This window comes from Sinohyriopsis cumingii, chromosome 15 (genome assembly GCF_028554795.1).
Source record: "Sinohyriopsis cumingii isolate HCF-2022 chromosome 15, ASM2855479v2, whole genome shotgun sequence".
NCBI lineage: Eukaryota > Metazoa > Mollusca > Bivalvia > Unionida > Unionidae > Sinohyriopsis > Sinohyriopsis cumingii.
Genome location: NC_142975.1, coordinates 10787848 through 10932026, shown reverse-complemented (window position 1 = coordinate 10932026; position 144179 = coordinate 10787848). Strand labels below are relative to the sequence as shown.

Genomic DNA, 144179 nt, shown 5'->3' with positions numbered 1-144179 from the left:
ATGTGTTGATCATAAAACTGAATGAATTAGAAATGACCATTTCGATCTGCATGTACAAGTATTTGTTTTAGTTTCACATGAGGGGAGCATCATAAGAGTTTCAGTGCTTAAGGCCCTGGAAGGCCTTAATCCGGGCTTATGACTCGTATCAGTAAGATCTAAAGTAGGATCACCTGAACACAGAGGTTCTTACGTCCTTTATCTCATTAATGTTGTCTACCAGAATATATGACCACAGTTTGCCTAGGTAAAAAGAACCAGGATAAATCTTGGGAGGGATCAGTATTTTAGTCATGAAAAAGGAAAACCTATTTCGGTGGGAATTTGTTTTTGTCATGAAATATTAAACAGCGACTGTGGAAATGTGCTTCGATCCCACCTATCCTTTGTTAATATCGAGTTTGCCCGAAGTCTACAGAAGTATGGCAACACTTGGTTCACGGTGAGCTATCGTCATGTCCAACATTCGTCGGCTGGTCCCAGTCTTGAAAGACCTCTCCTGAGACTCCAAACGGACTGCTTACTTCCCAGCTGGTAAGTATTTGCGTGAGTACTGCAGAGTAAGGTTCATTTTACTAACAGTAGTATACTCCACTATTATTCAATAGTGGAGCCCCGTTGTCATGCAGGTATTTATGGATAACTGGCTTTGTTCTTTCCATAAATCCACCGTGTCCGATCATGCAGCATATTTTTCATGCTCCCGTCATGAAATATCATAAACGTACCAGCTAGGGCTCTGAAATAACCCCTCAATGGCGCCGTATAAAACCATTATTCATGAAAGTAATTATGTGGTGTCCACCCTGTCCACTGCGTACATATAGTCCATCCAGGGCTGGTGGCATTCTCTCCATATTGTATGGTATGTCGCTTGCAGCACGTGGTAGCTTGTTCCCGCTCTTCGATGTTCACTGGTCGGTGTCCTCTTGATGAATGGAATGGAATGAATGTAGCCAGACTAACGACTGTTATAAGATGATGATGAGATTTTATTAGAGTCCCAGTCCACCTGTATGAAAGACTGGCATGCGTGGGAATGGACCCAACACACACTCGTGTTTTCGAAGTGCCTGTTTACTGCAGGGAGAGACATCGAATTTAATATGACAAGTCCTATATGACGTCACCAAAGTTACAAGCATGCACGCTCTTTGGGGCACCTGATTTTAAACGAGTGGGAATCGGTCCACACATTCGTTATTTTATGTCCGAGTAGGCAGGGAGGAGATGGACCCGGAAGGAGACACAAAAAGTCAGCTGGATCATGTTTTAAATGCCATATAATAATCAATATCAAATTATACCCAGTTTTCTACATAATGGGTACATTTTATTACCAATTTTATGCAAGCCACATTTGTAATTATATCCACCTAATTTAGTTATAATGTTTCCTATTTGTTACTTAAATCTGAATCTAAAACGGTGCATGGTGCACGTTTATTCTTCAATTTAGAAGTGATAAATAAATAGCTCTAAGGGACTAATTGCTTTTTATGCAGCCATGTTAGGTCAATTTGGTTTTTGATTTAGAACGACGAATAAAGGATCAAGCTTAGTATCTTGGTTTAGTCGAAATGGGTTTCCAATCCACGATGGAAGCCCCTGTGATAATAGGCACTTGAATAGAGCCCTAAAAGAGCTTTTTTAATTTCAGCGGTTAGAATGTATTGCAGGTTGCTTCATCTCATAACGTTGTGTCGGGAATGTTTATAGCCCATAAAGTTCCGTGAGTTGTTCTTCTGTTCTTCTGTCTCAATTAAACTGGCTAGTGGGTGGTTTTCATATGCATCCCGGTAATACTGAGTTAGGATCCTGAGTCCGAACTGCCATTTTTGTGGCCTTGGATTGCGTGTTTACAGAGATCTCCGTCCCAGATATTTAACCGCACTGAATAAATGGTTAGCTTGTTTCTCATTCGCAAGCGTGATTTCTAATCCTTGGTCCAGAAGTCTCTGGAGATCAGGATCCTTTTCTTTTTTCTCTATAATTTCTTGAGTTTCACTATCCTTGTCATTAGTAGAGGAACATGAGTCAGTCTCGTCTTTAGTTACTGCTCCATAGCTTGTAAATATGGATTGTGGTGTAATCATTTGGTGTTGTACCATTGTGCTAATTGTAGTTTGTTGTTTTAATTTAGGTTTTGCTGTAATTACTGCAGTTGCGGTTGTTGTTGAATTTTCTTTTTGTTGCTTCGCTTGTTGATGTAGTTGTTATGATTGTTTCTTTGGTGGAAGGTTTTGGCTTTTCCATGTTGGTGATGTCCGTGTAGTTCTTTTAGTAAAAGGTGTTGTTGTTTCGTTTTGATTTGTCCTTGCAAGTGCCTCAATTTGCTCCCTTCTTAACGTATTTAAGCAGCAAGTGTTGACATTATGGGAGCATGAGTTATAAATGGAGAAGTTATTGCTGTACTACCCGTTCGATCTCCGGCCGATTCATACCAAAGACATTTTAAAGTACCACACCCATATAACAAAATAAGCTCCTCATGGCCTGCATTTTAAATATTTTACTAGCTTTCTTGTTGTTGTTGTTCTAGGGTTTAACGCCGTTTTGCAGCACAAGATAGGCTGTACATGGCGACCAGTATAACTGGTTATGGAACCCTGGAAAACCCAAGAAAGAACCACCGGCCCACTGGCACACGTTCCCACGTAACCATGCCAGCCGAGCTTTGGATTTGAACACACGCAGACAAAGGTGAGACGGCAGTGATCCAGAACAATGAGCGCTTTAGACCACTCGGCCACTCGAGGCCCCTTTTCTAGCTTTGGTTTAGTTGTTTAATTTTGCTAACAACCACACCAGTTCTTAGACATACTGTATGCATATTATCCTACATGAATCATGAAGCCTTATGAGCAGATGCATCTTAACAAGTACTATATCCTTATTGCAAGAAACGATATCTGTGACCTACATTTCATAGATCATTGTCTTTGTTGTTGTTAACATTTTGGGATTAAGGTTCATTTATTGGGTGTTGTATATGTTCAAATCATGAAACTTGATAAATGTATGCTTAAGTATCAATGCTGCAGCCTTACAACCAATGAAGGTCACTGTGACCTACATTTTATGCTTTGCCAACTTAGCTCAAGTATTTTTCAGTGGTACAATATATGCACCCTAGTCTACACAGAGGGGTTTTTCTGACCAGTGCATTGGATAACGAAATACATATATGTTTATACAATGGCAATTTTCTATATATGTACAGCCTATCTTGTGGATTGGGACTCTAATACAATCATTTTATATCATGATAGGTTGCCATCATTGGGTTAACTGTGTACTGTAGATATGAATGACTATTGGAATTGACTGTATAGTGCATGATTTTCATATAAGGCCTCGGCTGAAGTGGCTAATCAAGATAATTACTGGTGCGTGAATCATGATTTGAGTAATGGATATCCAAGGTTTCTCAATGACTGATTTTAATAATGGATGTCACTCCAAGGTCTTTCAAAGACCGACTTTTCATGTGACAGTAGAAATGGCTTATAGGTGTGGGCAACAACCGTAGCTTCTGAAACAATAACGATTAAAAAATATGTACCTTTCATTTTATTAAATATATATTATAGTACCTCTAATTTGAAATCATAGAAACGTATGTATGTATGTATGTATGTATGTATGTATGTATGCAAAAAACTAGCAAAGAATACTCCAGCTCTTTGATTCGCAAGCCGGAACGTGTTCACGATGTGCAGCTGCATCTGTGATGATCGCAGGGAGGTGGATGACACCAGGAAGGCGGTCATCATTGATAGAGAGCTCACTAGACTAAATGCCAGAGTAGCTGCCCTCCAGGAAACCAGGCTCGCCTCTAATGGCTCCCTCAGAAAGGAAAACTACACCTTCTGGAAGAGTCAAGAGCCTGAGGAACCCCACCAGCACGGAGTGGGTTTCGCCATCAAAATCACAGTCCTGGCCCCGGTTGAGCCTCCATCAGGGGGCACCGAGCATCTCTTGTCCATCCTCCTTGTCAAAGCTGCAGGTCCTGTCAACATCCTCAGTGTCTACGCCCCAACCCTCGGGTCTTCAGAAGACACAAAGAATCCGTTATATGGGCAGCTGGACGAATAGATCAAAGGGTGCCACAATGACAAACCCGATATTCCTCCTTGGCGATTTAATGCCAGAGTAGGTGTGGACCACGAGTCATGGCCTACCTACCTCGGATATCATGGCACTGGAAAGACCAACATAAACGGTCAGAGACTGCTGCGTCTGTGTACCTGCCATGCCATGTGCAATACAAACATCTTTTTCAAGTGCAATCCACAACATAAAGTGTCATGGAAACACCCCAGGTGTCATTGCTAACACCCGCTTGACTTGGTCATCACCAGGCGCTCTGCCCTTAACAGCATCCTATCCACCAGAGGTTACCACACGATGCCCTCGTGATCAGCAGGGTGCGCCTACAGCCACACACGCTACATCGCTCAAAACCAAAAGGTCACCCTAGCATCCACACTGCACAGATGTTGGTCCCCCTCCAAGGTGGAGGAGTATGCGTCCGCCCTGGACCAGGTTATCCAGGACCTCCCACAGCAGGATGCCACAGCCACCTGGATTGCCATGAAGGGTGCTGTCTACTGCACAGCCATGTCCATATTTGGCAAGAAGAAATGTCTCAGCCAGAATTGGTTCAACACAAAACCTTTCAAGGATGGAACCAATAATTGACTACAGAAGAAAAGCCTTCATAGCTTACAAATATTGTCCCAATGAATGTACGCTTTCTGTCACAGAAGTGCCCAAAGCATCACCCAACACATCTCTAGACAGTGCACGAATGAGTACTGTCAGCAACTGTGTAAAGGTATTTAGCGCAATGCTAAATCTGGAAACATCTAAGGTATGTACAGTGGCATCAAGAAGGCCCTAGGCCCTACTGTGAAAGGGGTCACACACACACCCGAAATCTGCGAAGATCACATACCATGAGCAACATATGGCCAGATGGGTGGAGCACTATTCAGAGCTATACTCCCGAGAAACGTCAGTCACCGATGCAGCCCTTAGCAGCATAAAGAAACTGACTACCATGGAGGAGCTCGACCGAGTTCCCACTTTAAAGGACGTCATCAAAGGACTCGACTCCCTCCCAAATGACAAAACCTCGGGTAGCGACAGCATCCCACTTGAAACTATCAAATGTGGGAAACTAACATTGCTTCAGCTGCTGAACAAGCTACTCTGTCTCTGCTGGGCGGAAGGAGCAATCCGCCAAGATATGTCCGTCACCACGATTGCGAACCTTTATAAAAAAAACAAAGGCGACCGTAGTGATTGTAATAATTCTAGAGGGATCTCGCTCCTGAGCATAGTTAGCAAAGTCTTCTCCCACATCATACTCAACAGGCTACAGCAGCTGACAAATTATGTACCCGGAATCCCAGTGCGGCTTCAGAGCAGGCAGGTCGACAGCATATATGATCTTCTCCCTCCGAGAACAGGGTCAGCCACTACAGCCACTACATGATCTTCATCGACCTCAACAAGGCCTTCTACCTGGTCAGCAGGAAGAGGCTATTTCAGTAAAAACAGTAGCCCCCCCCCAAAAAAAAAAGAAAGAAAAAAAAACCTTAGTAGCATGATAATCTCTTAAAATGCCGATATGAATGGAACAGTTCTGTATGATGCATCCTCCTCATTCCACAACAGCGGCGTGAAGCAGGGCTGAATGCTGATGCCCAAAACTTTCAGGTTCTTCTCCCCCCTCTTGTCCTATGTCTTAGACTCATCCACCAATGGCGTATATCTGCACACAAGATCCAACAAGAGACTGTTCAACCTGGCACGACTGCATTCGATGACCAAAGTGAGGTCGGTGCTCATCAGGGAGATGTTCTTTGCAGATGATGCGGATATCGTGACCCATGACGAGGATCCCCTTCAGAGACTGGGCGACCATTTCAACCTGAAGAAGAAACAAAGTCAGTGTGCAAGATAACACCATTGCCCCTTCTATCACAATCAACAGTGTTAAACTGGAGAAGCAGTCATTAACTCTACTTACCTGGGGTCAACCACCAGCAACACTGTCTCACTCGATGTGGAGCTGGGCAGAACACTTGGAAAGGCAAACACCATCATGCTGTGGATAACGAAGATGGTGTGGGGAATAAACGTGCTGACAGAGCGCAGAAAGATCCAAGTCTACGAGGCCTGCATTCTCAGCAGTAATTGAGACCTGGAGCACCTACATGAGGCAAGAGCACCAACTCAACTCCTTATACAGTTCCTAAAACACATTCTGAAAATCAGCTGGCAAGAATGTGTCCCACACAGCGAGATCCTGCAGCATGCAAGTATCCTCAGTATGTACTCCCTGCTGAGCAAATAACGCCTTCTCGATGCTTTGACACGTCCGACGCATGGATGATGCGAGGCTGCCCAAGAACATCCTATATGGACAGCTGGCCACTGGCACCGGAAGAGTTGGCCGCCCCTCACTCCATTTCAAGGATGTGTGCAAGAGGGACATGAAGGCATGCAACATTTCACCCGATCGCTGAGGAGTGCAGCCTTAGGACTGAGGCGCCTGGAGACTGACGGTACGCAGGGACATAGCAGTCAGTCGCTAATGTGAGGAGAGGCCAGCTGACGGCAGAGATATATGATAGAAAGAAGAGTGCAACTCAGACTTCCCAGTATGTCTGCACCAACTGTTGTAGGGACTGTCACTTGTGCATAGGCCAGCACAGCCACAGCAGATGATTCCAAAACCCCCGAGACAGATGACACCCCAAAGGCGCAATTAGCATGGTCTCTTGAGACTGAGCCACCAATGATGATAACTTAGATTGTGCCTTGGGTCTTGATATATAATAATAATAATAATGAGAACTTTGTATAGCGCCTAATCTTTAGAAGCTCTACGCGCTTTACAACATTAGAGAACACCTATAAGATAACAAAAACATATAATGATATGATGACAAAAACAAACACCATGAAATTAGAAAACATTAAAATACATGCTGAGAATGTTAAGGTAGGAAAGATTATTAGGTCTTTTAAGTTTGTTCCTGCAGTCGAAGAAAGTGAGTTTTGAGAGCTCCCTTGAATGTGATCACTGTGTTTTTATGTCTAAGTTCAGTGGGCAATTTATTCCACGATGCTGGGCCGTGGTATGCAAATGAACGCTGTCCATAAGAATTTGTTCTCATACTTGGCATAATGAGTATACGATTGTCAGAAGAGGAGCGTAAGTATATTCCTGGTGTATATACATGGGAGAGGTCGGATAGGTATGTTGGACTAGAGTCCGAGAGTGAAATGTAGCACAGAGAACAAATTGTGTGTTTGATTCTGGATCGAATGGATAGCCAGTGTAGGGTACAGAGAAGCGGGGAGGTGACCTTTGATCTTGGTATTCTAAGCATGACCCAAGCAGCTGTGTTGTTAACGTTTTGAAGTTTCTGGAGCAGATATTGAGACGAACCAGACATAATTTATTTACAATAGTCCAGTCTTTAAAGTACTAATGAACACACAAGTGTTTCAGTGTCATCAACTGAAAGATGTTTGCGAATTGAGCTGATGCGTCTCAGCTCAAGATATGCAGCTTTGCACATGTTCATTACATGTTGGTGTAATGTGACAGATTTCATACTGATTGTGTGAATTTAATGTTGGTGTTGCTGATATTGTTTAAGGTAAAGGATATGAATGAGAAAGTATTTGTGTTGTGATCAGAATGGCCTCAGTTTTATCATCATTAATCTGCAGCTTGTTACATGTCATCCATGATTTCACATCAGAAATGTACCTCTCTACACCTTGCATGGTTGTATCATCTTCAGTTGGGTGGCTAGATTTGTATATTTGGGTGTCATCAGCATACAATTGGTGAGACACTGGATGATGATCTATGACACTTGAGAGCGACTTAGTGTACAGAATGAAGAGAACAGGTCCAAGAACAGACCCCTGTGGAACACCACAACATAGATCAACTGGACCGGAGTGTATTCCATTTGCAGATACAATTTTTGTCCTGTTGAACAAGTATGACTTTAACCACGGTAAGGCTGTATCATGAATGTCAAATACATGCAGGAGACGGTGAAGTAATATATCATGGTCTGTTGTGTCAAATGCTGCAGACAAATCAAGGAGGGTGAGAACTGTAATCCTTCCGCTATCCAACGCAGAGAGAATGTCATTAACTACTTTTAGAAGAGTAGTTTCAGTACTGTGACAATGGCGATATGCAGATTGTACATTGCAAAAAAGACTGTTTGAATTTAGGTGAGATACAAGATGGGATAGAACAATCTTTTCTAAGATTTTTTATATGAATGGGAGATTAGAAACTGGGCGGTAGTTCTTTAAATCGTTATGGTCTAGTGTTGGTTTCTTCAGCAGCGACTTTACAATGGCAGTTTTGAAAAATGATGGGAATTCCCCGGATGAGAGAGAGGTATTAATAACATCAGTTAGTGGAGGCAGTACTGGATATAAGCACTCAAGCAGCAGTGATATTGGAACTGGATCAAGTTCACATGACTGGTGCACTCTTCATCAGGATTGTACATACGAAATCCATAGAGACAGGTTCAAATGCTGTGAATGGTTACCCCTCAAATTCTGTATCCCATCTGTATGGTGACGACGAGTCATTTGAAAGTGTGGTGTCAAGCTTATCTCTAATTGTTTATAATTTGTCAGGGAAGAAATTTACAAACATGTCCGGAAGGTCGACTGGAGAGAAGGTAGTTTAAGTGGTGTATATTTGTTTTTTGACATTAGCTTGTTAGTAATCTCGAAGAGCTTCTTGCAGCTGAAACTTTCCATTATCTTATTAGTATGGTGGCTTATTTCGCTGCATGGACTATATTTGTGACATTCTTCTTATCGGCTTCATATATTTGCTTATGAATAGTGAGTCTGGTGGAAAGCCAAAGCATCTCAGCTTTACGGCGGTCTCTTTTAGCAGTGCGAAGCTGGTCCCTAACACTGCTATACCATGGAGAACACTTTTGAATTGATACTCTGCACTTGGTAGCTGGGGCATGTTTGTCAAGCAATGAACGCAGGCAGTTATCAAGTTGTTCTGCGGTAGGAGGTAAGCAAGTTGTTATGTTAGCTTGGATATCATGCATTAGTTTGGTTCTATTTATCATACGGAGATTTCTCTTAGCAAAAGATAAAGGTGGAGGGTTAGGGACTGATACATCAAGATGGCATATAATGCAGAGGTGATCTGATGCAAGGTCATGGGATACCAGGGAGGACCGTAGAATGTTATCGTCAGGTCTATGAAGAATCCAGTCTAAAATGTGACCATGTGTATAGGTTGTTTGTTTAGCTAATTGTTTGAGGCTGAACACATTAATGGAATCTATGAGTTTTTATGTATTTGGGTTTCTAGGACAGTCAAAGTGAAAGTTGAAATCTCCAAGAATAATCAGGTTGCCACCTATCGAATTCCCATAGTCCAGGAGATTCGGAAACTGCTCCAGAAAGAGAGATTCAGCCAGCTTGTTGTTTTTTTTTTCTACTAGGAGGAGGGCGGTATAGGCAGAAAAAATGAACTGACCTTTGCTCCAGTGTGAGTGTGGTTTGGACTAGTTCAAACGATGTGTGGTCGAAATTGAATGTTGTGGTGTGGTTAAGACGTTTTATCATGGAGTTCTTTGTGATGACTGCAATTCCACCTCAGCGAGAATTACGGGGGAACGACTTGATGGAGAACCTGTGTGTGTTAGATCCATAGCCATGTTTCTATCAGGAAAAAGATGTAAATATTCTGGTCATTGATAACATTAACTATTTATGTGCGCTTTTCCGGTGGTCCTACTGAATGGGCATTGAATAATGCAATACGCAGAGGTATCTCTTGGATAGTTGACACAAAGGTTGACGAATTAATTGGGATTTGAATTAGGTTATCTAAATTAACGGTCGAACATTTTTTAACTTGTTGAGCTGAAATAAGGGAGATAACTGGAATTCTTCTTCCTTTTCTGCGCTGGCTAGCTTTGAAGCAACGTTTCTTTTTCCGCTTCTGTTTACATTTAGGTAATGATGAATGTAGTCCTATTTCGTTTTGTCTAGAGCACAATGTAGTGTGGAGAGCCAAGGAGTGATCATTTAAAACAATTAATGAGGGTCCATCGTAGCATAAACGGGTTGACTGGCGAGTATCACGTGATGGCGGTTTGTTCAGAAACAGTGGGGCAAGACAGCTGAGTAAAAGTCTAATTTTTCACATTTCCAAACCACGGAGATGAAGAAACACATACGAATTTAACAGCCAATACATAATGAAGACAATAACGTAGATGAAGACACACAACAAGCACAAATATCGTGAAAACGGCAGTACAAAACGGAACAGCAGCTTCAAACCGGTTAAGCGATAGCGGCCATCTTGTTTCATAATAAATATATGACTCTGTATTGTAATTCTACCATGGCATGATAGTGTCAGACTGCTATGTTTGATACGTGATTCAGGTGGAACTGAACTCAGAATGTGTAGAAGATATTTGATTAAACTGAGTGAATATATTTCATTGAATGGGTGAAAATACTAGTCAAACGTTTTCAGCACAAGATTAAGTATGTCTGTCATTCACTCAAGACAAGCACATTTCTTTTCTCTGGTGCACAAATGTATTGGCTAGCTGAAATATGTATCGGTATTATTAAATTAATATAAGGTGTTTATGTTCCCCTGTTTAAATTCAGAAAGAGAATGAGCAGTAGCATATTTTTATTTCCTAATTCAAGTTACACAAATCACATACGTATTATTTATTTTGAAATGAAGTACATTGTGGGATTGGATCTTGAGACTCTTGTGCTGTTAATTCGCCGTGTTTACCAAGCAATTGACAACATGTCAGGCTACAATATTTGGTGATAATGTTATCAATTTACATTGACTACAGTGAAAAAATAAATTTAATCCATTCTAGTAAGTTATAAAATTTATTTCTCTTGGAACATCAACTAATTCTTAGACTAGGACAAAATAAATAAATGTGATTTTCTAAATTTTGAAACATACTTTAACCAAATAAATTTCATCTCCACAATAGGGTCAAGAGTACTAAACATACAAGAAGTATAATATAACCACATACCTTTAATTACTGGTAAATGATTGTTTTTATGAGTTTAAATCAATTCATATTTTATTATTTGTTTGGTAATATATCCATGACGTTATTAGCAAGAAAAGTTCATATCCCTACCCATGAAGAAAAATATATATTTCCCCATACAAGGAGCTGGTGATTAAATGCAATGATGATGTATGTTATAGTTCGATAGGAAACTGAATATTTAGCAAAGAAATGATTCTTTTGATCTCTGTTATAAACTGAGTGATGGAATGAAATAGCAGCTCAGGACTTGTATTAATAAAGACGTACATTTAGTAGCATAGATTAATATGGAGTGATATAGATGCATGTAGTGTAACATAGATGTACATTTTGTAGCATAGATGTACATGTTGTAACATAGTTATATATGTTGTTGTTGTTGTTGTTGTAGGGTTTAACGCCATTTTTCAACACACGATAGGCTATACATGGCGGTCAGTATTAATGGTGGAGGAAGAACCGGGAAAAATCCCCGAAAAGAACCACCTACCCTCGAGAAGCTACTGGCAAGCTTTCTCACATACCCACAGCAGCAGGGGGGGGCGAATCGGACATTTTGTCCAATCGTTATTTTGCTTAATTATTACTTTCTGCACTCAGCGGATCCGGTGTAGTCAGCGCTGGTAAAAAAAAAAACGACGTCGGTCCATCCTACACGATGGTGACGTCATTTGGTTTAATTAATCTTTCTGCACGCCGATCCCAGCGTCGTCAGCGTCCGGTAAGCACAGCGACGACCGCGTCGATGTCATTGCCCCCCCCCCCCGCTGCTAAGAAGTTATTTACAATTTAACCGAATATTTGGTCAAGTCCGATACGATATCGTGTCCGAGGATCATGTAAATTTATCGTTACAAATCCATGTGGGGTCGACTGAGCATGACTAAAAAAGTTTCGAAAACCATTAAAGTCCATGTCACCGCCGCACCATGTCTGCCAAATATTTCGTAGCGTGTGTGTATCAACGCCGTTGAATACAGCAAGAATATTACAGTTGTCTCTGATTACTTTTGGAATCTGAGTGTATCGTTGAGTGACATATATCACGTCGGTGTTTTTATGCCTGCCTCTGGAAAATATCCTAGCTGGGTTTTTTTGATTGTCTAACATAACATCATCGTACACGACTAGATTGTTAACGTCGCCATCAATATCATCAATACCTGGTGCATCATTGATATCTGTAATAAACTCAATAACATTTTTTTCAGCGATCGCTGATGCATTCTCGTTAAAATCTTTCAACACCTCGTAGCATCGTTGATCATCCACGCTAGGGGCGATTAAATACAACTTATCCCACTTCATCCATCTCATTATTAAATTAAGTAACAATTGCGTCTTGCCGGATCCAGATGGTCCGATGATAATCATCCGGATCGAGTTTGGTAACGCTGCAACATGCTTAACTGGTTCTCTCGTTTTAGTCGCCGAAAAATCAATTATATTCATATCTCTATACATAAATTATGGATCTATATTGTGTGAAGTGTAGAATGCGTACTGGCACAAATGATATGACAACCGTTACAACGAGAAATAACAGATCGGCGCTTACTGGTAAGTGTGTACAATGCGGTACAAAAAAATTTAGATTTATTTCTGCTAGACCCGGGGATGCTTTAAAAAAAAGCGAGGAGGTGATATTGCAGCCAAGTTATCAAAACTCCCCGGAACACCGTGGGCAAAGTATCCAGGAGAAAAGCACCTCCCAGGATATAGCTACTGTGGCCCCGGAACACGATTAGATATCAGACTCGATGATCAAAATCAGCCGCGACCCGGTGAGTATCCAATAAACGCTATCGACGAAGCATGTCGGATACATGATATAGCTTATCGTAGCGGTGATTTGCAACAGCGTCATATCGCGGATGTAAAATTAATTCACGCGTTAAATGCTATTCCTGATAAATCATTCAAAGAAAAATTGGCTTCATGGTTGGTAAAATCGGCTATGAAAGGTAAATTAATGATTGGAAGCGGAGCTTCTCGCGCTGGTAAATGAAAACGCTAACGTTTATAATAACAACATGGAATCCATCTATTATTCTCCGAGAGGATACTGGAAAGGAAAGGCCGCAATTGGTAAACTCGCAAGCGCTGCAAAGGTAACAAAGGCCGTTGCGGCTAATTGGTTATCCAAACAGGCTATATGGCAAATTTATCTACCACCGCCTAAACAAATAAACTTCTCACACTTTGATGTCAGCGTACCTAATGAAGTTCATCAGGCTGATATATTATTTCTGCCGCATGACAACGGTTACAAATACGCGCTAACCGTAGTTGATGTTGCGAGTCGATACAAACAAGCGGAGCCGTTAAAAACAAAGTCAGCAACTGAAGTAGCCGATGCGTTTGAGCGGATTTACCGAAGGGGTCCTCTGCGCTGGCCAAATCTATTACAAGTTGATCCTGGCAATGAATTTCGCGGCGCTGTTTTATCAACGCTGAAACATCATAGCGTCGCGATACGACGAGGTCATACTGCGCTACATCGTGATCAGGCAATTGTTGAACGATTCAATCGGACTCTTGCTGAACGGTTATTTGGGTATCAATACGCGAAGGAATTCATCCAAGAAAAACGATCTCGTGAATGGGTTAAAAGGTTACCAGGCGTAATTGGAGCGTTAAATAACGAGATTACCCGAGCAATCAACATGAAGCCCAGCGACGCGATTAAATACGAGTACATACCCGGAAGATCAAAAATAGATAGCGTTTCCAAGCCGATTCTCGGCGATGTCACTGTCAGATATCTGTATGAACCAGGAGAGCTTGAAGGCGGTAAAAAAAGAGCTACTGATCCTATTTGGAGTGTTACCACACATAACATATCAACGATAACACGATCAACTGGTAGACCACTGATCTATAGACTGGATTCAACTGCTCCTCAGCGCGGATTTACTCGCGAGCAACTACAAGTGATACCTGACGATACTCAATTGCCCCCGCGTGGTCTTAACTAGCGCCGTTGCGTCTATTACACTCAAGACAAGTTAACCTCACATTACCACGGATATGACCGAACTGTTATCGATCCTATCCACGGTAAATTGGCGAGCGTCTTTATCCGAATAACGCCAGCGCATTACACAATTGCAACTCGCGCAGTGATTATTCTGTTGTTGTCGTAACGCAATTATTAATTCGGCATCAATATCAAAACACCGCTGTTTTTTTTTATCCTGTTGGCGGTAACCCGAGAGTTTTCTATCAATGACGCTTGCATCAATAATGTCATCGTTGTCGCCGGCTTCGTCGGTGGCTTCGTCAATAACAATTCTTCGAAGCTGATTTATCCTCCGTACTCGGGACACTGCGAGATAGACTAGATTCGACCATTCGATGCGATTATCAACCATCCAAACAATTGTATCCGTGATAGTCAATCCCTGCGAGGAATGTATTGTTGTTGCGTATCCTAGCGTCCACGGGGATTTATCAGCACGTAGCGCGTCCTCGACGACGCTGATATCAACGAGCACAATATCATTCAGCACAAGAATTTGTTTTTTTGTCCCTGACGCTGTTGGGCCCGGGATTTCAACTTCAATGTTTTGCCGCCGTGTGTTAGCGGGTCTATAACACAACGGCACTGGACGCGTTGGAAACTTTTCCTTATGCAACGCAAACAACTTCCGCTGAAGTGTGTCTCTGACTATCTTTCTACTCGCTACAATCAAATCGTTTGGTCTCCATGTTTCCCAGAATTCATTTAACGGCGTTTCCGGAATCACCTCGCGGATTATTTCACATTGAACTCTATCCGGCTGTAATCTGATTAATTTTTTAACCTCGCGCAGTTGTTCATCAAGTGCTCGGTAATCAGTATCGGTTTCTTCATAATAGTCCACAAAACCCTTTAACCAATCATGTGGACCCTCGCCGACAAATGGTGGTGGTTGGCCAAGGTCGCCACACATGATTACCGCTGTATTCGCGCGCAGCAACCACTCAAGAAACATTTGTAAAGTATCTAACGAAACAGTACATATCTCATCCCAGATGATAACCTCAGGAATAAATTTTTCACCCATTCGATCAGGAGTCCACTCACCGCCGCTGTATCGAAAAAAGCTATGATAAGTAACGGCGTCAACATTTCGTTGTTTTATCTCTCGAGCTAGTCTATGGGTCGGTGTAAGCACGATTATACTTGCCCGCGTTCGAAATAATTCAATTGCCCGAGTCGTCTTTCCTGACCCGCCACAGCCGCTTAAATAAACTGTTTTATATCTATAAATTGGATCAGAACACGGTGGTGCATTAGACCATTCTGATAAATTATCACCGCGTAAGTAATTATTTTCAACGGTGACATCTGCTGACTGGGAATAATCGCGTCGTATTTCATTTTTAATTCTCCATATACCCCAACTCTCGTCCGGACTAGTAAACTCGGCTAAGTTTCCCTTGTACTTTACGTCTATGTAAAATGAATCAATCGCAACTCTAACCGCGGTGTCGGGAAATCTATTTATCATCGAGAATAAATTGATGGCGGCGTAACCCAGCATAGACGCCCTCAAATGCGGATACGCGGGGCTGTCTCCATCGCTGTAGGTAACAACTGTACCCAACTTTGTTCCATTGGACAGCAGAGCTGTTTTGCAGTTCACGTATCTATTTTTTGCCACTGCGTCCTTGATTACGAAATCATATTCTGCGTCATCTATAATCAGCCGTGAGCAATATCGTTTGTAGTCATAGTTTTTTCCACCTTGTGTGAACTTACCGATTATTCTTCTACCGAGATCTTTTGCCTCGCGGTTTCGTTGGTTGAATATCTTTTTGGACCATTCGATGATATATTCCTCGTCGGCATCAATGTGTGCTCTAGACGCTCTGGTTCTGGTAACCAGACTTCAGTCTGCGCCCGATATGATATTATTGCGTCACTGACAATCAACGATACAAGCATGCTACAATCAATCATATACCGTAGCAGCGCTATTGGCAGCCACTTCTTTTCAGCCATGTGTCTACCGATCCAAATATAACAACAGCGATGAAGTCCTGCCGCGAATTCAAATAATACTATGCGAGCGAATCCGGTTAAATCAAAATCAGGCAGTGGTCCATTAATAGCAACACGAGTCATTTCATGTCTGGGGTGTCCAAATCGTTTGAAATACTCAGCGGCGGATCCATACCCGAGAAAACTCGCTGGATAACAGGCAACCATATCAACGGAAATCATAGCGTCGCGGTTGTATTCAGTGTTCCATAGTCCACCGTGATAATATTCCAAACAACTGGATTGTACATCCGGTAGAAATTCCTTGCGCGTTGGTCTCCACGCATTTTTCCTTGCTGCAACATGAGCCGCAACCGATGGAATCGTAAAACAATTTGTTAGCAGTTGTTCATCATGCTCTTCAAATTCCATGGCGGTTTTTTTCATCTTGTTGTGAAACGCTTCAGTGCGATATAATTCACCGTTTGGTCTTACAAACTGATCAAAGGTATCCATGTCGTTTTCAGCGCTGCGAAGTAACCACACTGATACAGGGTCGTTTTTACACAAGCAAGCAATAGCATCAAATAGTTTCCTCTCCGCGAGAAAACCATCCTCTCCCAGGAATTCCCCCGGGATATACTTTACTGTTCTATCCCGTGGAAATATTGTGACCGCGGGCGTCCACGCGTGTTCGTTATGATCAATAATTTTGATTGGGGCTCCCTTTGATTTATACTTTGATTCATATAATACTTCACCGGTTATTGTTGTAACGGTTATTTGAAATCTCAGCGACGTTTCTAATTTCGCTATGTCGCTGATGGTTGCTCCTCGCTCGCGCACTGTCTCCTCCCATTGGTTTATTTTACTACGTCGTAAATCAGTCAATTTGTTTCCTCGACACGCATTTGTAAAATGCTCTATTACTCGTTCTGCTACACAATTTGTCCCCGTTGACTGTTTCATCGGCGCTAGTTTTCCGATATCAGGTTTCTTATTTAACGGGTATATTCCATAGACAACTGCTGTTTCAGGATACGCTCGTTCATAGTATGGTCTGTCAACTCCGGTTAACAGCCCTGGCTTGGAGTCGCGGCTAACAATGGCTGTTTTCTTATCGCTGAGAACCGGTTCAAATTTATCACGTATGATCCAATTACCTGATTCCACCCGGACAATGAATTTTACTCTGAAGAAATACCTTTTACCGTCAAGTTGTGATATTATCGTTGCTGCGCGGTTGTCGTTCATGGTAGCATCAACAACACCATCAATTCGAAATGTTGACCAACTATGAGATGCACCATCACGCTTGAATTCATTGATACAGTCGCGTATTTTATTCAACAGGGTTCTATCGTTTATTAACGCTTTTGGTGCGTCCTTGAGGGCTCTATCGAGATTGAACTTAATATTTTTCCAGGGCTTAATTGCTGCTAATCTCTCGAACTCCTCCATATAATTAAAACAAGTATTTAAATGAAAGAATATAGTATAATGAATCACTGCAAATGGTTGATGATTGGGTCGATAACCCCGTGCAATAAATCATGTAGAGGTGAATTCTGCGGGTATCATTTACAAAGCGTTCGTAATGGTTCTCTTGGCCCCCTCCCGTGCTTGGTTTGCCACGTTGGTGTAAGAAGAAAATCACAATTATGTATCAATTGTGGCGGAAAGCGATACAGGGAGTTAAAACGCTATTATGACAAGCGAATAAAAAATGCCGTCATTGACCCCACCGCAGACTTCGTCATCAAAACTCCTCAGGACTACATTGAAAGGTTTATAATTAAACCAAATAATGAATTAGACAAGTAGTATTATTATACAAATGAACCAAGAATTTCTGCCGCATCCTGTGCTCGTTAATTACGAGGCATCTCGCGACGGCGTTGTTAGACATTGTAGACTGAAGAAGCCGGTTGGTACCGTAAATAATCACGGGTATTTTGTGTTTGGTGCCGGGAAAAAAAGCTATTACGTTCATAGAATAATCTATGAAGCGTTTAACGGATTGATCAACGACGGTCTTGTTATTGATCACATTGATGGATGTCCTCAAAATAACAGACTGTGTAATCTGCAAGCCATCTCTCAGAGTCAAAATAGTAAAAAAGGCGGAACTGGTAAATACTCAAAGAAAGCAAAGAGTGTAAAATCATTTGATACAACAACACACGAAGAAAAAACTTTTCAGTCAATGAATGAAGCCAGTAGATATTTTGATATTTGTATGCCCTCAGTACGAAAAGTAGTAGAACGAGTATATCAAACAGCGATCTCAAAAAAAAGGGTCACAGAATTCGATTTTCATATATAACATCAAAGGGAGATAACTCGTTTTGTGATAGCGTCGCATGACAAGAGTTACGTCCCTTGAAGTCCAATTAATGTTACGATTAATTAATCATTTTACGATGAAAACTAATGAAATACACGCTGTTATCTAACAGCTGTATTCTTTTTTTTAATGTTTTATTCAAATATTTGGTTTCATTTAAATGCTGTGAAACACCATTAATAAGTATTCAAGGATTTAACGATTCAAGGGAATTCAAATTACACACACCTTGTGACTGATGCGGTTGTATTAGTCACCTTATATATAAGACGACTCGTTATAAGCCTGGGGCTTTCAAAAGCCGATTCGATCAATCAAAACTAACCCACGCACTTGACCCGGGCGTGTGGTTGTCTTTTGTTCACAATCATGCCACCGGGTTAATTTAATTGGGTTGCTTTTGATTGGTCGAATCAGCCGTAGAGTTCCGCCCCGTCGTTTTATGTTTGTGCTGTCCCATCATCCCATACCATAATATCATCTACGTCATTGTTTATATACCTACAATCTGCCACAACACTCGAGTGGAGATTTACGGCATTGTATCGTCCTTAAAAACGGGTCAAAAAATGACCCCAATAATTTTATTAAAATTTTTGATATTAGAAATAAGATGTTTTATAAGAATATGAATATCGAAGACATCAATAATATATTAACCGAGATTTTAAAATTAAAAAATCAAGGAATTGAATTATCTGATAAGCTTGATAACCAAAAAATATTGTCCGATTATGAAATTATTAACGAGCAATCAAAGAAAGGTCGATATACCTTGCCACGCGAGTATTCTTTTATAAAGCGATTACAATATACGATCAATGAAAACTTGTATGGCAATGACGTAATTGCATTTATTGGACTATTTACTGCCGTTGAGACAGTACGAAAAAAACTCGGACAGGCTTTTGAACGACGTCGAGAAATCTCTAATAAAATTAAAAACATTAGAAGGATTATAGACGAAAACTCCCTGGAGCCCCTGGGACATATCCCCGCCACACTCGGCGGGAAATTAGAAATTACGGAGCAATTGCAATAATGGTAGGCGAATCACTTACTACTCGGCTAGCCAGAGAGCGGCTAGTAGCGCTTAAAAAGTTCATACCGTTACGAGACAGGGTTCGAAAACAACTACAAACGCGGCAACAACTACAAACTGATTTTGCTGTTGGAAGCGAACAGCTCTTTGCTCCGGTAACTAAAGATGTTACGGCGGCAATTGTGCCCGTCCTCGGTGCGCTTGAAAAGATAGCGGCTCAGACCGAGTAAACAAAAAAGTCTCTGGAAACACTCCCTGCGAAAATAGCGGCTGCTACAACACGGAGGCCGCCACCACTCGCTATAACGGACCCACAAGAACCTTATGTTACAATGGCCGACGAGGAAGAACCAGGCGCCACCGCAAGAGAACCAGAAGAAGAAATACCGGAAGAACTACTGGAAGAAATACCGGAAAAAATAGAGAAAAAGGAGAATATACCCCGTAATGTACTCAAGAAGAGCACAATAGATAAAATTAGAGCCTTCGACAGCGATGACGAATTAGTTAATTTTACTGTTACAAATTTTGCTAAGGGCACACGAGATGAGCATATCAATAGCGGCTACGAGAAAAATATAAGGTCGTTAAAGGATTGGACAAGAATAGTGTATTTAGTAGGTAGATATAAAGATGCATTACCACGTGGTGATCCCGATTACAACACATTCCACAAGGAAGTTAAGAGTAGAACACCAAAAAAAGGAAAAGGATACTCTGTTGGTAAAGAATCCTACGGCGTTACCTGTCCTGGTAGTGTTCTCAGTGATATATCACGGCTGGAAATACTAATCGGAGGAAAACGAGCCGGAAATAACTCTCCGGAAATAATCAATGAGGCCGCTGATATTTGCAAGCGGTTATTTACGGGCGGTATTATGGACATTAATGCATATCGAACGCTCATAGACGAACTCGTGAACCACGGTCATTACAGCGATTGATTAATCACTGGTGATCACAATCACTAATTGGAAAACACTGGTGTTTTTATAATAAAGATGATCATACACTACAACCATGATAAACCAGTACTCGTCTACGTGGTAAACTCGCGATTACCTGTTTACCGCGCGTACTATGGAGATGGTCTCGGTAGCACCATTGCGGGGTTATTTACAAGAATGGCTCCAAAAGTGGCGCCGTTAGCCAAACAATTAGGAATGAAGGCTATTGATGTTATTCGTGATAAGGGAATCAGCGCTATTGGAGATGTTGCCGGAAAGGCGCTTTCAGCCGCGCGGAACAAATTAATGTCGTTGGTGAGGAGAAAAAAACAGATGCCATCAACGACAGTGATGCCTGCGAATGTCAGTAAAGTAATAAATAACGCCGTGGAAGAAAAATTAGAGTCGTTGGCGGCGACTTCGCCATCCGCCGATGCGTCAACCAACGCGATCATTAACGCAATAGCGGGGAGTGGTCTACGACGAAAACGACGTTGATGGATTTCAATTGAAAACACCGACATGAATAATAATAGAAATGTTTGCGCGAACCGCTGACCCGCGTTTGATATGGATGCCCCAGTGCGCAGGGATGATTCTGTCCGTGATTATCAATATTATTCTTATTATGCAGCGCAACCTGACCTACGATCGCGAATTGAACTTCAAGTCCAAGATACCAGTAAATATTTTTTGCCGTGTGAAGCGTTTATCGAAATCGAGGGAGAACTCATGACAAATGCTGCCGATAATACACCGTACGCAGATGACGATCGTGTTCGAGTTGGCTTCGTTAACAACGGTATCATGGCGTTATTTGAGAGTGCCAGATATCTTATTGACGGGCGAGAAATTGAATCAATAGAACGCGAGGTTGATGTTGCAACGACGATAATTGGGTTAGCGAGGTATTCAGATGATTATACAAGATCGGCGGGTCCATCTATGATGTTTGCGAAGGACACCACTAATAACGCTGATCATCTTCAGTACGTTAACGTGCTGGTGGAAAGAGATACCGCAGTTGACCCACAGGCTGAAGCAAATAACCCAGACCGCAGAGTAAGACCAGGCGCTAATTTCAATATTATAAAGAGTATCAACAATGATTACAATCTAGGATTCGCAACACGAGTAGGGATGTTGCAAAGACCACGCCGGCAGTTTTCATGCGCGATTACACTCCATCACATATTTGGATTCTGCAGAAATGTTAGAAAAGTTATCTATGGGGCTAAGCATACAATCGCGCTGACGCGAAGGGGCGATGATAACAATGCAATATGGCATGCTGCTGGCGTCGCTGCCGGTAAAGTCGTTTTAACTAAAATGGCATTGTGGATGCCGGTGTTGACTCCATCAGTTACCACGGAAGCACGATTGTTAGCATTTATGGAACAGGGAGGAAAATCGTTGTTGAGTTGGCTAGCGGTAACAACTGATGCTAAAGAGGATAACGTCGCCGATACGTTTACATGGCACCTGGCATCAAAACGGTGTTTCAGCCACGCGTCATATATTCATAGCGCTACAGAATAGGGAACGATTGGGTAATCAAGAACGCAGCCATATGATATTTGATCGATTAGGAGTCAGGGAGGTTTCGCTGAGAATAAACGGACAACAGGAACCATCCGAGGATATACAGCTTAATTACGGTGACAACCATGTCGCACGTGTGTATCATCGATTGCTGTCATATATGGGTCGTGATCAAAACGTCGACACTGGTCTGCAAATATCACAACTTGATTTTAAAAACCTGTATCCGATTTATTATTTTTCGTTGGAACATCTTGATTTAACGAGACAATCCGTCGTTGATATACACTTCAGAGCTCGTATAGCCCCGGGTGGTGTTGATTATAGAGCGGTTGCTGTCATTCTCAGCGATAAATCAATGCTGTTGGAAGGCGTTGGTGGACGAATGAGAATCGTTGATGCACCAGTGGAAAACATGTAATTGAAAACATAAACGCGTTTACAATAAAATGTCGTATAGTGTCGTCAGTGTAGAGTTGACTGATGGTCAAGTCAAGAAATTACGATCAAAGTCGGCTAAACAATGTGGAACCACAATAACGCTGAAGCCGTCACAGATGGCAGGTGGTAATCATAAGATATCGTTGACGGCGCGTCAAATAAAACATTTCAATAATGCGATGAAGAATAAAAAGGGTGTTCAAATAGATTTTTCGGCCGCAGCGATTAAAAACATGGAAAAGACCGGTGGGATATTTCCGCTGTTAGCTGCGATTCCAGCGTTGATTGCCGCGGCGGCCCCAGCAGTGGCGAAGGCGGCGGCGTTAGGAGCCGTTGGTACCGCGGCGGGAATGGCATTGAAGAAGGCAACCGGGAAAGGCTATAAAAAAAAACGACCCGTAGCCGGAAAGGGTCTAAGACTACCGGGAACCCCGTATTCATGGTACTCGGGGAAGGGTCTAAGACTACCGGGAACCGTTTAATGACTCCAATGTCTAATTTTGATTTAATAGATGCCGCAAACGCGTTAGCGATAAAAAACTTCAGAGGTGTTTTCATGAGGGATCAATTACCGACAAAACCAAGGAATATTGAAACCGGTATAATTAACCTCGATAAATCCTCCGGAGCGGGAACTCATTGGGTTGCATACGCAATTGATCCGCGTGCGATCGTCTATTTTGATTCATACGGGTTAGCCCCGCCAAACGAGTTCATGCGGTATATTCGGGCGTGTTCAGCCCCGGTTTTTTATTCCACGCTGCCAACACAACAATTAAGTGACCCACCGATATGCGGCCGTGAGGTATTGAACGTACTCGCGGCGATTTCATCATCGCGGAAACCACCTCATGTGGTTGTAAACGAATACACTAGTGGGGTCGTAGAGGCCCGGCGGGTTAATTAGAAACGCTGTTTTTTTTTACAATAATAATGATTGATATCTGGGGACGACCGGTTTCGGCGCTGAAAAAGCCCACGGAAACGCTCGCCACCGATGACATAAAAAAACTAATTGAGGATGAAATCGCTGATACGTTAAATTTAACCAGTGTTGACCCGGGCGAAATAGTTGTATTTCAAGACCGCCAGGGTAAACTGAAATCCAGTAATGTGTCGCTGAATGACGTTTTAACACGAAATAATGATGCCTCCGAGGACACTATCGCGCTGTATACCGGCGACGGACGACTTAAATCAGGTGAATCCATCTTGACGATAAATGGAAAAATAAGTACACTTGACAACAATTATATATCCGTGTCGAATTTGTTAAAAAATACTATTTCGGAGTTTACAACGCTATCGGGCCAATTTTACACGTTACGAAAAAATTTTAACAGGGCTGATAACACCATTGATAAATTCTTTGGTAAAAAAAATACCAGACCGGAAGAAATTACAATAACTATAAATGATATCACTGCGTATGGACAGGAAATAGGAACAATCAAAACTGATGTTGCAACGAACAAAGCGGGGTTATACGTTCATATACAGGAAATAGGAACAGTCAAAACTAATATTGCAGCGAACAAAAATAATATAAACGCGCATACACAGGAAATAGAAACAATCAAAACTGATGTTGAAACGATCAAAAAGAGTGTAAACGCGCATGAAGTTCTCATAAAAGCATTCAGCGTTAATGTTGCAGAGAACAAAGGGAGTGTAGACGCGTATACACAGGAAATAGGAACAATCAAAACTGATATTGCAACGAACAAAAAGAGTATAAACATAAATTTTTATGAAATAGGAGTAATCAAAACTGATATTGAAGCGATTAAAAAGAATGTAGACGCGCATAAACAGGAAATAGGAACAATCAAAACTGATATTGCAACGAACAAAAAGAGTATAAACATAAATTTTTATGAAATAGGAGTAATCAAAACTGATATTGAAGCGATTAAAAAGAATGTAGACGCGCATAAACAGGAAATAGGAACAATCAAAACTGATATTGCAACGAACAAAAAGAGTATAAACATAAATTTTTATGAAATAGGAGTAATCAAAACTGATGTTGCAGCGATTAAAAACAGACTACCGGAAATGACAAAAATAAAAATCCCTCATGAAAAAACCATCAACATAGTATACACGATTTAGCATGAATCATTCGATTGGACTCCTACGAATGATACAGTAAATATCACCGCAATTGTTACGGGCATTTATCGATTGACATTGATTTCAGCGATGCAGTTTAATATATCATCGTCGAGTTCATCTGGGTTTAACAATACAATATCAACAATCATTGACAAGAATGCAACCGAACGGTTTATAATTAAAGCCGTTGATAGCAGTCTATTTAGGGCAAACATTACATGGTATGTGGAATTTGTAGCGGATCTAAGTAATTAAAAACACTAGCTCTTTTAAAATAAAAATGACCACCAAGGTAATTGAATCAGAGGTATCACCGACGTCACATCAATATCGATTCAATACCGTAAAAGAATTCTCCGCGAATTTGAAAACGCTTTCCGAACAATACCGTGTAAAAATAAAAAAATACCGTCGAAAAATAACCACCATCGACGCGGTCGTGTACTCGGTGTCAGGTATAGTAGCCGGTACCGGTGTTATTTTATCCACGGTGACCATGATAGCCCCGATCGCTGTTCCAATCGCTATCTCCGCGGCGACAACAATTGCTAGGTCGCCAACGCAATCACTAGAAAGATATCATCGTGTTCTCAAAAAAAACTCAACGAGTATACAGTAAAACATCAAATAGTATCCGACGCGTACTCGAAATTATCCGGGTTGATCTCGTTGGCGATAGATAATTCGTTTATATCCGATGTTGAATTCTCCACGATGGTCCAGTTGTATGACTCCGCGATGTCAAAAATCGAGGATTTTCAACTGGAAGCTGGAAACCACGTGGCTGAAACAACTTCAATGGGCTTAAAACATTCTCCTGAAACAACTTCAATGGGCTTAAAACAAGCAGGTTGTTAATATTCGGTGTTGAAATTAAACACTAGAAACGACGAATAATAATAATGTCGCTGAACCCCGAAGGGTTTCAATTGCTTCAACGGATCGCGGAGAACACCACTCCGGTACAAACAAGTATGATATCGATAACGTCAACGAAGCCAGAATTCAATGTAAACTTCCCTTCTCCGATTCCAGTAAAGGAAATAGCGCTGGCAAAATTGCGAATATATCACAGTTGGCCTAATATCCGAGCGGAAGCATTTAACGGACAACAACCTAATAACTCGCTGGTTTTTGCATGGACAAATAAACCCGATGGGACCCCAGACTGGAATGAGGTTACAATACCAACTGGGTCATACCAAGTAGAACAAATCAATAAAGAATTTCAACGCAGGATAAAATCGATCACAGGAAAAGAATCAAAAATCGATATTACGGTTCATGAGCCGACGTTATCGTCGACGATTGAAATAAGCACACCGGGGTATATGGTTGATATTTATAACAGTTCAATAAGAACCATACTAGGTTGGCCCAAGAATTCACCTAATGAAATCCCCGCGTATTTGCACACGAATGCGCAATCGTATCATGAGATTAATCCCAGTTATCTGGATGATTTGTCTATTATAAGAAACACGTTATTACCCAGCGAGTTTATATTTCAAGACAGGAATACCATGCAATGTTTTTTTCCGTATAAGAAAACTCCTGAATTGTCAGCCAAGGTCACAGTTCGTTTAGATGATATCACTGGTGCGTTTGCCGAGATTAATCGTAATTACCAATCACAACTAGAACAGCTACGGAAAACAAAAGCACGAAAACACGTTGAGGTGTTAAATCAACTTATATCAGACATGGAATATATTAATGAGCGAATCGTTAAGACAATATCCGATAGCAGCGATGATAATAAACAAAAATTCCTAACCGTGTATAATATCACAGAAGCCGATTTACCCGATTTCAAGTTTCCAGGATACAACGCGCCAGAACTAAGAAAGTCTCTTAATGATTTTCTCAGTCCATCAACTTATATCCTCAGACACGATAACGGAGATGGTGGTAGGCATATTGCTCCATACAACGTAAATATCGCATCGGTGATAGCAATCAATCTAGTGTGTGATGTTATCGAAGGGAGTTACCAGGTAGATACCAATCAATCAAATCAAGCTCAACAGGGGTATATCCTTTATTCATTTTCACCAACAGCCCCTCCCGGATTCTTAATCGTTGAGAGCCCGATTAATCCGGTCTATATGTGATGCCATAATCGGTTTTTAACGAGAATTAATTTTAGACTTACCGATCAGTCAAATAACCTAATTGATCTACAAGAGGAGGAGTTAGTGGTTACTCTGTTTGTAAGATCATTGTAAGCAGCAGGGGGGCAATGACATCGACGCGGTCGTCGCTGTGCTTACCGGACGCTGACGACGCTGGGATCGGCGCGCAGAAAGATTAATTAAACCAAATGACGTCACCATCGTGTAGGATGGACCGACGTCGTTTTTTTTTTTACCAGCGCTGACTACACCAGATCCGCTGAGTGCAGAAAGTAATAATTAAGCAAAATAACGATTGGACAAAATGTCCGATTCGCCCCCCCTGCTGCTCCCACATTGGCCGAATCCGAGACTCGAACCCACGCAGACAGAGGTGAGATGGCAGTTATCCGTAACGGAGAGCGCTTTAGACCACTCGGCGCCCCAGTTATACATGTGGTAATATAGATTTACACGAACAAAGATGTACATGTAGTAATATAAATGTGCATTTAACAGATGTACATGTAGCATAGATGTACACGTTGTAACATAGATATACATGTAGTAATATAGATGTACATGTAACAAGGATGTACTTGTAACATAGATGTATTTGTAGAAAAGATTATGGACATTTGTGATGGCAAGTCATTTAAGTTTCTCTACTTAAAAGTTGTAACTGATTCTTCAACAGCTGATCAGTGTTTTATTTTTCCTCAGACCAATGTGATTTGGAGCATGGAGAAGAGGCTGAGGAGCTGCAGATGAAACATGTCACATGCCTTGAACATAAACTCCATAAATTTGATGATAATCCCAAACAAGGACTTTCTTCTCTACTTGACAGAATGGCACCTATTCGTGAGCTGAAAGAACGTACATGGAAACGTAGCAATATCTTTATCAGTGACTGGGATGTAAACAAGAAAATGTCATTTTGAAAAGAACTACTTTCTATGGATGATACATATATGGTCTTATTTTGTGGTAGTTATCAACCCCAATCTTGCCAAGCACAACAGACACAGCCTATATTTACTCAGGCTGTCTAACCACACGAGTTGATCCACTGTAAATTTTAGAGATTCATGGTCAGAGCTTTCTGTGTCATCAGCTACCACATGTGCTATGTTTATAATAAAGAACAATATATGCTGGATATACTTGTATATAAGTCATATCCAACTGCAAACTGCATAGACGCAGATCAGCTGACTTATCATTGTCTGGTAGATCTGGGTGTGTGCAATTCATTAGGATAATCAGTAGAACGTGGAACAAACAATATAGATCCTGATCTGCTGGCACATTATGCAACTGCATATCAGGGTCTGTGTTGTTTGTAGTTTGACTTGGCTTATAAGCAGAATATATATGATAAATTAATTGGTATAGTAATGGAAAGTACATCTCACGAATCCTATTGTTTAGACAAAAGTAAAGCCTCCCTGAGCTTCATCTGTCATATTTGGACCCTGTGCTTTGCCTTTTCATCCCTTCTGATGGTCATTTTGTTATTTTCTAGATTAAAGCTGTTGATATGAAATGCAAACGAAGATCATCAGTTTTAAGAACAATAAACAGTTTGCAAACATTTTTCTTTCAAAAGATATTTTACATTTTGTGAAAAAGTTTTGCAAAGAAATATAACGGCAGTGCTAAATAAACAGGTGACAGGGCAATACTGGTAACAGATGAGCATGACAACAGCAGATTGATATCAAAGACAATGGTCTATAGTTGGCAGCATTATTCTTGCAGTATAATATCAAGTACAATAGTCTATAGTTAGCAGCAATGTTCTTGCAGATTGATATCAAGTATAATGGTCTATAGTTGGCAGCACTATTCTTGCAGATTGATATAAATTACAATGGTCTATAGTTGGCAGCATTGTTCTTGCAGATTGACATCAAATACAATGGTCTATAGTTGGCAGCATTATTCTTGCCGATTGATATCAAGTATAATGATCTATTATTAGCAGCATTATTCTTGCAGATTGATATCAAGGACAATGGTCTATAGTTAGCAGGATTGTTCTTGCAGATTGATATCAAGTACAATGGTCTTTAGTTGGCAGCACTATTCTTGCAGATTGATATAAATTACAATGGTCTATAGTTGGCAGCATTATTCTTGCAGATTGACATCAAATACAATGGTCTATAGTTGGCAGCATTATTCTTGCAGATTGTTATCAATTACAATGGTCTATAGTTAGCAGCATTGTTCTTGCAGATTGATATCAATTACAATGGTCTATAGTTAGCAGGATTGTTCTTCCAGATTGATATCAAGTACAATGATCTATAGTTAGCAGCATTATTCTTGCCGATTGATATAAAGTACAATGATCTATTATTAGCAGCATTATTCTTGCAGATTGATATCAAGGATAATGGTCTATTGTTGGCAGCATTATTCTTGCAGATTGATATCAAGTGCAATGGTCTATAGTTAGCGGCAATGTTCTTGCAGGTTGGTATCAAGTACAATGGTGTATAGTTGGCAGCATTATTCTTGCAGATTGATATCAAGTACAATGGTCTATAGTTGGCAGCACTATTCTTGCAGAAAGATAACAAAGACAATGGTCTATAGTTGACAGCATTATTCTTGCAGATTGATATCAATTACAATGGTCTATAGGTGGCAGCATTATTATTGCAGATTGATATAAATTACAATGGTCTATAGTTAGTAGCATTGTTCTTGCAGATTGATATAAATTACAATGGTCTATAGTTGGCAGCATTATTCTTGCAGATTGATATCAAGTACAATGGTCTATAGTTAGCAGCAATGTCCTTGCAGATTGATATCAAGTACAATGATCTATAGTTAGCAGCATTATTCTTGCAGATTTATATCAAGTACAATGGTCTATAGTTGGCAGCATTGTTCTTGCAGATTGATATCAAGTACAATGATCTATAGTTAGCAGCAATGCCCTTGCAGATTGATATCAAGTACAATGGTCTATAGTTAGCAGCAATGTCCTTGCAGATTGATATCAAGTACAATGGTCTATAGTTAGCAGCATTATTCTTGCAGATTTATATCAAGTACAATGGTCTATAGATGGCAGCATTATTCTTGCAGATTGATATCAAGTACAATGGTCTATAGTTGGCAGCATTATTCTTGTCTCTCTTCTTGAATAGTGAAGTGATCTACAGTCCCTTCCAGTTTTCTGGAACTTGGCCTTGATCATGTGATACCTAAAAGATTAAGTGAGAACTGGTGTGATGACTGGTGCCATTTCCTTTAAGAACAGAGATCGTATTTGGTCTGGACCAATTGACGTATGTTGGTTTATTCCTTCCAACCATAACATGTTCACTCTGTGGTTTCAAAGTCTCATCCAGGTAGATTATATAATGACTTTGGCAGTTACAATTTGTTTAATTCTTCTGTAAAAAAAAAAAAAAAAAAACATGGTGATGTGCATTGATTTCTTGGTGCTTTGCCAGAAACTGGTGGCCGAACCATTTTCACTGGTGCCCTTGAGCAGTTGCTGGAGAAATTATCACACACGTTATCTCAAAATGACCTTTAATCTATCATCAGCACATAAGGCTTTCCTTAAGCTGTAGTCATGAACTGTTTTAAAATTGTCAAGTCGTCTTGTTTCCTTGATACATTTTTTAAAAATTACACTTGTATGATAAATATTACCATAAAAAAGATGATCAAATGGCTTGTACCAATTCATTGTGATCAAGTGGCTTCTTTATTTATATCACTGGCATGTATCATTCATAGAAACTACCATATATCACTGTCATCTATCATTAATAGAAACTAATATATATCACTGGCCTGTGTCCATATAAACTATAAAATCCATATGTCACTGGCATCTATCATTTATGAACAATACCATATATCACTGGCATGTAACTGTCTTAGAAAATACCATATATCACTGGCATGAATCATTCATAGAAACAACCAATGACCTTACAATTTGCATAATGCAAGGTCTTTATACAATTCCGATCTAGAATAAATTTACATTTTCTAAAGCATCACACCGATTTGGAAGCAGTCATTTAAATAATACATTTACACATTGAATGGAGATACATTTTAATTACAATTATTGCTTTCCTTATGAACTATCTTAGTTGTAAGCAATCATGTTAAATGTTTGATTTAAACATAGACAAATGTATACATTCATTGTTATAGTTACATTGATACTGGCTGCTACGGAATTAAATTCTTCTTTGCAAAGTAATCAAATCCCTTAAAACTGTGATTAAACAAGTAAAATATATATAATGATAAGTTTAACAGATATTGTCATTAACATATATTCTCTGTTGTAAATTGTTAAAGTTCAAAAACAAAATCAAATATATAAAGGATCAAAAGTGAAAGTTCGCTTCAAATAAAAGCTATGAAACAAGTAAAATAATTTTCCAGTTTTGTGAGAGCTGTACATGTTTGGATGAGTTAAATAATTTTTATTTCTAATGACAGTTCTTTTAACATTTATTTATCATGTAACAGGTAACTTAGTTTTGCCCAGAGAAAAGTCAGAGTTCAACATTATTACGTTTTTACATCAATACAAGGCTATATATTATAAACAGGACTGTAAAATGAATGTAACAATGATGCTACGTGATGTTCAAAATTATTATTAAGAATAGAAAGAAGAAAAAAACTACAAAACTACACTTAGTTATATGCCTTATGGTGTCCCTTGTATAAATTTGGCTGTTTTTGTTTTCATTACTACATAAAAAATCAATATTATTGAAAATCAGATAAATTAAGACCTTGAAAGATCACATAGATAGACCAAACAATGGCTTGTCTCATTAAATTCGTCAAAAATCGAAGAGGTGTTATTTGCAAATGCCTCAACTACTAAATAGTCTCATCAATTTTTTCAGATAATACCATCTATTGATTTGTCAATAATCGTAATACAATGGAGCAACCTTTACAGGAGATGGAAATCTACAAAACCACATTAAAGAACTTACTCGGAATCCATCCTTGATGATAGGAGGTTAATAGTTAAAAGAGATTCACTAAACAAACTAGAAAACTTTGATGAGACCAATATTAGATTATGCTAATGTAGCATAGGATGGGTGTACTATAACCAATTCTTTTTAACTTGAAAATAGACAAAAGAAAAATCTAAAATTGTAATACAACTTACCGGAAGTGATAGCTCTGATGTTTGATTAAGAGAATGTGGCTGGCTACCTCTAAAAGGGTTTAGGAGAGTCCACAAACATTTTACAGTTTTAAAGTATTATTAATATGATATCAGACGTTTTGAATGAAATTATTCCACCCATGACTGCTGAAAATGGGGGCCATGGATATTCTTTTAGAAACTGTTTTAAGTTTCAAGTACTATTTTGTTGTTTACGGTTAAGAAATAAATCCATTTTTAACATTACTATCAAGTTATAGAACAACCTACCCCAAAAAATAAGAAACCCAATTCTATATATGTCTTCCGAAAACAGTTAAATAAAAACAAGCAAGTGCCTGCCTATTACTCCATATCTAAAAGAAAAATGTCTGTCATACACATTACACCAATGAATAGCAGTTCAGTGCTTACGGCAGATTTATATTTGACATGGATTGTTGCCAATCCATGGAATGGTTGCACCAAATCAACCGAAACAGTATGCCACTATGCATGTAAACGATGCCGTAATCCTTTAATCTTCATGATGGATGGCCTGTTCAAACTAACTGTTGACCTTTACATGCTTTTCTTTGGCAATGATGCTGTTAATGACAGAATTAATACTTAAGTTTATAAGCAGTTTTACCTTTATCTCAGATGTACTAACTACTTTTGAACCTATATACTTATAAGGATTAATTTAAAGGTGTTATTGTGCATGGCCTACCATCAAGGAGAAAGACTAGCATAAATTATGCAAACAAGACTTCAACTTTGTTCTTGTTTATTAATTGATGATCTTTTCAAAAACCATTTTCCATCTACATGGTAAACCAGAAACCGCAAAGCATTTTGTGTTAGAATGTACAAAATATGTTACTCATAGAAACTGAAAAATTGAAATATTTCCCAACAGGACAGATATATCTTTTATTATTAATGGGTCAGTTGAGGGCAGTGAGGAGATATTTGAGGTGGTCCAGATTTTTCCTGATCACTACTTGTGTTTTCACTTTTATCTGTTTTCTCTCTGGTACATATTTGGCTATTACAAATACATACCACCTGGGCAAAGGTTAAAATCCTTTATCTACCTACTCCCTTCATCAATGCCAACATGTCCATACATTTTTATTCTCATTTGCTGATTTGCAAGTATACAGCAACATGTTTTTGTTGTAAAAGAAGTTAATGGCTGACATTATTAAAATATTTCATGTATAATTTCGTTTTAGTATTTCATTATCATGTTTCATTGTTTGTGATAATATGCCTTCATTAATCACATAAGCCACATTGTAAAGTAAAATATTATTGTAAATGAGGATAGAGCTTGAAATAAGTGTATAATTATTGTTTAAATGTCTACATTTCTTGTTTGTACATACTTTTCTCAATGACTTCTTTAAAACAAAATACTGTTTAAACCAATTTATCACATATATATTGCATACAAAATTGCCAATACTTGAATGAATCATGACATCGTCAATTAAACTTTCATGTCTTGTATATATATATATATATATATATATATATATATATATATATATATATATATATATATATATATATATATATATATATATAACACTCAGATACAGGTAGAAATTTTAAAAAGTAGATTTGTTGAAAACTACAGTTTTTAATTTTCCTTATTTACAGATTTAAATCTACAATTAAAATGTTTGTTATATTTAGTAGGTTTTTTTTTTCATTCACAGCCTGTTCAAGAATTTACACAGATGTTGCTTAAATATTTTCTAATAAAATTAATACTGGTAGTAGCATCATAGTTTTCTTAATCAGGAAAATAAAAAACCATGGTCTTATGTAACTTTGTAAAAACTTTAAAAATGTATCATCCTCCATAATGGCAAGTGTGTCAAATTGTTGGAATGGGCCACATGCTTCGTTTGCATTAAATACATCAATAACTTGAGCAAAAGTAAATGGAAAGTACAAACAAATGACTTAAACTGCATATCATAGCCCATCTCCCAGTGTCACTACTATCTGGGGATTACTATTCTGCATGGGAGAATAAAGTTAGTCAAGCTCAGTACTCTATTACGAACAGATAAGACACCAGATTACCTTCAGGAAATTGGGTCAGTAGTTCAATAAATAGAACATAATGACACAGATTATTTACTGTAAGGTACAAATAGCCATATAAGGATCAGAAATGCATGAATTTACACATGTATACTTGCATATACATGGAATATTATAAAACGTATATCAACACGTGACTTAGAAAATACATATCCCTGAATTTGTCTGAGAAATCTCTGGAGACACAAAATTGGATTAAACTGACTGTGATTGAAAGCATGTTGTTGCAAATGTGGCATGTTTTCTGCCTATAAACCTGCAGGTAGTCATAACAGAGTCCCATTTGGACACTATATTTGGGGGGAAAAAACCTTTGACCAAATAGTAATTGATATGCTGAGCCCACTCCCAAAAGAACATTTGGAAACAAGTGCATAGTTCGTATCAATGTTTTGCTTATCAGATGGACAGAAGTGATAACTGAACAAGATTAGGAGGCATAAGCATTTTTAGTCAGCTTTTCTGTAGATTTGGAATGCCACTGCAACTTCACTCTGGTCATGGGAAGAATTTTCAGTCTCAAGTCTTTCAAGAGATGTGATGATATCTTTACAAAACTAAACCTACAAGAAGCTTGAAATGGTTCATGAAATGACAAGGAAATGTCTCAAAACAAAAAACAGTATGTCAAAGAAATATTATCATCCTTTAGCCCACGAGCAATTTTTAAAATCAGGACAGTTTATATGGATGTAACAGTCAATCAGGAAAGTTGCAATCTGTACGAAACTTATCTTGTTGTTGCTAAGAAAATTTATGTCGTGATTTACGGTCTGAAAAGGTCGATGAGACAGCTTTCAATGGTCGGCCACATCATTTGCACACCAAACACTGAAATCAGGTTAATTATGGGGACATTTGAGGTCTCTACTTTCCATTAGATGTTTTTGTGCCCTTATGTAATACTGTGGCATCAACATGGGCCAGAACAATCTGATTCAGGACAAGCAATGTTCTTTCTTGTTGATGGTGTTTACTTTAGATGGAATATGGAGCTCTGCTGTTAGGTTTATGCATGATTAGTGACTGGAGTGATCATTTGGTTCACTCTCAATTTATGATATATGATATATTTACCCTAGTTGTAAATAAAATGGTGCCATAATTGTATATGTTAATGGAAGACTGCAAAAACTGGAACTTTCACATAATGATAGTTGAACTTTCACAATATGCTCTTCTTTTGATAGCATGTAAGTTACTGAGAACTGAGGACTTTTCACAGCACATCTGTGCAAAACAACTTGATAATATGTAACATGAATCATTTCCAAAAGAACACATCACATTCTTCATGGAACCACAGTCTCCATCAACATTATTTACAGCATTCTGTTGGAAATAATTCAGCTTACAGATTATCAAGTTGTTTTGCTCAGATGTGCTGTGAAAAGTCCTTAGCTACTTACGTGTTATCCAAAGAAGAGCATATTTTGAAAGTTCAACTATCTGGCATGCACTTTATTAAAATGAGGGCTTTCAGATCAATAGTTACAAAATTTTATAGGATGGATGAGCAACAAGTCAGCAGTTCAGCTGTAAAATCAGACCAAAAACACCACTAAATATGAAGAGGATATGGAGACTCTAGAGATGTGCCAATATCAGTCTTACTCACCCGTACATCCAGAAATCCAATTGGAGCAGTTCCGCAGGATGTATATTCATTGAAGAAGGAAATATATTAATGAATGGAAGTATGTATTATAGGAAGAATCAAAGAAGGCTAAAATCAGTGCAAGATTGCTAGATTATTTCCTCCGTAGAGTAAATGCAAAGATTTACATTTCTTCTCTAACTCATTCTTCTAAGATAACCACCCTAAATAAATGCTGACAGGAATCTGAAACTGAAACTTGTTAAATTCAGTGGTGTGGACAAACATGTCAACCACCTTGTCAGCAAGGCTTTGACAGTGTTTAATCGTCCAGATGATGTGATAGTTGAGGAACCATTTTGCAGTGTCAGCATGATGCCAAAACCATTGGAGCAAAATATACCAAAGACAGCCAAATGCATTGACCTAAAACACCCAAGTTGACCAAGGATGCCCTAAGTGTCTTTGACCTATCAATAAGGGGATGTTTATCCTCACCCCATGTTACCATGTGCAACCTGTAATGGCTTGAAGAAGTGTCTGATCATCAGAAATTGCATTCTTGCTATTCTGGAAACTGGACATATACATCTTTTGGCCCAATGTCATGGGGATTGGTAGAAGATGAGTTTAAGCTTAACGGAATGATGCACTGGCCACATTAAGAATGGAGAATATGACACCTGAACAGGAGCTCGTGTTCTGGGTATACATCGCTATGGCACATGAGACAGTGAAAATAGAAATGATGAATCCAGCACTTGACAGAATTTATCTCCATGATAAATACGACATGATTTTCCTTCCTAGAACAGCCTATGGAAGTGACACGGTGACATGCGATTTTACTGTTACAAATGTTTTTGACAGCTGGCCATACATGAGCGCAGACCAATTGCAAATGAAAGATTTCTAGCAATGAGTGAAGAACAAATGTTAAGGAGATACCAATCCATTCACAAACTCTTAAGAGGAGTAAGTCAGGTCCAACTACACAAAGAATTTAAGGTTTACTTGCACATTCCTTTGCACTGTGGGCCATCCATTTCTTGTTTAATTATTAGCCTGGGGTTAGGAAAGGCCAGCATGCAATAATCTTTATTGATATTTCATCTAATTACATGCATTTTCCCATTTTCAAATATTGTATAATATTTACATTTGCAAAAAAAATCCTGAATTGAAGCATTCTTGAAGTTAATATTACTATAAGTTGGCACTTACACAACCCACCCCCTGCCATTTGTAGTATAGAAGAATATTTAATTTTTAATTGCAGTGTGATATACCATAACTCAAAATAAGCCAGTCTCAAAAGGACTGACGCTGTACTGACTTGAAAGAAAACCAAATAATACATTATATTTATGTAATACTTACAAAGATCTCTTATAAACAATTTTAGAAGGATACATGGATACATTTTAAAGACACCTCTATATATATATATATATATATATATATATATATATATATATATATATATATATATATATATATATATGTATATGTATATATATATATATATATATATATATATATATATATATATATATATATATATATATATATATGTATATATATATATGTATATATATATATATATATATATATATATATATATATATATATATATATATATATATATATATATATATATATATATATATATATATATATATATATATATATATATATATATATATATATATATATATATATATATATATATATATATATAGAGAGAGAGAGAGAGAGAGAGAGGAGAGAAGAGAGAGAGAGAGAGAGAGAGAGAGATTATACAAGAAAATGAATGTATCTGGGTTTGTTCGTTTTTCTTTTCTGTTTGTAGAGCTGTAGTCATTTTGAGGGTTTCCTCTGGGTTTCATTTTTACTTCATGGGTGTAGGGCACAGTGGAAAATCAGTTCCAGATCTTGTATCAAATGGATATTTATTGTTTTTCCTTGCTTTTAATGGCACTTTTAACACATTATAGGGCATACTCATACCAAGGAAATGAGTGATAACAGGCATCCATATAGTTTGTTTGTTTGTTTCATACACACATACACACACACATATAGATTTGAGCTACAGTTGGTCAGCCATGGTCACTCTGGTCAGTAATAAATCACTCTGGTTAGTAATAAATTAATCTTTCTCAATTTTATTAGTCTTATTTCACTTACCTATGTGTCCTCCTTTTAAGAGTATTATGTATGGGAAACAACTACAGACTGCACTATTAAGCAGATACAGGATCTGCCTCCCTTTTCATCCTTAGAGTACATCCTTTCCATATGTTGGTCACATGAGCAGTTCCAATGCTTCGAAAATTGCACAAGTACATATTTATATACCTTCGCATAAAGGATGATTGGAAACATTCATAGCATGACACTAATCACCATAAAATGTCTTTCTTAAAAATGCATTTATTGCTTTTCAGTGTTACATTTTGTGTACCCCCACTTCTTGCAAATATTTTGATTTCGTCCTGTCCATTTGTCTAGCTCTCATAGTAAGCTTGTTAAAAGATATAACAGAAAGAGATGTGTTTTATCTAACATACATTGGTTTAGAAATTGGGGTTTTGGGCTGAAAGTTACCGTGTCAGGTTAATTTCTTCTTTATGTTTAAATTTGTGGTACTTGAATATTTGTTTATAACTAGTTTGTTACTCTGAACCTGTCAATAAATTTAATGCAGTAATATATGTTTGATGTAACATAGGTAAATGACAGTGATGCAAAAAATACCTGAGGAGAACATTTCTGCTAACGAAAAATGTGGGTATTCTATGTGAATTTTATGACGGGTATCAAAGCTTATAGATGAAATTTTCTGTCATATCCTGCAACTTTAAGGTGGTTTCAAGCTTTTCAAGATGGCTGCAAATCCATAGAAGATGACCCATATTCTACAAGACATTGTATATGATTACTAAGCTGGAAATATAGTTGCAATCTTATGTATGTATATTTCCAGTTTGACACAGATGGAGGGTTTTTGTTATTTCACGTACATTCACAACTTGTCAACATAGGGCTTTATTCAGAATTGTTCTGAACATAATACCAAAAGGACCCCTCATCTGGAAATATGGACAAAATCTCAAAATATACAACTATGTGCGCAAACAAAGTGTCTGCATGGCATTGCACCTATTAAAGAGCCATCCCCAGACCGTCATTCAGTATCAGTACCATTTTGAGACATTTATTGGACAAAAATGAAACCTGATTATAGGATGATAAAAGCTTGTGAATACTTATTATTTTTCATCAATTATACAGCTATATACAGTACACCAGTCCATTAGGAATATATTTTATTTGTGGCTTCTTGAGTATCCCTAAGAGAAAAGTATCTGTGTAGTGTAATAAGGATATGTGTAGTGTAATAAGGATACGTGTAGTGTAATAAGAATCTGTGTAGTGTAATAAGGATATGTGTAGTGTAATAAGGATACGTGTAGTGTAATAAGAATCTGTGTAGTGTAATAAGGATATGTGTAGTGTAATAAGGATACGTGTAGTGTAATAAGAATCTGTGTAGTGTAATAAGGATATGTGTAGTGTAGTAAGGATACGTGTAGTGTAATAAGAATCTGTGTAGTGTAATAAGGATATGTGTAGTGTAATAAGGATACGTGTAGTGTAATAAGAATATGTGTAGTGTAATAAGGATATGTGTAGTGTAATAAGGATACGTGTAGTGTAATAAGAATCTGTGTAGTGTAATAAGGATTTGTGTAGTGTAATAAGGATACGTGTAGTGTAATAAGAATGTGTAGTGTAATAAGGATATGTGTAGTGTAATAAGGATACGTGTAGTGTAATAAGAATCTGTGTAGTGTAATAAGGATATGTGTAGTGTAATAAGGATACGTGTAGTGTAATAAGAATCTGTGTAGTGTAATAAGGATATGTGTAGTGTAATAAGGATACGTGTAGTGTAATAAGAATCTGTGTAGTGTAATAAGGATATGTGTAGTGTAATAAGGATACGTGTAGTGTAATAAGAATGTGTAGTGTAATAAGGATATGTGTAGTGTAATAAGGATACGTGTAGTGTAATAAGAATATGTGTAGTGTAATAAGGATATGTGTAGTGTAATAAGGATACGTGTAGTGTAATAAGAATGTGTAGTGTAATAAGGATATGTGTAGTGTAATAAGGATACGTGTAGTGTAATAAGAATGTGTGTAGTGTAATAAGGATATGTGTAGTGCAATAATGATACGTGTAGTGTAATAAGAATCTGTGTAGTGTAATAAGGATATGTGTAGTGTAATAAGGATACGTGTAGTGTAATAAGAATCTGTGTAGTGTAATAAGGATATGTGTAGTGTAATAAGGATACGTGTAGTGTAATAATAATGTGTAGTGTAATAAGGATATGTGTAGTGTAATAAGGATACGTGTAGTGTAATAAGAATCTGTGTAGTGTATTAAGGATATGTGTAGTATAATAAGGATACGTGTAGTGTAATAAGAATGTATAGTGTAATAAGGATACGTGTAGTGTAATAAGAATGTATAGTGTAATAAGGAAATGTGAAGTGTAATAAGGATACGTCTAGTGTAATAAGAATATGTGTAGTTTAATAAGGAAAGAGTGCTAAATCGTTGCCGCAAGTTAACAATTAATGTTATAATGGTTGTTGGAGTGGTTATATCTGGTAAAAAGTTCATATTAGTATGTCATATGAGTAAGTAATAATAACATAAAAAGTTCAAGGATTTCATCTTTATTATGAACTTTCGAGAGAAAAAAGATGAGATAATAGGAAAAAGCATCTTGAACAAAGCCGTTTGCATTGAAAGCAAATATAATAATAAAATTCTGAATTTTTTATGATGGTGAAATACATTAGTAAAGATTTTATGATTTACAAAACGTTATCTGATACATATAAATGAAGATGTTTAAAATTTGCTTTCTGATTTCTTTCAAAGATGATTATTAACACCATTACGATGATAACTACATTTCAGTATTTTGTAACAAATAAGGTAAGATAACTGGTACCAAATGAACAGGATTGATCTCTGGTTGCAAACTAAATAATCTTTTCACCATATATACAGCAACATAAAATTACTAAAACTTGATCTGTACAAATATCAACTTCATGGTTATGTATTAGTCTATGGTTTATCACCAAATAGATATATAAAAAATTAAAACCCTGAAATGGGAAGTGAACAAAGAGACTTAATTTAAACCAGCTTCTCAGGTTTACAGAATTTAAAAATGTTCAAACCATAGTTTCAGAAAAGTTGCGTGACAAACTACATATCAAAGAAAAATAAACTTAAAACATAAGTGATGAGTATCTTAAATTTCAAAGTAAATGGGGTTTTCAAAGAAACAAATCCTTAATATAATTGTTGTTGCTTTAAAAAGTGCTACAATCATTGTCAATGGGTAATATGGTACCTGACAAAAGATTGTATTCTTCATGTGGTGGTAATAATTAATAATGATAAAAATACAATGTAATAATCATAAGTAATAGTACTAATACTTGGTGAACGTTATTTTGGGTATTGGGTTGGATGTATGTTTGCAAATACTGATTAACTGGAGAAAGTGTCTAATCTGACTTCTTATACAGAAATATGTCAAATACGAAACTCAGGAGCATGATCAAAGTAATGTAAAAATTCTTGCAGACTCTAATGTTACTTACATAATTTTAGAATTACAGAAATGTCTTAATTTTCATATACAAAATTATTTTTCTTTATTAATCTAGCAAATTTATACGACACAGATGCACTCTAAGTGTTATAATGAGTATGAGATTGAGTTCATTGGTCAAAAAGGTTTTAATACGGGGGTGGGGGGGGATTCCCAAGGGTCCTAAGTACATGTTAACAAGTATTGTTGCAAGACAAACACATACAAACTAAAGTGTACTAAAGATATATGAGTCTCTCTGAAACCAACTTTAAGATAAAACATTATAACTTTAATTATGCAATATGCAGCTTTGGTATTTTGTTTCTAAGTAATAAAGGCATTTCAAACAATTTCATTTGAAGATATGCATGGTGTTTCTCCACCTTACAGAATTCCCATCAAAGAGCAACAAAGTGATGATAAAAACCTATATTAATCAAGTGAAATTATTCATTAAAGCACCATCTTAGTTGATGAGGTGTGCTCTGTAGAATTTTTTCAATTAGAAAAAAATATATACCCATATTTCGCCAAAAAGATTATTGTATTACCCATCCCATTAGATAAAGAAATAATCCACTGTTAATGTAATTTTTTAAAATATAGTTTGTTTTATATAATTTTTTTAAAGTAGCAAGAATATTTTAATAATAAAAGTTGCATATAAATTTATATTGAACACACAAACACACATAGTAACACAACCTATTATGACAAGAGAAAAATCATGTCTTATGTATTCTTTCCCCTGGTATAAGGGACATTATTTAAAGTGGTTATAACAGTGTGCTAAATGCTAATAAGTCTGGGGCTGGTGACTACAATACAATAGATCCTTATTTAGCTTGGTTAGAAGCTACCAGGCTACTTTTGACCCGGAGAAACAATCGATGGCTGGAGAAAAATAAGTTCAATGAACCGGTAAGTAGGTGGCTGGACAAAATGGTAGCAGACAAAATAGTATGGACAAAATGTTAAGTGGACATAATGGTATTGGACAAATTGGTATGGATAAAATGGTGCGGACAAAATGGTATGGGACAAAATGGTACTAGGATTAAATGGTATAGACACAATGGTATGGACAATATGTTGCAGACAAAATGGTATGGGACAAAACGGGATAAGATGGTACATATATTAGAATTTTACTTGCTAATGAAAATAATAATTACCTAAAATCATAATAAAATTAAATTTTTATACACTTATTAAAATATTCACACATCCATAAACTGATTTTTTTGTTGTTGTTGTTGATCTAGGGTTTAACGCCATTTTTCAGCACAAGATAGGCTATACATGGCGGCCAGTATAACTGGTGGAGGAAGAACCCTGGAAAACCCAGGGAAGAACCACCGACCCACGAGAAGCTACTGGCAGGCTTTCCCATGTACCCACACTAGCCAAACCTTGGACTCGAACCCATGCAGACAGAGGTGAGATGGCAGTGATCCGGAACGGTGAGCGCTTTAGACCACTCTGCCACTCGGGGCCCCCATAAACTAACTGAAAAGATAGTAATACTAATGATATTTATTAAATTCGTGTAACTTCGGAAATGTTAATTGTATTTTATAAAAAAAAGAACTCAAGTGAAACCTGATTTCGCGCTTCTTATCAAGCATCTGCTTGCTCTAGCATTTATTCCAACAGAAGCGTCATAGAAGTCTTCGAAATTCTGACCGCAGATCCAGCATACCAAGAAATTGAAGTAATATATGATTACATGGAGGACAACATCATCAGAAGACAAAGGAAAGGAAGAAGAGGTCCACCAAGATTTGCAATTCAGCTGTGGAACCAATATTCTAGAGTCATCAATATCCTACCTTGCACCGATAATGCACTCGAGGGTTGGCACAATGCTTTTAATAACGTTGTTGGTTTTGCTCATCTGGCCGTCAAAAAAGTGGCGCGAAACCTACAACAGGAGCAGCAGTCAACTTCATCGTCATCAACTGGAACTGGGAACAACAACCGGAAAGAAGGAGCAAACACACGTTCGCATCAACAAAGCACTTTATACCATAGTGGTCAATTACAATAACCGAGATCTGGTTACATATTTGGAAGATATTGCTAGAGTGCTCAATATAAATGTTATCTCACTGCGACTAAGTTAAAAATAGTTTGACTTCATATCATATATTTTATTTGAGTATGCCTTGGATGTGTGACATTTTTTAGTTTAGTTTTTCTATTTCTGAAATATTTTATAGTAGTCAGAGGTCTTGTACTTGTCTTTTGTCATGTACCTTTATAGTTTGTGCTTTATATTTCTTGAATTGCTTTTTTATTTTAAAATTTAAAATTGTATAGGTAATTATCATTTCACAATAGCAGTCTATTAATGTCATTTACTAAAAACTTGTCTGGTTTTTTTCACATTTCATATTAATAAAATTGTAGCCATTCCATTTTGTCTGTACCATTTAATCCTAGTACCATTTTGTTCCATACCATTTTGTCCGTACCATTTTATCCATACCAATTTGTCCAATACCATTATGTCCACTTAACATTTTGTCTGCTACCATTTTGTCATAGTACCGGTAAGTATCCTTACAACTTAGCCCTATGCCCATAGGTTTGTATGGGGCCCTTCAATACATTAACCTACAGATGAAACAATAAAGAAAAAGTAAGGGAATAAACACATTTCACAAAGGAAGAAGTTTATATATTTATGCAGGAGTAGAACCATTAATGTATATTATGTTGACTTTTTGGGCAATGTGACCATCTTGATATTGGCATTTTAAAGTTGTTTCCAATAATTCGTGCTTGTTCTTGTGTTTCCAATAATTAATTCTTGTCCTTGTGTTTCCAATAATTAGTTCTTGTCTTTGTGTTTCCAATAATTAGATCTTGTTCTTGTGTTTCCATTAATTAGTTCTTGCCCTTGTGTTTCCAATAATTAGTACTTGTCCTTGTGTTTCCAATAATTAGTTCTTGTCCTTGTGTTTCCAATAATTAGTTCTTGTCCTTGTGTTTCCAATAATTAGTTCTTGTCCTTGTGTTTCCAATAATTAGTACTTGTCCTTGTGTTTCCAATAATTAGTTCTTGTCCTTGTGTTTCCAATAATTAGTTCTTGTCCTTGTGTTTCCAATAATTAGTTCTTGTCCTTGTGTTTCCAATAATTAGTTCTTGTCCTTGTCATTTTTGTGATTTGAATGAAAAGACCAATTTGTTTTGTTGCTTTGGAAAATTATAGGAATGATAACTTTAAAATACAATTTGTCAGAACAAGAAACTTTCAAATAATGTTCTGGTATTGTATTTATCTATAATCAGCATGGCCCTTTAAGGTTGTGCAAAACCCATACAAAAAACAACAAACAAATACAAACAACCAAATCAAACTAAACCAAAAACAGAAGAACAGATATGTGATAAATTTGCAATGAAGGTTGATCCTTTTCACAAGGTTATAAAGGTGGTATGCATATGAACCTCATTAAAAGCAACCAGGTAAGATTATAATTCAGGTGAATATTTACAAATATGATATAATATAAATTATGTGTAACACGGTGTTTCACCTGTAAATGGCTTTATGATGATGCAGCTTTCAGGTGTGGCAGGAAATCTTATTAAATCAGAGTAAAAAGCCAGTTGAATACAGTAAATGATGCAGAAGATAAATGACTTTCAAACGGTCAAAAACAAAATCTTTAGGTGGATGCCTCCTATGCCATCTTTGTGAAACAGAAAATCCTAGCATATCTGATTAAAATCGTTTGGTAAGATTACCAAATTTTCTTTACAATGCAGCAACTGACGTTGAAGATATAATGCCTTAAGTTCAAAATTTACAATAAATCTTGACGTCAACGCCATTGTTGCCGCTTAAAAAGTGATACCCTTATCAAACCACTGATGAAACTTCTTAACACATTGAACATGATATCAGAAGTATAATGCAGGTCATGAAATTGGTTCTGTAAATGTTTGTTGAATTCACTGTTTAAAGACATTAAGATACCAGTGGTCACTAAGTCAGTTAGAACAGCTTTAAACTCTAAATGCGTACTAAGTCAATAGGTGAGCAATTTAAAAAATTGTTTCCCCTGAATAATTTTCTAGGTGATGCCAATGTAATTTAGGGCAAATGTTTAACTTTATACTTTAATTGTGGTGTCAAGTATTAAATGTGTCCATATTTTATTTATTACAATGTGTCAGCTTGATGAAGAAGCAGTCATGTTACTTCCAACATCAATCCAAAATCTTTGCTGATTAACAATCTACATTTCACATACAAATCTCCGTATTAGAATAGTCTTGACTAACTCATTCCTTAAATGAGAAATCTACATAAATAAATGCTTGACAGACTCATAACATATATCGTCTTATTTCCTAACCCATGCTGCCATTTGATTTGGAATGTCATGTAAAAGTAGCCAGTGGAATAATAAAACAACAGTCATCTTGTAATGAAAAACAAAACTATTTCTATTTTTTTTTAATTGTGATAGACTGAGGACCCCGACTTCGTTTTGAATACTCATCCAATGGAATGATTCTAGGCGGGAGTGATGTCCGTCTTGAGAGACCCTTTCTCTGCTGTTCATCGACCAAAGCAAGAACACCCATACTGTCTATTTCGACTAACTGTCCCTCAGATGTTTTACGTGAATGGTGGCTACTTGCACCATGAAAAATAGGTGGTTCCCATGAGTTGTCTTTGCAGATAACTCCATCACAAGTGGGCACATTACTCGATTGTTCATTTGAATTATTACTAACCCTGTAGTAATTATCAAACAAGTTATCACTACCACTGGTTTGGAAGCTATCATTTGGCGACAGCAAAGAATGTTGTGACCTTGTCTGCACATGTTCATTAGGGCAAGAATAGGCAAAATTTTCATAGCCAAAGTCAGATGTGTACTCCATCTGGTTGCCATAACGATAGTTAGGATTATCGGAGAGGCTACTATCTGACTGAGTTAAGCCAGTCGTGACGGAATAAGAATGTGATAAATCTGTTTCTACACCGCTGTCTCTAGCTGTCTGTACATCAGTGTCTTTGGATAAGACTATGACATTGTCATCAGCAGCGTAACTTGATGTAATGTTCTGCTCTTTGTCATCAGCTACCATAAACCTGACCCCGTTTTGATTTTTTGAGTCCCCACCATTGGCATTCCTGGCAGCTTTTCCCTGAGGTGCATGTTCTCTAGATGAACTTGATGAATATTTGACGTCAGCTTCAGGTGCAGAGATGGCAGGTGTGGATAAGCCATCCTCCTCGCTAACAATATCATGCTGAGTCTGCACTGCCAAGTTCCTATCAGGTATATGAATGGCTGTTTCTGAATCCATAGGATCTGAAATATCCATGGAATTTCCAGAATCTGGTGATTTTTGGAGAAGTGGGTGGTCTTCCTCACCCTCCGTATCTGGTGAAATGATGGGACTCTGAAATACATCATTTCAGGTTAGGATGCAATTCTAATAGTCTATCAACCAGTTAAATAAGGTTAAAAGGGATGCTTTGTTTCTAGGTGGTGTAATATTTCATTTATTTCGTTAACGAAACAGCACTTTCAAGATGAAAGACACTATAGTTTTAATATTAGAAACCATTTTACCTATGAACTTATAACAAATATTATACAACTAAAGCGCATAACACATCATTGCATGTGTCCCCTAAACACAGACATATGCTGAGACGATATGCACACAACTATGTTACTCAACCTAACATTTGCAATAATGCTGTTTTGGAAACACGGATTGATTCTTGATCAGATGAAAATGAAACCATGTTCTGGTGTTACTGTGTTTAACATACAGTGACGAGATACGTTTGTCTATGGAAATAATTATACCACTATGACACTTCTACTTGTTTTCATTTGTTATTTTTGTTGTTGCAGCTGCTGATTATTTAACGTCTTCTTTTTAGATAGGGACAACAGCTTTTGCACTGATTGGTCATTCAAAGACTGACGATGGATAGCATGTCAATGTATAAGGTATCATATTTTTTACCATTAAAGTTAGTACTCTTTTAATTTCGTATAACAAGATCTCAATTGTCAGCAGAAAATTTCCTGAAATCCAAGACAAGACCATTTCTTGCTTTTTAATTGTTGAGTGTTTAAATCATCCAGGATAGATTTGATTGGTGACAAGAGTTTTTTACTGGATTTAAGATCAGCATTATTTTCATTTACGACCATTTAGCTACCATAGAAAGGCTTCTAAAGAGAGAGACGCATCTCCATATGACTATCCATTCCGAAGGAGTTGGAAAACATATTTTCAAGATGGTTGAAATGGTGATGATATTGGATATCAAAATCTAGGCACAGATTACATTTTATGATTTAGGTCCAACTAAATATCTTAAATCGTTTGGTAAAAACAAATCAATGTTGACCATCCATTTAGAAGAAGAAGTACCCATACAATTTTCAAGATAGCTCTTGTGGTGTCAATATTCTATATCCAAGTGGCAATTTTACAATGATAGAAAAACTGTATGAAGAGCAGCTATAATAAACCTGTGTCAAACAATAGACAGTGGATGACAGGTGACGGACAACAGACTATCCCATAAGTTCTCTAGTGTATGGCCAGTACAGCTAAACGTCACGTGGGAGTCAAAGAGATGAAGACATTGTCTTCAACATACTGCAGTCAGCTGGTGTATGAGTTGTTGAGACTCATGCAAATATTAGCATGCAGTTCACTAGCTCCTTGGACAAACATGTGTGTGTGTGTGTGTGTATATATATATATATATATATATATATATATATATATATATATATATATATATATATATATATATAGGTAGGTGGGTGGGTGGTTAGAAGGAAAAAAGATAGCAGACCAGTAAATTTGCCCCAATACTTAAAATCCAATATACCATATTTTTATAATTTAACCGATCCATAATAATGTTAAATTTAGGAAGTGCAGACATTAGATAAGAGCATCTTGTGAACATGCTTTGAACACCTTGTGAAGACAAATAATATGATGCAGCTAGTTTTAAAAACCAGTTGAGAAAGGAACATAAGGAACACAAACAGTGATGCTGAACAGGAATATATGTACTGTAATAATTTAATTTGAGATTATTAAACTGAGTAATATTTGAGTAAGTTAACCTCTTGTCAGCTGGAAATTTGTAGCAATATTTTAATGCATCTTGGGTTCTTCTTTGTAACAAAATAGGATAGAAAGAACAAACCAAGCTGTGAAGTCATGCTAAAATGAAAGACCTACCACCCATGAAATGATCTCATGCAATACCATGCAGTAAGCTACAGGTAAGAGAGGTTGAGTTTGTTCACGCAAAAGCTCTTCCTATATTATCACAATTACGTTACAATAGCATTTCATTGGAATTCTGCTGGTTAAGGAAATCTGTTCCATAAGAAATAAAAAATCATTTAACTTCGCTTTCACGCAAACTGTTGTCATTTTTATTTAAATTAACGAACATTGAATCAACTGCATAGCACACTGAAGAGTAAATATACTTGCTGGTTATATGCTAAGAGCCTCGTCGTAGATTCTGGTTTGAGTAAGCTACCTGTAGAAAAGAGCAACTAAAATACCACATAGCAAAAAAAGATGTACAACATTTAAAGGACACAATACTCTAGCTGACAAATATAAGTGAGTAAGCAGGATGAAAATAAATAACCATCAATGTCAGTTAGAAAATGTATATTTGAATTTTCCATAGCCTGATTTAGACTTCATATTATTATGCACGATCGTGCAAATGTGAAAACTAACAGCTATCAGGTGAATATAGCAAAGTCCTCTTGACTGAGGCAGTGACATTAATATATTTTGTCTTCTTGCTATAAATCCAGAAGCTAATTTAAAATGGGTCAATGTATTGACGAATTTTGGAATTTCTTAATCATAAGCTTTATATGATGATCCTATGCAAACAATGAATTATGACAATTCAATTTTTGTTTTTGTCTGTAAATATTGTTGATAGGTGATAAGCAGAGAGGACTAATTATCTCTATTAATGTGGCTTACCTCATGTTGATGGGTGATAAGCAGAGAGGATTAAATATCTCTATTAATGTGGCTTACCTCATGTTGATGGGTGACAAGCAGAAAGGACTAAATATCTCTATTAATGTGGCTTACCTCATGTTGATGGGTGATAAGCAGAGAGGATTAAATATCTCTATTAATGTGGCTTACCTCATGTTGATGGGTTATAAGCAGAGAGGATTAAATATCTCTATCAATGTGGCTTACCTCATATTGATGGGTGATAAGCAGAGAGGATTAAATATCTCTATTAATGTGGCTTACCTAATGTTGATGGGTGACAAGCAGAGAGGATTAAATATCTCTATTAATGTGGCTTAACTAATTAGTCTTTATTTGCATTTAAAAATCCAAAGAATGCCAGAGTACACGATGTTTGTCGGCCTGATCAGTACACCGGTAATATTTTTGCTCTACACCTTTTCAGTCAGAAGTTGTATTATTACTTGCCATTCCATGGTCAGTGTTTATCCCAAGGTTCTATAAATTCTTCCATCTCATATCAAAGCACGCACTATACAAATATCTAGGTTGTCAGGCGCTCAATTTATAAGTTGTCAGAAGGTGTAAAATCAGCACAAAATATCACGTATGTCAATAAAGATTGATTCTTTCGTATGGTGGAACACCTATTTCAATGTTCATACATATATACAACATCATGATCCTAGCCACTCCTATTGTCCCAGCAACATATGGTCAAGGGAGGTTTTACTGTGTATTATATAATAATTGTATACATTTATAAATACAAATGTGTGTATAGGTACAAATATGTTTGTATTTATGAGTGTGCATGCCTGTATGTATGTTTGTAGGTACACATGTATGTACATAGTTATATCTGTGTATGTATATTTTTCTTTATTTCTGAGTGGATGGACAGAGGGCTAAAGACAATAAATAGAAATATAAGAATATGAACATACTACATGTACCTTGTAATGTTTATGGATGTTGCCCCCACCCTACCCTCTTTCTCTCTCTCTCTCTCTCTCTCTCTCTCTCAAAAGGTCTATACACATGTATACTAGTTATATTTTAAGCTGGAAACTTCCATTTATATCCCATATTTATAATGACTCAAACAACTGCAAACTGTTAGCCATCAGCATAAATGTTTATGCGATGAAAAATAAAATACATAGCACCAACAAATTCATTAGGATTTATTTCACACACCATTATTACATATTCACTGAACAGCTTGTGTGTGCATGTAATATCCTTTCTCTCTGTGAATGTTTACACAATATGTTGTGATGCTTTTCAATGTTTAATACGAGCACAGTTGTTAGATGTGTGAAAAGCTGGCATCTTTCTCAAAGACAAACAATAACTTCTTTGAGGACTCCTATATAGCAGGAGTGTCATTTCCATGCAGAACACCACAGAACAGATCAAATAACACCAATGATGTCCAATATATTAAACAAAAACTTCTACATATCACAAATTTGCGCCTTAGATACATCATCCCACTTGTTAAGAGATGTAGCACTATTTGTAAGAAGATGCCCTTGTTTGTTATTGAGAAAAATCAACACTTGTTAAGACAAATCACCCAAAACAAATGCGAAAGAGTGATTTCTACCTTTATAATACATTTTTAATTTAATCTGCTTAAATAGACAATTCCTTCCAGAGTGATTATATATGATTATTAGGTCTACTTTTCTGATCTGAATTGGCTGACATTGGAACAGTTCTTTATTGTTATCACTTCAAAATGGAAAATAAGTGTGTGTTAAAAAGAGAAGAAAAATCAACTCAGAGCTTCATTTTAATACTCTTTCTTTTAAACAAAATGAAACATCTAATGAACTTTGTATATTATATTACTCATTATGCCCTAAATAATTATCCAGGTTGAGTGAGTCATAAGCATAAATAATTGAATTTAAATACGGTCCAAGTACATATTAGGGACGTTAGTAAAAGGTCATCTAATATACTGTGTATCTAGCTGCATTCCTTTAATACGCTTACAATATACGTCTGCATGACACAAATCAGTACCACAGAGAAAGTAATAAACACATTCACATTTTGATGCATTATTTCAAACTACTAAAAATACTTTTATTAGATGTCTTTTGTGCAGTATGATGTGTTCTGTAGTGATCTGTGGTGAAAAGATGCACCACTATAAAGGATGCAGTGTACATAATTGCATTGTTCAACGTAATGCTGCATAATGAACATACAAACTAAACATACATGGATGACAATGGGTTAGACCAGCTTTCCTCTTTCTGCTTATCTTTCAGCATAAATTGCCTTAAAGTCAACAATAAAGGAGTTTTTGTAAATAAACTACAATGACATTATTCTTTATAAACATCTCTGTATAAAGGTCACCCAATCATAAAGGACAGCTGCTAATAGCCTGCTTTATTAATTCAAGTTATCTATAACAAGAATAATCCTAAACGGACAAAATGTTGTCATTTGCTCAGTGTTCTGTACAGACAGATTGTACTGTATTTACATCGCTAACCTTACCTAAGAAAATTTCATGTCTGTTAAAAATGATCATTATAACACTGAAGCATTTTTATAACATACATAGTAAATGGGACCTCACCTTTTTCTTTGAGTCCTCATCAATAAATGCAATGGACCCATGAGAACTTGTGACAGAATTATTCTTGGATGATGGCGCATTAATGAGGAGAAATGGCTTGTTATCTACGAAATGCGAGGGAGAGGAATTCTGGGAATAATTGAATTTCGGGGAGTCCTTGTCATTCACAGGAGAATATACACCTCCACTTCTGCCTAGTACCTGATTGCCCTGAAATTGTTCAAAATAAGTTGAATATATAAAAATATAAAAATGTTGTTTTATCCTTCTTTTTATCCGACTAACATCAGCATATGAAGAGATGCTGATATAAGAATCCCTGCAATAGATTCGTTGTTTACAATAATTTAAATATTCTGAATCAACAATATGAAAATTCTGCATTTAAAAAAATTTTAAACCGCTCTGGTGGCCTAGTGGTTTGAGCGTCCGCCTCGGATGTGTGAGACTGTGGGTTCGATCCCCCGCTGAGTCATACCAAAAACTTACAAAAATGGTACTAACAGCTTCCTCACTTGGCGCTTGGGTATTAAGAGGTTAGTGTTAGGACTGGCGACCTGGTGTCAGAATAATGTGACAGGGTGGGACATCATGCTACATGTCTGCGGCATGATGCCCCAGTGCTAGACATCACTATAAACTGCCACATTGCAGTGAGTCATCGTAGCGATATAATAATAATAATAGTGAGGACTTTGTATAGCCCCTAATCTTTAGAAGCTCTAAGCGCTTTACAACATTAGACAACACCTATAAGATAAAAAAACATATAATGATATGATTACAAAAACAAACACCATGAAATTATAAAACATTATAAAAAAATACATGCTGAGAATATTTAAGGTAGGACACATTATTAGGTCTTTAAGTTTGTTCTTGCAGTCGAAAAAAATGAGTTTTGAGAACACTCTTGAATGGGATCACTGTGTCTTTGTTCAGTGGGCAATTCATTCAACGTTGCTGGGCTCTGGTATGCAAAAGAATGCTGTCCATATGACTTTGTTTTCATAGTGGGAAAAATGAGTGTACGATTGTCAGAGGAGGAGCGTAAGTATCTTGCTGGTGTATACACATGGGTGAGGTCTAAAAAATTGTTAAAGCTACGTTAAAATTCCAAATCACATAATTAAAAATTGTAAGATTATGTATGACTAATATTTGCAAGTCATAAAGTGCTCTCTACAGGCAGTACCAGTTTTCAACACAACCCTTAATTATTTTATAGCTTGCGTTTTGTGTGACAAAACTCTCGTACCAGTCAACTACTGAAAAATAGAGTGGGTAATTGCTACAGATGTAACACTGTCCCTTTCAAATTGCAACATCACCCGTACGAAATTTTCCACATGGAATGGATATGGAATCCATACATACTTTTACAGAAATATCCATATGGACATTTTTATTCTATAGTTGAAGAACTCTTATGGATTTCAGTGTATCCATATGGAAATGTTATGGACTCCGTATGGAAAATCCAATGGAATATGCTAATTAGCCCATGAGGTTTGTAGGTTGTCCATATGGAATAAAATTAAAATTCCATATGGAATTTGACAATAATCCATATGGAATTTGTGAATAGTCCATATGGAATTGGCAAATATACCATATGGAATTTGTAAATAGTTCATCCTGTACAAAATTTTCCAGGCATACCTAAGGCAGATTTCAGATGGGTTTTTTAAGCACATTCTATCTAAACCATAAAAAAATCGGCTTCAGATTTCTATTAAACTGCCTAATGATTCTTAGACATTATTAGGAATCAATCATAAATATTCACCATAATTTTTTTAATGGATCATTAATTTTATTTTGACAGACATTATCAAATAAGATTTAGGTTTTTCTTGTCCTCATTTTCTATTTCGCATACAAAGCCTAATCCATGACGGCATCACTTAAGCCTTTTTCATTTCACTGAAAAGTCTGGTGAGATTTCACAAATATTTGACTAAAACTTTTGTGAGATTTCAGTACAATTTTGATCATTATATAGTATTTTACTGAAGTTTCAGAAGTTTTTCAAACATTTCAGATTAATAATGAATACAGTAATACCTCGAACATTCGCGAGGTTAGGTTCCAGAACCAGTCGCGGATCAGGAGGAATCGCTGTTTGGTACGAGTCACTAAAAATGCTAATAAATGCTTATTTCTAGGGTTTAAACCCTAAATATGACCCAAATCATGCTCCCAAAGCACTTTAATTTCATTTAAAAGTTAGCTTAATACATTACCCTTAAAAAGAGAAATAAATGGTTGATGTAAAAATAGAGTACAGTATTCGCCTAATGGGTATTTGCCACACTAGCGCATTTACAGTACGGTATGTGTATACTAATATTACCCCTATACTAATTCATTGGCTGCCGTTTTCTTTTGTACTCACAGTAAGGTAAAACCAAGTAACGAATGGGACTGTAAACTTAATGACTGATGTTTTCTTTGTCATTGTCAGGAAGGTAAACTAGGTAAACTTCATATGTCAAAGAAGTCATATAACGAAGGTACAATTCAATAAAAGAAAGAAAACATGTACGTAGAGGGTACCAATGAAAATTTTGCGAATCCAGAAACGCGAATGCACGAGGTATTACTGTATGACTTAAACAGGACTTTATTAACCAAGGTGATATTAAGTTTGCATGATTTTTTTTAAAGATGTTGTAATTATATGACATCCAAGGCAAGAGATATGGGAGTTAATAATAATAATAATAATAATAATAATGACTTTATTTAGAGAAGGTAACCTAATTACAGAACAAATCTAACTTGAGGCCTTCTATCTGTTATGTACAATATTTATATATTTACAGAATATACAACATGATGTGAAGAATCTGGCTTGACACTAAATAATTAAGTGATTTTAAAAATCAAAGTATCAAGCCAGGAATATATACACAGGCATCTGTGAACACATAAACATATATAAAATATTAATCTGCACTGAACATATAAACATACATAAAATATTAATCTGCATTGAAAAATTGAACTGAAAATAATGCAAAATTACAGAAAAGCAGCCATTTGAGACATGAAAAGAAGAAATGCTAAAAGCCTGCCATGTCACTTGTACTGCAACTTGATTTTTGATTAATGTACAAAATATGATGCTGCTGTGGTCTCTTGAATTAGTCCTTGTTCCATAAGTAACCGTGACAAACGTTTATCATAATATAAGTACTCTTATTTTACACTGAATTCCAACACACCTAGAATATTTTGATAACATACACAATAATGCCTCACGATAGTGAACGAGGATTCTACGTGTGGGCCAAGAAAATTAGGCAAAGATATGATGATCTTTGATAGACATGGGTATTTCGCAAGATTTCCCACCAGTGATCAATCCGTTGTCCTCCTTAAATTCATCCTGGAAGCTAATCAGTTTTGAGTTATATACAGGGATCGTCCTGGGCTTCGCCAATGTTGCAAATTGCGATTTTTTTTCCTTATTGGCGACAAAAATATCCCATCTGGCGATTTTTTTGGCGACATACTTTTTGGTTATTTAATTTGTACATACAATCATGGATTTGGACTGGATAAATTAAAAGGCAGAACGAAAAGAAGCCATAAACTTGACTAAGCAATGCATTGGAATCAATCTGTTACACAAACGATCCTTTGTTCTTATTGACATCCCCATCTTTACAGTGCATTGTTACATCATAATCTGCTTATGCTGACATCTGGGCTGAGGACTGTATGCTGCGATACAGTCAATCATGCTACCGCACTATACCTACAACTGACCGACTTCTGAAGACGCGAATAGAACAGATACAATTAATTGTATGGCTAATCCTTCTGTTTTTTTTAATACATATACCAATACAAAAGTTTTGCTGAACCTTCATAGAAAACTGATAACCTTTGAAGTACCGACTACTGTGTATAAATACAAAGCAAATGGAAAAAATCTCAATCACAATTACATCTGTCGCCAGTGCAGCATTTTACTCATTGATCTTTTCCTTTTGCCATCAGTCCCGTGTTACGGCTGCAGAGACTTAAACTCCGCAACAAGAAATAGCAAAAAAAAACAAAAACAAATAAAAACAGTTTTGCATAATTAATAATAATTATTTATTTCTCAAAATACAGGAGTGAAAGAATCCCTAAATTGGGTGTGAATTTATGCTTATATATATATGGTCCAGTATTGCCAGGTGTTGACTCGTGTACGTTTCATTCGTGGGAATGGAGATCCTATTTTTCTTGTCGAGAAAATTTATACAGCATTCAGTGATCATTCTTGGGAGTTAGGAAGCAATTTGCTACAAGCTTTGTGAAGCTAACCATTGGGGGGGGGGGGCTGCTGAGAGACTACTAATGTCACCTGTCAGCACTGTAGACTGTGAACGTGGATTCCGTATGATGAACCTCATAAAAACTGACATCAGAAATAAGCTCTGCATCTCATCTCTCGAGAATTTAATGAGAATCAGCATGTACAGATGTGAAAAATTAGACTTTGAAACTGCATTCAACAAGTGGGCAGCCCTAAAATCGCGACGGATCTTCATGTAACACTTTGTAACATTTTGTTAATGCTTGTTGTAATTAAAGTATTAACTAACCCATCTTTTGTAATTTTCATTGCCTGTTACATTAATAGACTAAATTAACACTTGGAAAAATGTACACTACTTGTTTTGGCGAGACTTTTTGAAAATTGGCGACAAAATATTGAGGTTGGCGATTTTTTTTGCGACAGCTTTTTAAACTCCAGGACCATCCCTGTATATAAGTTAACTTCGAAATCATCCTGGTTCAATTCCATGTCCTATTTAGCACGTTAGCCGCTACTGTAGATCTGTTTATGGCACAAAAAGCAAAATGCTAGTACAGGCGTTCAGTTTTCATACACACTGACCAATTACGCTCCCATCTACTTTGATTCAAGTTATTCTCTTCGCCGCACATTTTTCAAATGGTTATTCAAACTCATATCCCGCTCGAATCGCCATGTTTAGCAATCCCGTCAGTTTCCGTTACGCAACGATTCATTGGCAAGTACAAAATTTTGACCAATCAAAAAGCTCTTTACAACGATTATCCTTTAAATAATAAACGGAGCAAATACTTATCAGAAAGCCCGTTGCGGAATGGGACCGGATAGAGCATTAATTTTAAAAAAAAGTTTCGGAGACGATATTTAAAAAAGGGTCCGTATCGAGGAAAATCATATTCAGGTCAGGAGAAAAGCGAATTTCTGATTCAAAACATAAAACAAGAAAACTTGTTTGAGGGCAATTAAATCTAGTTTAAGTTAAAAAAATACAACAACAACAATAACAAAATTTGATAAAGAAATATAATACAGAAAGATGTGGAAAGAAGTTATTGTTCCCAAAATAAACAATACAATTACAGCTATCAGAGCTCGGAGCTCGATGGTCACTGTATCGCCAAATCGCAAATGTCAGTTATACATGTTGAACACAATCTGACTTCTTGTAACACTTCCGACTTGAATGGATAAAGTATTTGAACGACTATGAAGTAAAGTTTGACATACAAAATTTGTTTTTAAAAAAATCAAAACTCTCATAACATGTCTGGCTGATTCTGAGTACAGACAATGACATAATGCTTTGAATATTCATCATTTCCATTTCTACCTTGATCTAAAAATCCATATATTTTTACCTTATTCAGGAAAGATTTCAGGTTCCATTAATTGTTCACATTCCATTAATAGTTGCAATTTTGCAATTATTATTTTGTTATGTATATCTATTTACTATAACTTATGCTTCATGACTGACTCTATATTACTATATTATGTGTAGTTTTAATTCATGACTGTTGTTGTTGTTATTGTTCTAGAGTTTAACACCATTTACAGCACAAGATAGACTATACATGGCGGCCAGTATAAATGGTGGAGGAAGAACCAGGGAAAACCCCAGGAAGAAGCATCGACCCACGAGAAGCTACTGGCAAGCTTTCCCACATACCCATATTGGCCGAACGCGAGACTCAAACCCACGCAGACAGAGATGAGATGGCAATGATCCGTAACGGAATTCATGACTGTAAATTGTATTGATCCTCTGTAGTCAAGGTATTACATACCTAATATTTTTATACCCTGGTATAAAATTATAGCGTAAAATATTATGAATGTAGATTGCATTGGATCTATACATATGTTTTATGTTTCTAACAGTGAAACCTGTTGATAACTTGGAGGTAATTTCTCATAGGCTGGAGGGTCTAGGTCAGGTGGGTTATCTGAAAAATTAAGTTGTTGTTGTTGTTGTTACAGGATTTAACGCCATTTTTCAGCACAAGATAGGCTATACATGGGTGGTGGAGGAAGAACCAGGGAAAATCCCGGAAAGAACCACCGACCCACGAGAAGCTACCGGCAAGCTTTTTCACATATCCACATTGGCCAAGGAAAAATTAAGTAATTTCCCATTAGATGAGTTGGGGCTAAAGAATAAGTTGTGTGTGTGTGTGTGTGTGTGTGTGTGTGTGTGTGTGTGTAATTTGGATTTTTGACGTAGCTTTAACAATTTTTTAGTCATATTCACATTATCCTGACAATTGGACGACCAGTCCTAACACTAACCTTTTAATGCTGAGCACCAAGCGAGGCTGTTCCCACGACCTCCCACATCCGCAGCGGACGATCTAACCATGAAGATGTGTATAAGTAGAAAATTGAGCAATCAGATTCATTCCCATTTTGGATTCATTCCTTTTTCTGATTCCCATTTCGTATGTTGAAATCAATCACATAATTTGGGAAAACACTTGTTATGATTGTTCAGTGGAAATAGGTGTTCATTAGACTATAATACTATTCTTGAGCTACTGTAAATTATTCAAAGGAGTTCTAAACAGCGCCATGCTTACACGTCAGGACTGTACTAGTGTAGGCAGACCAGTATAGTCATGGATCTGAAGTATATACAGAAGTTTTCATTCTTTTGGACTTTAATATAATTTTTTCCAGGATTATTTTAGATTCAACTCATACTGATCTAAGATTCTCTTAAATGTTCATTTTATAACATTGATATTTAAATTGTTTGTCACATTTGACAAAATTTGTTGGTTTTGCTTCTTTTTGTTGGTTTTGCCATTCTTATCACCATCTGAAGAAGAGAGTATATGACTGGTCACTTGTATGTTATTTGTAAGGACCTTGTCTTCCGTCTTTTATATAATGTAGCTAGCCTAAATCCGTAACATTGTATAACACGGAATGTGCCAAAACAGCTGGGTTTTTTGCAGTCCACGAAACATGTTTTAGTTCATTCAGAAACAAATTTAAACAACCACATCGTAAAGAGCCTCTTACGCGGGTGTACACGATTTGTGTACAAATCAAAAGAGCTGGCGTCTGCGTCCATTGTTTGTTTACAATAGAAAGTAGTTCCTTTATGCACGTGAATGCTATATGCGTATTGTCGCGCGAGTTCAGTATCGGGTAATATTGAACGATTCCGACAATGTAAACTTAACGTGACAAATAAAAATGAGCATATAATAATTTTGGATTTTGCACGAAGCCACCTAACTCTAGATTGGTTTATAAGCCCTATATCTTATATATTTGCTACCCACAACAAGGTGTGAAGGTTACAATCATTATTTCTCAGTGGAAATTGAATTTAATCAGTTTTAATTATGGAAATATGTTGTAGAGGATTCTGTTAAAATGTTAGATAAACGTTTAACTTTCTATATTATATAAATGTGTTATATCTTTCTAGGAAACAGGTGGGTTTTTTTTCTCCATCAAATAGATCTCGGTCACCCGTAAATACAGTAGGACACTTGGTGCAAGTCAAATTAATAACAACAGTATTTATATTGCTTGGTATTTTTTTCAGCGTTCTCTGCACAAAAATTCAGGAATTTTTTTTAAATGTTAAAGTAATAATTTACTATTCCACTCTAGATTGAATTACACCAAAATTGTATTTTTATTTAATGTAACCTTTACTTTCATGCGTGTGGGCGTACTATTTACTGTTAGTGACCAAAACAGCCATATACGATTATGTTATAGGACGAATGATTAATACACTTTTATACAGAAGAGCTTGTTTGCAACTGAATGTTTCAACCTGGAGTCGTCTCTGACATGAGTGTATTTTCAGTTACTTGATAAATACTGATCTGCATAGCGATTCGAATGATCTGCTACGCCTGTTTTGTGGCGATCAGTAATACATTTTATGCACAAATCAGAATTTAATTTAGAATGGTAAAACACTACTAGTATCAGATATTACTGAAAACTAGTTACGGTTATTACTGAAAACGAGTTATGGTTATTTATCTATGTTTGACTAAATCTCTTTCATATTATTTGAAGTCTGAATATTTACCATCCAATCCCCCCATACGTTGTGGGCCTGGATGTAAGGATCAAAACTCACGATCACAGAGATGCAAACTACGAATGGTCTCATCTATTTGATGACAATGTTTTGCACATATAAACATATAGGGATTTCCTTCGTTTATTTTTCGCTATTGTGCTTTAAAGTTTGCAATTATCTTTTGTTCGGTTGCATTAAATTTTCATTGTCAGCAAGTTTGGATTCAATTTTTATTCCAGTGAGTCGGTCATACAATTAGCAAAGACCACACGATGCAATACGTAATTATTTGTAGCATTCCATCTTCGCCTTTACTACACTCTTCTTTATTGTATATTCCAAATATTTAGATTTACCTGCCTGCTGACCTTGCTTGCAGACGACTCCCTGCGATATGCATCGGGGAGTCGTTGTGATCCCGCTAGAGAGCCGCTGATGCTACGCTGCATAGCCCTGCGAGCAAGCATTCTTTCCTCTCGATACCGCTTGAGATAATTTCTGAATCGAGAGAGAAATCACACTGCATTTTACGAATCGTCGAGAGGAAGCATAAGTCTGAAGAAAGTTATCTGAGCATAAAGAGATAAGAGATAGGATGAGTAACACATTACATGTTTAAAAAAAATTCCTAAACTTCGATATATATGTAATACGCACATTGATTATTATAAAACTCTTGTATCATATTTATTTAGTACATATTCATTTAACCTTTAAACAGTTTTTTGAAATGTTAAAATAAGAAATTCCTAACATAATCTAATAATAACACCAAAAAAAAAAAAAAACGATTAAAAGTTTCAATTTTATTTATATAATAGGCCAGACGTCGGCGTCTGTTTCGAACTGCTGTGGCGGGTCCAATCAGTTGTAGAATGCTAAGTTCCAAGTCATATTTGACCTTTTGATTTAATTATCTCTTTTCGCACATGCAATGCAAAACTACAACTCGTACATCGTGCCTTTCCAAAGAGTATGGCGTGCTACCGTTGCCAAGGGTACGATAGGTAGCCGACACATGAGATAAACTAATATTACACTACAAATTGCTAAGTGTGCTTCTATGTTTGACTCCTGTTATACCTGCAGTGTCATTTTACCTTATTCGCATTACTCCAGCTATCATGAAGAAGACGCCAATCACAGCCGAGCATGTTGAAATCACAACCACTTGTGTTCTGCTTAAACCTATACAGACAAAAAAAAAAGGTCGATATGAGATGTAATTTGGTATGGTAATATTAGTGTTTTCATTCATGTTTTAGTATTTAATTAACTGTTTGAAATATTACAAGGCAGCTTCGTATTATTTATACTTTATCAACAATAAGTCCTAAATACACTGTACTATCTATCACTTTGAATACAATTATTTGTACATGGATTATAACAAAAAATTATACCACGTGTTACATAACCATTCCGCTAATTACCAACAAATCGCCCAGAACGAATTCTCAGATTACATATTTCAAGTGTGATACGGCTGCTCTCGTTTACCATCATTCGCCAGCTTAACATACTTTCCAAATGGCATTTATACAATAGGTGTCTTTATTATAACGCCTGTTGGTCCCGACACATATTATGTTCCTCGTTCTCCCTTAAAACGTTACATTTTGTGTGTTCATAACTTTCTCAGCTTGGCCATGAGAATTTAAAACGAAACCGATATTTGGCATGTGAAAGGCTTAAAAAGGTGTTATATGCACCGTATAACATGACGTCCAGTGATAAGGGAACTCGTAAATCATGTTGTAACCACCCTCGCCACATAACAAAGTCTAGCGATAAGGGGACTCATAAATTATGTCATATTCCCGCCCGCATAACACGAAGTCTAGTGATAAGGGGACTCATAAATTATGTCATATCCCACCCGCATAACACGAAGTCTAGTGATATGGGGACGCGTAACAAATAAGATATTAGAGCATTAAATTTCAGTATTACAACTGATTCACAGCTTTCACTTGTGCCTCAGATTTAAACACTGTAACAAAGAAACGCACGTAAGACAAAACGTAGAATCATACAAAATCGGTAAATATCTTGGTTTAAGAAGAGGAATCAGTTTATGCGATGGGCTTGAATAATTGTATCTTTAAATATCAATAAACACATCCTACGACGCGGAAAATAAGTTGATCATTTGTAAATGAACAGTAATTGAATTCTACTGATGTCTAGTTGATAATAATTATTCGTCGATTTTTTAAATATTTACTTGTCAACTTTCTTTTTGTATTTTCATGCCCGTCATTGGTTGGCGTAACAGTTAGTTTACTTCTCACTCTCTATCTTTCTATCTTTAAACACACACACACACACACACACACATATATATATATTAAATATATATATATATATATATATATATATATATATATATATATATATATATATATATATATATAATAATAATAATAATAATAATGAGGACTTTGTATAGCGCCTAATCTTTAGATGCTTTAAGCACTTTACAACATTAGACAAAACCTATAAGATAAAAAATCATATAATGATATGATTAAAAAAAACAAACACCATAAAATTAGAAAACATTATTTATAAAAAAGATTTAAAAAAAGATGCTGAGAATATTTAAGGTAGGAAACATTATTAGGTCTTAAGTTTGTTCTTGCAGTCGAAATAAGTGAGTTTTGAGAGCCCTCTTGAATGTGATCACTGTGTCTTTGTGTCTAAGTTCATTGGGCAATTCATTCCACGTTGCTAGGCACTGGTATGCAAAAGAACGCTATCCATATGACTTCGTTTTCATATTGGGAATATTGTGTATACGATTGTCAGAAGAGGAGCGTAAATATCTTGCTGGTGTGTACACACATGGGTGAGGTCGGATAGGTGTGTTGGGCTAGAGTCCGACAGTGAAACGTAGCACAGAGAACAAATTTTGTGTTTGATTCTGGATCGAATGGATAGCCAGTGTTGGGTACAGAGCAGCGGGGAGGTGTGATCAGATCCGAGCAGCTGTGTTTTCAACTTTTTGAAGTTTCTAGAGCAGATATTGAGATGAACCAGACAGAATTGAGTTAAAATAATCCAGTCTAGAAAGTACTAATGAACACACAAGTATTTTTAGTGGCATCAGCTGAAAGATATTTGCAAATTGAGCTGATGCGTCTCAGCTCAAGATATGCAGCCTTGCATATGTTCATGACATGTTGGTGCAACGTGAGAGTACTGTCCAGAGTAACACCTAGGTTTCGTACTGATTGTGTGAATTTAATGTTGGTGCTGCTGATATTTATTGTTTGAGGTAAAGGATGTGAATGAGAAAGTCTTTGTGTTGTGATCAGAATGACCTCAGTTTTATCATCATTCATCTGCAGCTTGTTACATGTGACCCATGATTTCACATCAGAAATGTACCTCTGTACACCTTGGATGGTAGCATCAACTTTAGTTGGGTGGCTAGATTTCTATATTTGGGTGCCATCAGCGTACAATTGGTGAGACACTGGATGATGATCTATGACACTTGAGAGCGACTGAGTGTACAGAATGAAGAGAACAGGTCCAAGAACAGACCCCTGTGGAACACCACAACATAGATCAACTAAGCCGGAGTGTATTCCATTTGCAGATAAAATTTGTGTCCTGTTGACCAAGTAGGACTTGAGCCATAGCAAGGCTGTATCATGAATGCCATATACATGCTGGGGACGGTGAAGTAATATCTCATGGTATGTTATGTAAAATGCTGCAGACAAATCAAGGAGGGTGAGGACTGTAATCTTTCCGCTATCCAACGCAGAGAGAATGTCATTAATTGCTTTTAGAAGAGTAGTTTAAGTACTGTGGCAAGGGCGATATACAGATTGTACATTCCTAAAAAGACTGTTTGAATTTAGATGAGATACAAGCTGGGATAGAACAACCTTTTCTAAGATGTTTGATTTGAATGGGAAATTAGAAACTGGGCGGTAGTTCTTTAAATCGTTATGGTCTAGTGGTAGTTTCTTCAGCAGGGGTTTACAATGGCAGTTTTGAAAAATGACGGGAATTCCCAGGATGAGAGAGAGTTATTAATAACATCAGTTAGTGAAGGCAATACTGGATCTAAGCACTCAAGCATCAGTGATGTTGGAATTGGATCAAGTTCACGTGACTTTGGTGCATTCTTTATCAGGATTGTACGTACGAAATCCATAGAGATAGGTTCAAATGCTGCTAATGGTTGCCGCTCAAATTCTGTATCCCAACTGTATGGTGACGACGATTCAATTGAAACTGTGGTGTCAAGCTTATCTCTAATGGTTTGTACTTTGTCACGGAAGAAATTTGCAAACATGATCGGAAGGTCGATTGAAGAGAAGGTTGTTGGAAGTGGTGTAGATTTGTTCCTTGACATTAGCTTGTTAGTAATCTCGAATAATATATATATATATATATTTGTGTGTGGACGCTCACATGACAAAACATTAATGTTCTCTGTTGAAATAACAAATTCTTGTATATATAGACCGACACATGGCCATATTCATACACACACACACACACACATATATATATATATATATATGTGTGTGTGTGTGTGTGTGTGTGTGTGTGTGTGTGTGTGTGTTTAATTTAATTGGTTGTCTGTTTTTATTTCATTACTTGTTTTTGTAATTTAACATTGTTTGCTGGACTTTACCTTGACCAGCATTGAGTCCAATTCTGCTTGTCCTCATTGGTTTTTTTATAAATATTTATTTAATTTACCTAAACAACTAATAATAGCTTCATTGTTATCGATGTCTATGAGCTTATTAACATAATTATGTTTCAGGTAAAATAGAATTGGTAAATATTTTGATCAGGGTCAGGGTTTTTTGAGATTCCTAAGTGAATTTTATAGGATATTTTGTTGTAAATAAACAACGCTCATTAGATTATTCTAGAAGGTTATTTTGCATTAGATACTAATTATTTTTAGAAAATGTTAATGTGACCTGAGGTCAAGCAGAGAACTATATTATCTTGTGACTGTGATGGTTTTACCAGTCGTGATTTAGCATCTAGCACTTTAAGTTGTATTATGTTGTGACCAGTTTGGACTGAATTTTATATTCTTCAAGTTATTGAATTCAAGAGATTATTGTCTCTGGCAATACAAAAGTGATCTGAAAAAATCTTGGCTAAAGACATTAATTGGAATTTATGCTGATTTCAAACCTGGAATAATATTTATGTGATTCAAGAAGAGACTGTTGACACTACAGTACCTCTCAGACTATAACGGACACGTCCTCGCCTTAAATTTTGGATCTCTTTGGGACTTGAACTGAGTTTTATTCAGGACTTTGTATTTTTATTTAATTCACACTGCCATAAGTTCTTATTTCTCATTTTTCACTTTGTATACTAGGTACATATATTATTTGTTAAGTTTACAAACTTGTTGTCTTTACTCTTATATGTTACTTATTTTAAGAGCATAGACTCGTAGCAGAAAATTGTGCTCTAGTCCATGGGAAACAAATTTTGTTAAAATATTTCAGAAAACTTTGTTTTTGAAATTTAATTCCCTTAGTTTCGGAATATTAAAATCCCAAGTAATATTTCACATTTTAGAAATCTTAGTGAAATCAGCAAAGCTTTTCTACCATGTCATCAAAAGTAGAGATATTTTTATTTCAAATCCTACCCGGGATGACGTTGAAATTGTACATTCCACATATATGAAATAGCACTCGTACATAATGAAACCTCTAAAGCAGGAATGCTTGTAAAAGAAAATCAGTATTTGCTGGAGAATGATTTCATAGAACCGAGTAAAAGTGACTCGATTTCACCATGTGTACTTGTTCCGAAACCAGATAATACTTTCCTTCTGTGCACTAGTTATAGAAATGTGGACAGTGTGACAAAAACAAATTAATTTTCGTTACCAAGAATCGATGATTGCATTGATAAAATTGTAAATGCCAAGTATGTCACAAATTTGACCTTCCCAAAGGATTTTGGCAAGTTTTATTGACGGAAAGGGCAAAGGTAATTTCGGCATTCGTGACTCCAGATGGACTTTATCAATATAAAGTGATGCCGTTTGTGATGAAAGGTTCGCCTAGTACTTTTCAGCGTTTAATGAACATGATTACAGCTGGTTTAGATAAGTGTAATGCTAACATCGATAATGTCATCGTCTACAACGACACCTGTAAAGATCATTTAGCGACAATTCGGAAATTCTTTGACAGACTCACTGATGCAAGTTTCACAATTAATTTATCCAAAAGTGAGAATTGCCGTGCTTGCATTTCTATGAGATATCGTGGGACATTACAATTTAAGTCTATTTCTGAATTCCCTGTGCCTATTAGTAAAAAGCAACTGATGCGACGTTTGGGTATAACTGGATACTATCGGAAATTTTGCTGAACCCCTGACAAATTTATTGAACAAAAACCCAAGTTTCATTGGTCTTAAAAATGTCAGGAGGCTTTTGAAAAGGTAAAAGCCATACGTAAGAGTGCACCATTTCTTACAGCTTAAAATTTCAGCCAATCGTTTAAACTGTCTGTTGACGCAAGTGATGTTGGAGTTGGTATTGATTCAATCAGACAAAAATAGTGTTGATCAACCGGTGTGCTATTTTTCTTAGGAATTAAATAAGTACCAGAAAAATTATTCCACAATCGAAAAGGAATGTTTGGCTTTGAAGTTTACATTAGATTATCTCCTTATATGACTATTGTGTTTAGTGTTCACAACCCCTTTACGTTCGTAGGCAAGATGAAAAACAATTATCAGAGATTATTAAGTTGGGATGTGTTGCTGCATGAATATAATATCGACATCAGGCACACCAAAGGAAAAACAATTTAATAACAGATGCACTTTCACATGTATAGAAATATATTTTTTCATGTATACCTTTTATCATTCATAATATTTCACCTTATGTTTTCTACCATAAATATATTTATTGTATAAATCTTTCTTTTTCTTTATGAGGGACGTTTTATGTATATTTAATTTAATTGTTTGTTAGTTCTACATTTGTATTTCAGTACATGCTATTTTAATGTTTACTGGACTTGACTTTGTCCAGCATTCAGTTCATTTCTGCTTGACCTGGTTGACTTTTGTATGTTAAGAAATGTTCACTGATGTAAACAACCAATAATAACTTCATTATTCTTCATGTGTATGAGCTTATTAACGAAATTATTGTTCAGAGAAACAAGAAGTGGTAAACATGTTGATCAGGGTCAGGGTTTTAGAGATTCCCAAGAAATGTTATATGTTATTAAAGGTCATTAGGTTATTTTCTATAGGTAATGGTTGTTTTCAGAAAATGATAATGTGACCTGAAGTCAAGCAGATAACTATATTATCGTGTGACTGTGAGATTTTATCAGTCGTGTTTTAAAATCTAGCACTTTAAGTTGTATTATACTGTGACCAGTTTGAGCTGAAGTTCACTTTTCTTTAAATTATTGAATCAAAGATCATTTTTTCTCTGGAAATACAAAAAATGCTTTTACAAAATAATTGAATAAAAACATTCATTGAAATTGATACTGTGTTCAAACCTGGAATAATATATCTGTGATTCAAGAAGAAACAGTTGACACACAAGTACTTCGCAGCCTATAAAAGACACGCCATCGCCTTACATTTTTGATCTCTTCGGGACTTGAACTGAGCTTAATTCAGGACATTTTATTACTAGAACTTGAGTCTTTAATTATTGGATTGATTTAGGAACTAATTCTCAATACCGTAAATTCTTTTTTCTCATTTTTCACTTTGTACTCTAGGTAAATAAATTATCTGTTAAGGTTTACAAAGCTTGTTGTCTTCACTTTTGTATGTTACTTATTTTAAGAGCATAGACTCATAACAAGAAAATTCTCGGACGACTTTGAAAATTTAAATATCGATCCAAGGGTTGGCAGTATTCAGGGCTAACTTGTTGCTTCATGCAGCGGTGGAAATCTGATAAATGTATTCGATAACATAATTCAACGTGTTGTGATGTATTCATTTGCTTTCTGTCTATATGCATTATCCTTTCCATTTAGTACATTTAGCTGCTATTATTCATCTTTTACCTTCCATATTTCAAGCAGCGCTGGGAATTCTGACAATTTCATTTTATTGATCTAATCTCAGCAGAATTTATTAGGCAAACAAGCCTCCATGGCATGTCTGATTATCTCTTTGTAACACTGAATTTCATTCCATTATTCCAGCAGAATATGTGGTACAGGCTCGTTCAAACCTAATTCATGCTGTATGGATATAATTATAGAATGAAAACAATCCCTAAATCGGACATGTCGCCTTATCGCTGATGCCCGGACATCCAAAATCAAATATAGTGATTAAAGTGTGTAAATTTGGTCAATGTAATCTATTATAAGTGGCGGTTAGTGGCAATTAGAGAGCAGAGTGCAGCCAACAATTTCTTGATTGAAAAGAGCACAATATTGTTTCAAACATGGACAGCCTTATTAAATTTAGCATCGCATGCACGTAGACAGGGAAAGTAACGTGAGTGCAGTCAGAACATTAATAAAGCTTGTTTGTATAAATCATGGCCGGGGAAAAGAAGATAAAATTAGAACAAAACTTAACTGAGAAAAAAGAACAAAGTTGACTTATATATTTCAGAGAAATTCCCATACTGTTCACGGGCCTATAGTTTTTTATTATCATGAGTCTATATGGCCTAAAAAAGTGATAGGACAAAGTGAGAAGTAACAAGCTTTGCAAAATTCAAGAAATAAATTCTTTCCCTATAACATATAGAAACAATGTATAAAAAAACATTACGGTAATGTGAATTTAATCCCGAATAATTCGAGAATTACTAACGAATGAAGTTCTGAAGACTTGCCAATTACAAGTGGATTAACCATGACCTTATCTCCAGCTACATCACTGCCTAGCAATAAACGAACACCCTAAATGGGCAAAGAAACACAGCGCCGACAGTCAATGGTCCAGACACTAAGTCTGATGTTCAATAACATTATGGAGAGGAACTGGAATTAAACCGCACTCTACTCTCTGAACAAGAACACTTTCATACGAATAGGACTTCTTAGACAAATGCAAATTACCTGATAATAAAAGACCCTTAGGAGGGTAGGCTTGGCCGAATCAGCGTCAAGTGATATAGAACCTTTCCAAATGAATTGGTCATAATTCTCCATAATAAAATCAGATTGGTATTTGTTTACCCCTAAAATTCGTTCGTACCATCAAAATTATTTCTTGCTTCGTTGCAGAAGTATTCGCCTAAGATATATTTTCTGACAAGCTGGCGAAATTCATCCTTTTTCAGGGTCTCTAATCTTTCCTGTGTAGGATTTAAAATAAAATTCTCCACTTTAGACAACACTATCAAATCGTGTTAGTTTCACCATAGAGCTCTCAAATATGTAAAGTAATACAAGAGAATTACACAATTCTGATACAAATGAATTTAAATTCCATAAGCAAAGGTTTCTCAAGTATTTTAGAAAAAATCGAACTTATCACAACACTATCCTTCATTTTTCTATTACGAATTTATGGTGTCAAAGTAAGTAATAGAAAAGAGTGAGAAGCAACAAACTTTGTAAAATTCAACAAATAATTTATTTCCCTATAACGCAAAGTGAAGATATAATACAAAAAGAACTTACGGCATTGCGAGTTAATTCCCAAATAATCTTATAATTACTAATACAAGTCCTAACGAATAATGTTCTAAATAATCTTTAGTGGTGTTCCAAATAATTTCCAACGCTGAAGGTGTTAATGTGCCTGTAGAGGCCGGAGGTCTATAATGTGCTAATGTGCCAATGACTTGAATTGTATTGATTGTACTGATGTGATGAAAGCCTTTTGTTGAATCACATTAATATAATTCAAATTTTCCTTGGATGAATTCATTATTACTCCCAGTTATTGTCTCTTTCCAAGAATAGTATACAGCACTTTGTATTTGCAGAGAATAATGAATAATTTCACCCAATTCAATCTCTAAAGAAAACAATATCACTTATTATTGCTCAGATGTTATCACAGGAATAAATAATTATCCAGTAAGCAAGATTACATAAACAAATTGAGACACATAAAAATTAATCCGGATAAGGGATGAGGTACAAAATTTCATTTCTAGTAAAATATTAGTTATAAATAGAAAGTTTGCTACTAAAATTATAATAAAGAAAATATTAAATACAATGTCCTTGACGCGGACTACGATAAACATATTTACTTCTACTGATCATGATCATAGTATTAAACATTATATTTGAGAAAATAGAACATGTAAGACGATAGCAGGTAATTTGCAACCAAACTTTTCCTAGTCATACCCTCATATGCAATCACGGCCTAACTTTTTATCATACCAAATTCAATCCTTTTCATATCAGTTTTGAAAATAAATCTGACTTCCAGAAGGACAACTGTCAACTTCCAATCCTGAATATCTCTCTATAACGATTGCAACAAATGACCAATAAAAGTAAAAAATGTATTTTTAGTAAACGCATTTGTCTTAAAACGCTGTGCCAGGGCAGCGAGATCATCGGAACCATGCCTATCACTTTTCAATTTATATTTTTGTAATTTTATACAGATAAAGCAAACTATATAATCAAAAACATTCAGAATTTCGTCAAATAAATAATACCCACTACTGCCACAGACTATGCGATGAATCAATGAAGCTATTTAGTAACCAAGAAGATGAGCAACAACATTCGGACAGCATTTACGTGATAAGCAACGATACACAGACTATCTATCTATCTATCTATCTATCTATCTATCTATATATATATATATATATATATATATATATATATATATATATATATATATATATATATATATATATATATATATATAAGTATAATAGTTATACCAACAGCAACTTGTTTATTGTAAGTAATGCGTTATTAATTTTGTTTTGTTTCTTTTTTAATGAATTAATAGCTTCAGTTAAAAGCTTTAAATATATCACGTAATAAATACTAATTTACATGTTGCATGTTTTATGTTAATTTCTTATGTCAGTTCGTCTGGCTCTGTAATAATTTAGAACTCGATGTCAAAACTTATTTTATTACAATTTATAACTAACAAGATCAATTATAAAACTGTGTATAGATATTATGAGTTATTCATAAAATGTAAATATTTATATACTTTAAATTAATTTATTTAACTAACTTAAAATAGTTTAAAAGACCAATAGTGTAGTGGTGGCGAATCAAATTTCAAACTTCAATATGAGACAATTTCATATTGGAAACCCACCATAAGTGTAAAATATTTTATTCATTGCGTACATCTGATCTCTCTAGTTCGTTGCAAGTATGCCACCAGATTACTGTCAAGGGTATCAGATAAAGCCGATTCAAATTACAATTTAATCTAACTTCCGGTACACCGTAGTACCTAGGGAGCAGGTGGCAAATATCTTAGTTTGACTTAGTTCCGGAGCTCTCTGCCTTAAACCTACTAGCTCAAATTAAAGAGATTGATTTTGTTGCAATTAGACAAGTAATTCTGAGTGACTCTGATGTGTATAAATTGGAAGATTTACTAGAAGTTGAGTGCTGAGTAATTAGTTTACGTGAAGGAATTATCTCTTGACGACGAAATAAAAGATGTATTAAAGGTTGAAAATAAAATGAAAACGATAAGATGTCTGCAGTTTGACAGTTTATAGTTATGTTAAAAGCACGTTATGTACATATTGTTAAATCATGCTGGCATTATAGTGGAGTAAATGACACAATCAGGCAATAGCAACTTAAAATAATTACTTGCAAGTGTGGAGAAACATATTTAAAAAATGTAAAAACAGCCATATTGTGTTATCATTAAATTAAAATTCACCCAGAAGGCTTAATAAAACAAAACATAGTGCCACAATAGAAATGGCTAAATTCGTACTTGGAACAGAAGTACCAAAATTGCTGCTTGATCATAGTTTTTGGCTAAAAGAACAATAAGACCTTTTAAGTTGTAATCGGTGTAGAGTCAATTCCTAGCCAAAATTGCAAAATATTTTAACGAAGATAAATTTACAGAAACTAAAACATATTTTATTAACTGGCAACCATTATATTCGAGAAAAGACATCTGCCTGTACCTGAACATTGGTGTCTGGCTAGGTGTAACGAAATCAAATAACGACAAATCAAGATGACCTATTTTATTCAAACCTCGGAGGAACAGGAAATTGATAATGAGAATTATCAGTACGTTCAAGAAGTTATACAACATTTCAAATTATATTCACTTGGAGAATAAGAGGAATATTAAGTAATTAATTATAGAGAATTATAAACATACATCATACATAACGGAAAGTGCTATCCCTGGATTATTATTTAAAAATGCTTGATAATAGTAGGCAGAAATTATAGTTTAATACAAATAATGTAATGATACAGGTTAGAGAATTTTAATTCATACTCTACGGAGATTCATTTTCAAGCATTATTCTATAGGAATCCAAGGATAGTAACTTCCGTTTTGTCTGGTGTATATTTATAATTCTCTATCACTCATTCTATATACCTTAATTTCTTACCTGTATTATTTGTCTTAATATATAGTGTATGAATAATAAGCTTGACTCGGCACATTATATTAGTACATTTGGATTAGCTGATACTAATTATCTGAAAATGAGTGAGGTAAAATTGCGCATACGATAAGTTGCTGATAATTGAATCTAAAATTAAAAGCGGGACCGGAATTATGCCAAATAGATACGTTAAAGCAAATCGTGAATGCTACAACGACAGTGAGAACAAGGATGAAGAACTGTATAAGTTCTTTTGGAAACCTTTGGGTGAATGTTTATATAGAATTCGAAATCTGGATATGAAAATAAAACTGTCTCGATTTCAGTCGCAGGAAATTATCATATACATTCCAAAAGTAAAGAGATAAAGGTAGAATATTTATTAGTAATTAGAGACCATTTTCACTGTTTAATGTAGACAATAAAACAGCATCAACTTCAATAGCAAATAGGTTTTTTGCAAGGGAAATATATTGAAGAAAAAGATAGAATTATATATGATTTAATAAACTAGCTCCACGAAACATACCAGCCTGGCCTTCTCTTATTAATGTATTTTATAAAGACATTTGTCTCGTCGAGTTGGACTTTTTCGAATGCACTCTGAAATCGTTTAACTCTGGTGATTGTTTTTGTCAGTGTTCTGCGGCAGGTCTAAGAGCCATGAACACGAATGTAATTAAAGTGCTAAATAATGAACAATGTCATCTTCGATGAACGAATCGATAGTTTAATGAAGAGAATGAATGTAAACAATGTGCTAATATAAATAATATTATGAACGAATAAAATATGGCTCATATTAAGAAAATAAATTTTGTATTGCTTACATTTTTTTGTCTAACTGTTTTTTTTGTGGGGGTGGGGTTGGAAAGAACTAAATACCTATAAAGCCTTCTAATTTTTAAAATTATATCCCTGTAATCTTCTAATGAATATACATTTCAGCTTAACTTGTATAGCATTATCCGTTTGATTGAATCTCTATTCAAATAATCCCCATGTACAATCTGACATTTTAAAAGCTTTGCAACGAATCATAGTCTTAAAAAATCATATTAAGGTCACTAAACGCTATAAGAAGACTAACTCCAGATGTTATATCTGCAACTATTTAGCTAGTAGCTGCAACACCTAAACCACTTGATCTAGTCGAACCGCTAACCTATACTTATTTAAAACAAAATAAGATAAAGGTTTACGTTCCGTTCAACACCTCTGTAATGCTCAATCTCTTCAATCAAATCATTATAACATTCTTAATTTCTTTTATGTGCGTCAGCCTGAAATTATTACCGTAGCAAGATAGTATTGGAAACACTAGGAGTTCACATAGTACTTTCCCTCCTTGTTAGATATATGAAATAAAAAGTCGGTTCTTTGATCCGCGTTAGGCTCAGTGCTAGTGCTTCTATAGTTATGAGCTGTATCAGGTTTACGGGGCGTTTTATCTTTACATTTCTTTGCAAACTTGTTGCTCATCTTTGATTTGTTATTGATTATCATCGTCTTAGTGTCAATCAGCACTCATTAAATTTATGTAATTATTTTGTCTCGTAGTGTTTCAAGTATCATTAGGTACTCAACAATGAAATCGGAATAATCAGCCTGATACCATCTTTAAAATCCTCTTTTTGAGGATAAATCTACTGTTATTTTAAGCGTAATCTTTTTAAGCACTCTGTAAGTAAATCTGAGAGCTCAACGTAACGATGCCGGGCAAACAGTGTTGATTTTTTAAAGTGAAGAACGTCTTGAACTTTCAAGTTGTGCGTTTACAGCATTCCTGGAAACGCCTTTACCTGCTCTATGTATCTATTTATCTGTCTATTTTGAAGTTGTCTGTCAGAAATAACAATTGTAAAACAAAGAGTTCGTTGTGAATGCTTTGAATGCATAATCGCAAGCCAAATAAAACAATTATGGAACCCGTAAAATGATGCATTTTATTTGCGCTAATTACCTATCTTCTTTCACATACTAAGCTTTATCTTGCTATTGTTTTGACTTTCTGATTTGGCTGTTTAACATTATTGTGACCTTTTCCATGATAACTTCACATTCAAATCTATCTGAATCTTTCTTTTTTTGCGAAGTTTCCATCTTTAGTAACTTACCAACTTAATACATTATAATCATGTTTCTCTCATCAACATATACCGCTCCGTTGACCTAGTAATAACAGCGTCCGCCTCAGATGCTGGAGGTAGTGATTTCGATCTCTGGCCGAGTCATACCAAAGACTTACGAAAATGGTACTAACAGCTTCCTCGCTTGGCGATCAGCATTACGAGGTTAGTGTTAGGACTGGTCGGCCTGGTGTCAGAATAATGTGATTGGGTGGGATATCACATTAAATGTCTGCGACATGATGTCCCAGTGCAATACATCACTATAAACTGCCACACTGCAGACATCGTGGCGATATGACTGAACAATTGTTAAAGCTACGTTAAAAATCCTAATCACACACACACACACACACTCATCAACATATATCATAGACATTATACTCATCTAGAACTGAAATTTGTTATAAATGACTGAGTATTTTCCGAAAATGGTAATTGTGACCTATTTCAAATAGAGGGGTATATAATTTTGTTTATTTAAAGATTACTAATTCCTGTTTTGACATCTTGAAGCAGAATGGGTATTATTGTTTTGTCCCTTTCATCAGGCGTATAGAATCATTTATTAAAATTATATTAAGCGGAATTACAAAGTGTTCAATACTATTCTTGGACAGAAACATTAATTTGGAATTATAGTGAATTCAGACAAGGACTTTTTGGAACATATTATTGTGATACATCTAAAGACTATTAGCACATCGCCACAAGCCATGATATTAGCACACAGGCACATTAACACATCCAGTGATGGAATATATCTGGAATACATTTGGACTTGTGATAGAACGTTTAGGACTGGTATTTTGTTCACAATAATGTATGGCTTTTGTTTTTTAATTCACTTTTGTATACCAAGGAAATATATATTTTAATGATTTTCTTTTAAATGCTGGTTTTCGCATCATGTTTTAGCTATAATTTGTATGAACATAAACTCTTTTTACAATCATGTTGATAGGTGTCAGTGGTATAGTTTTAGTAGTACAAAATTCATTGAGAACAGGTAGTGCAAAAGCAATGAATAACAGGACATGCCCATATGCATTAAAGTTAAAAGAAATTCAACAAGAAATGGATGAGTAATATAAAAAGCTGCAGGAAGAAAATAGAGAGTCTGAAAATAAATACACAATACAGTACAAGAAACAGAAACACCTCAGTGACACAAATTGTAATTAATTCACAATATAAAAGATCAGATGTACAGGCATCAAGTCAAAACATAAAGTCAGAAACATCGTGGCAAATAGTTGATGTCCGATCTCCTGAATGCTGCAGAAGATGGCTATCTATAACAACACCAGAAGGTGTTGACAAAATATATAAATAAATGTCATATTTAGTTTTCTGATATTAACAAAAACAAGAAGACCACAATTAATAGCTTGCTTCCGCTGGCCAAAAACTAGATACAAAAATCGGTAATCACAGGTAAAAAAAACCCGATATATTGCCATTAAATAAAACAAGGACGAAAGCCAAGGAAACAGTTGACACTTTTAAAACTGATAACAGAATCAATAACGATTTTGAAACACGCGCTTTAATTTGTGTTGCATCATTTTTGTGTTTGTTTTAATAACTGATATAGCTATTTGTTGTACTGACTCTCTCGTAATAGTAAGTTGTTTACAGCCAATTAAAAAAAAATCAATCGATAGCAAAATATCCATTACACACCTATTTAGCATTATTTTAGCACAGCTCATGTCTCTATCTCCAACGGAGTTGGCTAACATTATTCAAGCACAGACAAACAGTATCACAAAAGTCCTGCATTTTCTTCTAAACGTGCCAGCAAATCAGATAGTTGTCGCCAGACTGGTTGTATATTAAATCGCAAGAGTCCAATAATTGGGATCAATTTCGTCAGTTGAATTAATACGTCTCGTCTGTTTTGCGAATGTGCATAAGCAGACATGCAAAGCTAAACACACGGGTCTAATAGCATTGTGAGTCAGATTTATGAGTTAACTCAACTCTTGCCTCAATACTGTGATGAGAATATCAGCTGACAGTTTGGCACGGAAGAAATAATCTTCATTACTAAATACACGGTAAACCCGAGGCAGGTAATTAATGTAATTGTATATTTGATCAAATAAAATCCAATTTATGTTTAATGTTTTGTTTTTCAAAATATCACCTCAAAATGGTTATCAGAATAATCATCTAGTTGTTGATTTTTGAAGATGTTAATTTTGCTCAGTCTATTCTGAATGAATTGTGTACATTATGTGTGTGCTTGTTTATTACTATATATATATATATATATATATATATATATATATATATATATATATGTGTGTGTGTGAAACTTAATTTCTAGCTGTAGCATGATTAAGCAAATTAGGTATGAAGAGTTTTCATAGGTATGAGTAGAATTTCAAACCACTGAAGACATATAGGTCTTACTGAAGTAACAGAATGTTGAAATACTGAATATGCATCGAACAGAATTTCCAACCCGAAGACACTTAAACCTAGAGGAAAGCGCTTAAAAGACTTCCGTTTCAGGGATCCAACTTAACAACCGAATGAATATAAGCATAAGACGCCCAAGCACTCAACATTGCCCTTGCATGTATTTAAGGCATACTAAAAGGCATATATAAAAACGATTAAATAAAATGTTATATATTTTTTCTTTTGTCATTTATCCCCACTATCACGATTTTGATCACTCAAGAAGAACTGCTATGCAAGATACGATATCTGATATCAATGCATTAAAGCCAAATTGCTAAAGCGTTGTTGTATAACTATTAGTAAAAAAGCAATGGAATACGATGACATAACGAAGTCTTGTAGTGTTTAATAGCGTTATAATTGCTTGTCGTTCTTGTATCGGTATTTTGATTAATCTCTGACACAATGAGTTATAACGAAATCGGGCCACCGTCACATATCCAGTCATAAAGTGTTAGCAAATGTATAAAGGTGATAAACTTGCATAATTTGCATAATATGGCATGAATATCAATGATCTAGTAAACAAACTGTCACAAAAAGTGCTCGTTGGTAAGTATAAATATTCGCCTTCTCACGCGGTTTACAGATTATTATTTTTTTTATCTGTACGTGAGTGTTTATTTCATAAGCAATCATGAAGAAAGTTAGGAAGCCAGTTTAATATATCACTTTTTTCGAGCCTTTGCGAACAATTGATAATAATTACGCAACATGTTTCTGAAATCTACAAATAAACACGAATGTGTGACCTTGTACCGCAGGGTGAAATAAGTCCGATCTTGCCTTCTAATCCTATTTAGTGCTAATAAATTTGAATTAGATTTGGACATTAATGTGTTATATTCTGTGACGTCATTAAAACATTCCAAAATAGTAAAGTTTTAAAATTATGGCCTCGGTTTTGGTTTATAAAACCGCATTTTAGTGACAAAATTTGATAAAAATTATAACGACATGACGATTTGTTTGAGAGATATAGCATGTACGGTTCATGTACAATTTTAGTTCCACGTTCAACTTATATTGACATAAGAAATTTTGTTATATCATGCATACGGTCTAAGTCAGCTTAAACGAAACCTAAAATAAGCAGATACCTTTTATTCATGATTAAATGTCAAAAAAAGTATTTACCTCCATTGCTGTCCTCTCTGTCAGCTCTGGAACTTCCTATGGTAGTCTGGTTGTCTACCAAGTTATCTTCTTGCTTTAGCACAGTGTACGTGGCGTTGGCCTTATCGTGTTTTCTAGATAGACTGTCAAGTCCCTCTATGCCCATTCTGGAATGGTTGGTGCATTCAACATATGAAATATTTTTAACTTTGTACCTTTGATCACTTTCAGAAAAATGTTGTGTGCCTGAAGACTGTACAGCGCTATCACTTAATTTCTTGGTACTTCTTGAAGGTACAGAACCTATTACTTTTTTATTATCCTTTTCTTCAAAATACAAATACACTCCGAGTATCCTATGTCCATCGTCATCTATATGAATTACCTCTCGCACAATTTTTTCCAACGAATAACATGAAATGGCTTGTCTACTTTGGTCAAGAACGTTTAATTTTTCCAACACATCAATCAATTGTGCATACAGATGGACAGCTGAGTCATTCTCTGTCAACTGCTTGGAAGTATTTCCAACTCTGTTTTGAATGGCTGGGAACAGATTATGTTCCTCTCCAGAGGCCACGTTGGCCTTTTGTGATAGGGTCAGGAGGCTGAGTAGGATCCAGAATAGCATCGCGTTAATTAGGTTACAGCTTGAAAGACAGTCCAGTGTTGACATGATGAAATTGAAAACACCAGTATACAGCTTTCAGCTGCTTCATACGGTCAGAATCTAAACTGCAAAGGAAGGAGAGTTGTTGCTTCCAAATGAAACACTTTATTGATTCGGTGCTTCTGTCGCCACGGGATCTGATAAAAAGAGAAAGAAAATCCAGAAGATAAAACACAATACCTTAAATCACACTTATATAGCGCAACTGATATGTTATTGCCAACACTAAAATAATATAAGTTTCGGTTGCAAATCAAAATCTATGAAGTTGTATTCTTGCAGGCTTATTTAAGTTTTTTGAAGGTCTGTAACACTTCTGCGAATTTTGATATAGTCTTCAGATTCATAATGACTAAAAGTGTACAGTAACTAAATCAAGAGTGAAAACGATTCATCCTGATCATGGTTCCGATGAAATTGTGTCCATATCAAATGGAAAACGCCGAGTTTTGTTAGAATGGCGACCCGATACGACAGACAAAAGTTGTCCGTACTTGCAGACAGATCTGAATCAATCAAGTAGTTTTGTCACATGCTCTGAAACTTCCCAGACAAGCAATGAAACAATGAAAGAGGATTCAAATTGACAAGAATAAAGATATTCTTGTAAGTAGGAATTTCTTTTAAGCAATCTTGTTACAAAAAGGAAGATTGCTCAATATATTTTGGTTATCAGAATATATTTTCTCTTGATCAAAAAATGAAAATGTCTTTCCAAGAAATCATCATTCAAAGACTCAAGCATTCAATATTTAGCAAACGAGCAATACTCAAAGGGAATGCTTGGAAAACGTAAGTCTACCTACATTTTATTTTGTTTACTGAGAATGCAGTTAACCTATAGTTCGCTGTTCAACTTTGCCGCTTAATATGCTTTTGTTTTACAGTGAATTTGCAAGAATCGTTTAGGATCACAGAAATATGAATATGAAGTCAACATCATGATGACAATAATTTTTAATGAATTCTGCCATCTTGTAAAATCTACTTTATTAACAGAAAGTCATGACCTACACAACGAGTCTAATCTCAAGGCATTGGTGTTAACCTACTTCTTATCAAAGTAACTTCTGTAAAGGTAAAAGGATAGAATGTATGGCAAAATTCAATTGTATATTTTTCATATGAACACATTCAAAGTATGAAGATAATCCATGTACCAGTTGCACTAAAAAGGCCAATAATAACCTTAAAAAATTATTGACGACGCCAACACCACTGCCGCTATCGTAATAGTGATTAATGTGCCCTTCCGTCGATCTGAACTCGTCGGCGTTTTCTAAATGTGGATCTAGTAATGTACATGTATGTCGACCTACAGACATGATGATTGCGTTTGAATATTGTGGATTTGTACTAGAATATGAGGGCAGCAGTACGTAAACTCTGGGTCAGTGTATCAACCTGTCAATCATTTGTTTTTAAGTATATATATTGATATTCTGAAGGACGATGTGTAAAGCTTCTATCGGAGTAACCAAACCCACTAATTGGTATTATCGTACTCAAGGAAAAAATGTTCCCTGAAATGATAACTTAGAATGCATTCTACTTATATTGGGTTAAAATTGAAAATCGTACATCTTGAATTATGATAGGTACATTCTACGATATAAAATATTTGAACAAAATGTTAAATGTATTTTTTCTGCACTATGAGCCATTGTCTTTACATTGCAGGACAGCCTTAGTGTTATCCTGTGTTTTTGAGGTCTTATTTCCAACGTTGTTATGATTTAAGTTGTTAGGATAAACGAATTTCATCTGCGAATTCCTGTCATTTATTCAGCATACACTATCCCAAATCAAGCATTCATTTTGGGTAATGGTTTAATACTTGTCACGGAATGGTGTAAATGTTGTTAATTAAATACATGTACTCGGGTTTCGTTTCTTTTTCTCTGTACAACGATACCCGAGGGTGATTATAATATGGTCTATGTATTTCGAAATCGTGAGTACGATTCGTCCTGTGCCACACGTGCAAGGTGCCTTTGATAAAGAATAACGAAAATTCTAAAGGTATAAATACGTTACTACATGTAAAGGACCTTTACAATACTAATGGTTTTGTCAGCAAGCGGCCTGCTTAAAGGATTCGCACAACTCCAGCTGTAGGGGTAGGTAATGTTTTGGGTTTTAAGTGATAACTAGTGTATTACCATATTTGCCTTTGCATGTTTGTTATAGTTTTCTTTACATACCATAATGCGTGCATTTTTTATTCTTGTTGCGACGTAGTGCAGGACTTATATTGGTAATGTAAAGCTACATTTTTTAAAAAAGAATTGTTTACTATTGTCTTATCAAGCAGGGTTAGGTTTACTATTGAACCTCTGTTTTGTAATTGCCATTATAATATAATCTTTTTAACTTACCATGTATAACGTCCTTACGTTATGTCTGTATCAAGTTTAGTACACTGTATCGGGTATATTTTCAGCTGAGTTTTTGATGGTAGGAATATCCGGGGTGTCCGGTGTTGTCAGAGGGTAGAAACGTCCGTGTGTCCGGAGCGTTTAAGGTGCCGGAGCGTCTAATGTCTAGCGTCCGGAATGTCAAGAGTGACTAAGGTGACCCAGCTGTAGGTCCGTCAAAGGACCAGGGGGTCCGGAGGGTCTAATATTTCAAGTGTCCGGAGGGTCTAATGTTTCAAGTGATCATAGTATTCCGAGGGTCCGGAGTCTATATTGGTTGTGAAATTGATTCGGAGGAGCTGTGGAGCGGATATGGTGCACGGGTGACGGAGTGCATCTCCACACATGTATTTTTAGCTGTATGCTAATTTTGGATTAGTAAGACCCAGTGTATTATTCAGGACTGGAAGGATAGATTGTATATCCGTTCTTGTTTAGTGACATAATTTCGCTACCTGAGCGAATACATTTTTTTTTTACTATGTGTAAACGCTTACATTGTTTACTATTTGAGTGAACTATATTCATCTTTCCATTATTGAATCATTTGTGAAATCATTTATCCTGTGTTTTAGGGTTACTGACCTAAATTTATTTGTACATTTTTTTCATCTTTGAAACTGTGCGTTTTTTTGTTAAATAGATCCAATATTTGGATTATAAATACGCACACATCTTCATAATCCACTACTCATATAAATCACCACATTAAACCATATATGTGTCGTCAAAACGTGTTCTGTTGTTAATCCGAAATATCCCACCCGGTTATCTTGTTACAATACTAAATTTATAAAACTCGTATATTCTGCTTATTACATAGTTTATGTTTAAACAGAATTAGTTTCATGAGAAAGTAGAAGAAATAATTTAGATTACTCCGGATAAAAACGCCCTGATGTTGGTGGAATCGATAGTACGCTGTTCTGTAACAGTACCATTTAACAGTAGAGTTTGTTTTACAAATTATAGATGAAACAGTAAATACCCATCCAAATCAATAGAACAGTTCAAACATCATTTTTCAACATTGCATCTCTGATGGAAATTCCTGTGTGACTTCTCATAGTTTACTCTGGTTAGGTTAGACGCAATGAGAACGATAACAATTTTGACGTAAAGTGTGTCAATTCAACTACTATGCATGAAAACTTGTATGCGCCCGAAACGTAACATTCCTGTCGTTAAATATTCATGTGAAGGGATGACTAGTGAATGCAGAAACTGTACTAAAGATGTTTCGGAGTGTAGTATTTCCAGAGTTAATGAAATTGTGACCGGATATATAAATTATTTGTTTTGGTACAATGCTGTCGTTAGATAAATTTCTGTCAGTAGGGAGACCATCATTAATCGGCATCCTTTACGAAACAGAGGTGAGTTTATTTTTAATTTCATAAATTAAGATTTAAACCACGGTTGTGATAGGGGTGGATTGCCTGTCACACACACACCCCATTCCTCTATCCACTGATACCCTTAATTTTAAATTGTGAACAGCCCGTATTCGACACATGTAACCTATTTTTCCAATCCCTCTTGGGCAATGTATTATAAAGATGGACGTCAAAATGTTTATAGCAATATTAAAAACGAAGTTCCAGAAGGCAAGGTAAAGAAAATTCCCACGGTCACAACCAAGAATTTCATGACCCTATTTGGACCAATCAGATTCACATAAGGTGAGATGTTAGCATGTCGACATGTCCAAAATATTAATCTGTCCATGCTACATGTATATTGTATCAACTATGGAATTAGAATAACACCTCATGTAAGACCATAAAGCTAATGAATAATACAGTATCTTGAACTATAGAGTTAGGAATAATACAGTATTTAAGACCCAATAGTTACGAATAATACAGTATTTAAGACCCAATAGTTACGAATAATACCGTAGATAAGACCACAGATTTAAGAATTCCAATCAAAAGAGATCAAGAGATCAAGATAGAAGGCAGTCAAAGTATCGTCATAAATTTCACAATAACAGAATCAGTGAAATGTAAGAAATTGGTGTCTGCTACATATAAAGTAGGCAGAACGCTCAATATGTATCATCATACAGTTCAAAGTACAATACCTTGTGACCGGTTAGAATAGTGTCTGATTTCTCTTTTTACTCTGGCATATCGATGTTTGTGTCCTAAGGTTGATATATATATATATATATATATATATATATATATATATATATATATATATATATATATATGTGTGTGTGTGTGTTCTTTTTTTACAATACTTAACTTGTGTCTCATAATTGTTTTTCAAGGATGGTTCGTCTTACGTGCTTCCCTCCCGTAATTATTCAAGTATTTGATACTCCACCAAAAATATTTTGATCTTTTCTGTGCATTTTGGCTCATAAAACATAAAGTACATCTTATTCTATAGAAACATTATCATAAAGAAATTGATAGTGAAATATGTTTTTCATAAGGGAAACCTTCTTCTATATATTTGCTCATCAGTTAGGCCTATACATGATCTTTCCAATGAAATTTTTCACTGAATCAGATCCTTTCGTGAAAGGTTTGGTAAAGTAAATTTTGCGATTAACAGGAGAGATTTGAATTGGCTTCCATTACTTTTAGCTAGTATGCTCTTTCTTATCCATCTTGAATTAATTGGTACAAATATAAAGTTACTGTCAAACAGTCAAACACTTCTATAAATATTCACCTAATCTCTCTCTCTCTCTCTCTCTCTCTCTCTCTCTCTCTCTCAATGTTTCATCCAGATGAAATGAGTTCTCGATCATAGTAATGGAAAGCGTTTACATCATGCCCATATCGACTCATTCAAACCACTTTCCCTGGGTAAACATTAAAAGAGAACTTACATGACAATTGCGTTTAGTGCTAGACATCACTATAAACTGCCAAACTGCAGACATCCTAGCGATATGACTGAAAAATTGTTATTAAAGTTACCTTAAAAATCCAAATCACACACACACACACACACACACACACACACACACACACAACTGCGTTTAAAAAGGGCTTTATACAACGATACTTTATTAATTATGTACTGCATCAAACTTCAATTATTGTAAGCTTTCTCTACGATTATAAACACGAGTGCATATAACACCGACTCAGTATCATCATTTTTGGTGATATGTATGTAGTCGTGAAGGAACATGGGTTTGAGAGTGCAGGTAAGGTGATGGGTACCGTTACCCGCGGATATGGGTTCAAATCTCCGTAGAGGACGAATTAAAAATTATCTAACCTCCATGATAATATTACTTGTATTAAATATTAATTCTGTCTGTTATTATCAAGCATTCCCCTGTAGAATTCAGGGATAGCACGTTTCGTTTTGCTTGGAAAGTATCTATATATCGATCTGTCCATCTCTCTCTCTCTCTCTCTCTCTCTCTCTCTCTCTCTCTCTCTCTATATATATATATATATATATATATATATATATATATATATGTGTGTGTGTGTGTGTGTTTGTGTGTGTGTGTGTGTGTGTGTTAGTCTGTCTTATGCACTGGACTCCAATTGACCATGACTGCCATGACTCCTTGCGTACATATGGAAATCAAAAAGAAAATTTAATCAAGAACTTAGAACAACTCTCTGGTAGTCTGGAAAAATTCGCATAGCATCAATTCTGGTTGTTGATGATGGCCAGATTTCGCATATGATGTTAATTATCTCGAAGACAATCATAGAAATCTAAGTTAATTCAATTAAGAATTTCTAAATCCTTTACTTTTCATCAATCAATTCGAGTACTCCAGCACGCAAAGTTCTATTTCAGGACCACCGCTGTATTGGTAGAGGATCTCGCATGAGTGTTCATTTGAAAAATTAAAATTACCAAACGAGTCGCTTAAACGATTGAAATTATTCGACGAATTTCATAATTTTATTTTAAATGAGTTTACACATAAGATTCTTTTTCTCGCATGACGAATAATTTTGTTATTATTTGACCAAACTGCAAAAATGTGTAGTGACACTGACATATTATGAAGGCCTTCGGCGTTAGTTATTCTCACACTGGAGCAAAGGTCAGTCCCTTTTTTCTGCCTATACCGCCCTCCTCCTAGTAGAAAAAAACAAGCTGGCTGACTCTCTTTTTGGCGCAGTTTCCGAATCTCCTGGACTATGGAAATTCGATAGGTGGCAACCTGATTATTCTTGGAGACTTCAACTTTCACTTTCACTGTCCGGAAACTCAAATACATCAAAACTCATATATTATATTAATGTTTTCAACCTCAAACAGTCAGTTAACCAACCCACCCATAAACATGGTCACATTTTAGACTGGATTCTTCATAGACCTGATGATAACATTCTACGGTCATCCCTGGTATCCCATGACTTTGCATCAGATCACCTCTGCATTATATACCATCTTGACCTAGCAGTCCCTAACCCTCCACCTTTATCTGCTACTAAGAGAAACCTCTGTATGATAAATAGAACCAAACTAATGCACGACATCCAAGCAAACCTAACAACTTGCTTACCTCCTACAGCAGAACAACTCGATAACTGTCTGCGTTCATTGCTTGACAAACATGCCCCAGCTACCAAGTGCAGAGTATCAATTCAAAAGTGTTCTCCATGGTACAGCAGTGTTAGGGACCAGCTTCGCACTGCTAAAAGAGACCGCCGTAAAGCTGAGAGGCTCTGGCTTTCCACCAGACTCACTATTCATAAGCACATCTATGAAGCCGCTAAGAAGAATGTCACAAATATAGTCCATGCAGCGAAATCAGCCCACTACACTACTAAGATCATGGAAAGTACCAGCTGCAAAGAGCTCTTTGAGATTACTAACAAGCTAATGTCAAGGAACAAATCTACACCACTTACAACTACCTTCTCTCCAGTCGACCTTCCGGACATGTTTGCAAATTTCTTCCGTGACAAAGTACCAACTATTAGAGATAAGCTTGACACCACAATTTCAAACGACTCGTCGTCACCATACAGTTGGGATACAGAATTTGAGCGGCAACCATTAGCAGCATTTGAACCTGTCTCTATGAATTTCGTACGTACAATCCTGATGAAGAGTGCACCAAAGTCATGTGAACTTGATCAGATTCCAACATCACTGATGCTTGAGTGCTTAGATCCAGTATTGCCTACACTAACTGATGTTATATATACCTCTCTCTCATCTGGGGGAATTCCCGTCATTTTTCAAAACTACCATTGTAAAGTCTCTACTGAAGAAACCAACACTAGACCATAACGATTTAAAGAACTACAGCCCAGTTTCTAATCTCCCATTCATATCAAAAATCTTAGAAAAGGTTGTTCAATCCCAGCTTGTATCTCATCTAAATTCAAACAGTCTTTTTAGCAATGTACAATCTGCATATCGCCCTTGCCACAGTCCTGAAACTACTCTTCTAAAAGTAGTTAATGACATTCTCTCTGCGTTGGATAGCGGAATGATTACAGTCCTCGCCCTCCTTGATTTGTCTGCAGCATTTGACACAAAAGACCATGATATATTACTTCACCGTCTCCAGCATGTATTTGGCATTCATGATACAGCCTTACTGTGGTACAAGTCGTACTTGGTCAACAGGACACAAATTGTATCTGTAAATGGAATACACTCCAGCCCAGTTGATCTATGTTGTGGTGTTCCAAAGGGGTCTGTTCCTGGACCCGTTCTCTTAATTATGTACACTCAGTCGCTCTCAAGTGTCATAGATCATCATGCAGTGTCTCACCAATTGTACGCTGATGACACTCAAATATACAAATCTAGCCACCCAACTGAAGTTGATGCTACCATCCAAGCTGTAGAGAGGTGCATTTCTGATGTGAAATCATGGATGACATGTAACAAGCTGCAGATGAATGATGATAAAACTGAGGCCATTCTTTTCACAATACAAAGACTTTTTCATTCACATCCTTTACCTCAAACAATAAATATCAGCAACACCAACATTAAATTCACACAATCAGTACGAAACCTAGGTGTTTCTCTGGACAGTACTCTCACATTGCACCAACATGTTATGAACATACGCAAGGCTGCATATCTTGAGCTGAGACGCATCAGCTCAGTTCGCAAATACCTTTCAGTCGATGCCACTAAAACATTTATATGTTCATTAGTACTTTCAAGACTGGACTATTAAAACTCAATTATGTCTGGTTCATCTCAGTATCTGCTCCAGAAACTTCAAAAGGTTCAAACCACAGCTGCTTGGATCATACTTAGAGTACCACGATCAGAGCACACCTCCCCGCTGCTCTGTACCCAACACTGGCTATCCATTCGATCCAGAATCAAACACAAAATTTGTTCTCTGTGCTACGTTTCACTGTCGGACTCTAGTCCAACATACCTATCCGACCTCATCCATGTGTACACACAAGCAAGATACTTACGCTTCTCTTCTGACAATCGTATACTCATTTTTCCCACTATGAAAACAAAGTCATATGGACAGCATTCTTTTGCATACCAGGGCCCAGCAACGTGGAATGAATTGCCCACTGAACTTAGACACAAAGACACAGTGATCACATTCAAGAGGGCTCTCAAAACTCACTAATTTCAACTGCAAGAATAAACTTAAAGACCTAATAATTTTTCCTACCTTAAATATTCTCAGTATATCTTTTTAATGTTTTCTAATTGCATGATGTTTGTTTTTGTAATCATATCATTATATGTTTTTATCTTATAGGTGTTGTCTAATGTTTTAAAGCGCTTAGAGCTTCTAAAGATTAGGCGCTATACAAAGTCCTCATTATTATTATAACAAACATATCCTCATATAAAAAATGGCGTAAAACCCCAAGACATCAACAATTAAAACTAAGGGTATTGCTCAGTTGATAGCGGTGTTGTGGGGTGGGGCGGAGGCGGCGGTATACCTGTAACATGGAATCCACCCGATATACAAGCGCTATTTAAATGTTAATTTACATAATTAAGTAACTCACCTCTGTTCACAAATAAATGTGAACATAAATCGGCCCCCCCCCCCAGCTTACATAACTTTAACCGACCACAGCATATTTAGACTATAAGTATGTCATGAAATAATTCCGATTAAAAATGAAATTGATTTACGTCTTCTTTAGTCTATTGTTCCAGATCAAAAACTACAAATATCCTGTCACAAATACATTACAGTACATATGGGAAATTCTGCATCCTGTAATCCTATCCTCACATGAATATCACAACAATGGAATGCTTAGCTGTGAAAGTTACACTTTAGGGTGAACATTCTACTTTACTCGAACCCTTACTGTATCCAACAATGTGACATCACACGCATTTTAAATTATGTGTTGAAATATGACTTTGCTGTGTAAAATGTTCACTTTATTCGGAAAGACGTTTGTTTTTTTATTATTTGTAAAAAGAAGTATACGTTTATACTAGTTCAGCTTTATTTGGTACTATTTTTACGCACAACAAAAGAAAGGTGCAACGTCTTTCAGAATGAATGCAATTATTCGTTCTTCTTTCAATCGAAATAATTTCTACTTAAATAAAATCTATGTGATAAAAATAATCTCAAAAGTGAATCGAGGTGAGTTTATTTAATCCTATAAGTCAACATTTAAAATTATTGCTTAAAGGGTGGATTCTCTGATACAGATATACAGCCCACCTCTCCCCAAGCCAGGTATCAACTGACCAATAACCTAGTTTAATTTGCTGTTTTTGTTGTACTTATTTGGATTTAACGTCATTTTTCAACGCATTATATGCTATACATTGCGTAACGAGCATATGTGTGGTAAACTGGCCATATGCAGACAGTCGTACATTTTTTCCAGTTTCCTTTGGGCAATGGATTCGAAAAATTTTGATAGTAATACTAAATGTTGATAGTGATACTAAAACAAAAAGTTCCATAATGAGAAGTTTCCCGCCATCGCAACCAATCAGCTAAGAGAATACTGAGCAAGAATTTCACTGGTGTATTTGGATAAATCAGAATCGTATAAATTGATATGTCAACATGATGTTGCATCAAAAATATTAAACTGCACACACTATACGTATAGTACGTCGACTATGTGATAAATGAAATATTTTTTTAATGTTTTCTTTTTTAGAGTTTCCTTTCCTCTTTTCCTTTGCACAATAATCATCAGACATATATATATATATATATATATATATATATATATATATATATATATATATATATATATATATACAAACATACACACATGGTCCTAAATAGCATCTCAATCTAGAATTTTATAAAAAGATATTTGGGACAGGAGATATATATTTTTCCTCCTTGACTCACCTTAAATATTAATTTGTAATGTCGTGTATACGATATAACAATATCCAAACATATATGGAGAGAGACTTTACCATGTGATTGGGAAAGCGATTCGTCCGATCAGCCCATATAGGAGAATAGGGCAGTGGAATTGAATAGAAACATTTCAGAAGTGTACTGCTGAACCGGGACATCAAAATGGATTTGAAATGCCTACCATTTGAATAAGGGTCTGACACCATTGTTCAAAGAGAACAAGAATTTCTAGGTCTCAGTATAACGTTGGTTATCTTTCAAATGGTTTAATTTATTGCCAAACCTTAAAAAAGGTATACCAATGTATGATCATCCAGAGTTTTCTTTATATATTCTGTAAAGGCTGTAGACAACTGAATGTCGTTTATCTAACACACTACACTTCACAGATTTAAAATTATGATGTAATGAAAGTGAAAAGTTGTGTATGCAAGACATGTGCGGTCTTTTCACGGCGTTAACACATGAAATTTAAATGGCCTCTGGAAATAGCTCAACATGGTTTAGAAATGTGTGCCAGAGTACATTAAATTTATTTTGTTTTAACACTGTTTATTAACCTCATGAAAGTTCATATGCTCCATCTACTGACAATCGGAGGACGTAGTTACAATACTCTCACTCTCCCGAATTCATCGCGAGATTGATGGAAGCTTTTGGGAATCTCATCTCAATCAACGGCAAGAAATTCAATTCTTGCTGCAAATATTAGATACTTGGGCGATTTTAATTTTACTTTAAAAAAAACGTCTGTAATTTCTCTCTAAGTCGCACTTTTTTAGGCATATAAGTGGTTTGAAATGTAAACGACACTGACACAATTATGTCGCGTAATGGTGTCTAATAGCCAATATCTTTCAATCAGAGATGCAATGAAATAGTTATTGCAAAAGTCATCCAAGAAAGAAACGACGATTTTCCTTAGTGTCACGAATACTAAACACGCCAAGGGTAGTAAAATGAATAATTCAAAACATGAAATGACAAAAAATTAATACAAAACTTCTTTAGCATCAATCGGACATAAAGTGTCATGCCTTCAATTTAAACTACAGATTGTATTGTGTGGATTGGAGAATAAGCGCAAGGGAGCAGAGAAAGTGATGAATTTTTTAAGCGTAAGCAAGAGTAATGGACAAGCAGCCTTTCTGAAAAGACCGATAGACATATGTATGGCCTGTCGGAAATAGTGGTTCATTATTAATATACCCAGCTCTGCTCGGCCAAAAGTGGTAAATGGTGTCTTCTAGATTGAAAGGAGAAAATAAGATTTAGTGAATTCATTATTAAGGATTTTGCCACTCAAATGCCCTTCAGAGACTGATATTCTTGGAAGGCTGATCATATCCTTTTTGTAGGTAAGAAGCAACTAGGCCACTCAATTAGAACGCTAATAATGTACGCCATGTAGAACCTCAACCATATATTTATTATCAAAGAAGTAAATAGAGTCTGAAATTAATTGTATCGGTAACATTATCTAAAACTTAATTTGTAGCTGTCGGCACTGTATTGTTTGATTTATACAAAACAGCTTGTTATATGTTGATACACACTATTTAAGACCAAACATTTTTAAAAGTCTCAAAGTTGGTAGGACGATATAAGCAAAGCACTTAATACTACAATTACACAAGAATTCTGCGAAGGGACTGGTACTCTGCTGGCGAACATAATTTTCAACTATACAAGATAATATTTATATCTTTCTTCTGCTTTAAATGGCTGGCTATATCAACATGTGGTGTTTGTCCTAAATAAGACCATTACTTCCATTAAGTGCCGAGTGTTCTAATAATCACTGATATTTTTCAGCGACAACACCATTTTCATATAAGACGATGTGGTGCACATAGTGTACGTCCGATTGGCACCAATTTCATTTACAACTTAGACATGATTGTAAGTATTTTGGTAATCAAAACACGTGCCAGTTAGCATCCATTCAGGCAAGTATTCACAACAAGACTTTAAGAATCATTATGCCAGCCATTTTGAATTCTTGCCTGACACGATTGTCACTTAGGACTTAGTGAAAAATCCGTTATAATGATCAGTGACAACAAACAGTTCAGGACAGTTGTCGTGGAAGCTTTGTTGGATGTACGACTGGCATCTTTGGCATTTAGGACAAACACCACATGTTGATATAGCCATCCATTTAAAGCAGAAGAGAGACATCAATATTTTCAAGATAAAGCAATATTTGCAAGATATGACTTTCCATTTTCCAGTATATACAAGATGGCTTAATGCTAAAGAAAAAGCCATCCAGATGGATTCGGATTAGGGAAAATTATATGTACACATTACCTTATGTACTAGTATATCCCACACTATGTATCTTAATGGCAAACTAAGGATATTTCTCTGAAACAAACTATACCTCAATTATTCACTTTTATAGCTTCCGATCTGCGTATCATTTCGCAGGCGTCATCTGAAAATCTTTAATAATGAAACAGAGCTAAAACCATCCCAGTCAATCTGGAACCATTATCATCTCTTATTTTCAAAAGTGTAGAGATCAAGGTGTTTGAAACCACTTACTAAACATCCTGACTAGTCCAGACCTTTCGTTTAATGGTATGTGCGCCCCACTGTGAGGGTGACTAACTAGGTTAGATTCCGGCAGCGACATTTAGACTTTGTCTCGACTCCTGTTAAATTTATGAGCTCGTCCGATTCTCAGTAACTGTATATAAAATTAGGAATGAGTTTTGCCCACTTTGAGAGGTAAATCTGAGTTATTTGGAATTTAAAATATATAACATCTCATGCGCGGGCTAAATTAAATGACATCTCATGCATGGGCTAAATTAAATAATATCCCAGACACTGGCTAAATTAACACAAGATGTATTTCCTACATAAGCCTGTATCAAACAATATCGGTCTAAGTACATGTTACAATGGCTATAATATGACCGTAAAAGATGGATAATTCAAGTATCACAAAATAGGTACTTGTTCTTTAAAGCATTATAAAAAGCTGTTTGTTCCATTAAAGTATTACACAATAGGTACTTGTTCTTTAAAGGATTACAAAATTGCTTCTTGTTATTTATAATAGTACAAATATGGTACTTTTCCTTTAAAGTATTACAAAATAAGTACGTGTCCTTTAAAGTATCATAAAATAGGTACTTGTCCATTAAACTATTACATAATTGTACTTGTCCTTTAAAGTTAAAGATAGTACTTGTCCTTTAAAGTAATTGGAATATAAAGTTTGTATCCAGAATTCACCATTGATACCAAAGTCTGTCCGTCGCGAACGTCAGATCTATTAATAAGGGATGTAATCTTAAATTGTTCACTTATTTGTCATTAGTTAATCTTTTGTCGTTATAATCCTCAATTAATACTGGGTAGCCTGCGTCACCCTTCTTACGAGAAAATATATTATTTTCCCTGGAGTTTCATGGAATTGTATGTACAAAGTTGCAAAATTGTATTGTATTTTAATGTAACATCCGGATGGGCCCCATCTGATGCGTAATCTTTGGGGTAAGTGGAGTCATTGATACGTGTTTATTTTAACTCAGTTGGTTAGCCGATTTCCTGTCACGTATAAAATGTTAGCATTAGGAACTCACCTAATGTTGTACGTTCCTGGTTTCCGCCACTTACCAGCATATACAGTTTAACTTTATCTGTATAGTCAGATTGCATTAAGATATACATATTTCAGTGGTAGAGTACCTCAATTAGTACCTAAGTGTATACCTTCTTTTTTAATTTATATTATACGCGTTTCATAGAGTAGGTTGGATTAGTCGGAACCTAAATTTCCATTAGGTCAGACAGTTTCATGTAACACAATGCTATCAGATAAAAAGTAAAGTCAGGTTGTAACCTTATTATTTTATCTGGAGTGACAAGTTAGGAGAAATCATGTGTGTTGTACATTGTCAACGATGGGAAGGGTTCTAGCTTTTTATAATTATTTGTCATTATTGTCCATTAATTTGTTATTTTTCTGCAATACTGCAGGTTTGAGACATCCATCTTTACTATTCATCTCTTGATATCGTTCTACGCTTCACTTCATATCACCGTCCATCTTTAAGGTCATCCGGATGCATACTTTTTGGATTTCCTCTTGACTGCTTTCGACCCATACTCTCCTATTACTTTTCTTAATAGGTATCCACGTCCTAAGATATGCTCTATCTATCTTTTCTTTCGAACATTACTTGCAACAATCTTCTATTTTAATATACTAACCGTAGTATATCCTTTATTTGTTTTCCTATCACTCTTTCTCCATGTGTCTCAAAATCGATATCTCAAAAGATTTTTTCTTCTTTCTTCCATCCTAAGAGTAATGTTTCTGATCCATGCAATGCTACACTCCAAACAGAGGTTTTGACAATCTGCTTTTTCATATCCTTGTTAGGTTTCTGCGTCATTATTTTATTTCTCCGTGTTAAATACATCCTTTGCCATGACATTCTAGCTCGTGTTTACGCCTCTTATTCACACCTTCCAACTGCCGTAATAAGAGATCCTAGATATCTGAGCTTTCTCACTTGTTCAGCTTGTTCATCATCAATGTAATATTGATATGCTTGTTTCCCCTCTCGTCATACTCTCATGACTTTGGCCGCTTTGACATTGATCTCGACGTCAAACACTTCTCGTTTAATGAGCCCATTAACTTTTGTAAGCCATCTTCCAACCCGTAAACCATACCTTAGTCATCTACAAATATTAGACCTTCACCACTTGTTCTCCAGTTCATACGCATAATTCTAATTCTTCCATCATCTGAAAAATATCATTTCTGCATATATAGAGAATAATAAGGGTATAAACAAGCAGCCCTGCCCAACTCCATGTCCTATCAGTCCTGGTTCTGAGTTAACATCTCCTAATATTATTAATGATTATTGCTGAATGTAGAGATTATGAAGAGTCTCCTGTTTCTCCAGTCAATTCCGTTCGTCTTCAGTATCTTCAACAATTTATCCCAGTTCACTCTATCAAAAGGTTTTTCAAAGTCCACATATCAAAATAAAAGCTCCTCTTTGTGTTCTACAGTACGCAAACATAGGTTTATCATCACATCTATAGATTCTCGAGTACCGCAAACTTTCTTGAATCCATAATGAGTCTTACCAATGAAGTGGTTTGTCTTGATTCCAACGCCTTATTGGCACCTTTATCGTGATTATTGAAGCATGCGGTTCTGTTGTTTGTGCAATCTACTGTAAAGTCTTCCGGCATATCCCCGGTTGTATACAAATCCTTTCATAGTGCTATAAGCTCTTCTCTTCAAGAGTTGTGAGGAACTCTGCTAACATGTCATAGACTCCATCAGCTTTCTTTCGCTTTAGTTCTTTTAGCTCGTCTCTCACTTCCGATTCAAGTAATTCAGGTCATTTTTATCTTCTCCAATGCTGTCTTGTTAATCAAGGTTTATGTCCTGTATACTAGGCCCTGTCTTTGTCATACAACTCTTGGATATATTCTTTCCACCTCACCTGGATTTTATCCTCTTGTTGTAAAAATGTGCCATGCTTACCTTTAATAAACCTGCTTGTGTTGTCCGTGTTCCTTGTTTCATAAGGTCTCTGATCTTAGCATACATTAAAATATTCCTTAATTAATTCTCAATTGTGTCAAAGTTCTCACACTGAATATGCCGCAATTGTTCTGTCGCATCGTCGGTTGATCTCCTCAGCTTGTATTTAGTTTCTTAAATAACTTTCTCCCATCTGTTGTATTCAGTCTCTTTGTGTTTCTTCTCTCTTCCATCTTGTGATCCATTTCCTCCTTAAACCAGTGCTTCTTTCATTATCCCGTTCGCATCATTTGCGATTCTTGTTTTGTTGTACTTTCTATGCCTGTAACTTTACAATTTAGTAAAAAGAGTTTCTTGTTGCATTCTTTTGCAAACTGTGCGTTTGCTATTTAGACTATTTATCGTATATTTCTATACAGTCGTTCTTAACGTATAACACAGTGTTATCCAACCCGCGGCCCACGGGTTCGTTTCTAATGGCCCGCCAGACCTCGGCTTCAAGAAAAACATTTTTCAGTGGCGTGTCAGAAAGGTTGGACAGCACTAGTATAACAGTTCCAATGTTTAATCACGTTTTGTTTTTATTTTGTATAAGGATACATAACTTGTATAGAGGTGTTTGTATCAAAACACGTTATAAGTTCATGGCTCCTGTAATATGCAGTTCAGATAATCGTATTTCCATCTGATTTCCGGTAGAACTGATTAGCTCCAGTGATGCTTGCTGGCTGCATGTAAGTCATGTTTAGTCCGGCTGGACATCTGAGTGCTCAGCCTGTCTTACCCTGTCATTAGTCTACACGAAAGTGAGGTTACGGCGGGTTCATATACAGGCAGGAAAAGAATACTGTATATAGGAATATAACTTATTTTGCGCGATATTACAGTGCAGCACGGCAACTTCATGTTCATTACATGCACAGATAATTATTCGTGCAAATAATACAATGTAATATAGTCCTGTGTGTATTTATAACAGTACGTATATGTATTGAGAACAGTACAGTTTGATGGATTCAAGGTTTTATGTCACTAGAATTGTTTCATTATTACCTGACCTTAGCACTGGCTCTCAATGTCATATCCTTTAGGTTAACAGAATATGGGTGCGTGTGGGTGGGTGTGGGTGTGAGTGTGTGTGGGTGTGAAAGTAAAAAGAACAATTACACGAATGTTACATTGAAAAAATTAATGTATTCCAAGTTTTCTGTATACTCAAGATAGCATGTTGATAGGCAATAAGTCTCAATACTTCATTTAGAATTCATTGTGTAGTACGGTTATCGACATTTAATCAGAGGCGGACCATTCACAAAAGGGCAATTGATTAGCAAATCAAAATTACATTGTCTAGTTGTCTAGCTATAGATATATTTTAAGTAACTAGCCTCCGTCTTTCACCGACCCGAAACCCCATGGGTATATCATTGAGACATTGGGATTTCGCATCATTTCCTTTAAACCCTAAAGTCATGCCATGCCGCATTATTTGCCTTGAATCTATTTCTGTAAAGTAAATACCTTTATAGGAAAATAAGTGAATGGATTTAATAACGATTTATTCTAATTTATAAGAAAGGTCCAAGAAGATGATCTACCGAAATAAGTTCAGAAAATCCATAACAATCCTATGTACCCCTATGTATGAAACTCAAATTTTGTCTAGCCGTTAAATAGTATTAATCGTTCACTTTCATTTGTTAAGTCCTGACAAGCAACAAAGCAATCATAAAAAAAAGCTTTTCAATTCTGCCTCAGTATAACTTTATACAGCTCCATGCATCAATCTAAATAAGCAAGCCTTGATGTAGTAATTTAATTTTTCTTTTACATGCGGGTAGCAAGGAAATAAAAGATTTAACAAAAACTGCAAATTGTTGCTGCAAGATTTCCATCCGCATATATTGTTAGTCATCCATAACGCAAACGTTGATGTCTGCAAAAAATGAACAGAAGAATACTGAAGTTGGATATTTTACTTCTATTTTTAGAATCAATAGCCCTTTATGTTCCGTCCAGAGGACAACATGGATTTATGGGTTTATACAGGAGCGATATGTTTACATGTATTCCATGCATCAATTCAAGTGCATGCGTATTGTTATGAATACTTATATATATTTCGTGTGGTTGATCTTTGTCCGTGATTGAGGAGGACATACCCGACTTTTATTTTATTTTTAAATGTTGTAATAGCTGATATTTGAGGTCAAGGTCTATCCTTGTTTACAACTAAGAAACTTTTCATCCTCATCCTGGTCGTTTTATTGTCGTAGGCTTTTATACAAAGCTATTGCCAATAAATTTATTTCATTCGTATGTTTAGTTTAATATAAGGAATTATTTACTGTTGCGTTCGGATATAATTTGAGAGGAATCATTTATTTAAAGTTATTATTGAAATTATAATGTGATCACTGTCATTCTGGACTAAATCAATAGTTTGGGATCATTGTGAATTCGATCAGGAACATTCTAGATTATATAATTGTGATACAGTAAGAACCTTGGCACAACAGCTCAGTCAAGACTTTTGGTACATCAGAACATTCAATATTTGAAATTCTTCCAAACACTCTTGACTTTAGGATTTGAGATAGGACTTTTAGGAATTTTGGGGATTTAATTCATATTACTGTAAGTTTTCCTTTAATTTTCACTTTGTAACTTACAAAATTATTTATTTGTTGATTTATTTTAAAGTAGATTTTGGTTCGCTTCTTTCTGTTACTTAGTTTAAGATCAAATACTCTTAATGGCATATGTAACTATTAATAAGGGGAAATATATTTTTGACTTTACAAGTACTATTAAATAACCAATATAGACAAACTATTTTTTCTGTCTATAATATTCATGCAAATGTAAACGTACCCCTTTACTTGCCTAGAGAGCAAGGGATTTAGGACAAAAAGTTTAAAAAACAGATGTGCATATAACCATTTCAGTATATACATTTCTGATGGATAATAAAGAAAAATACCATGGGTACAAAGACTGTGGATATACATAACGAAATGAGCTTAGTTTAAATGTTCGGTAACTTTTAAAATGCTTCACGTAAGATCTATGCACGCATACGCATACCTGAAAGTTTGCATCTGTTATACAACTGAAACGATTGAAAGTGTTTGGATCCGATTCAAATCTTTAGCAATTTAATTTAACACTAAACTGGCTTAAGAAGCCTGTTATAAGCATTAAAATGTAACATTATTTGGAATATAGGGAAGTTCTATCCGTTATTCCACATCTATTTTCTAATACTCTCTGTCATATTTAACATTTGACAGGCAACACTTCGAAAGATACGGTAGAGACTTCTAGGCTTCTTTTTTTTTGTTCAGTCCTCGCTGAAGTTTTTTATTTCGTTTTATTTTTTATTTATTTTGTGTGGGAAAAGTGGAGCTAGAGTTTGAAACGTCGTCCTTACACAAATATTAACAAATGCATTTTTCGCGACCTGCTCTGTAAAGTCTGTGCTTGTACTGAAAAGAGACAACGCTGATAGCTTCCCTACCTTTACAAGCAACTAATATCGGCACACTGCAGTGCTAATCTGTTCCATTGGTTAAAGTATTGTGTGTTCAGAGAATCAACCCCAACAAGCAAAGATTATAACACAAGTCTGATACAATACGGAACTCCTAATAAAAAGCGTCTTCATAATGTATTATGAATTTATTGCCATCTTTCATTGTCTCCAGTTTTTATTTTATGGCCGAGTTTATAGCTTGCTCTTAGCTGAAACATTCCTGCATGAAAGCTGATGCGAGCCAATTAGCAGATCAAACCATTGTGACAAAAATCAACGATCACTATGCAGATTAAAACATAATGACAAAAATCAACGATCACTTTGCAAATTAAAACATAATGACAAAAATCAACGATCACTTTGCAGATCATAACGTAAAGACAAAAATCAACGATCACTCTGCAGATCAAAACATAATGACAAAAAACAACGATCACTATGCAGATGAAAACATAACGATAAAAATCAATGGTCACTATGCAGATCAAAAAGTAACGACAACAATCAACGATTATTATGCAGATCAAAAGATAATGACAAAATCAACGACAATACCACTAATAGTATGTGGAGAGAAAGGCTTTATTCTCTAACCTTTCTAAAGTATACATTACTTCACGTGACCGAAGAAGAGACTTTTAGACAGTGTAAGATATTCACTCACATTTAGCTAGGGTACTTGTTCTGATTTATGACATGCATGTTTATATGTATAGGAATTAACGGCACATCAGTACAATACTGATTATATGGTGCCGACTGAAATGAAAATTCTAAACTAAAAATAAAGAATCGTAGATGAAATAAATTAGGAATTTAAATCCTTCCAAATTAGCATGATGCTACTACTCTGTAAACGCTCTTAAAATTCAAGATGACGAAAGCAAATAGAAATAATATAGGGTTAACATTTGTTATAGAGACTGCATCCCCACAAAGAAGTCAAGATTTTCTAGGATAGTAAATCATTATAAAGTCCTTAACTGAGTTCAGAAAACGTCTATTTCACAGTGTAAAAGTTGATAAAATCGATAGGGATGTGTTCCGCTGTCAGTGGGCAATGGTTTGGTTTATGATAAAGTATTTACCAAATTAAAATATTTTTTTTTTTATATACGCGTATCCATTTTATGCTAAAACTCATGAAACGAGCTGTGATTGCCTTCTTAAATTCTTTTAAGAATAGTATAATTGAACATCCAAATTAAGTGTATAATAGTGAGGAAAAAATATGGGAATCAGAGGTATTTTGATTCAAGAGAATGAACAAGGTATTTCACGGCACTAAAAGGTAGTAGCTGAAAATTGCTTAATAATGCAGTGGTTTCTCTTTGTCTGTGTTGGAAGGGTGTAAGGAGAGATTTTACATTATATGAAATGGAAAATAAATCCATTCGCCCACTGTACACAGCAGTTTGACGTGACATCAATAAACGGATATTTGCTCTAGATCCAAGACAATTTGCCCCAACTCTGTGGTGAGCTATTTCAGCGCAGGGTTTGTTGTTGTTATTGTTGTTGTAGGGTTGAACGTCATTTTTCGGCACACGATAAGCTATACATGGCGGCCAATATTAATGGTGGAGGAGGAACCCGGGAAAACCATGGAAAGAACCACCGACCCACTAGAAGCTACTGGCAAGCTATCTCACATACCCACATTGGCTGAATCCGAGACTCAAAGCCACGCAGAAAGAGGTGAGATGGCAGTGATCTGTAACGGAGAGCGCTTTAGACCACTCAGCCACTCGACTAAGCCTTCTGAATTCAAGATCTCAAAAATTAATTCAAACCAAATGTATGATAGGCTAAAATAAATGTTGCAAGTTTTCATCTCGTGTGTGTGTGTGTGTGTGTGTGTGTGTGTGTGTGTGTTTGTGTGTGTGAGCGTGTGTGTGCGCGTGCGTTTGTATTTGGTACAAACCGAGGACATTCATGAGATTACACACCAACGTACCAAGGACACACCTCCAACAGAGGACGTCCTCGATTGGAAAAATGGTAAAATCTTGCTTCTCTCAACTATTGAAGCCTAGAATAACGTAAAATCATGATTTGTAGGAAGGTCCCCCTCTACACGATTGGTACTTGTTCGCGATTTTGGAGTGTATCGTTCTTCCAAAGCTAATGATACACACGCCTGAAACCATGCTCTCGATTGCCAGGTGGAAAACCTGTCGAGAGATCTCCACTATCAAATTATAACAGTACCAAATTGCGCAAGTCTAGGTGGGCGCAGATTAAGGTGTTGGGAACATTGCATTCAGAAAAAAAATGTCATGTGATGTGATTTTGGATTTTTAACGTCGCTTTAACAATTTGCAAGTCTTTTCGCTTTAATGTATGCAGTGTGGCAGTTTATAGTGATGTCTACCACTGAGGCATCATGCCGCAGACATGTAGCATGATGTCCCACCCAGTCACATTATCCTGACACCAGGACGACCAGTTCTAACACTAACCTCTTAATGCTGAGCGCCAAGCGAGGCAGCTGTTAGTGTCATTTTTGTAAGTCTTTGGTATGACTCGTCCGGGGAAAGAACCCACGACCTCCCGCATCCGAGGCAGACGCTCTAACCACTAGGCCACCGTTGCGGTCAGAAGTAAAGAACAACACTAGCTGTGATTGGTGCATTATGTAAGAGTTGTACATTCTGTTATGCTTAAACAAATTTGTGCCTTTTGGCAACTTGTGAGATTATGTTAATTTATATCTAGATCATATTTTATATTTTTGTATAAAAAAGTTAAAAATGTGATACACATGGCTGAAACTGTCTGTTGTGAATAGATAATAACTCTTACCCTTATCTAGTTCCAGCAGAGTTATCTCTCTTAAATGCAATGGAGTGCCTGGTTTTGTCAGTCTCAAATTGACAATCTAGCATTATTCTCTATGACAGTGTGTGACATGCATGCTGAGGTGGGATAAAAAGTATATTTATTTCACAAACAATTGGCATTGAGGTTATATGGAAAACAACTGGTACCGTGATACCTACTAAGCTAAACTAGTTGGTGCATATAACAGTTCTTGGTATTTTTTGTTAATATTTCATGCATCAGAGACAATAGTGTTTGGAAGTTCACAATACATTCATACCATACACGTCCAATACAGGCAAATAAATCTACGACATGTACGAAAGATGTACATCAAAATGCTATTGGAAATACGCATGAATTCCTTGTAGAGTTGTACCGAAACTGCTAATTATCCGACCCATCTGTAAAGTTAAAACGTACTGTTTGTGTGAATTGGATTTTTACCGTAGCTTTAACAATGTGAGTGATATCGTTACAATTTGTGCGTGGCTGTTTATAGTGATGTCTAGCACTGGAGCATCATGCTGCAAACATGTGGCATCATGTCACACCCATTCACTTTATCCTGACACCAGGCCGACCATTCCGAACACAAACCTCTTATTGCTGAACCCCAAGCGATGTAGCTGTTAGTACCATTCTTATAAGTCACTGGCATTACTTAGCCGGGTTCATACCCGCGACATTCCGCATCAGAGACGGGCGATCTAATCACTTAGGCCATCGGAGCGGTGTGTGTGTGTGTGTGTGTGTGTGACTCAAAATTCCAAAATGTTACTAAATGTTACTTCCCTTCTTCCCTGTTCATAATACTGGTGGCCAAATTTAAATTAATAATAACAAATACATTCAGCAGTTAAACGGAATTTATAACACATTATTACTGATACAATGAATAAAGAAACCAATGGAATGCAGCCAAGCCTCTTCCATGAAAATGTTTATGACCAGTTCAAGTTATGAGCTTTGACTTGGAAGTTGTGAACATCCAGTAGTCCAAATCAAGCTAGTATTAGAGACGGCAGAAATGATTTAAGTTTCTATTCCAATACAATAGCTCAGATTCATTCAAACTTAAATTGGTATTAAATTCGTTCTACTGTAACAGAATGGCATGTATATTAAAAACATAATTAGAATGTATGGTTTGTTCTAATGTAACACACTAGCGTGTGTATTAAATATATAATTGAATTGCATGGTTTTTAATTTTCTGAAGATTCAGTCGTAAATCATTTTGACATGTCGTTAATTTTGGTAATTCATCGTGTTCTATCATTCTGACATGCCATTAATTTTTTATTTATTCATCGTATCCTAAAAAGGCAATTGTTTAGCGGGGGTGGGGGTAAAATACTATTGGTTCTCCCAGCTGAAATACTATAACTCACCAAAATTTAAATAAAACATAAATTAAACGCCATCACTACAGTTTAAGGTCGCATAAACATTATACGATCTTTGTTTCAGCGACCATTGTCACTATCACATCCATAACTGCCAACATCTACCCAACCAAAAAGAAACTGAGTGGTAACATTATAGACCTTCCAGTCAGTTCAACTGCTCTGTTTTTATACATCAAAACCAAACCTACATAATATTGATTTAATGTGACAGATTGCGATAAAATAGGAAACATAGTTTTGACTTTACAAATATCTCCCACACAAAAACAGAAACATTCACTTCAAAATGGTGTTAATAAACAATCGCGAGTTGTAAAAGTCAATGATTTAGATTTCATTCTTTTGAAATGGTGACGTTGACTGAAAACAGTTTTGCTGGATGAGGTGGATTAACAGTTTTCATTTCACCGTCTTCAATCCACATCCATAGAACCCTTAAATTTCATTCTTTTATTAGCATGTCTTCATCATTTTTAACCAAAATAATTAAAGAAAAAAACAAATATATATATATATATATATATATATATATATATATATATATATATATATATATACAGAAGAAAATAAATGATGACGAATGTCAATCATATGTGTGGGAGTAACTGACTACCTCCAACATTATTCGTCCTCATGCTACTACTACTACTACTACTACAACTAACACTGACATCATCTTCACTATCGCTCATTCATCGCAGTAACATCAGCTGAGCTAAATAACTGTTTAACGATAATTCAAACTTTAAATCAATAAAATGATTGAGGAAAATCAGTATTGTGAACTTGCTGTAATTAAATCCAATGTGAAATAAATACGGTCTAAAATAAACTGTAAGCTTGGTCACGTTTTCCCTGAATCTATAATTAAAACAAATATCTAGCATATAACCCGTTTAATTTTATATAATAATGCATTTTCTACTAAACGCAACACGTGTTCCGTAGAATCAGGCGTTAGGTCGGCGTTTATGGGTTGATGTATCCCCTTGTATCAAAACTAAATAACTTTAACACGGGACTTTAACGTTTTTTTTTATGCCGATAACGCCGTCAGAAATATGACACCCATGTATCCCCATACAGGAAATGAAAGAAATATTGCACGAATAAAACGTTTCGAGCCTTAATAGACCAGGATGTACGCCTTTGGACTAGATTAATTATAAGTAATTAATAATAAACCAGACTGCTCATCTTCGAACTAGATTAATTATATGTAATAATAACAACCCTTGGAAGGGGGGGGGGGGTACTGAGTGGCCGAATGGTCTAAAGCGCTCTCCGTTACGGATCACTGTCTGCGTGGGTTCGAGTCTCGGACTCAGCCAACGTGGGTATGTGAGAAAGCTTGCCAGTAGTTTCTCGCGGGTCGGTGGTTCTTTCCAGGGTTTTCCCAGGTTCTTCCTCCACCATTAATACTGACCGCCATGTATAGCCTATCGTGTCCTGAACAATGGCGTTAAACCCTACAACAACAAAAACAACAACTACAATCCTTGGACTAGATTACTTATAAGTAATTACTAACAAACCAGGTTTTTGTGAGGACCAAGAAACAGCAATCACCATTATTATGTGTTAGATTGTTGACAGGGGAATACACGTGCCGTGTTCGAAACTGCAGACTGACCAATGTGGAAGGTGGAAATATAAGAGGTGATAGAGCTTTAAACTTAATATGAATGCAAATTTGCTAAATTCACTAATCTTTACATGTACCTCTTCTAATAAAATAAATACAAATAATAAGAAGAAGGAAATAACAAACATAAACCAAAACTGAAAAGACTTTCATTTTTATAAGTTTTAAAATGGATTCACCAGCATCACACGTGTAAAAAATAAAGGCTCTACAAACAACTGAAAGATATTTGCAAAACGTTAATAAAAGTGCCATTGATCAAACTTCATAATTCCTAGTATTTTAAATTCTGAATAATTTCACAAAAATTGTACCCCGATTGCTTATGACAATTCACATTGTGGAGAGTCCAGTGATACTTTTTTTTAACATTTGTCTGCTTATCTTTATCAATAATAAAGAGTCTCCTAATTAGAATGAAATTAATTAATCAGAGATTCATCGACTATTTCTGCGAGACTAAAATATGTTGGAGAGTCGGAGAAGTAATTTGCAATAACAAAAAATCATACATACATTTCGTTCGCCAGAAAATTATCCGCAAAAAAGAAATCACAATCTGTTATGACCACCTTTTCTATTTCTTCCTTTGGATTGAGTGCAGGATTGACCGAGATATTACGAATGAAAATAAACGTTCAATCAATCGTAACATCTCGGTCGACCTTTGTTTGGTTAATAGCCAAAATGGTCCAAACGGAACTCTCCATATACATTCGAGGAACGAACTGTAAGACTGACCTTGAGGTTGCAAATGTGAAGCAAATATCAAAGCATAGAGTATTCAGTTGTTAAACATAATAAGAAATAATTCCAACAGGCTGGGGGGAGGACCACTCTAGTCCTAATAATGTACTTGTAATGGTACCTAAGTTTACTATTTAACATCTTCCTGGTCTTCTTCAATCCGTGTTGTGTTTTACTAGAAAGAAAATCATATAAAAATATTGCTCGTATTGGTGGGCATCATATACACACGTTACTATCATTAACCATCGTGAAGAATATCAATAGATATGATAGAGATATGTTTGACAGTCAATAGTCTATATAATAATTCACATTCATATATAAATATACCTACCACAACAATTTCCTCCGTGGGAACCAGCACTTGTCAAGTATTGTAGTCGCAATGATGGTTATCAGAATCTTAGTCTTCAGATAATATCTTGATGTCAGTGTTACTATGTCATGCAATTTAACTTAATCCAAGGCTGATGTAAGTCCGATTGCAGCCTAACCGGCTTATGGTGGTACAACTGCATCGTCCAATGTGTGATTTCGATCTAATCAAGGATCCGGGAAACAGATGTTTTATATCTGTGCAATCAATAAGAGGTAACTCTGTGCGGAGTCTCTCTACTGCAGTAAACAGTGCAATCCGCTCTTCGGCTGAAGTCTTAGTTATAATGCGTTATATCTCTCTTTATCAAACAATTATGTCGGAATCTTGATGAAAATATGTTGTGTCTTCGTTTAGAGATATTTCAGTATTTTCCTGGGAGGCAGGGGCGGTACGTGAAGTTAGGGCGGACTTGTATGATCACACATGTACAATGAATGCGCAAAACGCAATCCATAACACAATTTGCACGTTTAGTCATGGAATATAACTCTCTCAGTAAAAGAGTTGAAGATGGTATTGCATTTCTATACACCATTGTTAGAAAGTTCAACCGCTTTCTTTTTAAGTTATAAATTGCTCACTTTTGAGATTTACTTTATTTAAAAGTGGAGAGGGGTGGATCAAATTGTAATAATATATTTTTATTAACTGGGTGGTCTAAGAAACAGACTTAACACACATAAAAAAATACATAAAGCTTAATTGCACAGGTCAAGATTATTAATTCTGATCATACCGCATATATCATGCATATGTATGCAAACCAGAAAGTTAATGAAAGGACTTGTTGGGAATCTATTTGTCTTTTAATTAGTGAACATCATAAAGTATTTGATTTATTGGCACACATTGAGTGGAATATATTTGTCTCAAATAAACATGCTCAGATGTCAAAATTGAATTTGCAATATACTGTAAACATTTTAATGAAACATTGATTTAATCACATCTGTTTCATAACTAGCAGTACGCATATAATTTTGTCTGTATTCCTCGTTTTTCAGAAAATGCATATACACAAAAATGTACGTCATCAACGAGCCAATAAATAAGCTCTTATACATTAATCGGCGTGTCCTCTGATCGATAGGTGACTGTCTTTGGAAAGGGAAAAAAAATAATACTAGAGTATAGGTCCACAATGTCAAGTTGTTTTATTGCTTCATGAAATGTTACTGTTCTTAACATTCATAGATCAAAGTGTTAAATCTTTTTCTCCTGCATGAAATGAAAATATTATTATGTTAGGGGCAAAAGACACAATAAGCAGCAATTAAAAAGCGGTATATATATATATATATATATATATATATATATATATATATATATATATATATATATATATATATATATATATAGTGAAAACATTTGTATGAATCAAAATAATGTGATATAGATATATAATAGATATATAAAAACGAAGTTTGGGTACATGATTACTTTCAACGAAACCGACACAATACAATGAAAATGAAGATCTACGGGGCCGTTTGTCCAAGAGTAAGCAAGCCGTAGACATTTTTGGGCCTACTTAGCCCTTTGTCAAAGGCAATCTCTCACGAAAAACAGAAGAACAATCCTCGTCATGGATGATCTCCAGGTTGCGTTGATACTTTCAATAGTACCATAGCAACCATTCCAGCAACCATTGCAACTTCGAGACTGGAAGAGGGATGGGGGCAAACATTCCCATTAAACAACATGATTTTATTGGGATATTGTCCCAAGCCCCAGATATAAAGAAATTTCGGGGGAACTGGGTTTCAGAATTCCTTGCTACGCCATTGCTTTCAAAGTAAAGTTGCGAAAAAAAAATTTGACGTAACGGTCATGGAAAAAAAGTGTCAAGATCGATAGGAACAGTTGTAAACAACTTCTTTACATCTGTATACAAGAATAAACTTTGAAATTTGGACATAACAAACAAACTTCCGTCAATCAAAGCCTCAATACAACATAATACATTTGGCAGCAATGCATTCAACACAGACACCGTAGAAAATGTTATGAAAGTGCACCAATGTATTGATAAAATGTTTGAAGTGATCGCCCACGAATACAAAGTACATGTTACGAAGTCAACCAATACACAATTAGTTATTTTATTGGGTTTTTTTTACTGCAAATGTAACATGCATAAAAATCATACGGTTTTAATTTTTCACGAATCTAAAATAATTAATCAGAACGAGTAATACCTGTTTGTTTTGTGCGTCTGAAATCAATATCCACTATCTATAAATAATTTATACTGCAGGGCTTTTGAAGTTTCCTTCTAAACAGTAATGCTTATTAACTTTTAAATCATCGGATATATGTTCTTGTTTGCTATGTACTGTATAATTCCCGTTTCTTGTTTGCTATGTACTGTATAATTCCAGTTTGTTGTTTGCTATGTACTGTATAATTCCCGTTTCTTGTTAGCTATGTACTGTATGATTCCCGTTTCTTGTTAGCTATGTACTGTATGATTCCCGTTTCTTGTTTATTAGTGTCTGTAAAATGATTCACATTTCAGAGATATCAATGCACCGATCATACTTCACAAACCGCAGTCCATATTTTGTTTAACTTATAGCCTGCCTTTCATTGACTTGAATCTAATTCTAATTAAATCATTATTCTTCTCAACAATACGACGAATTAGAAGAGAAAAAAGAGAATAATATGTATAAGTAACAATGTACGGGTTTCCGTTTATAGATAAACACCCATAGCACATATATGGAGGAGGATGTACACAATTAATTGATTGATAGGAAGCAAGTAAACAGTAAAAAAAAAAAACTCATCAAAGGAAATAAATTCATCCGAATGTAAGACATGTCTCAAACACAGAGAGAGAGAGAGAGAGAGAGAGAGAGAGCTGTCTAAAAATGAAATAAGGCTATTGAAGAAAGGTTTTAAATCAAGTTAACTCTTACTTATAAAGACAATATAACAGGACTACGCACAGACACAAAAGTCGTATATTGAGACTAAGCGAAATATTTTACATAATAGAGAATAAAGAACAAGAACAACTAATAAATAAAACTGGCCAGTATAAAACTGGATATAATTCACCTAAATGTATAAACCAAGTATTTTAAGACGTTGTTCAAATGTTTAAAAAAAACTCCCATCCAAATAATCCACTAAAAAGAAAACAACAGTAACCTATTACAGTTTTGTAAGATATGACAAATCAATTACTATCCAACAGGCTGACAAAGGTGGGGCTGTTTAAATTGTGGGCAGCGATTTGGACAAAGACAAACTATTGGAAATGTTTAATGGCGATGAATGCTGCTAGGAAATAAACGGGCAAACTAATACTGACACGAAAAAATAACAGACTACGTAAATTTGAAAGATACGGACATTACTTAAATAAGAAAGTAATGGATTCTCCAACGAATTTCGAAAAATGTACAGCTTGTTTTCACAGCCTATATAAAATAAACTAAAATAATTATATCACAGAAAGATATAAGCATGCTTTATTTTGAACATGTAATAAGAGTGTGTGTGTGATTTGGATTATTAATGTAGCTTTAACAATTTTCCAGTCATATCGCTACGATTTCTTCAGAATGGCAGTTTATAGTGATGTCTAGCACTGGGGCGTCATGACGCAGATATGTAGCATCATGTCCCACCCAGTCACATTATCCTGACTACAGGCCGACCAGTCCCAACACTAACCTCTCAATGCTGAGCGCCAAGCGAGGCAGTTGCAATACAATTTGTATACGTTTTTGGTATGACTCGGCCTGGATTCGAATCCGCGACCTCTCGCATCTGGGGCGAACGCTACTTGGGTCAATTTGTTTCGATGCCATTCAAATAGTTTACAAATCATACCTTGCCTAAAAGACGGAGTAATGATCATCCGTGGCATCAAGAGTGTAAGGGCGGCAGTTCCAAAGTAATCCAGAAAAGGAAAAACAATTAAAAAGTCTGCCTTGATACAAAATTATGTGACTCCATTTCCAAAGTCAAATTAGCCGCAAGATAGTCTATCAATATTTAAATTTTAAATGATTTGTAAAATATATAAATAGAGAAGTCTACATGTGTTTATTAATCTATAAATTTAAAGCTGAAAATAAAATAAAATTTTCGAATTTGCTTTGTTAAACTGTTGTAAATTGAAATATAAATAGGAATGGGAGAAAATTCGGGTAGCAACTATTGATTAGCGGACTTTTATCGCAGCTAATATGATACAAGCCTTGCGAATGGAAACGCCAAGGTTACTGTGCGGGTATCAAACCTTGAATCACGAGTCCGATGCCCTACCAACTGACCTAAGAACTATGAAACAGGGTGATAGCATAAAGACAGCCAACAAAAGCAGATCTCGGATTATTAAAAGTACATGAACATAATTGTTTTGGAGGAAACTACCTCAAGTTTTGTTAAGAACTTCCCAAAGATATCCAGACCATTATCGGAATTAATGCCAAGCACCCAGAATAAAGCTGATAAGAGTCAAAACAAAATTCAACAGAGCACATGAAAGTTGTGACCGGAACAGGAGGAAGCCTTTCAACAGCTGAAAGATGCGCCCTCTTCACCACCTGTTCTAGGCTAAGTTTACACTGGGCATCCTTTCGAGCTGTACACCGATGCCAGTGAAAATGCAGTTCTATACCAAATTCAGGATCGCTTAAAGGACTCACGGTACTAATTCCACTCCAATGGTAAACATATGGAAACACTATCATATTCAAAATTCAATAACTTAAAACTTATGGGTGCTGATAATGACACCTATAATTTTTCGTGCACATCTAACCTTGGTGCAAGCTTATGTGTGGAGAACACCATATGACCCGCGGCAATTTGTTTACATACATGTGCATGAAACACGTGTTATTGATTCTGCACCAAATGAATCAGGTGCTACTTTCAGTATTGAGTACTCCTGAGTCAAGCCTGTAAAAATGCTAAAATTGCATCAGTAGAAATTTGTCAATATTTTTTTTACATTACATATAGGATAAGCTCTGAAAAGATATTTTTCCTAAAATTTTAATTTTCATTATTAACCAATTATGGACCACCAAACCTGTAAATACTCTATTATTTCTTCACCCATTTCTAGACTGCTTCACAGTTCTTCCGTATAATTAGTACCGTGTGTCCTATAACCAGATTTAATTTTTTTTGAAAAAGTTGTATTTTACTCCTTGATATTAGAGCATAATTGTAAGAAAGAATTGGCCATGCTGTGCATGGATAATAGTGCAATAGCATTATATGTGATACCAATATCTATAGTTAAATTGCATCCGCATTACATGTTGCTGTGTTGTATTGTACTTATTAATGGCTTATTCTTGTTATTAAAATAATTGTTTTTTGCCTTTGTATCTTCATGTTATCTTTCTATGGCATGCATGCTACACAAAAGAAACACAAGCATGCTGACATCAGCAAGTATGACATCACAGGGTATCAAATTACATGACGCATTGTATTTTCATCTCTCACTGGCTATAAGACAAGTTTTAAATGTTTTAAATTTCAAAATTGCATTTCTTTTCTTGCTGACTCTCACAGAAATAAGATACAGTGCATCCCTATTCACATCAATCAAACAAAACAAATAAGTGTGCTACATGACAGGTCAAAATGATAAAGGCCATTGCCCTTTTGTGACTAAAACAAATACACACACCCATGAAGCATCAAGAGATGCTGATATTCCAAACTTATTTAAACTATCATCACATGTGATTCATGACCCCCAAATGTTAATAAAAAGGTATAAAAGCCAAGGAAGAGTTCCATAAGCTTTATTAAACTGAATAATTAAATAACATAGTGCTACTTTTTAGTATAAAACTATGGGGAAGGGTGAATAAGCAAACAATAGACAGAGTAACTTCTTCAAGCCTGGTAATGTTCCCCACAACAAGGGGTGGAGGGGGGAATGTGTATCAACCCAAATAACACATCAACATGAGGTATGTTACATAAGGACATCAAGAGACAAATTTGAAAAAGCTATCCAAAGTTCCTATAATGCTGACATTGATGTTGGAGACAGAAAGTGTATGCACAAACTGTTATGACTCAAGCTATTAAGTATGCTGGAGGTGGAGAAATGTGTGAAAAACTTTGCTATGCCAAGACAAGTTCATGTCTCTATGCAATATGCAGACACTGATAAAAATTGTCACTAAATACACTACTTGTTAAATTTAAGTAATAGAATTGAATTGCATATTGAAGTTGTCTAATACATAAATATATACCTACATTTACCCAAAGCTCATAAAAAGTTAAGAAAAAGTCTCAAAATCATTACTGTGCCTACTTTCCACTATAAGCAGTGTTAAATTACTTACTTTTTAATATAAAGCTGAAAAAATGCATACATTATTGAACAAAAGAGAAACAAAGCAAACATTGCAATCACTCAATTACAGTCAAAGGGGAGGTAATACACCTTGATTTGGCAAACCAAATAGCAAGCTCTAATTTACAGCTAAATGATTCCTTACTATTACTTGATGGTAAGAACAGAGCAATGTAGGTTTTATAAATAGCTTTTGTTTCAAATATAAAACCATATTTCTGACATGAAGCTTGTTTTCATTTATTCACAACAACATATATGGTGAACAAAACACATATCGCTTAGGGCACGCAGTAATCAAATGCTGAGATTTGGAATAATGTGTTCAGAGACCACAAGTTGCAACACCCTGAGTATCAAGGTTTTCTATCATGGGACTTGGTACATGAAGAAAAAAGAGATTTGGTTTGGTGGGAGAGAGCAGTATGTTCACCATGCAGTTATACATCAAGAATGTTTCAACTGTATGAAGAGAGGTTGGGGAAGAAAAACTGCCTGTGTAAAGAATGCAATACAGATAGGACTTTTGCAGACTTATATTGGGACTGAAGGGTTGAAAACTATTATTTTAAGTGAAAATATTCCTCCGTGCTCCCTCAACAAAAGGAATGCAGAAAAGTTCCAATACTGTTTGCCCAAAAATGTAATGTACCAATATGAGAAACATGCTGAACATAGAATAGGTGTCAAGGAGTTTAATTCTAGGATAAGAAATAAGACCGGTATAATTGATATTCAATGTGACTCGACATATAATAATTCAATTTACAGGTTGAGGCAATGCAGCATGTGCAGTTTTGTGCACAGTCCTTATTTTTACAATGTTCTCTGCTTTGATCTGCTGAGTGTGTCTCTAAAGTTAAATGATCAGTACTGATACATAAGTGATTGTGAAATAAGTGGCTTACATATAGAATCTCCCCCACCCCCACCCCCTTTTGGGGAATTGTTGCATGTGTTAAATGGTATTTAACCATATAGGCCCATCTATGGGTACCATCATATGAAATTCTGCCATCAGGCCATACTATGCTCTTTTCCCTATGGCCTGAGCTATCTGCTTCCACTCTCCAGTGTATAAAACCATCCCCATCTGTCTTTTGTATAGAATTTTTCTCCAAAATCACATGCAAACCATGATAAAAAGACTCCATTATGATTGTCATATGTAAAAACCACCAAACTGATACCCTGTATGCACGTGGTAACCATGGAAACAACAAACTCCTATTATGGTATAGGTCGCATATAGGACTCACGGTACTAATTCCACTCCAATGGTAAACATATGGAAACACTATCATATTCAAAATTCAATAACTTAAAATGTATGGGTGCTGATAATGACACCTATAATTTTTCGTGCACATCTAACCTTGGTGCAAGCTTATGTGTGGAGAACACCATATGACCCGCGGCAATTTGTTTACATACATGTGCATGAAACACGTGTTATTGATTCTGCACCAAATGAATCAGGTGCTACTTTCAGTATTGAGTACTCCTGAGTCAAGCCTGTAAAAATGCTAAAATTGCATCAGTAGAAATTTGTCAATATTTTTTTTACATTACATATAGGATAAGCTCTGAAAAGATATTTTTCCTAAAATTTTAATTTTCATTATTAACCAATTATGGACCACCAAACCTGTAAATACTCTATTATTTCTTCACCCATTTCTAGGCTGCTTCACAGTTCTTCCATATAATTAGTACCGTGTGTCCTAAAGCGAGTAATCAGCTTTGCCAGAAAAGGGTTAACTGGCCCGGTTAACAAAAACTAGCTGCTCTAGCTGTATACAACTTTGACATCATTTACACCCCCGGATACGGGAAATTGGATGCGGACGGTCTCTCTCGCTTGCCTTGCGTAGAAAGCAAGACCAACTGCAATGATATGAAGACTATTACCAAGGAGACCTTACACGCTCTCTGTAATTTGGTTAATGCCCAACCATTTTGTAAAAAGTCACTGTTTGTCTGCAGATGATGTTGATAACATTGACTCCGGTTCTGTCATTGCCACAATGACAGATTGAGATTGGAGGGTTGCTCAATCCAATGATCATATTATAAGGAAGATAATAATGCGTGTACGAGACAAAGGAAGCCTAATCGACAACCCGTTTAGCCTTTTTTTTAAGGGCCTTTGACAATTTATGCATGTGACGAGGTGTCGTATGCAGCAGGACAAGTAATGATGACCATGGACAGATGGTACTCACCAAGTCTCACCATGATGAGGCTATGTACTAAATGCATGATGATTGCGGTCATATGGCAGAGACAGTACACTTTGCTGAGGGATATGTTCTACTGGCTGCAAATGGCAATATTAGGACAGAACTTTAAAGTAAATGTATTACGATTGAAATTGATTCTAAATTGTATTAAAAGTAATTTTTCATTAATTTATATTGAAAATAAGTTTCCACTAAAATATATCGAGATAAAATTTATATATCTGTGTAATATAACTGTATGCTATTTTATAAAGATCGCACTTTACAAGCAGGTGCAGAAACCCATACAATAATACAATACATTTCGCTCGTAACTAAATATCAACAAATTGTCAGCACAAAAAATACAATACATTTTGCTCGTAACTAAAAATCAACAATTGTTAGCACAAAATATGTATCTAATTGTCATCAAATTAGATGGGGGGGGGGGACGCTGCAGAACATACACATTATTATATCAATATTGGACGCGTTACGCAGATGGTTCACACGATCGCCATGGAAAAGTTCAAAGGGGCATGTTCTCACTAAGACTGAGCCAACGAGAAAACGGTATAAATAGCGAATCAGGCTTACGGAGAATTAATTCGTTGCACCAGACAGAACAGCTCTGTCTTTTCCTTACAGGTAAGAATCGTCTGTGTTCGCAAACTTCTTTAAAGAATGTGTACTTTTAAATATTTGAGACTTTAACGGTTAAGTTCATAATTTCAAACATTTTTGTGAGTTCTTATATTTTATATTATAATATAATGGAATGTTTAATTGTATTTGTGGTATGTATTATTGGAAAAGATAAATTCGCTATCAACTTCATGTTTAGATTTAATTTGCAGCTAAAAGATTCCTTAAGTAATGTTGAGTAATGTTTAGTAACCTATTCCAAATTAGTATCCTATTTTAGCACGATACATTTCTTCAAAATGATCGTTGCATTATTCGCAACTATTTAATGTTACACTCACTGGATATCATAAAGTTAATTGAGATTTAACTATCTATATTACAATCTAAAATTACCAATCAATATATACAATGAAGTTGGTAAGCACGATAGGAAAGTGTAAGTTTATATGTATTTCTTGTATTTTAAATATAAAGGCTTTATAAACGTATCTTTAGAATTTAGCATTATATATATATATATATATATATATATATATATATATATATATATATATATATATATATATATATATATATATATATATATATATATAAAGAATTCGTTGCACCAGTCAGAACAGCTCTGTCCTTTCCTTACAGCGATTCCGTACCTCATTCCCCATGATGTAGTCGTATCTTCACGATTATTGGTGACACCCTTGTTAGAGAGCCTGAATTACTTCTCTCTCTCTCTCTCTCTCTCTCTCTCTCTCTCTCTCTCTCTCTCTCTCTCTCTCTCTCTCTCTAACCATGGGCAAAGACATTTCTTAACTTATGAGTAATCCCTTCTTATAGCAAAAGATGAGAAGAAGGTTATGATGCAAACCATATCATAATAGCAATATATGTGGAAATATGGAAAGAGACGTGCCGTCGTTGCATGCTTAGAAAATATTCAACGTATGTTTGAGCACCACTCGTCAACACAGTTTCGACACAGCTTTTGGAACTCATATGCATCAATTTTCTGAATCTTGAGGTGTCCAATGGAGGCTACCGAAATATATTGTTTATTACAGATCATTTTACTAGTATGCACAGGCCATTCCGAAAAAAAAAAAATCATACAGCCAGGACTATTGATGAGATTCTATATTTAATTGTTTTATAGTGAATAAATATATGCCCCAGCGTCCTCGTTCAGACGGGGGTGAAAACTTTGGGAGTAAGGTCATAAAGAAATAATAATAATGTCAAGTTATTTGAATCAATTAGTTTCGCACGACAACCTATCATCCAATGGACAATAGTATGAGTGAGACGGAATAGGACAGACGCCTTTCTTTATTATGTTTGGAAGAGAGCCACGTCTACACAAGGACCCAAAATTTGGAGCAGACAAGAATGGTGGATCGGATAAGTTGTCCAATTTCATCCAATCTCTATGGAACAGTTTGGAGGGATCTTACAAACTAACCATAGATATTGCGGGAAAAGCTCAAGAAAAGAAACACGGGGCGCATGACTGAAATCAAGATCGGCAACTCTTCCGCCTGGTGATAGGGTTCTTGTGAAAATTGTGGCATTTGATGGTAAACACAGAATCGCTTATCACTAAGAGACTAACAGTTACATTGTGCAATCCCAAACAAACTCGGATATTCCAGCATATGTTGTGCAATCGGAAGTGGGCTAGGACCCAAATATACACTTCACGAAAATTTGCTTCTTCCTATTGTCGTCTTACCAATTCAATCGAACACTAGTAATCTTAAGCAAGAGAAACCAGCTTCCAGGCCTGAGACATCCAAGACTACAATTTCACCCAAGTGTAATTTCAAAGAAAAAAATTCAGACAGGATGAAAATAGCTCTGTATCGCTTTCTTTTCCAAGTGATGATGAAATAATTGGTGTATCTGGTGGTTCTGATGCGGTTGGTATATCTGTCAGGAACGGTGATGAAGATGACTTAAGAGAGTTGAGTCAAGAGCATGGAGTTTGGACTCTCTGGTAGAATGCGGAATCTGTAATCTTTGGTAGAATCTGAACATAGGGTCTGGGATTTGAAGACCTTAATTTGGGGTATGGAATTTCGAGGGTGCATCTTAATCTGGAGTCTGTAGACTACAGTCTTTAAACAGGCGTTAGGATGTTTACTGCGTTATTCTAGTGCAGCTGTGGTTTTGTATGTCGGTGTGACTCGATATGTTTCAAACTAATTATTGTTTGCAGATTTCGCCTCATTCTGCTTATGTCACGTTATATGCATTTGTGCATATGTGCACGTCGAACAGACAGTTTAATACACGCCGATAATCAAGATAACGAGGGTTTACCGCTATACCTATTTAATCGTAATTGAGACTATACAGGTTACCGCTTTACCTATTTAATCGTAATTGACGCTACACAGGTTACCGTTGTATCTCTTTCATCGAAAGTGAGGGTTGATACCATGGCCCATTTATATGTGCTAAAGACAATGAAACATTCTCATAGACGAATAGCATCCTTAGCTATATAATACGAAGTGTCCTTAAATTAGAGAAAACCGATGAAACTGACTAAAAAAGCATAATAATAACTGGAAACGGTATGTGGGTAAATACAAATGATCTTGGTTTTCTATCTTTTTTATTTCCGCAGTGAAAGGTTCATCTTTTTGTGGGCTAGCCAAGACTATTTGGTATCAAACGCTGAACCCAATTTCGATTTTCGCCTAATTTCATTTCGCAGTCAAGCGTCATCTATATCTGATTTCGCCATGGTTTTCAGACCTAATCATAATTGTGCTGAGTTTTAAAACTGTTTCTTATGCAATATCCTTACTATATTTAATCTATAGTTTTTCTTAGGCATGTGTATTGTCTTTCTTACAGTGCAACAAATACACCAATCGATATGGGTGACACAATATCAAACAGCAACAGGTCATGTATATGAGCAACACAATATCGAAAAGCAACACGTCAGTGTGAGCTCAATAACTTTCAATTTCCATGATTCATATGGAAAGCTAATTATAAATGAATGTTAATAATTGAAACCTACCTTTTGTATTTTAGGCTCATTTCTTTTGGCCTTCTTTATGCTGCCTTCTTAAAGATTGCATAAATATTGTACTTGTGTTATGTATATTTAATTTGTTGGCTTTTAATTAATGAGTATATGTTATAAACATTTATATTTAGTACCTGGCCTTGCCCTTAATCAAGTTCATTGTGTACCTGACCAGTGACATTTATTTTGTGAACAACATAATACATATCTAATATTTCTCTGAGTGTGGATTAGAATTTCTGATTATTATCAATAGAGGTAAGCATTCTTATTTGGGTCTGGGTCTACTACATCAGATTCCTACTTGGAAATTCCTAAGCTTGAACACAATTTTGAATGTTTTATAAAAGAGGCAGTATATCCGGGCACCATTATTTTGTCTTTGTTCTTTATATAATGTTGTTTACTTGAGAAATTACTAATTCTTGCCTTAACATTTTGAAGAAGAAGCAGTCTTATTGATGTTTTCAGTTTTTCAGTTGGTGCTGATTTATTTACACAAATTATTATTCACTGGAATTACAAAGCGCTCAATAATATTCTTTTACTGGAATATTAATTTGGAATTATAGTGAATTCAGACATGAACATTTTTGGATTATATTATTGTTATACACCGAAAGGTTCCGCACATCGACACAATATATACCACTTGCATATTAGCACATTAAAGAATATATGCACATCAACACATTCAAATTTGCAACTTATTTGTAATACCACTAAAATTCGTTCCGAACTTTTACATTTGGACTTGTGATAGAACATTTTTGACAATTTTAAGTTCTGCTCATCCTGAGAGAGAGAGAGAGAGAGAGAGAGAGAGAGAGAGAGAGAGAGAGAGAGAGAGAGAGAGAGTGTGTGTGTGTGTGAAATGAAATAGTCTAAGTATTGAAATACAGGTTTGAATATCATACATAATTTAAGATATATTTCCTAACTGGCATAATAAAGTAGTTCCAAAAGTGTTATTGCCACCGTGTTATTGCCACTGTGCCAATAAAGGTGGTACCGCAATAAAAAAAATTCTCCCGCTGATATATTTTAATACCATACTACCAAAATAATATGTCCTAATCCCATTTCCAAAGTCAGTAACTCTGCCGAGTGTGTCATGCATCATCCAAAACAAATACGAAAGCCAGTTAGAATTTATTTAATTATGCTACCAATAATGGCTTCCAATGGTCGATTATTCCCTCATATAATCACCGTAAAATATTTCCTGAATGTACATTATGTCCGCTGTTCGAATTAATAGTAGTGAGGGCAATGAAACGCGTTTAAGGATTTATTTTGCAGTACCTCTCTTTTTGAGCAGTTCCCTGTATGTTTGTATATTCAAAATGATGATACCATTGCTGTATGTATGAATACAGGTTTGTATAAATTAAATAACAGTTTATTGGTTGATATAGAATATGTTGAAAAAGAGCTTGAAAGTATGAAAAAAAAGACAAAATTCAGGAAATTATTATGAGATCCAGAGTAAAGTGGGTAGAAAAAATCCCAGTAAAATACTTTGCCATCTTGAAAAAAGAAAATATGTGAATAACAAATAAAGATGAAAATGAAATTATTACAAGTCAATTTGATATTCTATGCGAATTTAAAGGGTATTATAATAATGTAAATAATGAGGGAAAAGAGGTAGAAGATATAGACTTAGAGGTCCTTCACAAAAAGTATACAATTCCTTGGTATATTCGAGAGCAATCTTTAACGTTAGAAGGCAAGTTACCCATACATACAGAAGTACTTGATTGTTTGAACGGTATGAAACACTGCAAAAGCCCAGGATCAGAGATGGCTTCACAGATGAATTTTCTAAAATCGTTTGGATTGACATTGGTGAATTTGATGTTAGAACAATTACTGAAGCTTATGAAACTGGATCATTCTCAACTATTCTGAGACAAGGTTGTATAAACTGCATACCCAATAACCAGAACAGTACTTGCGTAACTGACGCCCAATGTCTCTACATAATGCTTTATATAACTTGGCATCAGGATGTATTGCCAAAACATTATCTCTGATGATCTTTTGGCATTGTAAAAGGACGATATATTGGCGACATTGCAAGGGTCGTTTATGATATTTTGCACATTACAGAAGAGTTACAAATTCCCAGCATACTATTACTAATCAATTTTGAAAACGCTTTTCCTTCCATGTCATGGAAAATTATTCTTCGGTAGCTTTTTTTAAAAATCTTTTCTTTCTGACTGTTTTTTTTCAAAATGTCTAAGGGTTGTAGACAGATTGATCTAATGTCCCCATACATATTCTTATTATGTGCAGTAATTTTGTCTATATTATTAAAGAATAAAATAATAAGATATAAAAGGTATCAAGCTAAAGGAAATAGAATATTTACTGTCACCGTTTGTAGATGATACAACTTTAATTCTTGATGGCTCTCTTGAATCATTGGAATCTTCCACTGAAGTATTAAACTTCTTTGCGAGGATTTCAAGACTGAAACTTGACATTTCCAAAATAAGACCATCATGGATAGGAAGCAGGAAGTAAAGTGCAGAAACCTTTCATCACAGGTTAAAATTACAATGGTTACTGAATTTACATCATTTGGCAACACCATGATGTTGGGATATGATCATTTGATGAAAATGAATTTAGGAAATAAATTAAAACTGATTAACGAAAAATAAAACATTGAGAAAAGCGATCCTTAACGCCAATTAGTGAAATAACAGTTCTAAAATCTTTTAAATTATTCCAAAGCTTAATCAAGTTTTCATCTCGTTACCAATCCCTCCGCAAAATTTTGTCCGAGAATTAAATGAATTTTTTTTCAGCGTCATATACTAGTAAAAATAAAGTTAAAAGAGAGGTTATGCACCAAACTGATTCTAATGGTAGATTTGCAGACATTGATACATTTTTATTAGCTCTAAAAATAACATGGATTCCAGGAATTCTGTAATCTATTATAAACTTTGTCTTTTTGTTTTATATCAGATATGTGAGGTTAAATACATGTTTTTATTAGGGGGATGAAAATGTAATGACATTATCCAAAAAAGACCACAAAATTCATTTTGGCGTTATGTTTATTGGCTTGGAAACATTTAAGAGAGAACAATGTATCCCCGACAGAAGAAGCTCTTATGAAACCACATTTATGGATGAACGTACTTATAAAGCTCAACAAGTTAACTGTTTTCTGGTAGGAATGGTTTGAACAGAATGTAATTTATATTTGTGATATGCTTACAGAGTTGGGAACTATTGTTGTTATTACAGAACCTTAGTGTTTTAATTCAAGGCACGTTTTACATCACAGTATATAACAGTTTTGTTAAACATAATGTCACTTCCTGCCTGATCAACTGAAATGATCTGAAAATTCTCCCTCCCCCCCCCCCCGCTCTCTCTCTCTCTCTCTCTCTCTCTCTCTCTCTTTCATCTTACAGTGACGGAAAGTTATTGTTTAGAACTGATGCAAAAGTACGTATTACAAGTATCATCTATCTATTGTATGTCCAAAAAAGTCAATAGCGTTTTACTACAATAAATGAAGAGTCATCATTTGAGGAAGAATACGATAACTAAACTGAAGGGATAAGAAAATGCTATTGTTTGAACAGAAACTCGAGCAACACATAGTCGCCATCTTCTTTGTGACTGGCAATATTTTATATGGACAAGACGAATCACTTTGATGGATATAATACCAATCAGTTATATACACAATAATTAAAGAAGTACAATATACGTCTTTCTAGATTTTCCAGAGTGCAAAATGAAGAGAAAAGAGGAATGGGTCATTCTGTTTACATTGATAAGGAGGTCACTCTTTAAAGTGAAAACAAGACGTGAATACAGTCTATTCTTTGCGACCCTGTGGCCAAGAGACACATTCTTTCTTTAAAATGATACAAAGTTTATCATATGTGTCACTGAAAGTGTAACTTTATTTTAAACCCAATCCCTTCCACCCCACCCAGAGTCAGATGATCAACAACGTTGGAGGAAATTATATGGCATGGTATCCCAAAGTTGAGAAATAATGCTTTAAAGCTTTTTGGGCAAAATGAATACAGTGTTCATTCTGTGAAACGACAGGATGCTATCAATTTATTCGAATGGTTCACCGCAGAAAACAAAATGTTAAATTTCCATATTGCATGACAAAAGTAACTATATTTCCTTAAAACCCCTTATTGGCTTTTGTTCAGCAGTTTCAATAACAAATGGTGTTTTCTTCTCTTTGTAGAAAATACAATTTTCAATCTTCTTATTACATGACACAAGTTAACATATTCCATGTATGTATGTATATATGTATGTATGTATGTATGTATGTATGTATGTATGTATGTATGCGTGCATGCATCCATGCATTCATTCATTCATTCATTCATTCATTTCTTTTTTTATTTTAGACATGTGTCCGTAACTGGTTATGTGTGTGTAGTTAGCTGTATATATATATATATATATATATATATATATATATATATATATATATATATATATATAGACACTTGAAATCGTCACAAAATTTCGTCATAAAGTTCAACAAATGTTAAGCAAACCTTTTCCGTATATGGGTCTGACAGGCATTTGTTCTACTTTGTTTGTTTTGTTTTTTATATTTATTAAAACTATATTGTGTTATATAATTTTCTTTCAAACTGAGAAACATCTTGTTCATTATATTTAAGATTATAGTTCTAAAATAATTAAAATGATTTTCTTAAATTTTATTCTTATTTAAATCCTTTAATGCATAGTAAAAAGAAATATTTTGAAATAGAACAATGATCACCTATTAAAAGAGCAATACAGATAATGACACAACCTAAAACTTTTCTATATTACGATATTTAGGTTTAATGCCACACAACCTAAACGCTTTTCTATAATACGATATTTAGGTTTAATGACACACAACCTAAAACTTTTCTATATTACGATATTTAGGTTTAATGCCACACAACCTAAACGCTTTTCTATATTACGATATTTAGGTTTAATGACACACAACCTATAAGCTTTTCTATATTACAATATTTAGGTTTAATCTCACAAACCTAAAGGCTTTTTCTATATTACGATATTTAGGTTTAATGCCACACCACCTAAAAGCTTTTCTATAATACGATATTTAGGTTTAATTCAAATATTAACAATTTCACTTTTGCAGTAATATTGTTATGAATCATACATTTCCATATCTACAAATAGATCTTTATGTTTTCTGTTTGTTCCAAAGTCACGTATACTTTATTTCCGTGGCTGTTCGATAGAAATTGAAGAATGATCCTATACTTAATTCTGAAACAATGGGAAGAAAACAAACTCAATTCAAGTTTAACGTTTCGGAAGGAGAAAAAAAAATCATGTCAATACTTTTGCATAACAAAAATGTTGTTTGTTACGAATGTTTTACGCTTCAAATTAATTTTCTGGAGCACAAAATGAAACTGGGAATGGGACAAAATATTTAAAAATGTTGTGTTTTAGATGCACTACAAAGAACTGAAATATAAATGTTAACAAATAAATTTTAGCCAAGTAATATGAGACAAAATGTGACATCGACTAGTTTGAAGGAATATACAGACACAAAGTCTAATCTAGGTCTACACTAGAGAACGACAAACAGACATCAAACGTAGGCTAGACACCAAAACAAGATTCAGACTTTAGTCTCCAGAGCAAGACTCATATTCCAAACACCATGGCCCAAACCATGATTAAGAATCTAGATAGCAGACTCTAAAGCACTATTCCAGAGACTCTAGAGACCAGACTACAAAACGTGAATCACAACCTAGACATCAGTAAAAAAAAATCTGACTCCTGACACCAGACTCCAGATCAAAACTATAACACTCAACTCCAGAACCAGACTGATACACCTGACACTAGACACTAGACACAAAATATGACTTGAAACCTCATACTCCAAACCAGGATTCAGATTTCAGACACCAGACTCCAGATCAAGACTCAGACTCTGAACTCCCGAACAAGACTGACACTCCTGACACTAAACTCAAGAAAAAGACTATGATGTTCGACTTCATACTCCAGAACAGGATTCAGATTTCATACAACATACTCCAGAATAAGACTCAGACACCACCTATCAGCCTCCAGAACAATACTCGGACTCTAGATTCCAGATTCCAGACCCTATACGCATGTATAATGAGTCGATCTTAGACTAAAGGCATAAGACTCCAGACTACACCCAGGATTTCAAACCCACTGTAATATGATTAAAATCGATATCTACTCATAATACCTACACCAATCGCTGGAAGAAGATTGAGACTCCGGACGCCAGACTGATTGCAAAAAGTTGGGCTGACTGGCACCGTCACATATTTGTGTTATATGGGCCTTTTTCCGCTTAGCTTTAGACACATATCTGAAAAAGCGATGTGTTTCGAGTTAGGAGAGCTATATTTAGAAACAATATATTCCGAATGAAATTGTTGTGAGAGCTTTAATTTTCCATAAAAAGAAACAATATTATGATAGAAGCAAAGCTTGTTAAATAATTTAAACCAGTTGCTTTTATTCCATTGTAAAACTTTCAATGACGATGTCTGAATATTCAAACAGTGGTAGAATGTATGCTAATATAGTCTTCCTAAAGTTTCTCAAGTGAATATTTATTTAAGTACTGTAAACACACTCAACATATTTGAGACATATGCAAATAAACTGTCCATTCGTTTCGCCCAATAGCTTAGGGTACTAAAAGTTACTCCATTATTTTAGTACAATAGGAAATTAGTCATATGTTCATATTTTAATTTTGCAAGCCCCTCTACGTCATCGTCATGAATGCACTTTAAATACATACATTATACTTACAAATATTCAGGCAAGAGACACCAGATTACAGCATTTTGGCCAAAAAATTACTATTGTAACATACAGTCTCTTAGAAAAAAAAGATATTCGCTTGGCGCTCAGCATTAAGAGGTTAGAATTAGAACTGGTCGGCCTGGTGTCAGGATAATGTGGCTGGGAGGGACATCATGATACATGTCTGCGGCATGATGCCCCAGTGCTAGGCATCACTATAAACTGTCACACTGCAGACATTGTAGTAATATGCTGAAAAATTGTTAAAGCTATGTTAAAAATCCAAATCACACACACACACAGTTTTGAACAACAGGCATGCATATTTTACAAGAAAATATAGGGACATTCAAGAGCAATGTCCTGTGCCCAACAATGAAAAAGACAGATTCGTTGCAGAGCAGATGGTTACACAGGTTAGACGGCACTTTAATTTTAATAAATATCGTGTAAGTCGACATAAATGAAGCAGAATCCAGAGTAATTGTTTCACCATGATAAATTGAGCATTTATATGTAACCTGATTTCCTGACCTCCACTGATGCTCCGCACACGACAGATCAGGCACACACATATAAGGACTCATGGTACTAATTCAGCTTCCACGGTAACACCATGATATTAAATTCAATAACTTTAAATTTCTGAAAGCCCATTATCAAAAGTGTATACTTTTCAGTAATACCATATCCTTGATGCATGGTTCCGTGTGGAGAAAGGCACATGTTTCGCGGCATTTGTGTAATATACATGTGTAATATACATGTGTTTCCAACATGTGTTTCCAATTCCTCGCTGAAGGAATGAGGTCCAAATTTCACTAATGGATGTTCCAAAGTTACGTTTGAATAAAACATGGTCTCTATTGTGTTGTCTTAAGTTTCAATAGGACGCGCTTTCAAAAGATTTTTGTTTGTTTTTCATTATCAGCCACCCATGGCCAGCCAGACCTATATATACTCTATTTTATCTTCACTCGTCTCTAGACTGGTCCTCATTCTTCCATACAATTAATGTCGTGAGTCTTTAAATGGCCGGTGGAGAATTCAAGATGGCACAGCTATGTCACCGTTGGTTTTGTGGTTGTATAAGGTGGCGCTCAACAGTTTCGTATTTGGCTGTAGATTTTTCAAGAAAAAGCATTTCCCCCGTTTTCCTCACTGTTTATACCGGCTAGTAAAAAAAGACATTGTCCATCTTAGGGCTTGTTCAAAAAATATTATTCCCCTTTATTTTGGTGTTTAATGTATGTAGCATGGGTTATAGGGTATACAGCTTCGCCTTAATTCAGATGTGCACCTTAAAATATATTAAAAACATAAACTGCTCCCTGCGCTTGGTTATCTTCACTTCCTAGACTTAAGAGGGAAGTTGTAAGAAAAAAAGAACCGATAATTGTAAAATCGAAAAACCCATAACTCTTTCTACAGTTTTTATATTTGGTAATTCGCTCATTGCATTTTTAGAAACTGTCTAGACTGGCAAATTTCGTCTCCCTATTTTAATAGCTGATAAAGATAGTGTACGTTAGACTAATTAAGCTGATTGTTTTAGCACAAGGGAACAGTTATTTTATTTAGCTTTGTGCTCAGATCATATGCAATTTCCACAGTTACAATACCTAAATATATTTGAACCACAATACATGAAAGTAACATAGAGATATACCAACATTCCCTCCACTGTGCATGCTGCAAATGTTAATAACTTCACCTTACACCCGTCACTCTCAGAAGTTCATATTAGCTGTAGAGAGCCCCCTGTTTCACAAGTATGTGCACTAAAGAGGTAGTGGATGTGAATTTTAAATGTCACGTTGCAGTATCGTCATTTTATCAATTATGTAATAAATATTGGGGAGGGGGTTGGTCGGGTACGGAGAGAGTGTGTGCGATCCGATGACTGTACTTTAATTGTGTGAGAGAAGCATTATTTGAATGTAAGTTTTATCAACTGTGTTTAAACGTTATTTTAGATCAAGTTTCAACAGTTTCAAATGTCCCGACATTCGTGTTATGATTCAGGCTTGCATTTTAGAATACATTAGTAGAACATATAATGAGGTCAGAGTGAGTTATATTGGGTTGGTAATAAATAGGGGTGACACGATACACCTGTACCGCGTATCGATACGATTCACGATACACATCCTGCAATACGATACATATCGATACACATATGAACTCAATGGTCTTTCCATCTTTTGAAGGTAGGTGGTGCCCTCGTATGTATGTTGACATTCTGGTTGTATTTCCAGTATGCAGATTACAGATATAGTTATCACATATTTATATGAAATTATCGTCGATGAGAAGATAACCAAAATACTTTCAAACTGATTACCAGTTGGTTGTCAGTAGGTTTTATTCAACGTTTTAAGCCATTTAATGGTGGCTCCATTTAACTCACTTTAACCACCAGGACCTTTGTTTTGCACATCTTGAACGCTTTGAAAACATCATATTACCAATTTCATGTCTCGCTTAAATTTGGAAGACATTACGATGTTATCGTCAAAGCAGAAGAAATAACGCAGTTTCCTAGTGCAAAGAAAATCTCATCTAGATCAAATCAAGGCATGGGAATGAGGATGAATACCAACAAAATCTATCACTTCCTGCAGATGCAAAAGACTGCTGTGGCCACATGTACTTGTATATGTTAGTGAAGAAGGAAAACTAATGACTACAACCAGTCCAACTGCACAATATTTTTGTAAAACTTACAAAAGGTGATAACACTGAACGGTTTGAAATCTTCGCCATCGCTGATTATGTGCTAATTTTATTTATTCCATCTATACCATCGTTCACTGATTAAATATCTCTGCATTAAAAGAGAAATCCCAAACTTGTTCCGCATGAACAATTTATGGAAATATGCTGCCAGGATTTTGTCTTCAGGGAGACTTCCTCCTTTGCTAACAAACTGGGGAGTGGAAAAAAGGAAGGTGATGAAGAACGGCCATAGTTCAATGTTTACTTCAAAATATGTCTCTCCTTCATCCTGCTCCTCTTTCTTAGAGCTCTACCGAAATCAACATCTTAAAAGATATTACCTCTAGTTGTATAAACATTTATCTGTTAAGTATTTATGTGCTTTGTCTTTATCTGTCCTAGAATATTGTTATGTGCTTCCTTCTGAAGGAGTGTATACGTAGCTAGCTTTATCAGCTTGAATATGTTGAGAAATTTATCGTTGTGACTGTTATGTACAATTTACCAGAGCTCACAGATGATATCTTTTGGATACATCAACTCCAAAATAGGATTTTTCTTTACCAACATAAACTGCTTTTGTTGACTCAGTAGTTTACTGAATATTATGACAGATTCATGTCTGTTACATAATGTATGTTACATAATGTCTGTTACATAATGTATGTTACATAATGTCTGTTACATAATGCTGTATAGTCTTAATTTGATTATTTTACCCATATTTATTCAGTTTATCGTAACCCTGATATGGATATATGGTTTTGTAGCATATGAGCCGCAGAGCTACATTGATTGATTTTTAAACAGAATGAAAATTGCATTATACTTTTGAATTCTCCCTATTTTATTGAGTCTCAGTATTCTGCCCTTTCTACATTTAATTTCAAAATACAACTGAAGTAGATTGACCGTCATGCCTTCTGTTTTTGTCTATCCAACATGAACATCGGACTCGTATTTAACACCATTTTCGGGCTCAAATCACTCATTAATCTCCATTAACACATTCCCAGCTCCAATAATCCAATATACTTCATAACTTTAAAAAATATTGTCATCATCACTATCGTCAACCAGTATCTGAACCACGCCGGTCTCGTATTTTAAATATTCATTTGTAAAACTTCCATCATGAAATGTTCAAGCTTCGTTATAATGCTTATTCCTGGACATGTTGTGCCAATCAAATTTAGTTTAGCAAACATCCATGTAATGCTTGAAGAACCCAGATGTGTAAACAGTTGCCTAGCCGAATAACAGATGTCGCGACAAGAACGGTTAAATACAAATTGTATACTTCGACGAGAACATTTTCATATGCGGGACTTTCAATTAATTTGCCGGAGTTCTCCTGCACCAATGTTCTCCATGTACGCGAATTCGTACAAATTTTGCACGATTCACGCAATCACACACCATGACAGCATCTCTTTTTAAATTCCTTTACATATTGATTTTAGCGCGAAGTCTCTCTGTTGATTTGCCAACACTTCCTGTTTGTCACGCAGGGAATTAATGCTTGATTGAAGGTTATTGTTTAACCTGGATCGGAACAAGCAATAACCACCAACGAGAATTCCGTTTAACACATTTCGCCATGCGACACATCGGTAGTGTAGATTTTAGATCGTCCAAATTAGACGTAGAAATTTCACGTAAAGGTGGTTATTAAATGATGAGTAAGGTACTTCATTATACACGTGGAATACGTTTGGAATACATTGTACATGCTGAACATACTGACGTGTTAAGATAATTAGTAAGGAATAACCATTATTACTACCGAGTCTATCTGTAAGGTTAAAAATCCTTTTAATTTTTTTTTTATTTTTTTTGTCTTCATAGTATGTCGTATATAAGGAAAAAAATGAAAACAAACAGGTGTTTGTTTTAAATCATTATTATCATTTTTCTTTGATACATACTTGTGAATTAGTGCCAGCAAATATTATACTCAAGCATTCTTCTGACAAAATGATAATCTCACCAACCACCATTCTGGTATCTGTCTCATTAACAAATTCTAAAAGGACATGAAATTCGGTGCATTTTAAAATTTTCTAACCTAATTTAAAACTCAACAACGGTAAAACAACAATTTAAAAAAAACAAGCAGTTTCTCGATCTCACATAATACCTCCAACCTAACTAGTACATAATGGCTGAGAATGACAAACCAGTACAGTGCACATAAAATATACACTCAGTACATCTTTAATGGGCATAGTTGTGACTAATACAACCCAAAACCGCTGCAGGCACGTATGGAAATAACTGATTTAACCGGATTTCGTTATCGACGACGCATTTTTTTTTTTATCACCTCCGCCATCTTTTTATCTCCACTGGGGTCGGCCATTCAACGGAAAGTGCCACGACTCGAGTGTATAAAGAGCATCATGGGAGGCCTGAGTACCAAGTTAAATGTAGGCTCACCATCGAGATTGAAGATTAAGTATCACTGGACAAGATCTCTCTCTCTCTCTCTCTCTGAGACTACTTGAAACACTTGTATCTGAACAGAATTATAATAAATTAGATCGATATATGACAAACGAATTGGCCAGTTCGTGCTCACAACAAGGATACATGTGGGTACATGTATAGCCGTAATTGCCCAACTCAAGCCAATCTTAAAGAAAAGAAACTAGAAAAGTCTGGGTATCCAGACTAGTTAGTACAACTGACTGCGCAGCAGGGAGAAGACGCGAATTGAACTATACTAATGGGAACCGGGGAGGGTGTCATTACGACAAAAGTACGATTGTTCCTAATTAAAATGCTGCATCCTTGACATGGGTGGTCTCACTGGCTCCACTAGTGCCCTGAGCTTGTCAATGAATCGTGTGCACACGTCTAGTGCTATGAACAGACTGGTTATATAATTAAACTTATTGTATATGCTAAAGAAATAATTGCATTTCGGCAATGGCCTTTTCACAAACAGATTTCAGGTACGGCATTTTCAGATCGAACTCCTTGCTGTTGATATGTGTATATATATATATATATATATATATATATATATATATATATATATATATATATATATATATATATATATGTGTGTGTGTGTGTGTGTGTGTGTGTGTGGTCATTTAGACAGCGACTACACGGGAATAGTAGGTGCTATACGTAAGCAGTGAGTGAAGTTTTTCTCTATGTACTTCCCCAAATGGGTTTTCAACCATTATCTTAAATCTCGACAACATTATAGGTGAGTTAACTTCAGGCTGCACGATTAAATGTACCTTCGATTCCATCGACTAGAGGCGTGTGTGTGTGTGTCAGAGAGAGAGAGAGAGAGAGAGGGGGGGAGGGAGAGAGAGAGATAGCTAAAGAACTGATCACTTTGATGGTAAATAGTTTGGGAAAATATAACTGATAAATGTAGTCTGCGCCTGACGTTTGTGATTACTTTACGTTTTATTCTTTACTCCTGAAGTAGATCTAGACAGTTAGCGTGCAGTCAATTGACGCTGACGTCAGGAAGTCACAGTCTCTCTCTCTCTCTCTCTCTCTCTTTCTGTTTTTGATCCGAAAGCAAACAAACAAACAAAAACTCACCAATGGGATTAACACATCAAGATTGCACCATAAACCATAAATAAACCCTGATATATTCTGAATGTTTGTAGTAAATGGAAACAGTTCATGTTAGAAACCGCCAGAAGTATACATAGATCAATACCATGCTCCATTGAAGCAAGCAAACAATAAATCATTTAATTTGTTAATGCATTTTATATGTGTACCTTATGGCATAATTTCCAATACACTTACTGGGGAAAATCATGTACTTTCTAGATCACATGAAAATAATTTACATGTTATCATGTATTGGCTTAATCCAGCTGGTTTAAAAATAGCAAAATACAGGTGAGAATAAAGAACTACAAAGCATCTGAAAAGAGCGTATGGTTCTAATCAGTAATTACGAAATGTATACCCCCGTGTAGTGTTCTATGCTGATAGATATAACAGCGTTAATTTACGCCGATGATGCGTACTTTATTCATAGTCGACCTCTGTATCCAGCGTAACCTGCTGTGTTTAATCTACATCAACTCACAGTTGTCTAGATTCCAATCGGGACAACAAAACACATTTATTAATTGGCAACCCTGTAAATTACATTCGTCCATTATTAATTTTATTATTTTCCTGTATTTTAGTGTGGTAAAAACATTTTGTTTTTAAACAGCTAACAAATGACGAGGCACCAGTTTAATCTTTAGAAAAGAAGTTTAAAAATGCTCTATATCAGCCGAAATAACCTGGTACAGATTGTAAGAATACAACCAATTATAATATTAACAGTAAGAAAATGTCATGAACTGACGTTTGAATAATAAAAGAAAAATACTTTTCTTGTAAAGCAATATATATATATATATATATATATATATATATATATATATATATATATATATATATAATGACTTGTCATATCCATTTTTTATGTTAAATATATAAGCAAAAGCCCAATATAAATTCAACAGAACATGTTCATTTAAATTTACAGAGCAATATATATAATTACTTGTCATATCCATTTTATGTTGTTTTTGTTCTAGTGTTTAACGCCATTTTTTCAGCAAAAGATAGGCTATACATGGCGGCCAGTATAAATGGTGGAGGAAGAACCCTGGAAAACCCAGAGAAGAACCACCGACCCACGAGAAGCTACTGGCAGGCTTTCCCACGTACCCACGGTAGCCGCTAGATCGACATTAGAGTGGTTGAAGGATCGTTCACACTACAGTTTTGAAGTTATTTGCTGCCAAGGTAATCATAAATAACTGAAAGTTTATGCGTTTTTCCAAATACTCGCTTATAAATCGAGTCAAGCAGCAAAGAACAAGATCCTGATCTGCCGTAGCATAATGCACCTGTATATCAGGGTCTGTGTTGTTTGTTCAACTGATTTCTCTGAACAAACTGCACAGAACCAGATCTGCCGGCGCATTATGCGGCAGTAGATTTGGGTCTGTGCAATTTGCAGTTGGACTCGGCTTATAAGCGAGTATATTCGGTAACACGTTGAAAACGTTGTTGCAGGATGAAAAGCCTAGTACAATGCATTGTTGTACTCCTGCAAAAATGGGCTCTAAAAAAGACTCTAAAAAAGACTAACAATGCTCTAAAAAGGCTCCAAGCTAGTCGCACTTCATCCGTAACTGACCCATTCCTGTTTCATGGATTTAAGCCACTTTAATAGCATGTAAACGGCATAGAATAACCATAAGTATTCTCAGATGATTAAAAGACAATTCGAAAGAACTTAACATCAATACATACCAGACACCTTTCTTGTGTAAAGTATAACACAATTACGTCAGTAAGAGATCAACTTTAGAAGTAGCTCCTTGTTTTTAATCCTCAGAACACTACACTAGCATAAATGTAACGTTACATTTTGCCTGTTGACTGTATTTAAATAACACACTCGGAGTCCAGTCTATCTGGCTAGCTGTGGTACAACAGCGGAAGCTGATTTTTTAAATTATTTTGTTGCTGGCTATCTCGAGGTAATATGTATTATATCCACGGGTTTAGATGCAGTACGTTCAGTGGAGGAAGAACCCGGGAATAACAACCGACCATCTTGAAAGCTTTATCACATGGCCATTTTGGTCGAGCTGAATAGACTCTAAAGTTGAGATGTGAATGATCTCCGTAAGATGAGCGCATAATACCAACCGGCCACCAGATTATAATTAACATCGATTACATAGCGTAGTACCTGTATCAAAGGCGGATTTAATTAAGATTGTTTACACAGCACAGTACTTGTATCATTGGCTGATTAAGACTTTGAGGGGCTCGGGGGTTTCAGCTTTTGGGGACCCATATATATATATATATATATATATATATATACACACAAAGTTATTACCCTTTATGTGTGTATACTTGTTATTACAATATTAGGCTAAGTATTAGACGGTTTAGACCTATATCATTGCATCTTTCCCTGGCATAATTCTTGTTTAAATATTTCGTTAAAAATTAGAATGTACGGTTATTACCATTAATCTGTTATACATATTTGGCACCAGATTTAATATATGATCAAAAAACTTAAGTGTTGCTCCATTTGGTCCAACCAAAGAATATAGGAAATGACCTATCACATAATGGTAATGCCTCACTTCCATAAGGTAGCGATACAATCTTTGAAAATCCACTAGAATCCTTCGTTATAGTAAAACAATTATTCAGAACTGCATTCCATGGCTTAATTATATATTGTTTTAAAATGTGTATTTTCTTGTATAATAAATATAATATTTATTTGGAAACCATCTACACTTATTATGTTAATTCTAGTGTGTTCCAAATGCACAAACTGACTTAAATGTAACTGAAGAAAAACATCTGCATCGTAGCAGTTCGGAAAAGGTATTGATTATAATCAATCAACAAAAATGTACCTATCACATTTATTTTCACGCCAAAGGGGAACCAGATTTACTTTACCAGGCCCCAGTTTACACTAATACCATAAAAAGAATCTTCCTGAAATTGAAATGCTTAAACATCTTTCATGTGGCTTAGAATTGTGTTTGTCATTGAGCATTACGTGGACGTTAAAGAAGAAAATACAATCACAATATCCTACCTGTAGTCTTGTTTTATCTCTGAGTAAACCCTGTGAATTTTCTTAAATTTTCGCAATTCATTTTTCAACAGTAACAAGTCACATAGTACACATTTAATACTAAAGACTGATTTTTCATTTCTTGTATTTTATCTGCCTCTCATAAAACCCCAATATTGTCGTACAATACAGTAAACAAGAAAATACGACTTTTCAATTTGAGGACATTTTTGGAGAATTTTTTTAAAAATGGAGCCGGACCATTTGCCGAGGGATCCTTCCTAATGAAAGTCTGGGTATATTTTGAAATCCTGATCAACCCTGTCTGTTCCAGTCTACGACTAGCCACAATGAGTCATCCAGGAATAAAACGTTGTTGACACTTGAGAACGGTTAAAGGTAGTAACACAAAATGGCGACTTCTTGGCGACGGTCTTTGCTTCGGTTCATTAAATGCTGATAAAGCTCTTATGACAACAGAAGAATTTGGCGAATTTTGCAATTTGTTGCTTGGGGAATATAAATTTAACTGTATAAGTTTTTGCCTAGCATCTACATTTACCTTAGGTCGAGAAAATCAGACGTATGGATAAATATCGCTGACTTTCATGTTTAATTTGCAATACATCTCAGGCTTTCATGATTTAGGTGGAAAATCAAATTTTGATGATTTTTTTTTCTCAATTCGAATGAGGAACCCTTATCTCTATTGCAGTTTTCTGTGATTCATATTAAGCTTATTGTTGCAAAATTGTGTGTCCTATTCTTCCTAAATTTGCCATTGGTAAAACGATACAACCTAAGAGGATTATCCGGCACAGCCCCTGCGCCCATTCCTTGATGCTAAAAGAAGCGCTCTTTTGGAATAAATATCTCATTTGTAGCTGACTGGCCCAAACCAGCTAAACACATCAGCTGCAGAAAATTAGCGGTCGAGAGTTGCTGTAATGAATCATATTTACGTACCGAATATCAATCCACCTTTTCATAATCTATATGTATTTATTCATGGCCATTTTCGATGTGTAAAGACAAAAACGTGATTGCCTTATTAACATAAAATTTTAATCAAGCAGCTTTTCCAATAAATTGTTTATACCGTGAATTCTTTCAAAGGCAGAACGCATACTACTTCAAAATGTATTCTTTATGTTTGTCCGTTTCTTTAGGTATTTTACAGCAAAGCGATATACCAGACTAGTAGTGCCTTAATTATTAATACCCAGGATCACAGTGCGGCAGATAGATAAATCATGCCCACAGCCCACCTGCGTTGATAGTGACGGACAATATGAAGTAGTCCCAGTGTCCTCTGACCCTTGCCAATCCATTTTTGATATTTGGACATTTATGTTGGGGTGTAGGGTCAGAGTCCATTCCCTATCGAAAAGTTGGAATTCGCTGACACCATTTGGTGTTGGCATGGGGTAGCCGCTTACTAACCGGGCCAGCAAACTTTTACAACCTTTCATCGAGATATATTGGCATGAATTCGATGAAACTCGGACTAGATTTGATGGTGATATCACCTGTTCATTAAAGTGTGCAAATATGGCTGCATACAAAATAGTACTAAAAATATTGATCCTACTTCGCGGATGGGGTACTAATTCACATCCGGCGCTTTTTCAGCCTCTTATATAAAATAATTAACGTGTTCCCCCCACATACTAAAAGCAATTAAATATTCCTCTTATTTAATACCAGAATTGCTGCAGATCATCGTAGAAATACTTGTAAAATATCGTTTACCTTTTTTAGATTATTTTTTTCTTCTTTTGAATCATCTGCCATATTAGTTCAACTGACACTAGTTCCGTTTTTAGCTTCGTTTTTGTGTGTTCCATATAAGGATATTATCGCCTTATTTGGAAACAAACTTCTCGTAATAATATGGTATACATTGGATAACGCGTCGTAGAATATCCAAATATGGCATAGCAAGCCTTATTTTGAAAACGAATTACCACTAATTGTCTAATATGTAAACCTAAATTTGCGGACAGTTTTGTTTGCAAATATTCCTTGCTATTATGGATAGGTAACATTTTGCCCCCCAGATAGTCCATTTAGCATTAATACTGATTTTAAGTGAAGGGTGGGGCGGTGTCTGACACTCTAACCATATGGACGTCTTGATTCCCATCTTGCTGATCGTATACTATTTAATTTTATCAAAAGTTTACCCATATAATGTCTTTTTCTGCCTGGATACAGTAATCTAACATCCACTTACTGTAGGTCGCACAGTGAAATTATTGGTTGATTTGTAATGATTTATCACAGTCACATTAATAACGGAATGTAACATTATGTGACATATGCAGTCCCACCGATAATGGAATGTAGCATTTCACTGTGACATTGCGGTCCTAATATTAATGGAATCTAGCATTTCACTATGTGACACTGTGGTCCCAACATAATGAAATGGAGCATTTCACCGTGGGGTAGTCCCAGTAAGGATGGAATATAGCATTATGTGACATTGCAGACCCAATAATAAGGGAATGCATCATTGACTGCAACATGCGGAAAGTGCATGCGATTTGTTCTGTTTCCTAACAGAAACGATATTCCCAAACGATTTTTTAAATGTTACTATCAAATGATCATCACAGCACGAACCGTCTTTACTCGCTTATAAGACGAGTAAAATGTCAAAAAGCAAAGATCCTGATCTGCCATAGTATAATGCGAATGTAGATCGGAGTCTATGTTGTTTGTTTTGCTGATTACTCCTAATAAACTCCACAGACCCAGATCTGCCATCGTATTATGCTATGGCAGAGTTGGGTCTGTGCAGTTTGCAGTTGGATTCCATTTATAAGCGAGTAAAAACGGTGAATGATACAGGACGAAAAACCGAGGATGCTTTATACCACAGAAAGTAGTGATAGTGTTAGAAAACTAGCTTTAAGTCGGTGAGAGGTCACGATTCACTTGTGGCGAATTAGTCACTTTGTGTAATTTGTGGTAGTGGAAGGGTGCTGTTTGTAATATTTATATACACTGATTGACAGGGGCAAGTGCACATGAAACTCGTGTATTTTTCTAAGTCCACTGTAAACCTCGTTAGAATCCAGACCGGTCCAGGCGGAATAATACACCAACATCATTTGTAACGTATTAAGAGTAGGTATGAACTCAAAGAGAACTTAAGACCTGATACAAGAATACTGAATCAGAACTCAAAGAGAACTTAAGATCAGATTAGAGAATACGTAATCAACCCGTTTTGTACTTACCACCACCATTTCCTGTACCAAGGTGACTCATTAACGGAATCACGGCATATTTGTTTCTTTCCCAATTCTTCACAGTAATAGTCTGGTTCACACAGTAGATAAATAATGTATCGTGTGTGCTAACGTAAGGAAGTTCCAAATCCAGTCTAAACAGCTTACAGAACAAAAGCAGCATCAGCTTATGCTGGACTATCTATCTGATCAGAGGCCACAGCTAATGCAAAACATCTTACAACAGCGCAACCAGCGTTTGGTATATATGTGTTGAAAGCTCTCTCTCACTCTCTCTCTCTCTCTCTCTGTATGTGAGGGTAAAGGAGTTAGAACGATTCAAAGTTAAAATACACACACACACACACACACACACACACACATATATATATATATATATATATATATATATATATATATATATATATATATATATATATATATATGGACAGAGACAAAAATATTTTATTCTTCTCTTCCTGCCTCCAGATCATATAACAGATTACCCTTAATATATGTATCAATGTACATTTTTATCGGGAATGAAAATGTGATACATTTTGCAAATCTATGTTGTGTTATTGGTTAATTCATAGAAATAATTTTATAGTCTTGGTTATGATTCCTGATACAATAACTTTGCTAGAAACCGAGATTCAATCAGTTCTTGTATTTAAGTAAAATGTATACAGGGGAGCCCACGACGGTAAATTGTCCTGAGTGAAAGGAAAGTAATTAAAGACAAAAGTATGGTACATGTAAGTGTACTTTTATCATGGTTGCAGTGTTTCATAATTTATATGAATATCAAATGCTGTAAAATTATGATTGATAATAAAGAAGAGGAACGGCCCAAACGGCCGCAAACCGGTTACATAAGAACTCCCAAATACGTCAAAATGCAACAATATGAAGACATAGTATTGCTTTAGAAGCTATTATAGTCACGTGGCAACAAACGAACGGCATGAGTGACTATGCTATCACACTGCAGATCGAAGAGACAAAAACGAAGAAGAAGGCAACCCTTTTCCAGGGAGTTAATTGCACTTTATATATATATATATATATATATATATATATATATATATATATATATATATATATATATATATATATATATAGAGAGAGAGAGAGAGAGAGAGAGAGAGAGAGAGAGAGAGATACATAATTGATATACAGCACAATAAGTTATGGTTTTACATAGATATGCAATTGACAGGAAATTTTACTTATGTAAGCGGAAACAATATAGGCCCTCATATTTTAAATCTGAAAGAAAATAAAAGAGAATACAGGACGATATATATATATATATATATATATATATATATATATATATATATATATATATGTACATACATACATACATACATACATACTGCTGTCGGGCATTTCTGCACACCTAAGGTTTTCGTTTCCAATATTGAAGGAAAACGCATACGGAATTCGAGCGATTGACAAAAATAAAATACAGCAATGCTTACCATTTGAAAAGATGCAATGGCCACCAGAATATTCTGTTCAAAATAATATTAATTTTGGACACAGAGGATACCACCCCTCTGTTTTCCTGACTCGCGATATGTCGGCCTATTCTGCGCATAAAATGTCATGTTTATCCATTTGGGCTACAGAAATGAAATATATTACTTTGGACTGTTTCTGTCAGCAGTTCAGTCGAGTAATTAGGTCAGGTTTATAGCTAGTTTTACAAAATTCAACGTAAAAATGCCAATAAATGGCAAAAGGTATTAAGCAAACCAAACCGATCTTGTAAAAAAGTTAGTAAAGTTCAACATTTTATGAAAAATAAGCTATTACGTGGAAGAGAAACAACAATGAATAGGATGTAATGTGATTACAACGTCTTGTTGATGAGAAAAAATTACTACAGAATTTAGAAACAGACTATACGCCGGGGAATTTGTTGAGAATTTATGTTCTAGCGGCAAGTAGACTGGTTGGGTAACAGACGATTTTGTATGTGTGGGACAACTTCTTGCAAAATTGGAAACTTGGATTAAAATACAGTTTTGTTTTAAGGTACACATTTCCGTCTTTTATGTAATGTATTTATCTGTATGATTCTAAAAGATGCATAGTCAATCGAATTTTCTGGGTTACAGGTTCAAGTAGGTCATGGAGTGGGTCTTCACGTTGCCATATAGAAATCACGTTTTTATGTGCATTTCGAGTCTAAATGCGGGATATTTGTGTACACTTTATGAATATCACTTTTCTTAATTAATATACGATTGTTCTTTCTGGATACAAAACGGATTTTTGACCCAAAATAGCACGTGATCCAATGTTTACAGAAATGACGTATCGTTGCGCAGAATTACCCGACGCGCAGAATTGGCCGACATGGCGGTATATATATTTTCTTTAACATGTATACAATATGTAGTCGTCATAATGGAGAGCTTCAAGACATTTAGAGTTCGACTGGATGTGAGGGACACGATAATTATGGATATCGACAAAGTGAAGCACGTGATCCTACTTATTATTGAAAATAAAAGAGAAGATTGCAAAGAACGTTACAAAGAGAGTTCATTTTCTTGACTCCAGATGTGCAGATATACTTGAAATGCGTCAAGAATGAAAATCATTTCCACAACACTCACCTTCCAAATGTAAACAATTAATTCCCGTAAGCTGATGTGTTTTATTTTTTCTTTCACAGATCTATGCAATTAGTAAGAGCCGATAAAATCCAGACACAGAAGTTTCAAATCAGCGAAGCATTATATGCTGTTTAACTGACTCTGATGCCAATTCTGCTGTCCCTTAGAAGGATCACAGAGGAAACAATCAACCGCACAATACCACTGTTTCCTCGAACAAAGTAATAAGATAGTGTAGAGTAGTGGCGGTGATCAAAATAAATACTAATGAAATACCATTCAGCACGTGTAAATATGTTTGTATTTGTCAATTGTTGTCTCGACATTCGTGCTGTGTTGTATCTAAATATAAATGCGAATGTTATTATTTTTAAACAATGATATTTTTCAATTCGGTAGTTACTTTTTTGAGGGGGGAGAGGTACATATGAGGTGGCAGGGTCCAGTTTCTTAAATTGTCCCCTGGCAAATATTTTAACTTAAGGCTATGGTGTGAGCACCACATGCTGTCAAAAATGGCCTTTGGATGTGAAAAATGCATGTATAAAATAGGGGTTGGGGTCATGTGGACAATATTCTTATGCTTTGTTTTAATATAGGTATCTAAAAATATGGACCTTTTTGACCTCACTTGTGTATTTGATTTTTTTTTATGATTTTATATACTAGGTCGCTGATTGCGGCATTACATTTGTACATAAAAACTGGCCCCTGCCCACTGAGCTGTACGTGTATGGGGTACAAGAGTGGGCCTATCTTGTAAAGTGCTAAACACACTTGCTGAGACACACTCTGCAGGATTTAATACAAACAGAATGAGAGTGAGATTTGTGTGATTACTGTATTCCATAGATATTAGATCCTTACGTGACAACGTTCGGTGATAACTAACACGTTCCTTTTCAATATTTGAATGATCCAATGGTATTAATGCAAATGAATCCAGTAAGATAACGCAGCCTGTAAGCTCCAAGGTTGACATGCCAAATGTGTCTGTGACAGCATGGATTTTCTACGACTGGAAATAATTATGCCTCTTGATCCAAAATTACTATATGACCCTTTAACCCTTTTTTCTTACATATGCGTTCTTAATATTGATCATTCAATAAAATCTTGTTAGTAATCAGAAAGAAATTCACGTAATCTGATCAATAAAGTATTTTAAATATGTCAATTGATTGTCAAAGTCAATAGTCCAGTTTTAGAAATATTCAATACTAATTTCGTTAGGCAATCAGGTGTCCTGCTGAAGATCAGACTTGCAACCTTCAATTACAATGGCTACATTTCTGGCTTTCTCATCGACATACTATCGTTCATCGATGACCTAACATTTTGCTGACCATATAAAAAACCCTGGCTACATTGCATTACTATTAACAGCTATCTAAAAGGCGCCGAATTAGTAGCTGGCAAGGCCCTGATGTTACAGTCGGCTTTGCAATTGCCGTTCCTGAGCAATGAACGATTTTTTTTATTTACATTAAGAGGAACTTTGGGCATCATTTTTTAATAATAATACGTATGTTTGAGTCTACAGATAATTTAGTAACGGAACCATCCATTCAATGGAAATTTTCGGCGACAAAACTTAGATACTTAAGGTAGAAAAGTTTTAGGTTTCACGGTACTAATCAAGTTCCCATGGTATACCTATGCAAACACCCTGTTAATAAAATTCAGTAGCTTAAAAATTCTTAATGCTCATGATCAAACCTACATTTATCATTACATAGACATCTTTGATAACAGTTTCTGTGTAGAGAAACTACTAAGAGTCGCAACATAAACACGTGTTTTCAATCCCGCACCAAAGAGTCATGTGCTAATTTCAGTAATGAGTTTTCCAAACTCAGCCTGTAAAAGGGCTGAAATTCCAACAATAAAACAAGATTCTTTTTACCATAACTTTTACCTTCATTATCAACCAGTCCTGGCTATCCTAGCCATTGTGTGTGTATATTAAAATATATATATACTCTATTTTATCTTCACTCATTTCTAGACTGGTCCATTTTTAGACCGATCCAAAGCTTCCGCATCATTAATACCGTGAGTCTCTTAGTTACTTTCCTTTTACAATATAATTATATGGTGTGGTACAAAATGAAGATAATATCCAGAATCACAGTGCGAGAAAACATTATTGTCACCGATCTTGAAAACGCAATTCACAGTTACATCATTACTTAAGCTGCCAGGATGCGATCCCTAGCCTAGTCATACCAAAGACTTATAAAAATGGTACTATCACCTGCCTCGTATGGAGCTCAGCATTTAGAGGGTTAGTGTTTGGACTGGTTGTCTTGGTGTTAGGATAATGTGACTAGGCGGGACATGGTGCTACATGTCTGCGGCATGATGCCCAAATGCTCGACATAAATATAACCTGCCACGCTGTAGACATTGTAGCGATGTGAGTGAACAATTTTTAAAGTTTCGTTAACACTCTAATCGCGCCTCTCTCTCTCTCTCTCTCTCTCTCTCTCTCTCTCTCTCTCTCTCTCTCTCACACACACACACACAAACACACACACAGACACACACACGTAACCTGACAATTTTGTTCTGACTTGAGTAGGTTTATTCTGAATTTTATAGATTTATTCAGACCTATAAAGGTTTATTCAGACTTCTATAGGTTCATTCAGACTTCGATCCGTTCATTCAGACCTATAAAAGTTTATTCAGTCTTCTATATGTTTATTCAGACTTATATAGGTTCATTCAGACTTCTATCGGTTCATTCAGTCTTCTATCGGTTCATTCAGACTTCTATAGGTTCATTCAGACTTCTATCGGTTCATTCAGACTTCTATAGGTTCATTCAGACTTCTATCGATTCATTCAGACCTTTATCGGTTTATTCAGACTTCTATAGGTTCATTCAGTCTTCTATAGGTTCATTCAGACTTCTATAGGTTCATTCAGACTTCTATCGGTTCATTCAGACTTCCATAAGTTCATTCAATCTTCTATTGGTTCATTCAGACTTCTTTAGGTTCACTGAGTCTTCTATCGGTTCATTCAGATTTCTATAGGTTTGTTACGGTCTCTTTAGTAGGTCAACATCATATATTTTACATTCCGTGTATCACATTTATTTCGTTTACAGCGATAGGAGTTCAGCTATCATGATTGACTGATACATACTGGCAGTACAAAAATCCGTTTCTATTCTAAAAGAACCTAATTAGCTTTTTTAAACTGCTATCTGCATGCCAAATAATAAGTTAATTCTATGCAGCCAAGAGGGGTTTTGTAAAACGATTGATTACGTCTAATACGTGGGATATTTTCTCTGTCTATCAATCGATACTGACAAAATGAGTCATGCATGAAATTGATTTGACATTTTTACACATTTGCTACATTTTTGTTTATCTATAGCAAGATAAAAACTGAAAAGGATAAGAAATCCTAATTAAATTAATTACATACAAGATGTATTTGGTTGCAATTGTAGAAAATTATTTTCTGATCTTTTTTGTTCTTGATAAATGAAATAATGCACGTGAAATACCTTCGAAAGTTCCAAATGTTTCACGTCTTATTTACAAGTATAGAATTTTAATTTTAATAATATACACAAAGGGTTGACGCACATGTTGACTGAGGAAACAAATTACGTTTTTCCCTCATCTTTTCTCTTACAAAATAGACATGAACTAAACCAGCACAAAAAAATAACGTTTTAGTTTATAGTTATTTTGATGAAGAATAGTTTGACCTTTTGATGTTCAAGATGCAAAATCAAATTAGAAACTCAAATTTGCTCCAAATATAATAGATTTCAACGACTTACTTAGAGGTAGGTTGGGGCACGTGGCAAGAATTTTACAACAGAACGTTCT

General features: G+C 35.6%; 2 protein-coding genes across 3 annotated transcripts; one reads left to right on the top strand and one right to left on the bottom strand.

Moving 5' to 3' along the window:
• The first annotated feature begins 5065 nt into the window (after nucleotides 1-5065).
• Nucleotides 5066-5503, top strand: LOC149781256 (uncharacterized). The gene has a single exon (XM_089934685.1). It carries the CDS (start codon nucleotides 5066-5068, stop codon nucleotides 5501-5503), a length of 438 nt encoding a protein of 145 aa, XP_089790811.1.
• A 34788-nt stretch (nucleotides 5504-40291) lies between these two features.
• On the bottom strand, nucleotides 40292-137885 carry LOC149781255 (uncharacterized). 2 transcript variants are annotated; one of them, XM_089935340.1, is made up of 6 exons: nucleotides 137699-137885; nucleotides 78558-79343; nucleotides 61358-61445; nucleotides 60614-60755; nucleotides 51886-52095; nucleotides 40292-46676 (listed from the first exon to the last, which is right to left on the bottom strand). In XM_089935340.1, exons 2-6 carry the CDS (start codon nucleotides 79210-79212, stop codon nucleotides 45708-45710), a joined length of 2064 nt encoding a protein of 687 aa, XP_089791466.1. In that variant the 5' UTR covers nucleotides 79213-79343; nucleotides 137699-137885; the 3' UTR covers nucleotides 40292-45707. The 2 variants fall into 2 exon arrangements, with proteins under 2 accessions (XP_089791466.1, XP_089791465.1); XM_089935339.1 differs by lacking the exon at nucleotides 137699-137885 and adding an exon at nucleotides 105961-106144.
• Between the last annotated feature and the right edge of the window lie 6294 nt (nucleotides 137886-144179).

Bases quoted from the DNA above. Each gene is read 5' to 3' on its own strand.
- LOC149781256 (XM_089934685.1), top strand. From the start codon at position 5,066: ATGGAGGAGCTCGACCGAGTTCCCACTTTAAAGGACGTCATCAAAGGA.
- LOC149781255 (XM_089935340.1), bottom strand. From the start codon at position 79,212: ATGTCAACACTGGACTGTCTTTCAAGCTGTAACCTAATTAACGCGATG. The intron at 60,756-61,357 runs GTAAAATGACAC...CTCTCGATTCAG, and splicing joins GCTGGAGTAATGCGAATAAG to AAATTATCTCAAGCGGTATC. The intron at 52,096-60,613 runs GTAAATCTAAAT...GAACAATTTCAG, and splicing joins CAAGCAAGGTCAGCAGGCAG to GGCAATCAGGTACTAGGCAG.